Source organism: Grampus griseus (assembly GCF_964374135.1).
Source record: "Grampus griseus genome assembly, chromosome: 19".
Lineage (NCBI taxonomy): Eukaryota > Metazoa > Chordata > Mammalia > Artiodactyla > Delphinidae > Grampus > Grampus griseus.
The window spans coordinates 158138-281764 of record NC_139013.1 but is presented as its reverse complement, the minus strand read 5'-3'; the positions used below and the strand labels follow the sequence as shown (position 1 = coordinate 281764).

General features: G+C 48.9%; 7 protein-coding genes and 1 pseudogene across 11 annotated transcripts; 5 read left to right on the top strand and 3 right to left on the bottom strand.

Moving 5' to 3' along the window:
- Nucleotides 1-9288: 9288 nt before the first annotated feature.
- TRIM28 (tripartite motif containing 28) lies at nt 9289-15678 on the top strand. The gene is made up of 17 exons (XM_082677081.1): nt 9289-9908; nt 10243-10355; nt 10582-10714; nt 12389-12524; nt 12602-12718; nt 12817-12931; nt 13094-13240; nt 13344-13458; nt 13544-13650; nt 13741-13777; nt 13862-13907; nt 13988-14240; nt 14328-14647; nt 14726-14849; nt 14932-15018; nt 15097-15234; nt 15329-15678. The coding sequence occupies exons 1-17, from the start codon at nt 9560-9562 to the stop codon at nt 15503-15505; spliced, it is 2514 nt and encodes an 837-aa protein (XP_082533207.1). The 5' UTR covers nt 9289-9559; the 3' UTR covers nt 15506-15678.
- Nucleotides 15679-16346: 668 nt separating this feature from the next.
- On the bottom strand, nt 16347-19218 carry CHMP2A (charged multivesicular body protein 2A). 2 transcript variants are annotated; one of them, XM_082677089.1, is made up of 6 exons: nt 19082-19218; nt 18130-18343; nt 17044-17223; nt 16840-16970; nt 16688-16749; nt 16347-16569 (listed from the first exon to the last, which is right to left on the bottom strand). In XM_082677089.1, exons 2-6 carry the CDS (start codon nt 18295-18297, stop codon nt 16442-16444), a joined length of 669 nt encoding a protein of 222 aa, XP_082533215.1. In that variant the 5' UTR covers nt 18298-18343; nt 19082-19218; the 3' UTR covers nt 16347-16441. The 2 variants fall into 2 exon arrangements, with proteins under 2 accessions (XP_082533215.1, XP_082533216.1); XM_082677090.1 differs by having other exon boundaries at nt 18130-18321; nt 19082-19206.
- Nucleotides 19219-19860: 642 nt separating this feature from the next.
- UBE2M (ubiquitin conjugating enzyme E2 M) lies at nt 19861-23169 on the bottom strand. The gene is made up of 6 exons (XM_082677091.1): nt 22511-23169; nt 21229-21323; nt 21068-21106; nt 20852-20955; nt 20479-20542; nt 19861-20393 (listed from the first exon to the last, which is right to left on the bottom strand). The coding sequence occupies exons 1-6, from the start codon at nt 22617-22619 to the stop codon at nt 20253-20255; spliced, it is 552 nt and encodes a 183-aa protein (XP_082533217.1). The 5' UTR covers nt 22620-23169; the 3' UTR covers nt 19861-20252.
- A 196-nt stretch (nt 23170-23365) lies between these two features.
- Nucleotides 23366-37077, bottom strand: LOC309836616 (myeloid zinc finger 1-like; the record flags this gene model as incomplete). Its single annotated transcript, XM_082676726.1, has 8 exons — nt 36961-37077; nt 35272-35801; nt 34695-34878; nt 34124-34194; nt 33905-34025; nt 27615-29039; nt 26847-26987; nt 23366-23502 (listed from the first exon to the last, which is right to left on the bottom strand). Exons 2-8 carry the CDS (start codon nt 35665-35667, stop codon nt 23366-23368), a joined length of 2475 nt encoding a protein of 824 aa, XP_082532852.1. The 5' UTR covers nt 35668-35801; nt 36961-37077.
- Nucleotides 37078-38786: 1709 nt separating this feature from the next.
- On the top strand, nt 38787-41694 carry LOC309836615 (WW domain-binding protein 4-like; annotated as a pseudogene). Its single transcript has 3 exons — nt 38787-39513; nt 39862-40034; nt 41620-41694. The product of its transcript is annotated as a WW domain-binding protein 4-like (transcript).
- Nucleotides 41695-44515: 2821 nt separating this feature from the next.
- LOC309836614 (tigger transposable element-derived protein 1-like) lies at nt 44516-46258 on the top strand (the record flags this gene model as incomplete). The annotated part of the gene is made up of 1 exon (XM_082676725.1): nt 44516-46258. The coding sequence occupies one exon, from the start codon at nt 44516-44518 to the stop codon at nt 46256-46258; it is 1743 nt and encodes a 580-aa protein (XP_082532851.1).
- Nucleotides 46259-48498: 2240 nt separating this feature from the next.
- Nucleotides 48499-56193, top strand: LOC309836791 (tigger transposable element-derived protein 1-like). 3 transcript variants are annotated; one of them, XM_082676965.1, is made up of 4 exons: nt 48499-48601; nt 50425-50882; nt 53829-53908; nt 54338-56193. In XM_082676965.1, exons 2-4 carry the CDS (start codon nt 50483-50485, stop codon nt 56153-56155), a joined length of 2298 nt encoding a protein of 765 aa, XP_082533091.1. In that variant the 5' UTR covers nt 48499-48601; nt 50425-50482; the 3' UTR covers nt 56156-56193. The 3 variants fall into 3 exon arrangements, with proteins under 3 accessions (XP_082533091.1, XP_082533093.1, XP_082533092.1); XM_082676967.1 differs by having other exon boundaries at nt 48580-48601; nt 50429-50882; XM_082676966.1 differs by lacking the exon at nt 48499-48601 and adding an exon at nt 48877-49003.
- A 907-nt stretch (nt 56194-57100) lies between these two features.
- LOC309836613 (tigger transposable element-derived protein 1-like) lies at nt 57101-59957 on the top strand (the record flags this gene model as incomplete). The annotated part of the gene is made up of 2 exons (XM_082676724.1): nt 57101-57121; nt 58221-59957. The coding sequence occupies 2 exons, from the start codon at nt 57101-57103 to the stop codon at nt 59955-59957; spliced, it is 1758 nt and encodes a 585-aa protein (XP_082532850.1).
- Between the last annotated feature and the right edge of the window lie 63670 nt (nt 59958-123627).

Below are 123627 nucleotides of genomic sequence, written 5' to 3'. Positions count from 1 at the left end.
CTTTTTTTTTCTTTTTTTGGCCGTGCTGTGAGGCATGTGGGATCTTAGTTCCCCGACTAGGGATTGAACCTGTGTCCCCTGCATTGGAAAGCGGAGTCTTAACCACTGGACTGCCAGGGAAGTCCCTGCGTGTATCTTTTTGAATTATAGGGTTTTTTTGGTTTTTTTTTTTGGCTGCGTTGGGTCTTTGTTGCTGTGGACGGGCTTTCTCTAGTTGTGGCTGGGGCTACTCTTCGTTACAGTGCGCAGGCTTCTCATTGCAGCGGCTTCTCTTGTTGCGGAGCATGGGCTCTAGGCACATGGGCTCAGTAGTTGTGACGCATGGGCTTAGTTGCTCCGTGGCATGTGGGATCTTTGCGGACCAGGGATCGAACCTGTGTCCCCGGCATTGGCAGGCGGATTCTTATCCACTGTGCCACCAGGGAAGCCCTGAATTATAGTTTTATCCAGATATATGCCCAGGAGTGAGATTGCTGGATCATATGGCAACTCTATTTTTAGTTGTTTAAGGAACCCCCATACTGTTTTCCATAGTGACTGTATCAATTTACATTCTCACCAACAGTGTAGGAGCATTCACTTTTCTCCACACCCTCACCAGCATTTATTATTTGTAGCCTTTTTAATGATGGCCACTCTGACGAGTGTGAGGTGGTACCTCACTGTAGTTTTCATTTGCAGTTCTCTAATCATTAGCGATGTTGAGCATCTTTTCATGTGGCTGTTGGCCATCCTTATGTCTTCTTTGGTTAATTCTTTTAACCTCCGGATTCATCTTTTAAAAACAAGGAGGTTGCCTAGTTGCCTGTCTTTGGAAGCTTCCTTGACTCCTTAGCATGTCTAATCCACATCCCCACGTCACCAACTGTCCACAAACAGGCCCTGATGGCTGGTTTGTCCCTGCCCAGGACCCATTCAGGATGGCTCAAGTCCTTTGCTCCCTATTGATCTGGAAGCCTCACCTCTGCTTTTAAAATTAAGGTGATTCACATAACACAAAAATTAACCATTTTAAAGTGAACAATTCAATGGATTTTATTTTTTGTTTGTTTGTGGTTTTTTTTTTTTTTTGGCTGTGCCACGTGGCCTGCAAACTTCCCCAACCAGGGATCAATCCGGTGCCCCCTGCATTGGAAGCATGGAGTCCTAACCGCTGGACCGCCAGGGAAGTCCTCTGTGGATTTTAGTATAGTTGCAAGTGGTGTAACTACCACCTCCATTTAGTTCCAAAACATTTTCCTCTCTCCAGTAGCTCCTCATTTTCCCCTCCCTCCAGCCCCTGGCAATGAATAATCTCTATGTCTCTATGAATTTGCATATTCTGGATATTTCATAAAAATAGAATCATACAATATGTGGTCCTTTGTGTCTGAGTTTTTCACTTGGCATAGCGTTTTCAAGGTTCATGTATGTTGTAGCACATACCAGTACTTTGTTCTTTTTTATGGCCAAGAGTCCATTGTATGGAAATACCACATTTATTTTTGCATTCATCAATTGGTGGACATTTGGGTTGTTTCCACCTTTGGCTATTGTGAATAGTGCTGCTGTGAACAGTCCTGTACCAGGATTTGTTTGAACACCTTTTTCAATTCCTTTGGATACATACCTAGGAATTCATTGCTAGATCAAAAAGTTAACTCTATGTTTAGCCATTTGAGGAACTGCCAAACTTTTTTCCAGGATGGCTGCACTATTTTACGTTCCCACCAGCAATGTAGGAGGGTTCCAATTTCGCCACATCCCTGCCGACACTTGTTTTTTTCATTTTTTTTTGAAGCCATCCTACGTGGGTGTGAATCAGTACTTCACTGTGGTTTGGTTTGCATTTCCCTAATGACTAATGATGCGGAATGTCTTTTCATGTGCTTATTGTCCGGGCCATTTGTATATCTTCTTTGGACCTGCCCTCCTTTTTCAACAGTTGTATTGAAGTGGAATTTATATGCCATAACGTACACCCACAGCAGGTACCCTTCAAAGGCTTGTAGTAGATTAGTATTCATATCGTGCAGCCATCGCCACTATTCAGTTTTAGAGCGTTTCCCTCTACCTTAACACTTCCTTTGTGTGGTCTGTGTCCATTTCTGCTCCAGCCCCAGCAGCAACTGCTCCAACGTCTGGCTAGAGACACAGCCCCTCAGTGAGGACTGGGCGGGCACAGTGGACCCTGGCTTCTAGCAGGACACGCCCCATCCAGATGGCCTCTCTCCCTCCCCCCAACATCCCCTTTAGCGCCCACGGATGGAAAATTAGATCTAAAGACTCGCTGGGCTTTGGGCCAAATATTGTTGGCTAGAACCCCTCACAGGGGGTGTTAGATGGGCACCATTGCATCCCATGCAGGACCTCGGTGCTGCTGACCCTAACAAGAGGGCAGTAACAGCCTGACTCTGCTCACTCGTGTGTCCCCACCCCCAGATGTCCACATTGACACCTCACCCTCCATTCACCTCATAGCATGTACACCAGATAATCCTAGCTTGCTCAGGAATCTCATTACCGCTTGGGAAGTGATGTTTTCCAAACTCTAGCATTTAATTATCTCATCAAGGACTGGGGCCATGTGTTCCCTGAAATACAGGTTCCTTTGGGGAGGCAGAATCGGTGCTGAATTCTCAGAGTGAGGAGCTGCCTTAAAAGCAGCACCATGGGGACTTCCCTGGTGGTACAGTGGTTAAGAATCTGCCTGCTAAGGCAGGGGACATGGGTTCAAGCCCTGGTCCGGGAGGATCCCACATGCTGCGGAGCAACTAAGCCCGTGCGCCACAACTGCTAGGCCCGCGTGCCACCACTACTGAAGTCCGCACGCCTAGAGCCCGCGCTCTGCAACAAGAGAAGCCACCGCAATGAGAAGCCTGCACACCGCAACAAAGAGCAGACCCCGCCCGCGGCAACTAGAGAAAGCCCGTGTGCAGCAGCAAAGACCCAACACAGCCAAAAATAAATAAATATACTAAAAAAGAGAAAAAAAAAGCAGTACCATTTGGTGACAGATGGGCTTATTTTTCGACTCTTCCTTTTGAGAACCCTTAACTCATGGATAGGGTGGATTCATTGTGTGTCAGTCAATGACAGTCATTGTTTTTCTGATGCTTGAGTCGTATCATCATGTATGGCTTCTGTGTCCTTTTAACAGGTTTCTTTCGTGCTCCTGGGGCTCACCTGGGGCTTTCCCTGGAATGCTTTCTCCCAGGAGCCCTGGTTCCTAACTGCAGGGAAAGGGCTGAAACTCTGGGCTCTGGTTGTGTCCTGTCCTTTCCCTCCCTGCCCTCCCTGGGGGCCAGAGATTCCCCAGAACTGGGTTGAACTCATGCAGGCTGTGCGGCCCTGGATGACACCTTCTACTCTCTGGGGACCAGTTTTCCCATCCGTGAAATGTGGGCTGCAATAGGCAGAAAGGTGGCTCCAAAGATATACACATCCTAATCCTCAGAACCCGGAAGTGTTACCTTATCAGGAAAGAGAATCTTGGCGATTGTGATTAAGGATCTGGAAACGGGGAAATCATGCTGTGTTATTTGGGTGGGCTCTAAACGTAAATTCACATGCATCCTTGCAAGAGCGGCAGAGGGAAATTTGTCAACTGTCTTAGTTGGGCTTGGCTGCCATAACAAAATACTATAGACTAGGTGACTCAAAGGACAGAAATTTACTTCTCACAATTCTGGAGGCTGGGAAGTCCAAGATCAAAGTGCCGGCAAGGTATGTTTCATTCTGAAGCCCCTTCTCTTGGCTTGGAGAAGCCTGCTGTATTGCTGTACGCTCACGTGACCTCTTCTTTGTGACCACAGCAAACTCTCTGGCGTCTCCCCCTCTTTTTAAAAAAATTTATTTATTTTTGGCTGCACCATGCGGCTTGCAGGATCTCAGTCCCTCCGACCAGGAGTTGAACCCTGGCCACGGCAGTGGAAGCCTGGAATCCTAACCACTAGGACACCAGGGAACTCCCTGGTGCCTCTTCTTAATAGGACACTAATCCCATTATCAGAGCTCCTCTCTCATGACATCATCTAACCCTAATTACTTCCCAAAGGCCCCATGACCAAATACTATCACATTATATTTTGGGGTGGACACACTTCTGTCCATAGAAGGACAAACAGAGGAAAAGTCAGTATGAAGTTGGAACAGAGAGTGATTTGAAGATGTGGACCTTGAAGACTGATGTGATGCAGCCACAAGCCTAGGTACCCCTGGAGCCACCAGAAACTGGAAGAGGTGAGGAAGGATTCACCCCAGAGGCTTCAGAGGAAGTGTGGCCCTAACATTTAGATTTCATAATTTTGGCCTCCAGAACTGTGAATTAAATTTTTTAAAATATAAATTTATTTATTTATTTATTTTTGGCTACATTGGGTCTTTGTTGCTGCGCACGGGCTTTCTCTAGTTGCAGCAAGCAGGGGCTACTCTTTGTCGTGGCGTGAGGGCATCTCATTGTGGTGGCTTCTCTTTGTTGAGGAGCACAGGCTCTAGGTGCGCGGGCTTTAGTAGTTGCGACCCGCGGGCTCAGTAGTTGTGGCTCACGCACTTAGTTGCTCCATGGCATGTGGGATCTTCCCGGACCTGGGTTCGAACCCATGTCCCCTGTGTTGGCACACGGATTCTCAATCACTGCGCCACCAGCAAAGTCCCTAAAGTTTTGTTTTAAGGTACCAAGTTTGTGGTAATGTGTTACAGTGACCACAGGAAACTAATGGAGGAACCATAGTTGTTTAATTTAATTAATTAATTTTATTTATTTATTTTTGACCACGCCAGGCGTCTTGCGGGATCAACCAGGGATCAAACCCGTGCCCCCTGCAGTGGAAGTGCAGAGTCCTAACCACTGGACCACCAGGGAACTCCTGAACCATAGTTACGTTAAAGCGTGATTTTAGGGGATCTAGTGCCTTCTCTGCCTGGCCGGCATGGACGCTTATCTTCTGCTTTCCAGCTCCTACCATCCATTCCCTACCTAGAACACTTAAAATGGGCGTCCGATCCTGCCATATTCTAAACCCTTCTGTTAGCTCCTTACAGTGAAATAAAAGCCCAGCCAAAAGCCATGAACTGGGAGTTCCCTGGTGGTCCAGTGGTTAGGACTCGGCACTTTCACTGCTGTGGCCCAGGTTCAGTCTCTGGTTGACCCTGCAAGCCGCCTGGCGACGAAAAAAAAAAAAAGCCACTTATGGTGCTGCCGCAGCCCTACTGTGCTTGCAGCACAAGCAGGACAGAGACCCAAGTGCCGCCAAGAGGAGAACATGTAAACAAACTGTAGGATATTTGTGGGCACAGAGGGAATCAAGGCCACACACAGCCACGTGAATGTGAAGTGAATGTGAACGCGGGGAAGAAGGCCTGTGAACACATGGTGTGGACATGCAAACTGTGTGTGGTTCCGTATGTATACCAGGAAAGCCTGTCCGGGGTGGGAGAAGTCAGGATGGTGGCAACTGCCAGGGGCGTGGAAGGCTTCTGAGAGCCAGAGACATTCTGTGTTTTGCTATCAGAGCTGGTTACCAAGGGTGCTCACTGTACGTACACTGTGTAGGCTTTTCTCTATATATCATAAGCCGCCATCAAAAGGTTTAAAAGTCCATAGAGACAGAAAGCAGAGTAGTCACTGCTGGGGGCCGGTGGAAGCGGGAATGGGGGGTAAGTGCTGATGGATACTGGGTTTCCTTTTGGGGTGATGAAAACGTTCTGGAATTAGATGAACTGGTGGTTGCACAACATTGTGAATGTATGAAATAACACTGAACTTACACTTCAAAACAGCTAAATTGATGGATTTGATATTATGTGAGTTTTAACACAATTTAAAAAGAAAGCTTAAAAAGTAATAGAACTCAAACCTTATCTTGTAGCCTACAAAACTGGCCGGGTAGAGACAGTCATTATCTTCATGCATTTGTTTGTCCTTTTACTCACTGACTGAGTGCCCACTGTGGAGCAGGCCCCAAGCAAGACATGGCAGACGCAGCAGTGACGTAAACGGTTTGGAGCTCACTTCCTTGTGATTCTCACTAGTTGAAATGTGAAGGAAGAGAAGGAGCCAGCCAGAAGGGGAGGTGGGAAGAACATTCTGGCTAGAAGGAACAGCAAGTGCAAAGGCTGTGAGGTGGGAACAACAGGTCAGCCTGTATGGCTGGAGCCAAGCGGTGAGGTCAGAGGTCAGAAGGGACAGACTCACCAAAATCTGATTTTTATGTGTGTGCTAAAATACACATAAAATTGCCACTTCAGGGACTTCCCTGGTGGCGCAGTGGTTAAGAATCCTCCTGCCAATGCAGGGGACACGGGTTCGAGCCCTGGCCCAGGAAGATCCCACATGCCTCGGAGCAACTAAGCCCGTGCACCACAACTCCTGACCCTGCGCTCTAGAACCAGCGAGCCACAACTACTGAGCCTGAGAGCCACAACTACTGAAGCCCGCGTGCCACAACTACTGAAGCCCACGCGCCTAGAGCTCGTGCTCCGCAATAAGAGAAGCCACCGCAATGAGAAACCCGCTCGCCGCAACTAGAGAAAGTCCGCGCGCAGCAACAAAGAGCCAACGCAGCCAAAAAAGAAATCTAAAAAAATTGCCATTTCAACGCTTTGTAAGCATACAATTCAGTGGCATTAAGTACATTCATGATGTTGTGCAACTACCACAATCGCCCAGTTCCCAAATGAAACCTGTGAAGGTGGAGAAAGAGATCAGAGTGATGCAGCTACAAGGCTTCCCCAGGAAGTGGCTTTGCGGGTGACACCTGAAGGTCAGAGGGAGAATCGGGAGCAAGCGCAGAGTTTGGGAAGTGAAGGGGCAGTAAGGATGGCTGTCTGCAGGCAGGTGCCTGCAAGGGGTGGTGGTCTGGCTGGCACCTCCTACACGTTGCTTCACCCCTTGAGCACCCCTTTGCACCCCTATCCTCTGCAAAGCCAGGATACAGGCAGTTTCCAGTGGTCCAGGATTGGAAAGGGCGAGATGCCTGTGAAGGGTGGACAAGGCACACAGGGGAGGAGAGTATACGATGACACTGGCCCACTGGGAGGCAGAGTCAAGATGTGCCCATGTTCTGCCGCTCAGCTCTGGACAGGCTGGCTCCTCGGAGGGGGCCTCTGAGGAAGGCTTCTGGCCTGGCCTTGCCCTCCTCTATGCCCACTCTGTCTCGGCCAGTCCCAGGATGCTCCCGTGTGCTTCCCTGAGTTTGCCCGAGCCTGATTTCCAGGTGAACCTGCCCGCACGGATGCTGTTCTGAAACAGTTGCCAAGGTCTAGTGAAGGGACCATACCAGGGGCAACCGGAGGGCTCAACCCATCCCCAGCAAGCTGTCCAGCAACCTCTAGGCATCTCCCACCACTCTTCCTGTCACTCCTCCGGGTGTGCCTGTCTGCCTCCGGGCCTTTGCACTTGTTTCTCCCCTGAACGATTCTTCCCCCAGGTGTTTGGGGGCAGCCCCGAGGCAAGTCCACTCCTACACTCTTTACCATCACCTACTTATTGTGACTGTCTGGCCCTCGACAGCCCCGCATCTGCCCGGGCGGGGGTGGGCGGCCAGGGTAGGTATGGATCATCTCTACCCGACACAACCCAGTGATTTTGGGGCCCAGCGCAGAGAGCGGGAGGGGGCATGGAAAGTACTCAACAAATATCACTAAAGGATTCCGCACCTCAACTTGGGCGCTGCCAGCCACCAACTTTCCTTCCCAATTGTCGGAGGAAGGAGGCGAGGGTCTGCAGCCCAGGCCTCGGGGGGAGGGGCTGAGCCGGGGCGGGCTAGTCAGTGGGGGGGAGGGGCCTCGCGCGGACCGGGCGGTGGGCGCTCCGGCGGCTGAAGGGGCGGGGCGGGGCGGGGCCCGGATTTTGGGGCCGCACTCGAGCTGGAACAAAGGCAGGCGCGGAGACAATAGGCCCGAGTTCCCCCCAGGCCCTGCGGCAACAAGAGCAGCGCCGGACGCACTTCCACCACCGCCACCTACACCGCGTGTGGGCGCCTAGGGGAGCTGGGGTGGGGGAGGCTGCGCCCCGCTCCCCTGAAGCTTTTGCGTGGTCAAGCCCGCGGGAGGCGGAGTAGGGCCTGGGGGCTGGACGTGCCGGCCCTCCAGATTCTCTGCATCGTCTCAGAGCTGCCGCCCAAGCCTCCCCCTGGACTGGCAACCGCAGGACTGAGGAGCCCTGCACAGGGACGAAGGCCCACCCCAGGCAGAGGCTCCAAGGCACCCTTGCCTCAAGCATTCTCCGTGCCTAGTGACTTCAGAGAGGATCCCTTCCCACAGGCCCCACTCCCACCTCCGACGGGATCCCCTCCCACTGATCTTGCTTTCCTCTCCGTCAGGACCCCTCCTCCGCCAGCTCCAGCCTTAGGCCCTGCTTCCCTCCTTCTCAGCTCAGACAGGACTCCTTTCTCCCCACGGACCCTGCCCCACCCCCGTTTCTCTCGAATAGGATTCCCTCCAGGCCTAGCTTCCCCCATCTGACAGAATTCTCACCAGACACTCTACGTCCTTCCTCAGACGGGAACACCCTCCCCGCACGCAGATCCTGCTCCCCACTGAGGCAGGCTTCCCCTCTCTACAGATCCTGCCTCTGCCCACAGATGGATCGCCCCACGCAGACCCTGCTTCCCTCTCAGAATTTCCCCACTGTTGCGGTTCAGTCCGCCCGCTTGAAGAGCATCAAGGCCAGCGCAGTGGCGGGCTAAAATATGGCAAGGGGCGCTTGCAGGGCCAGGCGGGATTTCAGTCTCGGTGTTCTGAGCCCCGTGGGATCTATTTGATTTAGTCAGGTTTCAGTGTTGCTCATGTTAAACAATAAAAAGGTTAAAACCCCAAAGTCTAAGTCCCGGTTTAGAACAGTACTTCCTCCACGGGATGGGGACCCTTCGCCCCTCTCCCTGGGCCCAGCATCTTCCCTAGCTCTCGGCCCCGCCCCCTCTAGGGAACGCTAGTCGACGCAGCAACTGGAGACCTCCCCAGGCGGGCAAAGGGGCGGGGATCGAGGTGGAAGAACGGACTGCCGGCGCGCGTGCGGAGCAAACGGCCTGGAGCAGGGACTACAATAACGGACGCGAGCCCGGCCGGTGGACCAGGCTGCGGCGGCGACGACGCAGGTGCCCCGCCCCTGCCGCACGAGCGGCGCTGCGGGTGGTGGAGGCGGGGGTGGGAGGAGCCCGCTCAGGCGCGTGCGTACTCATGGCCTCCCCGCCCCGGCCCGCCCCGGCCCCGCCCCCGGGCGAGAGGCGCCCAGTGCGCGTGCGCGACGGCGTCGGCGCCAGTTATTTCTGTCCCGCCCCCCAGCCGCGGCTCTTTCTGCGAGCGGGCGCGCGGTCGAGCGGTTGTGCGCGTGCCGCGTGGCGCTGGTTTCGGTCGCCGCTGAGACGGAAGCGCGGGCGGCGGCGGAGACAGGAGAGCGGGCAGCGGCCGGCCGGGCCTCGGCAGCGCCCCGCGCGCAGCGGGCGGCGACCTAGGCGGCGCGTGGCGGCGCTAGGCCTCGCGGCGGCAGCGGCCCAGCCGTTGGCGGCGAGCGCGTCTGCGCCTGCGCGGCGGGCCCCGCGCCCCTCCTCCCCCCCTGGGCGCCCCCGGCGGCGTGTGAATGGCGGCCTCGGCGGCGGCGGCCTCGGCGGCGGCAGCGGCTGCCTCAGGCAGCCCGGGCCCGGGAGAGGGCTCGGCGGGCGCCGAGAAGCGCGTCGCCGCCTCCTCGGCCACGGCCTCGGCTTCTGCCTCGGCGGCGGCGTCCGCATCGGCATCGTCGCCCGCGGGGGGCGGCGGCGAGGCGCTGGAACTGCTGGAGCACTGCGGCGTGTGCCGGGAGCGCCTGCGGCCCGAGAGGGAACCGCGCCTGTTACCCTGCCTGCACTCGGCCTGCAGCGCCTGCCTCGGGCCCGCGGCGCCTGCCGCCGCCAACAGCTCAGGGGACGGAGGTGCGGCGGGCGACGGCGCTGGTGAGTGCGGTGGGGCCGGGGGCGGCCCCTCCCCCACCCCGCAGCCTTTGATCCCTTTGAGGCTCGGGGACTGGGGGTCGGTTCCCAGCGTGACGATGGCGGGAGTCGCTTGGGCGAGAGGATGGGGACCCGAAGAGTGGCCGGAACGTGTGTGGGCAGTGGGCTGTGTCCCGGGCACTGAGATGGGGCGACTGTTTAAAGTTCGGTAAAAGAAGGGTTTGGTTCTTCCTCCGGGAGGGGAGGGTCGTCTCGGCTCGGCAGGGGATGGAGTTTGGGGCCCAGTGGGGGGATGCGCTCACCATGCGATGGTTTTGTTTCTTCGTGTTTTTCGTAGTGGTGGACTGTCCAGTATGTAAGCAGCAGTGTTTCTCCAAAGATATTGTGGAGAATTACTTCATGCGCGACAGTGGCAGCAAGGCTGCCACCGATTCCCAGGATGCGAATCAGGTATGTCTCGCCCAAGCAACCCCCAGGAGGTCTCTGGCCATGAGTAGGGGTCACTAGACCAGAGCGTGGTACCAGCTCCAGGCTTTACTGTCCCCGTAGTAGAAAGCTTAGGGCAGGTTGTCTAGGCTAAGTAAGGCCCCCACCTTTCTTCATGTCGTATTTCTTGGTTCTAAATGCAGATTTCTTTGGTGGTTCTGTCTCTTCTGACTCTGCCTTTGCTCAGCAGTGCTGCACTAGCTGTGAGGATAATGCCCCGGCCACCAGTTACTGTGTGGAGTGCTCTGAGCCGCTGTGTGAGACGTGTGTGGAGGCACACCAGCGGGTGAAGTACACCAAGGACCACACTGTGCGTTCCACTGGTACGCAACGTGCAGGGGGCTGCCCTTGCTGTTCTCCTCTCTATGCCTTCAGTTGCTTATGATGGTAGTTGTAGATGGTGGAAGGATCTCAGGGAGTTTCTCTACAGGGTACCAACTGAAGGGCCTGAGGGCAGAACTCAAAAAGGGGGAGGCTGGGGCTCTGGTGGGCAGTCTCTGCAGGTCCAGTGGCAGGGGAAAAGCCACAGGCAGGGAGTGGGGGGAGTTCACAGGGGATCTCATGGTGCCGCAGGGGGTGTATAGAGGGCTTGAGGAAGCTCATCAGGGAACCCCCCTAGGCAGGGGATAGGCCTCCAATGGTAGAGAGATCCGCATGTATGGATAGGGAAATGCAGGGTGTTGGGGGAATGATGTGAGGGACCTCCTGGACCAGAGGTTCCCTGGCACCTGTTTTAAGCCTCTGTAGGGGAAAGTGAGATCTTTGGGCCTTGTGTCTTAACAAGTTGGTAGAGTCATCAGACTATCACTGACCAGTGAGTGCTGGAAGTGTTCTTATCATTGGGTCACAGGTATTTCACAGCCTAGCTTATTTCCAGATTTTTCTGTGAGTGTGTTGGAAGTGCTATGGAGAGGGGCTTGCGCTTGGTGTTTGGCCCAGGACTCCCCATGAGTGGCGTTTTGGTAGTCACTGTGGCTGCACCAGCCCAGAGGACAGTTTTGATGGGAAAACTTGGGTAGAGATGGTTCCTGTGGGGCATGAGGAGCCAGGAGAGAAGGGCAGGGGTCTCCAGGGGGTCCTGGGTTCCAGGCAAGAGTCAGGGTGCAAGAGCGGGCAATATTTAGAGGAGCTGAGGCTCGGTTTATTTGTATCGAAATGTTTCTATGTCTCACGCTGGGTTGGTGTGGTAACGAGACATGATAGGGATTGGGGAGGAAAGAAGGATGGATGTTCTCCGTTTTCTAGTGGCAACAGCCTCTGGGGAGGGCTGGGGGGTCAACGTGGTGTATTAGTCTTTGGGGAGTGTTGCTCTGAGCCGTAGGACCTTTGTCCCAGCACAGGGGCCTGACGCCTCTCTGAGGGTCCTGGTCTGATATCGTATCTCTCCAGCCGGAGAAGGCTTTGCAGGTTCCCCCGTGGGTCGTTAAGATGGTGTGGTCTCCTTTTAGCAGAGAAGAGAGGGGAGGTCACCAGGCATGGCTTATGAGGAAAATGTATCTGACGGTCTCTTTAAGCCCTGATTTGCTTTTTGTCTGAGCCAGAAAGCAAATGTTGTGTGTGCTGGGATGCCACAGTAGCCAGAATCCCCTCCCCTGCTGGACAGAATCTTCTGTGAGCGGAGGAGAAAGGGAGCCCAGTGGCGGATGGGGGCAGGGCTTCAGAGGTGGAGGAGCTTTCTTGAGTGTCCACCTGGAGGAGGTTTCAGCAGAGGGAACAGCGGGGAGGTCTCTCCTGGCAGAGGCCGTCAGTCTACGTCAAGCTGTCACCTCCAGAAGCTGAAAGGAGAGGGGTGTGACCCTCTCGGTCAGGCTGAGGGCAGAGGGTTTTGAGAGCAAGGATCTCTGCTCCTCCCTGTCCACTGCTGTAGGCCCTCTGGGTCCTTCCGGCAGATAGCCCAGGGTTGCAGGACAGGCAGGAAGTGAGGCCCTGATCTCTGTCCGCTCCTCGAGCCGGAGGTGGTGAGGATGAGCTCCCGCTTCATAGATCCCATTCCCCAGGACCAGCCAAGTCGAGGGACGGTGAGCGCACGGTGTACTGCAACGTGCACAAGCACGAGCCCCTTGTGCTGTTTTGCGAGAGTTGCGACACCCTCACCTGCCGGGACTGCCAGCTCAACGCCCACAAGGACCACCAGTGAGTCCTGAGGCTTGGTGGGTGGGCGCTGCCTGTTCCTGTGCTGGGCGCCCGGGCCCACCTCTGTCTGCCCTCAGGTACCAGTTCCTGGAGGATGCCGTGAGGAACCAGCGCAAGCTCCTGGCCTCACTGGTGAAGCGCCTCGGGGACAAGCATGCGACATTGCAGAAGAACACCAAGGAGGTTCGCAGCTCGTAAGTGTGGGTGCCTGTGCTGTGCTGGGGCGGGGGTGGGGTGGCTCTGGGTGAGCACCTGCCTGGGTGGCCCTGACCTCACCCACTCTGCTACCCAGGATCCGCCAAGTGTCTGACGTACAGAAGCGCGTGCAGGTGGACGTTAAGATGGCCATCCTGCAGATCATGAAGGAACTGAACAAGCGGGGCCGTGTGCTGGTTAACGACGCCCAGGTAGGTACCCGCTGCGTGGTCCTTCTCTGTTGGCAGCTCACTCTACCTCAGGTGGACTCGTCCTGGGGTTTGGCGCCCTCTGCTGGCTGCTGATGCCCTCCTTGGGTGGGGAGAGGTTCTGGTGCTTTGTCCTCCCTGACGCCATCTGCTCTCCACCTGCAGAAGGTGACTGAGGGGCAGCAGGAGCGCCTGGAGCGCCAGCACTGGACCATGACCAAGATCCAGAAGCACCAGGAACACATCCTGCGCTTTGCCTCATGGGCTCTGGAAAGTGACAACAACACTGCTCTGCTACTCTCCAAGAAGCTGGTGTGTGCTGGTGGGCACCCAGGTGGTGGGTTCCAGGTAGGCACCTCCCAAGACCCTGGAGCCCTGTTCACTGCCCGTGTGCTCATGTACTGCCCACCCCCAGATCTACTTCCAGCTGCACCGGGCCCTCAAGATGATCGTGGACCCTGTGGAGCCACACGGTGAGATGAAGTTCCAGTGGGACCTCAATGCCTGGACCAAGAGTGCAGAGGCCTTTGGTGGGTTTTTGTCTTTCTCTTGCTGCACCCTGCCATCCCAGGCACTGCACTCACTTTCTTACACTGTTTTACTTCTTTACTGCAGGCAAGATCGTGGCAGAACGTCCTGGCACCAACTCCACAGGCCCTGTACCCATGGCCCCTCCTCGGGCTCCAGGGCCTTTGAGCAAGCAGGGCTCTGGCAGCAGCCAGGTGAGCCAGGGAGGGGACCATAGTGGGAGGAAAGAGGCACGGGGTCCTGTGGGATACCTGTCCACTGAGGTCCACTTGCTCTGCCCACAGCCTATGGAGGTGCAGGAAGGCTATGGCTTCGGGTCAGGTGAGTGATTCTGCCCCCCCCCAGTAGGTGGGAGAGCTGCAGTGCCCTATGTCCACCCCAACCTGTTTTCTGTGTTCTGAGCAGATGACCCTTACTCGAGTGCAGAGCCCCACGTGTCAGGGGTGAAGCGGTGAGTGTGGCTGCCCTTTGGTGGTTATAGGGACAGGGTGGCCATAGGGGTGGGGCGCTCACACCAAGCCGCGCCCACAGGTCCCGCTCAAGTGATGGTGAGGTGAGTGGCCTCATGCGTAAGGTGCCACGGGTGAGCCTCGAACGCCTGGACTTGGATCTCACGGCTGACAGCCAGCCACCAGTCTTCAAGGTCTTCCCAGGCAGCACCACTGAGGATTACAACCTCATCGTCATTGAGCGAGGTGCTGCAGCTGTTGCAGCTGGACAGCCTGGGACTGCGCCCCCAGGGGCCCCTGGCGCTCCGCCCCTGCCTGGCATGGCCATCGTCAAGGTGAGCCTGCCCAAGTGACTGTGGCTGGGAGATGAGGATCTACTGCCCAGGCCGGCACCCCACTGAACACCCCTCACCTCCTCACAGGAGGAAGAAACAGAGGCTGCCATTGGGGCCCCGTCTGCCGCCACTGAGGGCCCCGAGACCAAACCTGTGTTGATGGCCCTGGCCGAGGGCCCCGGCGCCGAGGGCCCCCGCCTGGCTTCACCCAGTGGCAGCACCAGCTCAGGCCTGGAGGTGGTGGCCCCTGAGGGCACCTCAGCCCCAGCTGGTGGCCCAGGTGCCCTGGATGACAGTGCCACCATCTGCCGTGTCTGCCAGAAGCCAGGCGACCTGGTCATGTGCAACCAGTGCGAGTTCTGCTTCCACCTGGACTGCCACCTGCCTGCCCTGCAGGATGTGCCAGGGTGCGAGGCTGTGCGGGGTCTGTAGGGCGGAGGGCTGGGCCAGGTCCCGTGCAGCCCCTCACGGTCTGTTCCCTCTAGGGAGGAGTGGAGCTGCTCTCTCTGCCACGTGCTACCCGACCTGAAGGAGGAGGATGGCAGCCTAAACCTGGATGGGGGTGACAGCACTGGTGTGGTGGCCAAGCTCTCGCCAGCCAACCAGCAGGTGAGGGTGGGGCCCACTCCCTTGGTTTGGCCAGCAGCACCCCAAGTCCCCTATGACTCTGATGTTCATTTAACGCCTGCAGAAGTGTGAGCGCGTCCTGCTGGCCCTCTTCTGCCATGAGCCCTGCCGGCCCCTGCACCAGCTGGCTACTGACTCCACCTTCTCCCTGGTGAGTTCTGGGACTTGGGAGGGTGGGAGGTGCAGGGGCTGTTTGGCCTCACCTTCAGCCTGTGGCCTCTGCTCGAAGGATCAGCCCGGCGGCACCCTGGACTTGACGCTGATTCGAGCCCGTCTCCAGGAGAAGTTGTCACCCCCCTACAGCTCCCCCCAGGAGTTTGCCCAGGATGTGGGCCGCATGTTCAAGCAGTTCAACAAGCTGACAGAGGTGAGCCTGTTGGGGTGGGGATGGGTTGGGGAGGGGAGGCTGGGGGCAGAGAGGTGGGCGACCTAGGACCCATCCACTGTAATTTGCCCGGCAGGACAAGGCCGATGTGCAGTCCATCATTGGCCTGCAGCGCTTCTTTGAGACTCGCATGAACGAAGCCTTTGGTGACACCAAGTTCTCCGCTGTTCTGGTGGAGCCCCCGCCGCTGAGCCTGCCTGGTGCTGGCCTGAGCGCCCAGGACCTGTCCAGTGGCCCTGGTGATGGCCCCTGAGGCTGGGCAGCCCCCGAGCCGCTCCAACCTGGCTCTGTTCTCTGTTCTGTCCTGTCACCCCCTCTTCTCTCTCCTCTCCTCCTTCCTCCGGTGGCCTGGTTCCCACTCCTTGGTGGCCCATACCCCAGCCCCTCACAATATGGTTTTTACTTCTGTGGATTTAATAAAAACTTCACCCGTTACTCAGGCCTTGGTTGGTGGGGGCAGTGGTCCTGGGGGCCTGGTCTCTGGCTGTTACCGATCCCTCACCAAACCCTGTTGGGCCAGATGGGGGTGGGGCACTTGTCTCCGGCCACCTGGGTGTCCAGGGAGCGGGGAGCAGCATCCCTCCTGGGCCCTTTGCGATCTGGGGAGTGTCTGGTGGGTAGGAGGGTCACCCGGTAGGTAGGCAGACCCAGGCTAACCTGTGGGCAGGCAGGGTGAATCCCCAGGTAGGTGCTGCACGGCAGCTCATTCTCCCCGAGAGCTTCCTGGACTGGCTTGGAACTGTTTCTCGCAACCAGTTCATCAAAGTGAGCTGGGTGGGCTGGGCTAAGCGGAGTTGGGCAGTGTATCCCTGGGGGACAGGCCTGCACTCCTGGGATGCTACCAGGATGTCTGGGGAGCCTGCCTTCTTGGGGGTGCTGGGCCAGTGTCTGCTGCTCATTTTCACATCCCAAGCCCTGAAGACGGGTGGGCTTGGTCTGTCCACTCCCGCCAAAACGAGAAAACCTCCAGCCCTCTGTCTTATACCCCAGCTAATGTGGCACACATGACCAAGCCCTGCCTGAGCAACTCCTGTCAGCCCTGTCACCAGACTCCCAGCCTGGCTCACATCAGGCCACTCACACAGGCCCAAGACTAGTGGCCAACTTCTTTTATTGCAGAAGGTACAATGAAAATGCTGGGCCCTCTGCTGGCTCCCTAGGGTGGCACGGGGGTGTGTTGTGTGTGCAGTCAGTCCCTTCGAAGGTTCTTGAGCCGCTCCTCCAGGTCTGCGTCTGCATCGACTAGGGCGGAGGCTGCAGCCTCTGCTTTCTTCCCACTGGCAGCCACACTGAGGGAGCCTCCAGTGGAGGGGAGGTCTGCAGAGAAGGGGGGTTAGGAAGAGAGCCCCTGCTGGAAGGAGTAATGCTGGGAGAGGGAGGGTCTGCGCGATGGCTGAGCTGCGCGCAGGACAGGGCCCAGGGTCTGGACACTCACTTGACAGCTCATCGGTCAGGCTCAACCCCAGCTCGTCCAGGACCTGGGCTACAACAGCGTCACTAGATAAAAAAAAAAGAACTATGAGGGCCAGGCACCCGGAGGGCCAGGCATCCCCTCTGTCCCCATCTTCCTGCCTCCTGTCTCCAAACCTCTCCTCTTCATCGTCCTCGTCACCCATGGCATCGTCAATGGCATCGTTCATCATCTCCTCCTTCATGTCCATAATCTCCGCCTGCCGCTCGAACTCCATCATGATCTTCTGGATCTGGGGCAACTTCAGCTGGAAGTGGGAGGAGGGTGAGTCTGGCCCCTGAGGTTACCAGGGGTAGGGAGGGGGATCGGGAGAGGCGCACCTGTCTGTTCATGGTGCCCATGGCCTTGGTGACGCCCTTCATGGCTTGTGCCATTGAGTTGTTAGACTTGAGTGTCTGGATCTTGAGGGACACAGCTTGGATGTTGGCCCGCATCAACACAAACTTGCGCACGTACCGCCTTGTGCGCACCAGGTCTCTTGCCATGATACGCACAGCGTCCTGCGAGGGGACAGAGGTGGCAGGGAGCCAGCCTTGGGAGTGTGCTCACTGCCACTCCACCATGCCCACTGAGGCTTTCAGGGGCTCCTATGTGCCTGCTCCCACTGGCCACTGTTCCCTCTCGCCCTCATGCCTCTTGGGTCACCACTGCACAGACTCCTCCGCGGCCTTCTCATCTCTGCTCCAGAAATGAGAGGAAGAAAGGTGGGGCCACCCTTGAGGGGTCCTTTTCTCTCCATGTCTATAGAGTCAACACCCATTCCTGAATTTCTCTCCTGGCCAAAGAATGTGTGTCTCCCTCCACCTCACACAGGCCCTCACCTCAAGTACAGGATCCTGATTCACACACGAACACTTCCAAACCTCACCTTTTCACTTCCTCCCCAGAGCTCTTCCTTGCTTTGCCCATCCCAGGAAATGGCGCCTCAACCCAGCTGCTCAGGCCAAAACTCTGTCGCCCATCAAAGGTGCTGCTCCCCAGCGGTTCAGGCTGTGCCCATCTCTCTGCTCACTGGCCCCCAGGGCCAGTGCATCCCATGCCACGTGGGCTCCCACTGTGGCCCACGATTCCAAGTGGTCTGGCCCACATCCACTCCTCTGAGCTCACCCATCACTCTCTCATGGAGCATCTGCTGTTCCATCTGACACACTTGCTGTTCTATCTGACACACTTGCCACTTGGATTTTCACGGGCTCACTCTCTTCCTTACTCAACGTTTGGCTCTGTTTCCACCTCCACAGAGGCAGCCTTTTGGACCCTGAAACTAGGGAAAGCCCCACTCAACCCTTCATTTCCCTAGAAGCACCTCCCTGTTGGTGCTCAGCATGTCCAGTTTGCTGCAGCCCCAGTGTGTGAACAAGCAACAGCACTGGCCTGTGTCCCAGGCTGTGCCCAATCGAGCTTACCATCTGGCCCTGCTTGGCCATTTTCTTGATGTCTGCAATGATTTTCTTCTCCTGGGTCTCTAGCTTCTGTCGCTCACGGTCCAGCTCTCGCATGGCGCGGTTCAGGGCGCGCTGGTTCTGCCGCAGCAGCTCCTCCGGCGTCTTCCGGCGCCCAAATAGCAGGTCCATGGCCGCAGGAGCCCACCGGTAGGACTGGGGCAAGTGTGAAGCCTTACTGCAGAGTGGTGTGAGGCCCAAAACGAGGGCATGAGGCAGAGCTGGGGTCACACTGTGTATGGGCAGGGACAGATGGGGGCTCCCAAAATGGAAAGGGCCGAGCAGGGAGAAAAGGCGTGAATGGAAGGCCAAAAGAGTGGAGTCTGGAACTTGGGTAGCCCCAGGGACATGAGTGGGGACAACGTGCCCACCCCAACCCCTCCTCCATCACAGTGCCCCCACAGAGGTTCAAGGCTTCCACCTCGTCCTGCAGACCCTGCGATGAGGCCCTAGCGTGTTCGGTGGACTGAGACTGGAGATGGCCGTGTTTGGGCTGACGGGGGTAGGGGGCACTTGGAACCCTGAGCGCCAAGGACAGGGCACTTGAGAGGGTCCCTGACAGGAGGAGGTGGAGGCTGCGAGTGACAAAAACAGGGTGGATGGGGGCGGCCCTGAAGCTGACAGCGTATGCATGGAATTCGGTTTGGGGCGGGGGTCCTAAATGCTGAGGGAATCTGGGCGCGGAGAATAAGGTTGGGGGGCGTTGCGGACTCCTGTACAGAGGGAGGGATGCTAAGTGTTGGGGTGCCTTGTTCACGCAGGAAAGCCTGGGGGGCCATTCGGGGTGTTGACCACTGAAGGCAAGACAGCATGGGGTCCTCTGATGATAAGGCCGGGTCCCAGAGAGGGGCGAGGCCCTCGTACGCCGCCACCCACGCGTCCACCCAGGGCCCGCACCCCAGTAGGGGCCACTCACCGGAGTTGCGACAGGGACTCGCTTCCGTTTCCGGGTCACGCTCTTCTCGCTGGGAGCCCCGGAGCGCCCACCAACAGACCCTCGGTTCTGTCGCGTCGGCGGTCGCCGCCGTTTCCGGATTAAACCACCTGACGTCACACGCCCCGCCGGCGCCCGGAATGCTGGGCGGGGACAACAGCGCGCGTGCGCACGCGCCGGGGACCAGACCGGCCCCAGGCGCATGCGCACCAGCTTCCGTGTCCCTGCCGCAGACTCGGTGTTCCACAGGTTCAAGTCCAGCCTGAGGGAGCCGAGCCACGGCCGGAGTCCTGGTCCTTGTGGGGTTGGCGCCCTTCCGGGCAGCCACCCGGAGGCCCTGCACCCCACCACGTTACCCACTGTAGGGCCCAGCTCATCTCAGGGACCCAGAACTCTCGCTGATGTTTCTGGACCTCAGGCACCCGGTGGCACCAGACAGCGTTCTCCTCGTCAGGCCCTCCCATGGCAGAAGGGGGCAGAACAGGAGATGGTGCGGACTTTCTTGTATGTTGGCTTACTGGCCAGGAAGCCTGTGGTTACTGGATCCTGCCCCTCCTTTGTTCCGGAGTGGGATTCATCCCACCCTGCCCGAGGCCTGGGGCTTGGTCCCCTCACGACTCCCAGGGCTGCCCCAGGCACTGGGCAGCCTGCTGATGCGGGGGCGGGGGGGGGCCCCCTAACGCCACCTGTGATCACACAACTCCCACCGCGCTTGCTGCAGGAGCCCTGGTGGACATCACCTGCCCCTCCCACCCCACAAAAGGAAGAGGCAGAGGCCATGCAGTAACATTCCCCTTTAATAGCCTGGCGGGACCTCCAGTGGTGCAGGGGTGGGGTGCCGGGTGCCCAGCCACCCTTGGCCTCCCACCCCAGAGCCCAGATTAGGGGGGCTGGACAGCACCCAGCGTGGGGCTAGACAAGCCAATTCATTTCCCATCGCTGAGCGGGTCGGGGGAGGCAGCGCCGACCTCAATCACATGGTGGTTTAAAAAAAAAAAAAAAACTAGGAGCGGGTGGCAGGGAGGGGTGGCAGGTCAGGGCATGGGATTCCCCCACCGGCTGCCCCATGCCCCCCCCCACCTGTGGCCCCCAATAAATATTTGCAGGGGACGCCGGGGCTGGTGGCCCTGGCAGGGGTGTGTATGCGCCAACCCTATTTCAGGCAGCGCTCGAAGTAGGTGGAGCCAATATAGCCACCCCGCATGGAGCGCTGCACGTTCTGCTCAAACAGCCTCCGGTTGTTCTGCAGGACCTCGGCGGCTTCCTTGTTCAGTGGGTCTTCAGGGTTGGGCTCCTGTGGCCGGTATGGGTGGGGGTCAACAAGCCCAAGGGGCAGAAGTCCAACCTCCCCCAGCCCCAGCGCCCCCGCCCCTACTCACCAAGAAGAGATACTGCAGGCCATAAATTATGGAGTTTATCGTAAGGACTGGCTTCCAGTCCTCTCTGTGGGCAGAGAACATCATGATCAGGGGCTGGTGAGTGGGAAGCCGCCAGAGGCCCTGCTGGGACCGGACAGATCAGGCCCAGGGCACGGGACAGTGCGGATGGGAGAAGCTAGCAGGAGGGTGCAGAGAAGGACAGACCATGAAGAAAGCCAAGGTCAAGCCACGAGGAAGAAAATGTGGAGATGAAGAGACAGAGGAACACGCACCACAAGGGGTAAGGAATGGACAGAGACTGGTGTAGTGCAAGGCCATGAAGGGTGCCTGGCAGGCAGGGCTGGGGGGAGCTGTGGAGGGCTAGTGCCCTCACCTGAGAATGTTGAGGCAGACGTTGCCCTCGAGGTCAATGTTGGGGTGATAAACCATCGTCTCACACTTCACCTTGGGGGGGTCATGCGGGTAACCCTGGCCCACCTGGCTCCAGGAAAAGAGAGGGGAGGTGGATAGGTGCCCCAGCAGTGCCTGGCCGGGGCCTCAGCTGTTGCTTCCTCAGCCCAGGGAGCCACCCCGGCCCACCGAGACTCACCTTAAAACTGAACACAAACTTCCCGCTCTTGTAGAAGCCCTGTGAAGGAAGAAAAGAGGAGCTGGGATCCCATCCAGCAAGGCCTGGCAGGTGAACCAGGTATCCCTACTTGAGGTGGGGCCACCCGCCGTGCCTGGGAGTCCAGCTGAGTGTGCCCTCACCTCATCAGGACAGATAACCAGCTTGAAGTTGAGGAGGTCGTCTGGATCTGAGAAGCTGATGTCGCACGTCTTGGGCAGATTCAGCTCGTTTATGTCTAGGTTTTCACAGCAGAAAAGGGAAACAGAGAGAAAGAAAGAGGGAGAGAGAGGAGGGTGTTCAGAGCAGGTGCAGGTGCCAGCAGAGCCTCCACAGCCTCCTCCAGGACCCCAGCTTTGTCCTGGGCAGTGGGACACATCCCCAACCCTCTCCCTGCTCTTTCTGCTCCCCAGTCTCCAGGCAGGCTCTTCTGGATCTACAGAACACCACAAACACACATGTTCAATTGTGACTGTGCTTGAGCTCCTGGCCCAGGGTAAGTTCCAACTCTTCTGAATCCACAGCCCTAAGTCCCAGCACCCAACAGCTGGGTCCCCCCGCAACCCAGCTCCTAAATGCCCCCACTCCCATGTGCCCTCCAAGAGCCTCTGACTACCCCACACCCAGGATCCCTGGCCATAACCCCCACCTTCTAGAGGAGTCCCCAATTATCTGCCCAAACTCAAAGACCTTTTTCCCCCTCCACACCCTAAATCATCCCCCCACCAATCCCTGGTCCCCAAGATCCATATACTCCTCTTTCTGCCTATCATCCCAAACCCAGGTTCCCATCTGACCCCCAGATCTGTTAGTTCCCAGCCCTCCTACCTTACACTGTTCTGACTATAAGATTTCCAGCATCTCCAGCACCATGGTCTAAACCCAACTCTACTCCTATCTCTAATCTCTGGCACCCACTGTCCCTCCCTCCTCCTCCTGTCACCCTAAACCCCAAATTGCCATGTGACGCCCCCCCCAGACCCACGAAACCCAGGCCCCAGAACGTACTTCACCACGCCTGACTCTGATTCCCACTGACCCCAGCATAAAACACTAAATCTCCCACTCGGATCCTCAATCCTCGGCCCCCACTATCTATACCTCCTCTGCCTTTCACCCAGGTTCCCGTCTGACCCCGCAGACTCTCGAGTTCCCGGTCCCCCCACTACACTGCCACCCTCAGATTCTCAGTCCCTAATATCAGACATCTGGCTTTCCAAATACCTTCAGTGCCCCATCCTCGGCCCCGCATCTCTGACCACTTCAGTGACTATTACTCCACCCCTGATCCCTCAATCCCCAGGCCCTGATCTCCGATCCCCACATCCGCGGCCCCCCCATTTCTGACACCTCTGACCCCTGGCGACCGCATTACCCCAAGCCAGGCCCTGACCTCCGACCTCCACCCCCATCCCGACTCCTTACCCTTCTGGATCCGCAGCTGCGCCGCCGACGCCTTCTTGCTGCTGCCCTTGGTGCCGCCCGCCGACTCCTCCTCCTTCTTCTGCTGCTTCAGCGAGAACAGCTTGATCATCCTGCCGCCGCCGCCGCTGCCGCCCCTGCGGGGCCCGGGACCCCGGCCACCCGGCCCCCCGCCGCCGCCGCCCTTGCCGCCTCCGCCACTCGGACCCGCCGCCGCGGCCTCTTCGGCTGCTGCCGCCGCCCGCCCGGCCTGCCGCGCCGCTCCGCGCCCACCGCGCGGCCCGCGTCGGCTCCCGTAGTCGGCTCCGGCCTGGCCCGGCGCCTCGGGCTCGCTCGGCAGCACTCGGGCCCACTCGGCTGTTCTCGTGTCCGCTCGGCCCCGCCCCCACCCGCCGCTCCCTCCTCCCCCTCGCCCGCCCCGGTGTCCTCAGGCCCAGCGGCGGCTGCGGACGCGGGGTCCTCAGGCCGCGCCACTGGCCCGTTCACTCGCTCCCTTCCCGAGGGGGTTGCGGCTCGGGTCGGAAGAGGGAGGCGGGGGCTGCGGTGGCGACGGCCGTGTACTGGAGGAGGGTCGGCTTCCGCGGCAGCAACGGCTTCGGCGCGGAGGTCCGCAACGGCCTCGGGCGCCCCACCGCTTCGGATATTTCCGCCGCCTGCCCGCTTCGGCTCTTTCCGCCCGGCCTGCGCTGTGCGCCTGCGCAGCCGCCGACGCCACCGCCCCGCGTTGCTCCGCGATGGGACTTGGGGATCGGGCTCCTTCGGCTAGGCTCGAGTATTTCCGTTCGCGCAGGCCGGGCCGGCCGGTCACTTCCGGGGACGCCCGCGGGTCCAGGGAGTGGGGCGGTGTTGCCGCCATCTTTAAGTGGGGCAGATGCGGGCAGCTTCGCTTGCGGTCCAACCATTCCCACTTGCACTTGTGTAGACGGCGGCGTAGGCGGGCCAAACGAAGTACTTGGCCCCGGGGTTCACAGACTGAGGCTGGGTCAGGTCAGAGCCTGAGCAAGGCAGGGGCGTTGCCTAGAGGATGCGTGGTCCAGCACTTTCGGTGTCCCATCGCAAACCCAAAGAACCCTCTCGCAGAGAGTCTGGTTGAGGTAAACTAACAAATAAAACGTGTATTGTGTCAGAGAGTAGGAAGCACTGTGGAGGTTTACACAGGCTGACACACTTCGGAAGCGGAAAGTGGGGAGGGCCACGCTCTGCGCGGGTCTACAGTTCCAGCGGAGGTGCCCTACGACCTTCCGCCGGCTGCGCGTGAGATGTGGGCGGGGCCAATCTCCCCTCCAATCACGGCCCAGCGTGCCTCGGCGGGGCGGGAGGAAGCGGCGCGGAGCGGTTCTGCGATTTCAGGCTGTCTCCAAGGGAACCGTCAGGCGGTGAGCGGTGCCGCGAGGGCTGGTTGGGGCGGGGGGCCGGGCCCATGGGGGCGGCGGGGGCTCTGTCTCTCAGCCTGCCCGCGTCCGAATGAGGCTCCTGCCGCACGTCACATCCAGTCGCTGAGGCCACGTGCCGCCATCATACGGACCACCAAGGGAGAAGTAGTCGCGGCGGCCCAGTTGGGCCCGCGCTGGGGGTGGGCAGGCTCAGTCCATGGCCTCCTCTTGGCGAACGACCCCGGCCCCATCCTCACCCCAGGGAGTCGGCTCTACGCCTTCGGGTCTTGATTTGGCGTCCATCCCGGCCCCAGCCTCCTCAGAGGCCCTGCCCAGGTATCCTCGGCGTCTTTGGGCTCCGTGGACTGATCCCAGTGGTGTCTGTGCAGCCGCTCCCCCTTTTGCCCCTTTCCATTCTCTTTCCACCATCCCACACGCCCCTCTTCAGCCCTGTAGTTGTCCTAGCTTCACACTCCCAGCTTCGTTGACTCCCCTGAGAGCTGAGTGCTGGAGAGGCGCCGGAGTGAGGATGGGAGATCAGAAGCTGCAAACGGCTCAGGTTTGGGGCTGACAAGATTGCAACCATCCCAGGGTTCTCAGGCTTCAGACATGGCTGGTCCTGGGACCCAGAGGGCTCTTCCAGACTCAATTTCCCTCTCCCTCTCCGTTCTTCTCATCCGCTCTGCTCTTGCTAATTATTTATTTTTGTACAGGACGTGAGGGTTGATGACCGTACTGTGGTTTCCAGCCAAAGTCTCAGGGGTGGTTTCTATTGGCCAGCCTGGTTCATGTGCCCATCCCCAGGCCAGTTGCTGAGGCCCTTCCGCTAAGGTCCCATCTGGGGATGGGGAATTAGTTCCCTGGAGAGGACTAGCCAAAGCTTGACTCACATGATCTCTGATCTTGTGGCTTCCCCACCGTCCAGTGGGGGAAGACTTGACCATGCAACAGAATGCTAGGCAAAGGGGGCCATGGTTTCTGGACCAGGGAGGAGGGGATGGCCTCATCCCCCTCATCCCCTCAACCCAGGGGGCTGGGTTGGAAGTGGTGCAGCTAAGCTGTATATTCCTTGTCACCTTCGTGGCCCCCACTCAAGTGGCAGAGAGGCACAGGTGGTTTTGGTGGCAAAGGTGCCTGTGGCCCTTGGGCCTGCAGCCTCTTAGGATGCAACCTAGGGCTTAGCGCATGCAGAGGTCCTGAGGGAAGCTGGGGCCAGTGCCTTGGAGGGACTGGGCAGAGCGTGGCGGGTGAGTTGTGAGGGTGGAAGTGCACGTAGGGTTGTTAGCGTAGCCTCTGGGAGCTGACACTGGGAAGAAAGTGTCTGTTTGGGGAACGAGGGAGCAGGAGTAAGCAGGGAAGAGAGGCTGGGTGCCATGGGCCTCCAGGCTGGAGATGGACGGCTGGGATCAGAACAGTGCTGGGGGGTGGAGAGAAGTGGATAGATTCGGGAGGCTGGGCTTCTGGTGAGAATAATTGGATGGACGTGGCATGGGGAGGCTGGGCTTGAGAGTGAACAATATGGGCTCAGGTACAGACAGCCCAGGGACAGGCTGGCTGGGCACTGTTGTAGCTTTCTTAGATGACCAGTACTTAGGTATTCGTCTCCTGGGTTCCTCATATGGCTCTGGCCAAGTGGGGCGAAGTGGTCATTCTGTCCAAGCCCTCAGCCCTTGATGATAGTATGGTAACACTTGGGTTCTCGACCTGCAGCCACATGACTGGATTGCAAAGGTGTGCCTGACCAGCTGCAGAAATGACCTTTCATGGGTGGCCCTCACATAGCTGTTCATGTTGACTTCTTCTCAGAGGGTTGTTTTGGCAGGTGGGTCCATGGACTTCTCAAGGCTTCGGGTGTGGGGCCCTGGCCGGATGTCTCCATGCTTTTCATGTTTGCTGTAATTTTTCCTGTGTGGAATTTCATGTTTTTATGTAGTTGTGTCTGCATAGATTTCCCTTCATGATTAACACGAAGATGATCAAAGATGAGAGCTTTCTTGTTTTCTTTGTTTCAGATTATAAAAGTCATACAAATTGTAAAAAAAAATATATATATATATATAAGCCATGTTACAGGATTTATAAAGTTCCGGCAACATTCCTCCAACCTGAGACCACTGGCTGCCTCAGTGTTCATTCATGTGCCTTCCCTGATCTGATTCTCCCAGCCCCTCCCTGCCTTCCTCTCCCCTCTGATTCTACAGATTCTAGACCAGGTTTCCTAGAATCCCCTTTGTGATCAGAGAGAACCGTGAGTGCTGTCAGAGGGTCCGGGGACGCCCCACCCCTGACTGTGCCACACAGGAGTGCCCCTGCATGGGGGGGGCTGCTGACTTTGCCAGACGCAGTAGATGCCAGAGTGGCTCTGGTCTTGGCTAGGGCTAGACTAGCGGGGAGGTGGGGAAAAGAGAGGAATGGGGGAGGGGAGGAAGGGGGGCTGAGGCAGGGAGCATGCCTTCTCTAGCATGTCTGTAGGAAGCCTCTGGCCCGGGCTGGCTTGTCTTTCCCTGATACCAGGGCCCAAGTCTTGAGGGGATCAGGGTCACTCAAAGTGGCAGGGGCGAGTCCAGCTGCACTTCTGGAAGAAGCTTGGACATACAGGCCTAGAAGGGCTGTTCTGGAACCTCTAGGCCAAGGGCAGGCTGACACCCTCCTAGAGTGGGGTTTAAGTCCCAAGCCAGACCCTGCTGCATGAAGATGCCCTCTTTGGAACTGCCTTTCTCCATTGTCTCTGGCACTTACAGCACCCATGGGTGGAATGGGGGACTGTGTCAAGGCCTGAACAATAGGATGGAAGGGGAAGATAGGGCAAAAGAAGCAGTGGCACAGGAAGAGGTTGGAGGGTTCCAGAGACACCGGCCCTCAAGTCTGCAGGACACTGAACTGGAACTGGCAGTATCTGTCCATCTTCATGAAAGCCGCTGCCAGCTGTGCTTCCTGTGACTAGTTACTGAACACACGATAGATACCTCCCACTGTGCGGGAGCCCTTAGGGGCTGTGCGTGGGGCCAGGGAGGGAGGAGAATGGCGCATGATGGCAACGATCACCAGAGGGCTGGGGAACTGGCCTGGGGCTTGCAGCCACCTGCGGGTCTCGGACTGGCTGGAGTCTGCGGGGAACAGAGGAAAGCCTTGAAAGAATATGGATTCCCAGGTAAAGCCTTGTAGCTTTTACACCTAAGAAATGGCTCCCTAGGTTTAAAGTTTCATAAATACATATCCTCAGGCCGGCTCTGGCATGCTGGACACCAGTTTGATACTTCAGCACCTGATGATACTGGCTGCCAGTCCACGTCCTCATCTGGCAGTTGGCTTGGCCGGCAGACGTGTGGGTCGAAGGGAACATGGGCAAATAGTACAGGAGCCGTGGTGCAAGGAGGGCACCCCACAGATGTGGCCAGGCTCTGCTAGGGGCCACATCTGCAGGGGGCTCTGGCTCTTACAGGAATCATGTGGTTGCAAAGAAAGTGGTGGACCTGTGGGGTGGGCAGAGAGGGACCCAGGCAAGTGGGGAGGAACTGAATTGGTGCAGACCCAGACGCAGGTTCCGTGTACTGTTTATTGAGCACCTACTGGGCACCGGGCCCTAAGAGGGCTGGCTTGTACCCACGTGATCACAGGCCTCACAGCATCCCCGCGAGGTAGGTGTTCTGCACCCCCCTCCTGCCCCCCCCCCCCGCACGAAGGAACGAGGTGAGGGCGGAGAGGGGGTGCAGCGCGCACTGGCTACTCTGCACTGTGGACGCGCTGATGTTGGATGAGCTTGGTGCTCTGGTGGAAGCAGCGGCCACAGTCCTGGCAGGCAAAGGGCTTCTCGCGCCGGTGGGTGCGCAGATGCTGCGTGAGCGTGGGCCGCTGGCGGAAGGCTTTGCCGCACTCGGGGCATGCGTACGGCCGCTCGCCCGTGTGGATGCGCCGGTGCTGCGTGAGGTTGGCGTGCTGCCGGAAGCTCTGGCCGCACTCCGGGCAGGCGAAGGGCCGCTCGCCTGTGTGGATGCGCTGGTGCTCGGTGAGCCGCGAGACTTGCGTGAAGCCCAGACCACACTCGCTGCAGTGGTAGGGCTTCTCGCCGGTGTGCGTCCGCTGATGGCGAGTGAGCTTCAGACGCTGGCTGAAGCGCTGGCCGCACTCAGGGCAGGCGAAGGGCTTTTCCCCCGTGTGCACGCGCAGGTGCTGCGTGAGCGTCGGCCGCTGGCGGAAGGCCTTGCCGCACTCCGCGCAGGCGAAGGGCCGCTCGCCCGTGTGGATGCGCCGGTGCTGCGTGAGGTTGGAGCGCTGCCGGAAGCTCTGGCCGCACTCAGCGCAGGCGAAGGGCCGCTCGCCGCTGTGCACGCGCCGGTGCTGCAGCAACACCGAACGGCGGCCGAAGCGCTCGCCGCACTCCACGCAGCCGAAAGACTTGTCGCCTGTGTGCACCGCCTGGTGCTCCAGCAGCACGGCGCGCCGTGCGAAGCTCTCGCGGCACTCGCTGCACGGGAAGGGGCCTGGGGGCTCCGGCGCGCCAGGAGGCGCCGGGGGTGCCGCGCCGGGGCCCGGGGGGTCGCCGTGGATACGCTGGTGCTGCAGCAGGTTGGAGCGCTGCCGGAAGCTCTGGCCGCACTCGGCGCAGCGGAAGGGCTGCTCGCCCGTGTGCACGCGCCGGTGCTCCTCCAGGCGCGCGCTGCGTACGAAGCCTTGGCCGCAGTCGCCGCACACGAACGGCCGCTCCTCGGTGTGCGTGAGCTGATGGCGCAGCAGGTGCGAGCTGCGGCTGAAGCTGCGGCCGCATTCGCCGCACACGAACGGCCGCTCTCCCGTGTGTATCTTCTGGTGCCTCAGCAGGTTGCTGCGTTGGCTGAACACCTTCCCGCACACGTCGCAGCGGCCACCTCGCACGGCTCCGGCGCCTGTGCTGGGGCGACCTCGACCCCGGCTCCGGCCCCTGGCGGCACGCCAGCGAGCGGCGGCCAGCCCGGGGCCCACGCCCTGGCGGGGATCGTACGTGGGGTCCTGCTCATCTCCCGGGTCGCTGGAGAGCACCAGCGCGTGTGAGAAGCCACCTTCGAGGGAGGGTGACTCGAGTCGGCCCGTGAGGCTGGCCACGCCGAGGTCCCAGGGGAGGTGGATGTGGGGGCTCACAGTGTCTGGGCCAGCAGAGATGCTGTCCATCTGGAGTGTAAACCCTGCATTGCAGAAGGGGATCCACTCATTCATGACAGAGAACCCACTTGTGCCCAGAGCCACTCCAGCCCTGCAGAAACGGTGCGAACTAGAGCGACCTGAAACTGACCAAGGAGGCAGACAGAAGTGACGTGGGCAGGGGCAGGGGTTGTATCTGTGCAGGCTTCCCTAAGGAGGTGACAATAGGACAGACCCTTGCAGGAGGTGGAAGACTGAAAAGCTGGGGACAGGCTTTCCAGGTCTGACTTAAGTTTGTAAAAACCGCCTTTCTGGAAGGGCTGTAGGGCAAAGGTGGGGCAGGTGGCCCTTGCACTGTCCGGGTGGGTGATGATGGTTTCCACAAATGCAGAGCTGTGGGTGGGTCTGAGGGAGGCTGGAAGTGGAGCCAACAGGAAGGGAATAGGGCAGGGGACAGAGGCAGGGAATGCAGGCAACCAGGACTTTTGTCTGCCGTGCCTTCCTTGAGATGCCACGGGACTCCCGAGGGACAGAGGGCACGCACAGGCTGTGGGGCACAGGAGTCGGGCCCAGTCTGCCGGGAAAGGTGAACACGGGTGCCGTGGTGTGTACATGGCCTATGGATTCCTGGGCCTGCATGTGATCAGACAGTGGTGGGTGTCTGCGGATAAAAGGAGCAGGTTCCAGCCACGCTGTGAGCACTCCATCATTAGATGTTGGGGAAGGGAGGCGATGTGAGCACAGGCAACGGAGAAGAAGGAAGTTAAAGCAAGGAGACTGGGAGACTAGCAAGGGCTTCAGTAGGTGACAGAAGACCTATCAGATGCCAAAGAAAACTCAGAAAAATTATACTGTGTCAAAGGAAATCATCTGTGCACAGCAAAAACCCTCCGAGTCAAAAGACGAATGACAAACTGCGAACTCTCCAGAGGCAAGGGACTAAGTAACCAGAGTAAGGTGCGCTGGTCAATCAACAAGAAAGACGGACAGCCTGACAAACGTGGGGAAAGGGCAGGAAAGGAAAGGAAATGTCACGGATGCTTGAATTCCGTAAAATATGCTCAGGCCCCTCCTAGGAAGCAAAGTGCGTATTAGGGCCGTGCTCGTTACCGTTTCCACAGCCTAACTCCAGGAACCCGAGCATTCGTGTGCACCGCTCGCCAGCATAAACAGAAGCTAGTGTGGCAAAGGGCATCAGAATGTCCAATTTCCCACCCTCTGATCCAACAGTTCCACGTCTAGGTACTTCTCCACCAGTTGTGTTCCCCCTGTGTGAAATGGTCGGTGTAGGAGGTTTCTCAGTTCTCACTGAAAAGTAACCCAAAGGAATGTCAGTAGGGGCCTGGATGGATAAACAAGTGTGTCCACGGTGAGCCCCAGTGGGCTCTATGCAGCTGTCCAAAGAGGAGGGCGCTCGCTGCTGTGTGTTCAAGTGGGAAGATGCACGAAAAATGTCAGGCGTGGAACAGTGTGAAGATTAAGCATCCACGTGTGTTTTAAAAACGGGAAATGAGTATGCACCTGAATTTGTGTTTGTTCTTCTATGCAGAGAATCTTTCTGGAAGTACGCACAAAAAACCGGTGATGTTGGCTGTTGGGGTGCAGGACCATGTGATACAGGCAGGAGAGGGGCATTCCACTGTATACTCCCTTGTGCTTTCTGAATTTTCTAACACGTGAATGTCCTAGCAATTCAAACTGTTCTCCTGATAAAAGCACTGGCTGCACAGAAGATGTTCGGTTGAGGGCAAGGGGAGCAGCCAGGAGACCTTATGGGGAGGCCAAGGTGGCTGAGGTGAGCTGTGGTTGTCTGGGGAAGAGTGCAGCCTGAGGAAAGAATGGGGCCGCAGAGAAAGAACCCGCCGAGGAGCCTGGGGTGGAACTGCCGGTGTGGCTGGAGAGAGCAGAGAGACTGTGGGGCTGTGGGCTGAGAGAAGCAGGTCCAGGCTGGAGTGTCAGCTACACAGCATGAGGCAAGCCTGGCCAGCCAGCTGAAGACTGAAACAGCAGAAGGGGCATGTATCACATGCTACTCTCTCAGCTTCAACATGCGCAACTGACAGACAGAACATAAGAAAAGAGCTTTCAAAATACGTGGGGCAGCTCCAAAGCAAGAAAGGTGAGATTCAGGAATCCAGAGCCTGGTGCATGGTGCTCTACAGTGCCAAGGCTGTGGAGACTGAGGATGAGAGCCAGGCTCTGTCATGAAGTTGGGGGTTGAGGACATAGCCTGGGTGAGCCCAGTCCATCCATGGACCTTTTGCTTTCATTGAGGCTGCAGAGGTATCTCCACGGAATGGCTAGGGGCCCAGATGAGCCTTCCAGTTGAGTTATGATGGACCCTGTGGCAGTCCCTCACCCAGGATGATGCTTAGGGCAGGGACAAACAAGAAGCCCCCAGAGCTGAGCAGGGCAGGCTGTCCACGTGCACCCAGTGGGAGCATTCACACCCAAGGAAACCAAGCTAACTAACAAGGCCGGAAATAACATAAGGTACTTGGAAATTCTCAAAGGATGGATCAGTATCCACAAAACAAGGACGCTATGAAAAAAGAATGAGTTTGGATCCTTGTTGATAAAAAACAGCAAATGGGGACTTCTGGGGAATAATGGTATCTATTTAAATTTGTTTCATTGTGCAACAACATTAAAAACCACCATAAAGGTTTTGTTTTATTCTTTCAAGGCATAAAATCTACAGGGATGAAGAGAAGAAGAGAGGAAACAAACAAATCCCTGATATTTTCTACTCTGGAAAGCAAAATGGGCAAATGGTAAGTGTACAGCAGACTGGAGAAGGCGAATAGTAAGTCAGCAGTGGGGAAGACTGAAAGAAATCAACCCGTTTTACCGCAGACGTTGAAAAGTTCAGGAGCTGGAGGTACCAGGTACCTCTGGCCACGCAGGTGAAGGGGCAGGGGCACTGGGCGGGCTGGGGAAGCTGTTTCAGAAGCTGAAGCTGAAGCTGGGCAGGGCTACTGCAGGGAACAGCCCTGGGTCTGTCTGCACAGAATTCTGAGGAAGCGGTGGGCAGTGCTGTAGCTGTGACTTTTGGACCTCCTCTCGCTTCCTGGCAAAGGGCTGGGTTGAGGGCGGGAGAGGACCCTGAGGGAGTCAAGGGAGTTAAGGGAAGTCACACTGGGCGCCGCGACGCTAGCCTCTCTCCCGGGATGCTGGCAAGAGGCTAGGAGTGCCTTCTTAGAACACTCAGAGGAGAGAACTGAAGATCCTCACAGCAGGGAGGAGATCCTCACAGATCCTTCAAGCAGCCCAGCCAGACTGCCCTACGACTGCTTCAGTGGCATCCACTCATGCTCCACCCACCCACTCACGTTTCCCAAGAAGTGAGTCTCCTTGGGGAGTGAACCCCTCACCCTCCCCTTCCAGCCCTGATTTGTTGTCCTGGCCGATAAGACCCTCACCCATCTGCTCAGAGCTGCCAGAGGGACCAGAGACCACACTGGGAGAAGAAAGCTTAAAAAACAAGTTATCGTTATCCTCAGAGAAATAAGGAAAGATGTTACAACTGTAAGAATAACAGAAAGTGGTTAAAAAAAATGAACGATCAGGGAAAGAAGACACTCCTGGAAATTAAAACTCTGCTAGCAGATATGCAAATCTCAAAGGAGGGTCTGGAGGCTATAACTGAAGACATTTTCTGGAAAATAGAGCAGAAAGAAAGGGATGGGGAAATCGCAGTGAAGAGAACATTGGAGGATCTGTCCTAGAGTCCAATAACCAAGTAACAGGCATTCCAGAAACAAGAGAACAGAACAATGGAGGGGAAGGAAATCAAAGAAACAATGCAAGCCAGTTTCCCACAACTGAGAAATGTGAATTTCAAATTTTAAGGGCTCACCAACAGTGGTGCTAAAAAATGTTTTGACCCGGTTTCACAGCAATTAAAAAAAAAATGTTTTGAGAGAGAGTTAATAAAAAGAATTCTTCAGCCAAAATTCAGTGTAATACAAATGTGTTTCAGATATGGACCATAGCTCAGAACTTTACTTCCCACACCAGAGTTCACAGGAAGGTTCACCAGAACAAGGGGGTGGGACTTCCCGGGTGCCACAGTGGTTAAGAATCCGCTTGCCAATGCAGGGGACACGGGTTTGATCCCTGGTCCGGGAAGATGCACATGCTACGGAGCAACGATGCCCGTGTGCCACAACTACTCAGCCTGCGCTCTAGAGCCCGCGAACCACAACTACTGAGCCCGCGTGCTACAACTACTGAAGCCCATGTGCCTAGAGCCCATGCTCCGCAACAAGAGAAGCCTCTGCAATGAGAAGCCCGCCCACAGCAACAAAGAGCAGCCCCCGCTTGCCGCAACTAGAGAAAGCCCGCACGCAGGAACGAAGACCCAACGCAGCCAAAAAAATAAAATAAATAACGAGGGAGTAAACCAACGTAGAGAAGGGGTCCAGGGAACAGGGAGCCTGGCCGACGGCAGACCATTGTAGGCTGCGTGGCTGAGGTGGACAGCACAGGGCATCTGGCCTGAGAGCAGGGAACCGCTCTGTCTTGCCCAGTCCCCACCCTGTGTCAAGGTCCCCCCTGTCTGCCTACCCTGTGTACTGACTGCTGTCCCTCTCTGCCCCGCCCCCCAATCAGTGGGATGCAAGCCCAGAACCCGGGGGCCATCCAGGGTGCCGGGGCTGGGAGCGGACATGGGGAGCACAAGTCCTGCTCTCAGGAGGTTTTACTGGGGGCGGGGAGCAGCAGCTGGAGGGGCCATGAGGTTAGTGGGGGGCTTGGCTCTCGCGGGCAGGAGATGCTAAAGCAGGTTGAACGCTGCAGGCGATGGAGGAGCTCGGGGAATGCCGGAGTAAGGGGCCCATCTGAGCAGGGCCAGGAGTGGGATGGTCCGGGGTGGTGCTGCCCGTGTGGAGGGCCCCATATAACTCACCCGGGGAGAAGATGCTCCCAGCTTCCTCCTGCCACAGGGCCTCAGGGTGCTCCGTCCATGAGGACCCCTCAGGCCCAGTCTCACTATGGGGAGAGGCCTGGTCCAGCGCCACGCCACAGCCCTGAAACCACAGTGGTCACTGCTCGCCTGTGTCTGGCTAGGCCCAGGGAGGGACCTACCCAACCCCCACCCACTGAGGCTCCCAGAGCAGGGGCTCACCTGGGCCTCCTCAGGTAGGACAGTGGAAGTGGCCTCCTGGGGGTTGGTTAGAGGCCCAGAGTCCAGAAGCTCTGGAGAGGAAGGGTGGGGTCAGGCAGCTCCAGGGGCTCCCCACCCTGCTGCCCTCTTCAGTGGTGTGCCAGGTGCTGGGGTCCAGATGGGGCAAGAGCCGGGTGTAGCCTTGGGGCTGGGCATGTCAAGGGGGCTCTAAGTGTCCACACAGGAATGGCAGAGAGTGTGGGTGGGCATGTCTGACACTTGTCTGGGAGGCGGATGAGAGAAGGGAATGCTCCCCAGCACTTTGGTGTCCTCCCTCCGCTGTGCCCACCCATACTCCAGCCTTCTGTCTGCTCTCGAGCAATCGGCTAATGTCCCCCAATGGATCTCCTCAGGGAGTGAACCCCACATGCCTCCCACACCAGGAAACCCCAATAGTCAGCTCCATGCCAGCTGAGAACATGGAAGGAACCACAGTGGTGACAGTTGGGCTTGGCACGCGAGGGATAATGACGGCCACTGGCTGGGCGGGATGTGGGGACCGCCAATGCATGGGCACGTTACCTACCCTCACCTGGATCCTCTGTAACCCCAGGCTCCTCTTTCACCCATAGGCCCAGTGACGACTCCTGTGTGGCCCCACGGGGCATCTCAAGTCCAGGTTCTGGAGTCCGAGGTGTGATTTGAGGGAGGGGCTGGAAGTCGGAGGGCTCCATCTTCTCTGATAGCACCTCCTGGCCTTGCACCTGGACTGTGACCTGGGGAGGTGCCCCCCACCATCAGGAGCTCAGGTAGGGAGTTCATGGGCATCCACCCTATCTTGGGACCCCAGGGGTCCTGACTGACTAGGTCCTCTAAGGACCCATGTCCACCAGGGACAGAGCAAGGAGCAAAGGGACCACCTGCAGTTGCTCTCCTGCTGCTGACACCCACCCTCTCTCCCCACCCTGCATCCCTTGTCCATGCCTCTAGGTGATGGAGGGATGGGCCAGTGATGCTGGCCCTGGAACCCCGTCTGCCCTCACACAGGGTCTGCTGCAGGTGACCACTTCCAAACCACAAGGGGCCAGTGTCTGGCTGAGCGTAGCACCTCCCAGGAAGAGGCGGACATGCATACTGTTCCAGCCCCGACCCCAGGGCCACTGACTCACCCATCTCCGGGGCCCTCCTGGCTCCCGGCGCAGGCCCTCGACCAGGGCAGCGGCCTCCTCAGGGCTGCCTGGCTGCTGTCCCCGCACGCGGGCCTGGATCTCGGGGGGCAGCGCGCCCAGGAACTGCTCCAGCACCAGCAGCTCCAGCATCTGCTCCTTGGAGTGCACCTCGGGCCGCAGCCACTGGCGGCAGAGTTCACGGAGCCGGGCCAGCGCCTCGCGGGGACCCACTGCCTCCTCATAGTGGAAGTGCCGGAAACGCTGTCGTGCAGCCTCTGGGCCGGGATCCCATGGGGCGGCTTCACCCTCCTCCTCAGACTCCTCCAGCTTCACCGTGATGGGCCCCTCATCTTCTGGGGGTGCGTGGCCCGGGGAGCCCAGAGCTGTGGGCCTCATTGGAAAGACCAGGCTGGAGCTCTGAGGCCAGTCTCTCCCTGGGGGAGGAATGGGATGAGGCTGCTGCGATGAGGACAGGGGTGACAAATGCTTATTGAGAGCCTACTGGATGCTGTGCTGTTGAATCCCGAGACCTGCCAAGTGGAAGGAGGATGAGGAAACTGAGGCACAGAGGCAGTCCCGTACCAAGGAGCCGTGGGGCTGGTGAGCCCTCGGTGAGCCTCTCTAGCTGGGCCTGTGCAGAGTCTCTGGTAGCCCCCTGTTCCTGGGCTGCTTCTTAGGCCCAGAAGGCACCTCGTCTCTCCCCCAAAGCCCATGCTTCTTCTACATGCACCACCTAACCCCTGCTCTGCATCCCTCTCTCTACCAGGTGAATGCCACCTACAACATCCACTGCCTAGGCATCTACACCACTGCCACCCCTCCCCCACCAACGCCAGTCTACCACTGCAGCGTCCAGTCTCCCGCCTTGTCTCTCAGACCACTCCCCTCCCAGCGCGGTTTCACAGCGCAGCCTGACTGCACCTGCCCCACCCCACACCTGTGCAAGGTCACCTGTATGGCCCAGCACCCAGACACCATTCTCCCCCCATTCAGCCCCGTTCTCTGAGCCCGACTTGTCACAACACGCAATGCCCCACTATCTCCTCCGTTTCCTGATTTAGGTGGGACTAGGAGGTAACAGGGCAGTTTTCAGAGGGGAGCTACAAAGGAGCCAAGACCACTGGACTCGGAGCCTGCAAGGAAAGTCGGAGATTCTGCCCAGCCTATTTGCCACGTAACCTCGGCTTGTCGCTGTGCCACTGTGAACCTCCGTTTCCCCCACGCCCACCACACTCGCGCTGCTCCTTATGCAACTGGAGGTACAGTGCAACCTTTGTAGAGAGATCTGAGTTTATTAAGGAAGTGGATTCGATTTCGAGGGCCGCCTGATCCCGTGGGTCTAACCTTCGCTCCTCAAGGTTCCAAGTCAACCTGAAACCCCAGGAGACGGCTGGGCCTCCGTAATCTGGCCGGCCCTGCGGAGCTCCCTGAACTACATTTACCAGAAGCCTGGGCGGGCACCTTCTGCTTTAGGGAGCCGGGACAGGTCCGGGTGCCGCCATGGCAACTGGGGGCGGGGACTCCAGATTCTGTCGCCGTGGCAACGCGCAGTGATTGACGAGCCGCGCGCGACAGCGCTGGGCCCGGCCACGGGGGACACCCAGGCCCCTGTCCTACGCTCCCGATCCCGCTGGGCCGCCGCCCCCGTCCCCGCCCGAACCTTCCCGGTTGAGGGGCCCCCGCCCTCACCTCCGCGCTCAGCGGGCCGCTCCGCGCTCCTGAGCATGCGCACTCGCCGACCTTCCCTCCCCGGCCGGACTATGTCTCCCAGAACGCTCCACGCACCAGCCGGAAGCGCCGCCTTGCCCGTCCCCCACCCTCGCCTCAGTTTCCACCCTCCTCCCGCTGTGCCCCGGGGCAGCGTTGTTCGCAACGATCGGGTCACACTCCGGGCCGCGTCTTCCCGCGCTCCCAGCCTCAAATCCAGGCGTCCAGGCGCCCGTCGACGCGAGCAAGCTTCTCAGGGGGTAACGGGCGGCCGCACCGCCTTCCCAACCGCGCATGCCGCCACCAAGTCTCCCTGAATTCTCTACGGGGCTTCCGGGGATTAGCAGGGCTCTGCACCAATCACGGCCCTCGCTAGGACGCCGTCAGCCCCTGTCTCCATGGCAACCCCCTGTGGAGACCCGGCCACCCCTTCCACCGCCCTCAGGACCGCAAGCGAGCCTCTCCCACTTTCGCCTTGGAGAGAGGCTCGGCCGGCTCCTGTCCGGGAGGAGGTCAGCCAGTCCTCCGCGCGCGTGCGCGGCGCGATGACAGTTTTTTTTTTTTTTTTTGCGCTCGTGGGCGGTAGGCGGGCCCGGGCGTCTTCATGGTAACCAGTGGGCCGTGCGGGCGGTTTCCAGGGCAACCCTGGGTACCGGCCGGCGTCTGAAAGAGGATGGGAGAGGTAGGCTGAGGGTAGAGATGCGGAGCGAGAGAGACAGGACAGACAGACACAGACTCGGGGGCGCGGAGAGTTGTGAGGAGAGACAGTGAAAGTAAGTGAACAGACACAGGGACAGAGACACGGGCAGGACAGAAAGAGACCTAGGTCAGAGAGTCAGGGCTGGGCAGACATGTGTGTCAGAACAGTTAACAAGAGGGAGAGCGATCAGGGCGGGATGGAGAGGAAAGGAGAGACAAAGATTTACAGCGACAAGACGTGCAGCTCGAGATTCAAGGGACAGACAAGGATCAGGAGTACAGAAGCAAGAGGGGAGAAAGGGACAGACATTAGAGATACAGTAAAGTGGATCGAGAGTTTTTAAAGACTCAGAGAAGGGTGACAGCAAGAAGAGAGAAAGACGGAGCGGGAGGGACACATGTTAAGAAAACTTATCCAAAACTTGCCATTAAGAGAAAAAAAGATGACTGGAAGAACTAGCACCGTCTCTACCAAGCCTGCTTCAGGTCATCTGATTCCCTAAGTGAAGCAACTTTTTTTTAAGTTAACTGCTTTTGATCAGAGTCCAGATACTGTGAAGTTAGATGCTAACGAGTAAAAGGTTGATAGGTTGTAAATGCTTTCTGTCCAGTAGAGAAGAGTACCCCAAGTTTTTTGTCACCCAGTAGGACACTAAGCAGGACACTAAGATGCCTGCCCACTGCCCCATGGTGCACTACCGATCCGACTTGGAGCTTTTATTTCACTGTTCGTTCTTTCACCCTTTCTGTTTTCCTTCTCTCTCATCTTCCCGGAACCACCTATGTCATCCTGCTAGTTGCCACCGGAGGTAAATAGATATTTGACGTGTGCTCACGGAGTTTGTTTTTATCTGTTTCGAAAATTATATCTTGACAGTCTAAAGGGAACCATTTCTCCGGAATGGGGGACAGACAGGGAGAAAGAGAAAACAGTGAGACAGACCCAGGAAAGGAAAGGAGGTAGCGAGGATGGTGGGAAAGAAAGAGACCAGGTCTAGGCGCGGAGGCTCCGGTGGGCCTCGCAGTGAGCTGGGCCCTGACTCATCCCGCGTGGGGAACGCGAGCCTCAGCCGGGCATGAGGGTGACCCTCGGGGCGGCTGGTCCAGTCATGGCAGACTACTGGAGGTCACAACCAAAGAAATTCTCTGATTACTGCAGGTGCTGGATTGCGGACAATAGGTCTAGTGTTGAAGTTCATGAAAGAGGAAAGAATCATAAGGAAAATGTGGCAAAGAGGATCAGTGAGATTAAACCGAAAAGGCTGGATAGGGCAAAGGAAGAAGAGAAGGCATCAAAGGAGTTTGCTGCAATGGAGGCAGCTGCCCTGAAAGAATACCAAGGGGATTTGAAAAGCCTTGGCTTAGAGTCAGAAACTTCAGAGCCAAGCATATCACCAGTAACCAGCACTATCCCATCCGCCTCTGCATCAAATCAGCAAAAGAAAAAAAGAAAAAAAAAAGACCCTTCAAAGGGCAGATTGGTAGAAGGCATAACCTCTGAGGGTTACCATTACCACTATGATCTTATCACAGGAGAATCTCAGTGGGAGAAACCTGAAGGATTTCAAGGAAATTAAAAAAAGACGGCAGTGAAGACTGTTTGGGTAGAAGGTTTAAGTGAAGATGGTTATACCTATTATTATAATTCAGAAACAGGGGAATCCGGATGGGGAAAACCTGATGATTTCATTCCACACTCTGGCGATCTGCTTTCTAGTAAAGTCAATGAAAAGTCACTTGGTACCCAAGAAGAGTCCAAATCATCAGATTCACGTTGTGATTCTGATGTGGAACACCAAGCAGAAAAAGGGGGGGGGGGACAGGGGGACTTCCCTGGTGGCGCGGTGGTTAAGAGTCCGCCTGCCGATGCAGGGGACACGGGTTCGAGTCCTGGTCCAGGAAGATCCCACATGCTGCGTAGCAACCAAGCCCATGCGCCACAACTACTGAGCCTGCACTCTAGAGCCCGCGAACCACAACTACTGAGCCCGCGTGCCACAACTACTGAAGCCCGCGCGCCTAGAGCCCGTACTCCGCAACAAGAGAAGCCACCGCAATGAGAAGCCCGCGCACAGCAATGAAGAGCAGACCCCGCTCGCCGCAACTAGAGAAAGCGCGCGCAGCAACGAAGACCCAACGCAGCCAAAAATAAATAAATCGAAGAAAAAGGGGGGGGGGGAGGAGAAGTCTCTACAGAAATGCAAAAGCTAGAAGTAAAGTTTAAAGAAAAAAAATAGTGATAAAGGAACTGAATCGGAAACACAGAAAGAAAAAATGCCCACGGTTATTCATCAGGTCCAAATGAAGAAAAATCCAAAGCTCATAAAAAATCAGACCCATATGGAAGGACTTCCCTGGTAGTACAGTGGTTAAGACTCCGTGCTCCCAATGCAGGGAGTCCAGGTTCTATGCCAGGGAACTAGATCCCCTATGCCAAAACTAAGACCTGCCATAGCCAAAATAAAAGTAATAATAATAAAGAAAGCTCCTCTGTGTTTGTTTTACATTACTTAATGCTAACATTTTAGACTTATTCTGAATGTATTTTATGTGAATTTAAAATAACTCTTTTTTCGTGTGAAATTGATTTTTGTTCCTAAAATGGAAGCCTACTACATTGCATTGTAATACAGTGTATTATGTTCAGTGTCTAAAAATTGCTAATTACCTCATAATATAAGATGCTATGTATCTGTTATTTAAAACATGGAAAAGTAAGGCCGTTATTCAATTCTTACTCGTATGAATATACTTGTACTGCACTGAAAATGCATTACTTTTTTAAAAAAATATTTATTTATTTGGTCTCACCAGGTCTTAGTTGCGGCAGGCAGGCTCCTTAGTTGTGGCATGCGAGCTCTTAGTTGCAGCATGCATGTGGGATCTAGTTCCCTGACCAGGAATCGAACACAGGCCCCCTGCATTGGGAGCATGGAGTCTTATCCACTGCGCTACCAGGGAAGTCCCGAAAATGCATTACTTTTGCACACTGATATTATTCAAGAAATAAGAATTAGACCACGTAAGAGAAGATTCACAACCTGTGATAATTCAGTTCTGAGGATCCTGTCAGAAGGCTGATGTAGAAAGTGTATGTATATTGGCTTACCTTACTCAATTTAAGGTCAAGGGCCAAGAACTGGGACTGCAGCTCAGGTCATGCTTAATATGGAATGAAAACTGGACCAAAGATGTATCTGCCTGGTTCAATGTAAAGCGGCAACCATTGCTTAAGCATTTTCACCTTGAGCCAGGCACTATGGTAGGAACTGGAGATGTAAAGGTGAGCAAGACATATCTCTGTTCTTCATGGCTTCTCATTCTGACGGAGTACTTTTTTCCCTAGTCGTGCGCTCTGTGTAGAGGCCTTACATATACTGGAAAATATTATTTAGGGTTTATTTAAAACTATGGAGATGAAGTCTTGAACAAAAATAGTAAGTTCTCTGACTTCAGTAAAATGTTTTGGTGTTCCTTTAGAGAAATTGGAAAGTTCCCATTTCCTGGTTAAATTTCTTAAAAAGTGGAATTTTCTTATTTAATCCATTTGAAGTAGGTACCTTCCCTTTATTATTCCAAATTCTTAAAATTATATGTTTTTGTAAACTGTACAGTAGTTAACATTTGATAGTAAATATTTGTCTTTTTAAGGTTACTAGTGTACATGTAAGAAAATTACAGGTTATTAAAAACTTTATGAAAGAAGAAAAAAAAAAGAAAGAAAAGAAAGAGACCGAAAGTAGATGGCAGGAAAGACAGGAGAGAGAAATTAATAGGCGAGAAATCCGGCCTTGGGCAGAGGCGGCCTTGGGCGACCCCGCCTGGACTCTGTGCTCGGCGGCCTCGTCGCTGAACTACGTTTCCCGGTAGGCCCTGGGTGACTGGACGCAGCACCTAGAGCGCCGTCGGGGGCGGGGCCCACGCTGCCTCCTCCAATCCCAGCCGTCGCCCGGCAACCTCCGCCTCCGCCGACAAGATGGAGGCTGGATTCGGCCGCCGCCGGGAAGCGGCGCCTGAAGCCGGAGGTGGGGAGGGGCCGCAGCTCAGTCGGCCCACTTGAGGAAGCCGGCCTACGTCGCGGTCCGGAGGTGAGAGCGGTCGGGCGCGCGGGAGCCCGGGCTCCGGGGGGAAGGGGCCGAGGCGCCTATACCCTTGGTTCCCGTGGGGGGAAGGGAACGGACGCGCGCGAGGGGGCCAATCGGGGGCCTCCGGCGGCCCCGCGGCCTTCTGGGAAATGTAGTCTCGAGCCTTCCCCGTGGGCGGGCTTGGGGACTTTCTAGAGCGGGAGGGTGAAAATGAATGAATTTAATTTAAAATTGTGGGTGAGGGACTTACCTGGTGGTGCAGTGGTTGGGAATCGAACCCTGGTCGGGGAAGATCCCACATGCCGCGGAGCAGCTAAGCCCGTGTGCCACAACTACTGAGCCCACGTGCCACAACTACTGAAGCCCGCGCGCCTAGAGCCCATGCTCGTCAACAAAGAGAAGCCACCGCAGTGAGAAGCCCGCGCACCTCAACGAAGAGTAGACCCCACTGGCTGCAACTAGAGAAAGCCCGTGCCGTGCACAGTTACGAAGACCCAACGCTGCCAAAAATATATAAATAAATAAATTTATTAAAAAAAAAATTGTGGGTGAGCAGGCGAAGGCAGGCATGTGGAGAGGGAGGGATGGGCGCGTGAGTGGTTCGGAATTTGGGGCCTCCTTCCAGGCAGGAAGCCTTCCCCATGCCCACCTCCCCTTTAAGCCAGGTGCAGCCCATGGGTCCCTGAAGGTACTCTTCCTCGGTGCCATAGACACTCCCAAAATACAAAGACCTGTCAGGTACTGTCCTTGTTTTTCACACGCATTCCTTCAAAAAAAAACTTTTACTGTTTTGATCAGGTGCTACTTTCACATGGTTTGAAATGCAAAAGGGACAAAGCGAGAAGCCTGCCTCCGTCACTATACTTCATTAAATAATTCAGTCAGCAAGTGACTGTTGGATGCCTCCAAAGTGCCAGGCTCTCTTCCTGGGCCTGGAGACCCAACAGAGTGCTCAGTAGGTACAGTTCCTGCCCTCAGGCAACGTGTGATGGATGCATAATAAAATATAGGTGGGGAGGGCCTCTCTGATTAGGTTACATTTGAGCAGAGACCTGCAGAAGAGGGAATAAGCCATGCAGATTACAGGGAAGGGCCCCCAGTGGGCCAAAGAGCCACAGTAGCTAAGGCCCCTGGGTCGGGAGTGCCCTTAGTGTGCCCTGAGGATGTGGTCAGGAGTACGCAAAGGACAAAGGAGGCCCTTGACAAAGCTGGTGATGATTGTGGCTTTGACTCAGAGGTGGGAGGCCTGGGAGGGCTCTGAGCAGAGGAGCCACTGTTTTGTTTGTTTGCTTTTTTTTCTTTGCCGCGCCGTGCGGCTTGCTGGGATCTTAGTTCCCTGACCAGGGATTGAACCTGTGCCCCCTACAGTGGAAGCCCGGAGTCCTAACCGCTGGACCGCCAGGGAATTCCCCCCGACTTGGTTCTTAGAGAATCATTCCGACTGCTGTGTGGAGAACCACCTTCCTCCTCTATCCCCAGGTACTCCACGGTGGTGGCAAGAATTAAGGAGGTTACCTTCTGTGTTAGTTTCCTGTGATTGCTTTACCATATTACTACAAGCTTTAGTGGTTTATTTATTTTTAAATTAATTAATTAATTAGTTTATTTTTGGCTGCATTGGGTCTTCGTTGCTGCATGCGGGCTTTCTCTTGTGGCAAGCGGGGGCTACCCTTCATTTCGGTGTGCGGACTTCTCATTGCGGTGACTTCTCTTGTTGCGTAGCACGGGCTCTAGGCGCGCGGGCTCAGTAGTTGTGGCTCGCGGGCTCTAGAGCTCAGGCTCAGTAGTTGTGGCGCATGGGCTTAGCTGCTCCACGGCATGTGGGATCTTCCCGGAACAGGGCTCGAACCAGTGTCCCCTGCGTTGGCAGGCGGATTCTCAACCACTGCGCCACCAGGGAAGTCCCGACTTAGTGGTTTAAAACAACACAAATTTATTATCTTAGAGTCTTGGAGGTCTGAAACCTGAAATGGGGCTCCTGGGCTAAAATCAAGGTATTGGCAGGGCTGGTTCCTTCTGGAAGCTCTAGGCTTCAGTGGTCACATTGCCTTCTGACTGAGTGAAATCTTCTGTGTCCTCTTACAAGTATCCCTCTGATTACGTTTAGGGCCCACTGGGATAATCCAGGATAATCTCCGCCTCTCAAGATTATTAACTTAATCACACCTGCAGTGTCCCTTTTGCCCTGAAAGGTAAACTTACTCATAGGTTCCTGGGATTGGGATGTGGATGTGGGTGTGGTTAGGAGCCATTATTCAGTCTCCCACACTGATGTTCCATGTCTCTGAATAGCATGGAGATGCTTCTGCTCATCAGTGTCTGAGAGATGGGTCAGGATTTCTAGACTCTCTTTGCATCTCCTTGTGGTCGCAAGAGGTTTTCTGGGGGAAGAACAAAGTCTCCCCACAGCGCTTTTTTTGGTCTCATAAGCTAAAACTAAATGAAATGCTCATCTACACGCAAAGTATGCTTGGAAGTGTGTATGCAGTGTCTTTAGCGTTAGGGAGAGAAGGGACTGGGCCTGCCTCTGAGGCAGTGCTCAGCAGGGCTGGGGGCCTTAGGTCAGAGCATGGGAAGGCCAGGCAGTGGTCCAGACTCTCATGTACTCACACATTAATGCCCATGTGTTCTCCTCTTCAGGCAGAGGTGGGCGTGGCAGGAGAGGCCCAGAGGCCATTGTGGGCACGGCAGTAGCTACCGTGGATGGGCAGTGGGGAGAGAGCTTGTTGAGGTGCATGGCTCGGGGAAGCGGCATGAAGACAACTCCCCACCCGCAGGTGCTGGGGAAGGCGCCCCTTGGGATTGGCCTCCGCCACAGTGCCAAGCGGGACCGGAAGTCCATCACCCTGCATGTGAAGTTGGAGGTGCTTCGGAGGTTTGAGGAGGGTGAGAAGCTGACGCAGATCGCCCGGGCCCTGGGACTGGCCACCTCCACGGTTGCCTCAATCCGCGTGAACAAGGATAAGATCCGGGCCAATTCCCAGGCAGCCACGCCCGTCAGCACCACCCAGCTGACCCGCTGCCGGGGTGTGCTGATGGGCCGCATGGAACGCCTCCTGAGCCTGTGGATTGAGGAGCAGAAGCGGCAGAACCTGCCTGTCAGCACGCTGCTTATCCAGGACAAGGCGCGCCGGCTCTTTGCCCAGCTGCAGCACGAGCAGGGCAGCGGCGCCCAGGCCGAGACGTTCGGGGCCAGCAATGGCTGGTTTGCCCGTTTCAAGGTTCGCCACAACGTGCTGTTGACGGATGAGCCGGCTGTGGCCGACGCCCAGGCTGCCGCACGCTACTCCGTGGTGCTGCGCGCCATTCTGGAGGAGGGCTGCTACTCACCACGGCAGGTCTTCAACGTGGACGAGACGGGCCTGTTCTGGAAGCGGCTGCCTGAGCGCATGCTTCTGGCACTGGAGGGGACAGCTGGGCCTGGGCCCAAGGCCTCTAAGGACCACCTGACCCTGCTGCTTGGTGGCAATGCGGCTGGTGACTTCAAGCTGAAGCCCCTGCTGGTGTACCCCTCGGAGAACCCGCGTGCCCTCAGGGGCTGCTCCAAGGCCAGCCTGCCTGTGGTCTGGCGCTCCAACCGCAATGATTGGTTGACACCTAGCATCTTCCAGGAGTGGTTTACTGGCTGCTTCTGCCCAGCTGTGGAAAGCTACTGTGCCAGCCATGGCCTCCCACACCGCGCTCTGCTGCTGCTGGACAGCGCACCCTGCCACCCTGTCCACTTGGGTGGCCTCTCAGCCCATGTGCGTGTTGAGTTCCTGCCCAAGAACACGTCAGCCCTGATCCAGCCCATGAACCAGGGTGTCATTGCCGCCTTCAAGGCCCATTATCTGCGCCGCACGCTCAGCCAGCTGGTCCAGGAGACGGCGGGTACAGACCGGCCCTCCGTGCGGGAGTTCTGGCGCAGCTATACTGTCATGACTGCTGTAGACAACATTGCTAAGGCCTGGGCAGAGCTGCAGCCTGCCACCATGAACAGTGCCTGGAGGAAGCTGTGGCCCGAGTGCGTGCCTGCTGGTGCCCCCGAGCCCAACGCCCTCCCCCAGCTCCGTCACAGCATTGTGACACTAGCCAGCCACGCAGGCCTCGGGGATGTGGCTGAGGCCGATGTTGCCCACCTGCTGCAGGCCCATGGGGAGCCCTCGCCCCGCAGCATCCCCCAGGAGGTGGAGGTTGGGGGTGTCAGTGACTCTGGGCTGCCCTGTGAGGCGGGGAAAGGCTTGGCCTCCAGAAGACCAGAGTCAGATCTCATGGAGGCCATGGTGGGTGTGGAGACTGAGGAAGTAAGTGTGGGTGCACTGCGCCCTGAGCACCTGGCCCAGGCACTGTCCCACTTTGCTGCCGGCCTGCGAGTCCTCATAGAGAACGATCCCAACCGGGAACGCAGCCTGCGGGTGTCCCGGGGTGTCCACTGTGCCCTCGCCCACCTCCGAGAGCTGCAGCGGGAAAGGAGGCGACAGGCTCGGGCAGTTGCGGGGCCTCAAGGGGCCCCATGATGGTGGCAACAAAGGAGTTGGCAGAAAGCCTGCACTCACCCCAGGTGGGGCCCACAGAGGGTGGGCAAGTGGCCAAGGGCACAAACCCTGAAGGACAGACCTCTTTGGCTGTCCTGTGTGATTTAGGGCTTGGGCCTGACCTCAGATGAGCTTTGTCTGATGATGCTTTTTTTCTGGAGGGTAGACACTGCCACTTCTCACCCATGGTTCTCATACCTCATGCACTGCCATCTTTGTACAGTGGCACCCAGAGTGTCAGGCTTGGGGAACAAGAGGGTGGTGTTCTCTGATTGGCAGATGAGCTGTGGGACCCAGGAGTGCCCATCCGTGTCAGAGACACACCCTGTAGGACAGCGGTTGCCAAGCACAGCCCACCAGGGTAGCCTTCCTTGTGGTGAGGGGCCAGGGTTGAGACAAACCTCTCCTATTTGCCAGCCCTGACCTGTCCGTGCACCGTTGTTACTCTTCGTAGCCAACTCTAGGTGGGGGTTTCCTGCTCTCCTTGCTCACCTTCCGTGCCATCCTCACTCTTTCTGGCTTCCACGGTTTGTGTTGTCTGAGGTTTCTGGTACCTTCCCTGTGCCCGAGCCTATGGGCGTGTGTGGCTTTCCTTGGTTTGGAGATGTTTTCTTCCCTGGGTTTCTGTGCCGTGGTTGTCTTGGCTTCCCTCCAGCCTCTGAGGCTGAGCCTTCTGACACTTCGATGGTCTCCCAGATCTAGAGCTCTTTGGAAAATCTCAGCCATTTTTGAGGGCTCAGTGTCTACCTCAGGGTCAGCTCCCAGCACATTGGCTGCAGCCCAGCCTCTCCCCAAGGTTAGAAACATGGCTCCAATTCCAATGGATTGGCTCCTTGGACGGTCTTGTTATCTCCGTCATTCCAGCTTGTTCTCCTGTCCCCCTAGATTGTAACAGCAAGCACACTGGGGTATCCACTTGACTCTGTAGACATACCATATGGGCCACCAAAACCCAGAGAGTCATCAAGGGAAGGAGTTCTTGTACTCCAGCTAGGTGAGCCACAGGCGGTGAGACAGGGCTGCCTGGCCTCCTGGACTCCTTTCGACACAGGTACCTGCATGCGTCCGTGAACGTGTGCGCGCGACACACACACGCATGCCAAGAGTAAAGTTGGGAGAAAGGATTCCTTCTACCTCTGTCCCAGCTAACACTTGAAGTGCTGGGCCTGCTGTCAATACGTAAAAGGGGCCGGAGGCCAGGGAGGGGTTCCAGGGTCCAGCCTTCCTGGGAGAAAGGTCAGATGAGGCCCCTTGTTTGCTTTCTTGGGGAGAGTGGCAAAAGGGATGTCAAGGAGAAGTAGAAGAGCTTTTCTTAGGAGCCTGGTGACTGACTGGATTAATAAACTGCACAAATTATAAGCACTTGTAATGTGCTAGGTGTTGGGGAGACCAGGGTGGGAGAGACTGGCTTCAGGAGCTGCCGGTCCAAAGGCTGTTACATTCTGTGTGACGACGGCTATGACGGGCGACTTGTGAGGGACCTAAACCTAGCTGGGGTCAGAGGAGAGGACATGATAGGGAAGGCTTTTTGGGGAGGTGCTGCCCCAGCTTTTGGAAACCGGTCATTTCAAAATGCCAGGCATCACAGAGGGGCCTGTTTTAGACGGCCCAGCACGGTTTGGCTGGTGAAGCCCTGAGGACGGGGAAGCAGGAGCAGCCTCGATGGAGGCGGAGTGCGGCACAGCAGCTGAAAGAGGCAGGTGACCAGGTAGGAGGAAATGCCACATCCGCTGGGCGGGAGTAGAGAGGCAGCTGAGGGGCAACCTGGCACAGTCGAGCGGACGGATAGCGAGGGGATCTGAGGTCGCGCGGGCAGGGCGTGGTGGAGACAACGCGCGGACCGGCCCATCTGGCTCCATAACTCTTTACTTCGGAACCCGGGACACCGCCAGTCGCACCACTGGCGCCCCCTTGCAGGCCCCTGAAGAACTCCATTTCCCGGCGGCGCCGAGCGCTGGTGCTCGCTGCCTTCTGGGAAATGTAGTGTCTATAGGTCACCCGGGCTGTTACTGTGGCGGGCCAAGGACTACATTTCCCAGAGGGCTTCGCGGACAGGGCCGGGCTTGCGCACGTTCCACTTCCGGGCGCCGGACGTCGCCAAAGAGTTGCAGAAGTATACTGTTACCTCCCCTTCACCTCCGTGCGCTGGCCTGTCGTGGGGAGGTGGGTGGTTGCTAGGGAAGGGAGGGAAGGGGCGGGGTGGGCACAAGGCACCGGAAGTAGTCCTTGGGACGGACGGAAGCTCGTGGTCCTGGGCCCCCAGGGTGGTTGGTCTTTGTTCCAGCACGGTGTCGTTTGACGCCGTCCGCCTGGCTTCCTGGGGCGGTGAGTCTGGGCGCGACGCGGTGGAGGCTTCGGAAAAGCCCGGGGTAGGGTGTGCAGCTGGCCAGAGGGCGGCAGGAGAAGGGGGGCGGGGGAACACCAGCTGCTTTCCGAGGACTCCGGCGAGTCCACGGGGAAGAGCGGCGCGTGGGCTGCTGGGACATGGAGTCCGGCGGGGCTGGGCCTGCACCGGAAGTGATTCTGGGCCGAGCTGGGCTCTCGCCACGCCTCGGGGGTCGTGCACGTGCACCCGCGCTAGTCCCTTTCTCGGCGGAATTCCTGGGCTTCTGTCCACCATTCCACCCAGCTCCCCCTAAACTCACCTCCCCTGGAAAGTCTTCCTGGATTTCTGCAGCTCAGACCACCTCTTTGCTCCTGCTGCACCTGCGTGCGTCCCTCTATAAAGTGAGAGTGCGGACGGGGTGGGGGGACGCTCCCCGCACAGGGGGATTAAATCCAGATCCTTCCCTGGCCGAAGGCTGTGCAAGTTCGCCCAGGCCACACAGCCTTCGCATTTGCTGATTCCGCTACGTAGACCGTCCTCCACTTTAGCTGTCATCTCAGGGTACTTGGGGGTGAGAGCCGGGGGTTGGGGGCTGTTGGATGGGGCGGCCTGGTTCAGGGGAGCCCTGACCAATGCTTTAAAGACGTGCATTGGCATTGAAAATGATCTGTGTTCTTTTTTCTTAAATACTTATTTATTTATTTTTTTTGGCTGTGTCGGGTCTCAGTTGCGGCACGCGGGATCTTCATTGCGGCGCGTGGGCTTCTCGTTGCGCGCGGGCTTCTCTCTAGTTGCGGCTCGCATGCTCAGTAGTTGTGGCGCGCAGGCTTAATTGTCCCGCGGCATGTGGGTTCTTAGTTCCCGGACGGGGCATTGAACCCACACCCCTTGCATTGGAAGGCAGATTCTTAACCACTGGACCATCAGGGAAGAAGTCCCAATCTGTGTTCTTTTCTGAAGTTACAGTGGTAGCAAATGGCCGTTGGCAGAAAAATTCAGGTGCTCTGCAGACATTACAAAAGAAAAAGCAGATGTCCTCCCCCAGTTCCTTTCTCCAGAATTGCCAGCTGAGGCGTTGCTGGTTTTCAGGATCCTTTTCTGAACACTTGTAGCAGTAGCTCCTGTTTTTTGTTTTGAAATTTTAACATTAGTGGGATCATGTCAGTTGAGGAGGACCACAGCTTACTTTCTTGTTTAGCACTGTAGCGTGGACGTCTCTCTCGCTGTCCATTGTTGACCTTGCCTAGTTGAGTTGGGCCGAGCCTCTCAGGCCCCATAGGATTGTGCCATGAGGGAAGGAAGTCCTTCCAGTGTAGGAACCAGCTCTTGCTCTCCCTGTGCGGCTGCACTGCAGCCGTCCCCACTACCATCTTGGCCTTCCAGCCTGTCCCACACATCACTCTTTCTAGTGCCCCACAGACTGCATCCTTCACTTGCACGGACCCTCCCTGGGCACTGAGTCTCTGCTAGTTCCCGCCAACACCTCTGCTTGGCTGCTGATGGGGTTCTCTCCACCCCTGAGACACTGGACACGTCCACGCCCCATCCCCAGGAGCAGCCCTCCTACTGGCCCAGTCTGGCCTGAACTCCTGAAGGCTTCTCTGCAGGAAGCGCTCCCTCACTGTCCTAACCAGATTCCCAGTGTGAGGCATCCTCTTGAGGGCACAGATAGGGAGGTCGAGGCTGGAGGTGTCCCCTTGCCAGGTTGTCAGCTGGCCAGGTGTGGGGACAGTTTCCACCACAGCAAGTGACCTTGCAGGCTATGAGTCGGTGGAGGGGTGTGGGTGGCCCATGGCCCTGATTGGTTGGGTGTGTGTCCCAGGAAGACGGTGTGTGTGGCCTGAGTGAAGGCAGAGAGGCCAGCTTCCCCAGGTTTCGCCATGGCAGCCGACCCAGCACCCATCGGTCAGGAAGAGCTCGTGATCATCAAGATGGAGGAGGATGAGGCCGCCCTGTGGGATCCTGAACCGTTCTTCAAGCCTCAGCCCCAAACCCTGTTGCCTGGGCTTGGTAGGGACCCCCGGCAGTGCTTCCGGAGCTTCCGCTATGAGGAGGCAGCAGGGCCCCGCGAGGCGCTGGCCCGGCTCCGGGAGCTGTGCCGCCAGTGGCTGCGGCCCGAGGTGCACTCCAAGGAGCAGATGCTGGAGCTGCTGGTGCTGGAGCAGTTCCTGGGCGTGCTGCCACCTGACACCCGGGTCTGGGTGGAGTCCCAGTGCCCCGAGAGTGGCGAGGAGGCTGTGGCACTCGTGGAGGACCTCGCTCAGATGTTGCAGGAGACTGGTGAGCCACGGGGGACTGGGCTTGGGGGCAGGGAAAGTGCAGGGGGACACAACTCATGACGCCGGGTCCTGAGTGCCTGCCCGCTCTGCCCAGGCCCTGTGTCCTCATCTCTGGGAAGAAGACTCAGAAGCTGTGACATGTTTGGAGACTTTTCTAGACTCTTAGCCTCCCAGAGGTGTGAGCCTGGGGTTGGTGTAGCATTTCCCCTGCTCAGGTGCACTGGCCTTCTTTCTCTTCCTTTTCTCCTTCCTGACAAAGTCACGGAGTGCGTGCCATGTGGCAGGCCCTGTGGGTCCAGCAGGGAAGGGAGAGAGGCAAGGTCCTTGGCCTGTTGGAGCCCAGTCTGGTTTGAGAGTTGGGACAGTGAGACCTCCAATCACAAGTAGGGTGTGTTTCTTTCTCTAGAGGGGGTGGAGGCAAGAGGAGGTGGGCACAGAGGTCGGCCCGGCCAGGGGTGGCTTTGCAGTTCGTGCTGTGTGATGTCTTCGCCTTGGACGTGTGCTTCCGCACCTGTGAGGAGGTGACAGCCGTGCAGCAGGGAGGAGAGATGGTTGGTTACCACCTCGGTCCACCCTGGCGTGTGTTTACTTATTTACTCGTGTATTTGTGCAGTTCCTTTTGCCTGCTTGGCCCCTTGTATCGAGGGGTGGAAACCATAGCACTTAAACAAGCAAACAAAAACCCAGCTTTATTAGACTCTAACCCACATAATCAAAAGATTTTACACTTAGTGGGTTTTAGTATAGTCACAGGTTTGTACAACCATCACCCATGTCTAATGTCATCACCTTCAAATAAACTCCGTACCCGCCAGCAGCTACTCCCCATTCTTCCCTTTCCTAGTGCCTTGGCAGCCAGCAACCTGCTTTGTGTCTCTGTACACTTTCTTATTCTGGACGTTTTATTAAATGGTATCATACATTTCCTGGAGTCATACATGGCTTTTTATGATGGGCTGCTTTCATCGAGTGTCATGTTTCCAGCGTTCATCCACAGTGTAGTACGTCACTCATCTTTATGCCTAGTCATATTTCGTTGTGTGGTTATGCCGCATTCTGTTTATTCATTTATCTGTTATGGTTGTTTGGGTTGTTTGTACCTTTTGGCTGTTACGATTAATGCTGACGTGAACTTACGTATACTTTATTCTCTTGGTTATATACCTAGGAGTGGAATTGCTGGATCACACGGTAACTCTGGCCTTTTGAGGAACTGCTAACACACCACTTGTTTTAAGAGAGGGGATTTAATGTAGAGAGTGTAACCTAGGCATTGAAGGAGTGAAAAAGTACAGAAAGAACTCTAAGGTGTCATGGCGGTAGGAACTGCAGGGAACTGTGTCCGCTCCGGGAAGAGGTCGGAATTATGACAGTTAGAGACTCAAAGGAGGGGCTGGGAGGTGGGGCTGCTGCTGGATGGTGCTGGGGTCTCCCAGGGGGACAGCATGCAGCTGGTTCTGCACATGTTGGAAAAACTGCAAACTGGATCTAGCTGCTGCTAAAGAAACCCTTGATAATGCACGACTGGTTTTCACCCAGGCATGAACGTGAGGTGCAGGTGAGACACCTTGTACGCATGGGTCCACAGTCCTCCCAGGGTGTCTGGCTGTCGTGCTGGGCTGTTCTCTGAGCCATGGGCAGCGTTTGTCGTCTTAGGGGACTGTTCTTAGGGAACTGTACCAGTTCCCAGCTTCCCACGGAACGGATGCTTAGGTGATGCACACTGTTAAAAGAGATTTTGCATCGTAAGAGTGTGGACGTTGGCAAAGCAGCCTGCTGGCACTGAACGGACTTAGGCCTGGTGCTCTCGAGGATCCTCTGGGGCATGCATGGTTATGTCCACTCAGTCCTGAAGCCGCATGGTCTCACGTTTACACGAAAACTCCTGCCTTTGCTCCGTACCCTTACCTGCTCTCAGCCTGTTGCTGGCCCCTTCGATGTCCCCACATGGGAGAGGGTAGGGCCCGGCCCTGGCTTTCTCTGGGTGGTTTTGGAGATGACTGCTCTGATGCTATCAGGGAGACCAGAATGATGTCCCAAGCTCTTCCTTGGCTGTCACTGTTGCTGTGTGTTCGGGGGTCCCAAAGACCCCCCTTAGCCTCAAGTGATTTGCTAGGAGTCACAGAATTCAACAAGGCTATTATATTCGTGGTTGTAGTTTATTACAGTGAAGGATACAGATTAAAGTCAGCGGTGGAAAAAGGTGCCTAGTCTGGGAGATACCAGGCACGAGATTCCGGGTGTCCTTTCCTGTGGGAGTCGTGTGGGTCGTGCTTAATTCCCACAGCAGTGATGTGCGACGACACGCACAGGATGCTGCCACTGGGGGGCTCGCCTGCAGTGACGTCCAGGATTTTTACTGGGGGTCAGTCACCGAGTTACGGAACATGACTGACCTTAGTTACTCAGCCTGAACTCCCGCCAGAGGTCAGACCTGTACAGTGTGGCCCAGGGTTACTACCATGTCACATTGTTAGCATGAACTATCTGTGTGACCCAAGAACTTAGGTAAACAAAGATGTTCTTATCAGGCAGAATCTTCCAAGGGCTTAGAGGTCTCCTCCCAGGAGCAGGTCAAGGGCCAGACTTTCGTTTGGAGTGTGGAGGGTTTGGACAACTCAGGCCTGCTGAGTCAGCCCTTTACTGACCACCCAGCTGCAGCTGAAGGAAGCTTCTAATGACTATCTCCTTGGTGTTTCAGTGACTTGGGTTTCAGGGGCCTTGGGTGTGTTCTTGAGGTACGTATGTGTGTGTGCATCGGAAGGGGCTGCCTGTCAGCCAGGGTACGGTGTTCTCTGTGAATCAGAGGGCAAGCGGTGTGTCATCTGGCTCAGAGTGTCTGGCCACTAGGACATGTTGACCTCCGGATTGATTAATGGGCTTGGGTGCCTCACCCCTTTGTCCCCAGGGTGGGCCTGCAGACACTAACACTGCTCTTTCCCCTCAGCCCTGGCCCAGGCCCCTCCCGAGGACCAACGGTTTGGAGACCTGGCAGAGCCGGCCAAGCCCTTCACGGATGGAGCTCAGGTGAGCTGTGAGTCCTCCAAAGTCAGAGATGCCACATCCTGCGGGACCCAGCCCGCCTCCCACCCCCCCTTCACCCCAGGCCGTGGAGGGTCACATTCAGCAACTGTGCCCAGCCCCCACCCCCACCACCCCTCGCCCTCAGGCTGGGCTCAGGACCTGCCCATCACCCTCTCCCAGCTCCTGGGTCTGAGGATGGGGCCTCCCCAGGCTCACACCATTTGAATACAGAGTACAGTAAGTCCCCTACACTCAAACCTCCAAGTTACGAACTTTCAAAGATGCGAACATGCGTTCGCATGTCCAATCACGTAAGTTAGTTCACGTGTCTGGCGTACATTGTCATGTGCGTGCATCCTCTACAAGTGGTTGTGCTTTTGTGTGCTTTACAGTACTGTATAGAGTACAGTAGTACAGTATCTTTATTTCAAGCCCAGGATGTCCGGAAGCAAGCGTAAAAGCAGCGGTGATGTAGCGGGTACTGCTAAGAAGCGCCACGCGATAACGATGGAAACAAAAGTGAAAATAATTGAGAGAGTGGAGCGAGGCGAAAAGATGGTAGACGTCGCTCATTCTTATAACCTGAATCGTTCAACCATCGGCTCAATCGTAAAGAACAAGGACAAGATCATGGAACATGTGAAGTCTGCTATGCCGATGACGTCCACAATAATAACAAAGAAGCGTGGAAAAGTGATGGAGGAGATGGAGAAACTTCTCAGTGTGTGGATGCAGGATCAGCGTCAGCGTCGAGTCCCACTCAGCTTAATGCTGATTCAAGAGAAAGCCAAGAGCCTTTATGAAGACTTGAAGAAGAAACACGGCGAAGAATCAGAGGGCAAATCTTTTAATGCCAGCCGTAGCTGGGTTCACCGGTTCAAGGCTAGAGCCAAACTTCACAATGTAAAAGTGAGTGACAAGGCAGCGAGTACAGATACAATAGCTGCCCGGGAATTTCCTGAAACGCTTCGAGAAATTATCGATGAAGGCGCGTATTTACCCGAGCAGGTGTTTAATGTGGACGAGACAGGACTGTACTGGAAGAGGATGCCGGACCGAAGTTACATCAGTAAGGAGGAAAAGTTGATGCCGGGCTATAAAGCATCAAAGGACAGGCTCACGCTGTTGTTTGGTGGCAATGCTTCCGGCGATATGAAGCTGAAGCCTCTGTTAGTTTATCACTCAGAGAACCCAAGAGCCCTTAAAAACATAGCCAAGGGCTCTCTTCCTGTTGTGTGGAAGAGTAACCCCAAAGCCTGGGTTACACAGGCCATTTTCCAGGACTGGTTTTTCCACCACTTTATCCCGGAGGTAGAGAAATATTGCTTGGAGAAGGACGTCCCATTCAACATTCTTTTGCTGCTCGACAATGCTCCGGGCCACCCCCCATTCATGGACGACTTTCATCCCAACGTCAAAGTAGTGCATCTGCCACTGAATACTACGGCGCTCATCCAACCTATGGACCAGGGAGTTATAGCGACTTTCAAGAAATATTACTTACGTCACACTTTTCGTCAGGCAGTAAAGGCGAGTGACGAATCAGGAACAACCTTGCGACAATTTTGGAAGGACTATAACATCTACAAGGCCATAAAAAACATTGACTTTGCCTGGAGTGAGGTTACGGCCGTCACCATGAATGGGGTTTGGAAGAACCTTTGCCCGAAGTTTGTTCACGATTTTCGTGGATTTGAGAAGGTGGATGAGGAGTCCAAAGAGGTCTTCAGCAACTTAGTGACCCTCAGCGAGAAGCTGGAGCTAGATCTGCAAGAGGACGACTTCATTGAACTCCTTGCTGTGCAACATGAGGAGCTCACTAATGAAGACCTGATGGAATTGGAGGCCCAGAGAAAGGATGAAGAGGGACAGGAGGAAGAAGAAGTAACTGAAGAACCGAAGAGATTCACGACGCAGGAAATGGCAAGGGGGTTTTCTTTATTTGAGGAGGCGCTGTTGGTGTTTGAGGCACAGGACCCGAATGTAGAACGGTACACGAAGGTTGCAGCAGCCGTTCAGAATGCAATCCAGTGCTACCGTGTCATCTATGACGAGAAAAAAAGAGCTACTACGCAGACATCACTGGATCGTTTTTACAAGAGGGTGGATAGAATTAAATCCAGCAAGGAACCAGAGCCTGTGCCATCCACGTCAGGCGTGAGTGAAATTGCAGCTTGCCCTCCGTCTCCTACTGCTGACGATCCTTCAGCCCTACCATCTCCCACCTCCTCTTCCTCCTCCAGTCAGTAACTCTTCCTGCCTGTTCCCTTGATGCCAGCCCCTGGATGCCAGCTGTTGTACTGTACTACGGTACTTTTCAAGGTACTGTACTGTAAGATTAAAAATGTTTTCTTTATTTTTTGTGTTTGTTTGTTATTTATGTATTATTCGTGTGAAAAGTATTATAAACCTATTCCAGTACAGTACTGTATAGCCGATTGTGTAAGTTGGGTACCTAGGCTAACGTCGTTGGACTTACGAACACATTGGACTTACAAACGTGCTCTTAGAACGGAACTCGTTCATACGTAGGGGACTTACTGTAGTTGTAGTCTCTCTTGCACAGAGATAGAAATACAGCAGTCATTATTTATCCTCCCATTTTAAAGAAAAATTTTAAATGTATATAAAACATGTATATGCATTATAAAGTAATTCAAACCTTAAGAGAAGCACATAACGTTGAAACCCCACAGCCAGTCTTCCTCTCTGGAAATGGCCACTGCCACCCATCGTACACCCTTCCTCTTTCCTGTACACACGTGCAGTTCACACACATGGGCGTGTGTATGAACGGGGCACACAGACATTTCCAAAGGAAGCCCATTAACGCTCTGCACCTCACTGATTTCACTTCGTCTTGTGGTGAGGTCCCTTCCAGTGGCACAGGCAGCTCCAGCCTTTCTTTTTAGTGGCTATCTTGGAGTCATGTGCCCAGCCCCGCTAGGGAATGTGGGCCGCTGTTGGTTTCTCATCCCAGAACACACACCCTCATCTTGGCTGCTGCCCCTCTGGCTCTTCTGCCCCTGGGCCTGCCTGTCCTCTGGGTGGCCTCAAGACACAGGGACCAAAGCTTATCTCTGTGTCACGGGGTGCCTGCATGTCTTTGATCCTGGTGGGTAACCCAGGGGGCTTCCCCAGGAGGACAGAGGGACTTGCTCACACGTGGGAAGGAGGGCAGACCAGCCAAGGAGCATGGCTGGGGTCTCCTGCCAGGTGAGGGGGGAGAGTGGACCACACCCTGGCCTTTCCCACCCTTGACTGCCATTCCTGGTCTTCCTGAGACACTGCGAGGCCTGGGAACGCCTGCGGTGGCCCTGCCTAGATCTGCCCAAGTCCGGCTCAGCCGGTGTCCTGCCGGCAACTCTCAGAGAACACCCAGGGCTGCTTTACTGTCAAACTCCCATCACCAGTCGGGAGTGTAGAGCTGGGCTCTGAGAGATGCTGCTCCTGGAAGAAACAAGGTGCTTGGCCCACCCCCCTGTGGAAGGACACTGGGAAGTGGGTCTCCTTGGCCACCTCGGGGCCCCAGGGCTGGAGACAGGCCTGCCCCTCGCCGGGTTCTCCAGGAGCCCGTCTGGGTAATTGAACCCTGCACAAGTATTTCCTTCATTAAAAACACCAAAAACAGGGACTCCCCTGGTGGTCCAGTGGTTAGGACTCCGCTCTTCCACGGCAGGGGGCACGGGTCCGATCCCTGGCTGGAGAACTAAGATCCCCCATGCCGCGCGACTTGGCCAGACCAACCAAAAAATCAAAACAACACACAAACAAAACAAAAACCTTGAGTCCTGACACCCTTAATTAATGACATTGCTCAAGGTCTTGCGAGCTCGGGGCCATGAAGCGTGTTGGCTCCATGGACAGCTCGTTCCTCTGCTTTCCCGGGTTGCCACCAAGCTCTGAGCTGAGGTTTATACACTGTGGCTGCCCGTCCCTGGGCCCGGCTATGACGTGCTGGTAATTTCTGGGTTCTGTATTTGGTCTGACATCAGTTTGTGGTGTATTACGCCACCCTGGATGCTTCAGGAGGCCGGCGAGTAGGTGACCGGGGATGGTGGTGTCAGCGGGGAAAAGTGGTAGAGGGTTTTCAGAAAAAAGTGGAAGAGTGGAAGGAAAGTGGCAGAGGGTTTTCAGAGGCTTGCTGCAATCCTGGGGGTGGAGTTTATTTAGTCCACGGGGCCAGACTCATCGAGTGGCCGGATGTGGCCCCGAATCTCCCACCTAAAGAGAGAGACTAGTCAGGGACCTCTAAGGGTTTTACCCAGGCCCGTCAGCACTTCCCACCGGTAAACGTTGTCTCCCCATTTTACAGCGGGTCAGGGCTGGGGCGGCAGCGGCCCTGAAATCAGCGGGCTCAGGGCGGGAACATAAATATTCTGTTGTGGTGTCCGGAGAGAGTGATGCGGGCCCGAAGCCCCCCCTGAAGAGGCCGCCGAGGGCGGGCCAGCGCCCAAGTGCCAAGCGGGACCGAAAGGCCATCAACCTGCAGGTGAAGCTGGAGGTACTGCGGCGCTTCGAAGCCGGAGAGAAGCTCAGCCGAATCGGGAGGGCACTGGGTCTCTCCACCTCCACTGTGGCCACCATTCGTGACAACAAGGACAAGATCCGAGCGAGTTCCCAGGCGGCCACCCCGCACGCGGCCTGTAAGCTGACGCGCAGCCGCAGCCTGGTGATGGAGAACATGGAGCGGCTGCTGAGCGTGTGGATCGAGGACCAGAACCGGCGTGACGTGCCGGTCAGCGTGGTGCTCGTCCAGGAGAAGGCCCGCAGCCTGTTTGAGGAGCTCAAGCGGGCGCAGGGTGAGGGCTCCGAGGCGGAGACTTTCGGCGCCAGCCGCGGCTGGTTCGCGCGCTTCAAGGCGCGGCACGGGCTGCGCAGCCTCGGGGCTGGAGGCGAGGCGGCGCGCGCAGACGCAGAGGCTGCGCGCAGGTATCCGGCGCTGCTGCGGAGGGTGATCCAGGAGGGCGGCTACACGGCCCGGCAGGTGTTCAACGTGGACGAGACCCGGCTCTTCTGGAGGCGGCTGCCGGGCAGGACGGGCCCTTCCATGGCGGAGAAGCCAGGCCCCGGGTTCACAGCCGCCCAAGATCTCCTGACCCTGCTGCTCGGCAGCAACGCCGCCGGCGACTTCAAGCTGAAGCCGCTGCTGGTGTACCCCTCAGAGAACCCGCCCGCCCTCCGGGGCTTCTCCAAGCCCAACCTGCCCGTGCTGTGGCGCTCGCACAGGAAGGCCTGGGTCACTGTGAGCCTCTTCCAGGAGTGGTTCGTGCACTTCTTCTGCCCCGCTGTGGAGAGGTACTGCGCCCGGCACGGGCTCCCGTATAAAGCTCTGCTCGTCCTGGACAGCACTCCCGGCCGCCCAGGGAACCTGGACGACCTCTCCGACCACGTGCGCGTGGAGTACCTGCCCAAGGACACCACGGCCCTCATCCAGCCCATGACCCAGGACGTGGTCGCCACGTTCAAGGCCTGCTACCTGCGGAGGGTCTTCCGCCTCTTGGCGGCGAGGGCGGGAGGCGCTGGCGAGCGGTCAGCGGCCTCGGACTTCTGGCGGGACTATAGCATCCTGGACGCTGTGCACAACATCTTCGAGTCCTGGGAGGAGGTTCCGCCCGCGACGTTGAACCAGGGTTGGAGGAAGCTGTGGCCCGAGTGCCTCCAGCACGACGCCAGCCCCCGACCCGGGGAGGCCCTCCCGCAGATCAGGCGGGACGTCGTGGCGCTGGCGCACGGCTTGGGTTTCGGGGAGGTGGCAGAGGCGGATGTGGCTGAGCTGCTGCAGAGCCAGGGCGCAGACCTGTCCAACGAGGAGCTGGTGGGGCTGGAGCAGGAGCTGGCAGCCGGGGACGAGGGTGAGGACAGCTCGACGGCTTCCCGCCAGCTCACGGCCAGGTACCTGGCCAAGGCCCTAGCACATTTCGATGCTGGCCTGCAGATCGTCAGGGACAACGATCCCAACCTGGAGCGCAGCCTCCGCGTCTGCCGGGGCGTGAACAACGTGATCAGCTGCTATCGGGAGCTCTTCAAGGAGAAGAGAGGCCCCAAATAGTGTGTGTTGAGGGGGAGGGGGTGTTGGGAGTTCTGAGGCCTCCGGACTTTGTTGGGGAGAGGGGGTCCTCCCTCCCCATCTTTCACATGGAAGTGACACTGGTCTGCATGTTTCCATTTCATTAATCCCTCAAATGTTTTTCTGTCAGCAAATAATTTAGTGTCTCAAGTGAACTTCTCAAATATATGGTTTTAGAAGCCTTGGTGAATTCTCAAGTGACTTTATTGCATCCTGGGCCCTTTCGGAGCAGTGCATCCTCGGTTTCCTAGTGGAAGCCCATGAGGAAGCCGGAATCACCGGGTAGCACCCCTGGCACGGTATTCCTGCCACCTTGCTCACTGCGCTGAGCTCTTCCTGTATTCAGAGCTGGGGCTCACGGAGCTGAGTGGGCTTCAGAGAGGGGTTCTGCTTGTTTTATGGCCCGCTCACCCTTCAGCTGAGCTTCAGGACCTGCAGGCGGCAAAGGCTGACCCCGGATGAGCACCCAAAGAGACTCAGGAATCCAGAGAGTGGGCCTGGGTGGGAGGAGTGTCCGGCCACACACCTCCCATCTCTGTTCTCCCGGGACACTGGATGCGTCTTGTCATCTTGTTCTGTCCTCTGAAATGATGCTGTGCCCCTGCTGACTGGCCGGGGGGGAGGGGGGCCGGGAGGAGAGACTACAGCCCGTTGTGGGTGAGCTGGTGAGGCAGCACATTCGCCAGGCTCCCCGGCCCCGGCGCGGGCGTCCTCACGGCTGCAGGCCCGGCTGCAGGCCTGCTGCTAACTCTCCCTCTCTTCTTGTCTCTCTCCTCTGCTGCTCCCTCTCTCCACCAGTTTCCGTTTGACTCCTGCCATGCCCCTTTGACTCTTCTTCCCGTGGACACGGGCTCATTCCAGGCAGTGGTGGCATTTGGAGACAAGGCCCCGGATGCCATGTGGGAAGACTGGGAGGCACACGATGCCCCACAGAAGGAGGGGTAAGGATGTGGGGTTTGGGGTAGGGTTGGCCTTACTTCAGGACGCACGGGTCCTCAGGTGAGTGGTCCCTGTCTCCAGCCAAGGGGCCCTGTTAGAGGAAGCCTTCCCTGAGCCTGCCTTCCTTCTGCAGGAGGTGGGGGGCAGGGGGTGGGCGGGCTAGCCCGGGAGATTGGTTGGGGGCTAAATTTGGCCTGAAGGTTTTGCTGGGGAGCCCAGGTGCCCTCACATCTCCCATCTGCTGTCCATACACCCCGGTGTACACCTGACTGAGGTATGCCCAGAGCCGACCTCTGATCCCATGCACAAAGCAAGCACTCCCTGCTGGCTGGACCTCTTGCATCCGCCCCAACTCTTGGGCCATCGTGGGTACCCGTAGCTCTAGGCTGTCCTGGGGGTGGCCACTGTGGGTGTACCTGACCAGGGATGCTGGTCTGCTCCTGCTTGGCTATCTGCACCGTTCAGTGTAGAATTAGAGCCAGAGGAGAGACTGACTTTAAAGGACACTTCTGGGCATATTAATCACGTTAAGGCTGTACACGGGTCTTTTCTTCCTGGCTGGGGTCTGGCTGGACACGGGGTGTTTTCCAGGGGTGCTGGGCGCGGAACCGGGCCCCGGGCGCTGGGGCCGGAGCGGGACCCAGTCCCCGGGCGCTGGGGGCGGAGCCGGGCCCCGGGCGCTGGGGGCGGAGCCGGGCTCCGGGCGCGGAGCCGGGCCCCGGGCGCTGGGGGCGGAGCCGGGCTCCGGGCCGCTTGGGGCCCTTCGGGTTCGGGCCAACAAAGAGCAGCCCGGATACCCACGCCCACGGCTGGGCCTGCTGGTCTCTCCGTCCTTCTGTCGGGCACAGTGTTCACCTCCCCCTGCTGCCCCGGCTGGCCTATCTCCTGTCGGGTGGTAAGCTCTTCGTCCCAGCCGCCATCTCCCGCAGCAACCACCCCTTCTCCAGCCTCGGGGATGACCCAGGACCCTCCCTGGGCTCCCCGCCTGCCCCCCTTGGTCGGTGTCCTCAGTCCCCCTGTGCTGACAGGTGAGTGTTCCCTCCAGACGCTCCCAAACGCTTCACCCCAACATCCTCCCCGGGGTCGGCCCCATGTCCTGTCGGGATGTCCCCTGTCACCAAGCCCCAACTACATGGCGAGGGCAGGCATCGGGCTTGCAGCAGGTACCGCTGTGTATCCTGCTGTATACACAGGCATGACCCTGCCCCAGGGTGCAGGAAAGGCAGCCCTATCTCAGGATATGGGGAGACGACTGACTGACTACAGGGCGGACGTCAGCTCTCGGCGCACTAGGCAAGAGCAGCCGGGTTCTCGCTCCCTGGACCCTTTCTCACCTGACTGTGACCCGGCTTTGTTCCCACCCCCGTTGTCCCTCCATTGGCCTCGCTGTTGTGAGCAGAGCAGGACAGTGTGGTCAGCGGTCACAGGCTGAGGCACAGGGACACTGGCTGACCCGCGTGCACCCATGCTGACCCCACGGAACGGGCATTGCACCAGGGCCTGTGTGGTGCGGGTTCACCTGCCCACAGAGAGGCCGGGCCTCTGTCCTGGCTCCAGAGGTCACCTTGAGTCTGACGGGAGTGTCCGTGCTCCATGGGCCTCGCTCCAGGCTGGTCTGTGCTGACGGCATGATACACAGTGGGGCTTCCTTCCCCGGGGGCTGGAGGCCGAGGTCGGGCACATGGTGGTCCTCATGTCGACATGACCGACCCCAAAAAACCCTGCACCTCAGGATTCAGGAGGGCTTCCCTGGGTGGCCACACCCAAGGGACCCCGATGCTGCTCCTGACCTCTGCCCTCGGCTGATTTTAATCTACACCCTAAGCAACTCTGTGCCAGCTGCAGAGAGAGGGGGCTTGTTCATACCCCCCTCCCTGTGCACGGGGCTCTCGTGGACAGGCCCCTCCCAGGATATGGAGCTCACCTGAGCAGGTACCCAGCAGCCCATGGGGCTCTCATGGTCAGGCCCCTCCCAGGATACAGAGCTCGCCTGGGCAGGCACCTGGCAGGGCTGGGCACACAGGAACCGTGCACATAGCCCTCATTGCAGAGCACCCCCAACTCACCTGTTGGTCAGAGCTGACCCTGAGCACCTCAGAGCAGGACCTGAACTAACAAACAGCAGCTCCTGGACAGGTCTGTGACCCTGGGCTTCACTCTGTGTGGCCTCCCTCCACCGCGTCTTCCAGAGGCTTCCAGTGCCGCCGGGGCACCAGGCCTCTGTCTCCACCCACCACCCCTCCTCTCCCTGACTCCTGGGTTCCTCTCATTACGAGAGGGTCTTCTTAAAGTTGTCTCCCACTCATGGACCAGATAAAATGATTAGAAAACAGGACTTCCCTGGTGGCGCAGTGGTTGAGAATCCGCCTGCCGATGCAGGGTACATGGGTTCGTGCCCCGGTCCGGGAGGATCCCACATGCCGCGGAGCGGCTGGGCCCGTGAGCCATGGCCGCTGAGCATGCACGTCCGGAGCCTGTGCTCCGCAATGGGAGAGGCCACAGCAGTGAGAGGCCCACGTACCACAAAAAAAAAAAAAAAAAAAAAAAAAAAAGATTAGAAAACAAGCCAGAGCTGCAGCCCCCTGTCTATCCTGACTCAGGAGCCCACACCTGTTCCTTGGACCTGGCCGGTGCAGCAAGGCCCATTTTCTGCAGCTATGAGCCCGTGATGGGTGAGGATTGGCTGACCTGGGCAGCATGACCCGGCCGGCCAGCCCTCCCCAGGTGTGCCTGGTTTGAGTTCAATATAAACCGCTCCAGGCAGCAAGAGCCCCTGCAGCTGTGCCTGACGCCATATTCTCTGCCCCGTCAGCAGTCTCGGGTCTGGGCTGCTGGGAGGGAGTGAGGGGCCACGGCTTTGTGGGTGGCCCGGTGTGAGTGGGGCTCTGCTGGACTTTCTGCAGGAGTTGCCGGGCTGCCACCTGCTAAAGAAGAGGATGTGTCACCCATACCTGCCGCTGGAATTCCTCCCCGGGCAGAGGTGAGGAAAGAAAAAAGCAGTGGGGGCCGGTACAGGAGGGTTACCTCAGGCAGGGAAATGGAAAGCTTCCAGAAGAGCGCCCGCGGCCAGGACCATCCCGGCTGGCTTGGAGGCACCAACTCGGCCTGTGTGCTGTGGCTGGTGTGACTCCAAGCCCTTTCCTCTAGGCTTTCAAGTCCTTGCACACATTCAGGTGTTTTACCTGGGAAGGGTGGGAATAGTTCAGCAGCAGCTGGCCTGGGGCTCAGCTCACGTTTACTCACAGACGCCTCGGCACGGTCCCCCAGCTTTGCAAAGAGGATGCTCCTTGCGGGGTGGGGGGCTGCTGGCTGCATGCGAGACGATTCCCCACCTCTGACCAACTTCAGAATTGTCTACCACTGGAGCAAGTGCCCTGATAGGGTTTTCATCTGTATAACTGGTGGGTTCTGTTTTTTTTTTCTTTTTTGGTTCAAGGTAGGTTTTATTGCTCTTTTTTGTATTTATAGATATAAGCATGGAAATAATTCATTCATATAAATACATCTATGGGAAGGGAAGAAATTTATTTTCTGTTTTATTTTTAAAATTTTATATATTTTTAAATTTTATTTTTTTTATACAGCAGGTTCTTATTTGTTATCTATTTTATACATATAAGTGTATACATGTCAATCCCAGTCTCCCAATTTATCCCCCCCACCCCCCGCCACGGCGTTACCCCCTTGGTGTCCATACGTTTGTTCTCTACATCTGTGTCTCTATTTCTGCTCTGCAAACCGGTTCATCTGTACCATTTTTCTAGGTTCCACATATATGCATTAATATACAATATTTGTTTTCCTCTTTCTGACTTACTTCACTGTGTATGACAGTCTCTAGATCCATCGATGTCTCTACAAATGACCCAATTTCATTCCTTCTTATGGCTAATAGTCCGTTGTATATATGTACCACATCTTTATCCATTCGTCTGTCTGTGGGCATTTAGGTTGCTTCCATGACCTGGCTATTGTAAATAGTGCTGCAATGAACATTGTGGTGAATGTGTCTTTTTGATTTATGGTTTTCTCTGGGTATCTGCCCAGTAGTGAGATTGCTGGATCATATGGTAATTCTATTTTTAGTTCTTTAAGGAACCTCCATACTGTTCTCCATAGTGACTGTATCAATTTACATTCCCACCAATAGTGGAAGAGGGTTCCTTTTCTCCACACCCTCTCCAGCATTTGTTGTTTGTAGATTTTCTGATGATGCCAATTCTAACAGGTGTGAGGTGATACCTCATTGTAGTTTTGATTTGCATTTCTCTAATAATTAGTGATATAGAGCAGCTTTTCATGTGCTTTTTGGCCATCTCTATGTCTTCTTGGAAGAAATGTCTATTTAGATCTGCCCATTTTTGTATTGGGTTGTTTGTTTTTTTAATATTGAGCTGCATGAGCTGTTTATATATATTGGAGAGTAATCCTTTGTCCATTGATTCGTTTGCAAATATTTTCTCCCATTATGAGCGTTGTCTTTTCGTCTTGTTTGTAGTTTGCTTTGCAAAAGCTTTTATGTTTCATTAGGTCCCATTTGTTTAGTTTTCTTTTTTATTGCCTTACTCTAAGAGGTGGATCAAAAATGATCTTGCTGTGATTTATGTCAGAGTATTCTTCCTATGTTTTCCTCTAAGAGTTTTATACTGTCCGGTCTTACATTAAGGTCCCTAATCCATTTTGAATTTATTTTTCTGTATGGTGTTAGGGGGTGTTCTAATTTCATTCTTTTACATGTAAGTGTCCATTTTTCCCAACACCACTGATTGAAGAGACTGTCTTTTCTCCATTGTATAGTCTTGCCTCCTTTGTCATAGATTAGTTGACCATAGGTGTGTAGGTTTATCTCTGGGCTTTCTTTTTCTTTTTTTTTCCTTTTACACCTTCATTGGAGTATAATTGCTTTACAATGGTGTGTTAGTTTCTGCTGTATAACAAAATGAATCAGCTATACCTATACATATATCACCATATCCCCTCTCTCTTGCATCTCCCTCCCACCCTCCGTATCCCACCCCTTTAGGTGGTCACAAAGCACCAAGCTGATCTCCCTGTGCTATGTGGCTGTTCCCAGTAGCTATCGATGTTACATTAGGTAATGTATATATGTCCATGCCATTCTTTCACTTTGTCCCAGCTTACCCTTCCTCCTCCCTGTGTCCTCAAGTCCTTTCTCTACGTCTGTGTCCTTAATCCTGTCTTGCCCCTAGGTTCTTCATAAACTTTTTTTTCTTTAGATTCCATATATCTCTGTTAGCATACGGTATTTATTTTTCTCTTTCTGACTTACTTCACTGTGTAGGACAGACTCTAAGTCCATCCCCCTCACTACAAATAACTCAGTTTCATTTCTTTTTCTGGCTGAGTAATATTCCATTGTATATATGTGCCAGATATTCTTTATCCATTCATCTGTCGATGGACACTTAGGTTGCTTCCATGTCCTGGCTATTGTAAGTAGAACTGCAATGAACATTGTTGTATATAACTCTTTTTGAATTATGGTTTTCTCAGGGTAAATGCCCAGTAGTTGGATTGCTTGGTCGTATGGTACTTCTATTTTTAGTTTTTTAAGGAACCTCTATACTGTTATCCCTAGTGGCTATAGCAATTTACATTCCCAGCAACAGTGCAAGAGCGTTCCCTTTTCTCCAGTAAATGCCTCTCCAGCATTTATTGTTTGTAGATTTTTTGATGATTGCCATTCTGACTGCTGGGAGGTGATACCTCACTGTAGTTTTGATTTGCATTTCTCTAATGATTAGTGATGTTGAGCATCCTTTCATGTGTTTGTTGGCAATCTGTATATCTTCTCTGGAGAAATGTCTATTTAGGTCTTCTGCCCATTTTTGGATCGGGTTGTTTGTTTTTGTGATATTGAGCTACATGAGCTGCTTGTAAATTTTGGAGATTAATCCTTTGTCAGCTCCTTCATTTGCAAATATTTTCTCCCATTCTGAGGGTTGTCTTTTCGTCTTGTTTATGTTTTCCTTTGCTGTGCAAAAGCTTTGAAGTTTCATTAGGTCCCATTTGTTTATTTTTGGTTTTATTTCCATTTCTCTAGGAGGTGGGTCAAAAAGGATCTTGCTGTGATTGATGTCATAGAGTGTTCTGTCTATGTTTTCCTCTAAGAGTTTTATAGTGTCCGGTCTTACATTTAGGTCTCGAATCCATTTTGAGTTTATTTTTGTGTATCGTATTATGGAGTGTTCTAATTTCATTCTTTTATGTGTAGCTGTCCAGTTTTCCCAGCACCACTTACTGAAGAGACTGTCTTTTCTCCACTGTATATCCTTGCCTCCTTTGTCATAGATGAGTTAGCCATAGATACGTAGGTTTATCTCTGGGCCTTCTATCCTGTTCCATTGATCTATATTTCTGTTTTTGTGCCAGTACCATATAGTCTTGATTACTGTAGCTTTATAGTATAGTCTGAAGTCAGGAAGTCTGATTCCTCCAGCTCTTTTAATCTCCCTCAAGACTGCTTTGGCTATCTGGGGTCTTTTGTGTCTCCATACAAGTTTTAAGATTTTTTTTGTTCTAGTTCTGTAGAAAATGCCACTGGTAATTTGATAGGGATTGCATTGAATCTGTAGATTGCTTTGGGTAGTATAGTCATTTTCACAATATTGATTGTTCTAATCCAAGAACATGGTTTATACCTCCATCTGTTTATATCATCTTTGATTTCTTTCAGCAGTGTCTTATAGTCTTCTGAGTACAGGTCTTTTACCTCCTTAGGTAGGTTAATTCCTATGTATTTTATTCTTTTTGTTGCAATGGTGAATGGGATTGTTTCCTTAATTTCTCTTTCTGATCTTTCATTGAATGCAAGAGATTTCTGTGCATTAATTTTGTATCCTGCAACTTTACCAAATTCATTGATGAGCTCTAGTAGTTTTCTGGTGGCATCTTTAGGATTCACTATGTAGAGTACCGTGTCGTTTGCAAACAGTGACAATTTTACTTCTTTTTTTACAATTTGTATTCCTTTTATCTCTTTTTCTTCTCTGATTGCCATGGCTAGGACTTCCAAAACTATGTTGAGTAATAGTGGTGAGAGTGGACATCCTTGTCTTGTTCCTGATCTTAGAGGAAATGCTTTTAGTTTTTCACCATTGAGAATGATGTTTGCTGTGGGTTTGTCATATATGACCTTTATTACGTTGAGGTAGGTTCTCTCTGTGCCCACTTTCTGGAGAGCTTTTTTTATATCATAAATGGGTGTTGAATTTTGTCAAAAGCTTTTCCTGCATCTATTGAGATGATCATATTTTTATTCTACAACTTGTTAATATGGTGTATCACATTGATTGATTTGTGTATATTGAAGAATTCTTGCATCCCTGGGATAAACCCCACCTGATCATGGTGCATGATCCTTTTAAGGTGTTGTTCAATTCTGTTTGCTAGTATTCTGTTGAGGATTTTTACATCTATATTAATCAGTGATATTGGTCTCTAATTTTCTTTTTCTGTAGTATCTTTGTCTGGTTTTGGTATCAGGGTGATGGTGGCCTCATATAATGAGTTTGGGAGTGTTCCTTCCCCTGCAAATTTCTGAAGAGTTTGAGAAGGTTGGGTGTTAGCTCTTGTCTAAATGTTTGATAGAATTCACCTCTGATGCCATCTGGTTCTGGATTTTTGTTTGTTGGAAGACTTTTTTTTTTTAGATGTTGGGAATAGGAGTTTATTAACTTATTTATTTATTTTTGCTGTGTTGGGTCTTCATTTCTGTGCGAGGGTTTTCTCTAATTGTGGCAAGCAGGGGCCACTCTTCATCGCATGGGCCTCTCACTATTGCGGCCTCTCTTGTTGTGGAGCACAGGCTCCAGACACGCAGGCCCAGTAGTTGGGGCTCACGGGCCTAGTTGCTCCACGGCATGTGGGATCCTCCCATACCAGGGCTCGAACCCGTGTCCCCTGCATTAGCAGGCAGATTCTCAACCACTGCACCACCAGGGAAGCCCTGTTGAAAGATTTTGAATCACAGTTTCAATTTCATTACTTGTGATTGGTCTGTTCATATTCTCTATTTCTTCCTGGTTCAGTCTTGGAAGGTTATACCTTTCTAAGAATTTGTCCATTTCTTCCAGGTTGTCCATTTTATTGGCATAGAGTTGGTTGTAGTAGTCTCTTAGGATGCTTTGTATTTCTGTGGTGTCTGTTGCAACTTCTCCTTTTTCATTTCTAATCTTATTGATTTGAGTCCTCTCCCTCTTTTTCTTGAGTCTGGCTAAAGGTTTATCATTTTTGTTTATCTTCTCAAAGTACCAGCTTTTAGTTTTATTGATCTTTGCTATTGTTTTCTTTGTTTCTATTTCATTTATTTCTGCTCTGATCTTTATGATTTCTTTCCTTCTACTAACTTTGGGTTTTGTTCTTCTTTCTCTAGTTCCTTTAGGTGTAAGTTTAGATTGTTTATTTGAGATTTTTCTTGTTTCTTGAGGTAGGCTTGTATTGCTATAAACTTCCCTCTTAGAACTGCTTTTGCTGCATCCCATAGGTTTTGGATCATCGTGTTTTTGTTGTCATTTGTCTCTAGGTAGTTTTTGATTTCCTCTTTGATTTCTTCAGTGATCTCTTGGTTATTTATTAACGTATTGTTTAGCCTCCATGTGTGTGTTTTTTACGTTTTTTCCCCCTGTAATTGATTTCTAATCTCATAGCCTTGTGGTCGGAACAGATGCTTGATATGATTTCAGTTTTCTTAAACTTACTGAGGCTTTATTTGTGATCCAAAATGTGATCTATCTTGGAGAATGGTCTGTGTGCAGTTGAGAAGAATGTGTAATCTGCTGTTTTTGGATGGAATGTCCTATAAATATCAAATCTATTTGGTCTATTTTGTTATTTAAAGCTTGTGTTTCCTTATTAATTTTCTGTCTGGATGATCTCCATTGGTGTAAGTGAGGTGTTAAAGTTCCCTGCTATAATTGTGTTACTGTCGATTTCCTCTTTTACAGCTGTTAGCTGTTGCCTTATGTATTGAGGTGCTCCTATGTTGGGTACATATATATTTATAATTGTTATATCTTCTTCTTGGATTGGTCCCTTGATCATTATGTAGTGTCCTTCCTTGTCTCTTGTAACATTCTTTATTTTAAAGTCTATTTTATCTGATATGTGTATTGCTACTCCAGCTTTCTTTTGATTTTCATTTTCATGTAATATCCTTTTTCATCCCCTCACTTTCAGTCTGTATGTGTCCCTAGGCCTGAAATGGGTCTCTTGTAGACAGCATATATATGGATCTTGTTTTTGTATCCATTCAGCAAGCCTGTGTCTTTTGGTTGGAGCATTTAATCCATTCACATTTAAGGTAAATATCGATATGTATGTTCCTATTACTGTTTTCTTAATTGTTATGGGTTTGTTTTTGTAGGTCCTTTTCTTCTCATGTGTTTCCCACTTAGAGAAGTTCCTTTAGCATGTTTTGTAGAGCTGGTTTGGTGGTGCTGAATTCTCTTAGCTTTTGCTTGTCTGTAAAGCTTTTGATTTCCCCATCGAATCTGAATGAGATCTTTGCTGAGTAGAGTTCTCTTGGTTGTAGGTTCTTCCCTTTCATCACTTTAAATATATCATGCCACTCCCTTCTGGTTTGTAGAGTTTCTGCTGAGAAATCAGCTGTTAACCTTATGGGAGTTCCCTTGTATGTTATTTGTCATTTTTCCCTTGTTGCTTTCAATGATTTTGCTTTGTCTTTAATTTTTGTCAATTTGCTTACTATGTGTCTCAGCATTTTTCTCCTTGGGTTTATCTTGCCTGGGACTCTCTGTGCTTCCTGGACTTGGGTGACTACTTCCTTTTCCATGCTAGGGAAGTTTTCAACTATAATCTCTTCAGATATTTTCTCGGGTCCTTTCTCTCTCTCTCTTCTCCTTCTGGGACCCCTATAATGCGAATGTTGTTGTGTTTAATGTTATCCCAGAGGTCTCTTAGGCTGTCTTCATTTCTTTTCATTCTTTTTTCTTTATTCTGTTCCACAGCAGTGAATTCCACCTTTCTGTCTTCCAGGCCACTTATCCGTTCTTCTGCCTCAGTTATTCTGCTATTGATTCCTTCTAGTGTATTTTTCATTTCAGTTATTGTATTGTTCATCTCTGTTTGTTTGTTCTTTAATTCTTCTAGGTCTTTGTTAAGCATTTCTTGCATCTTCTCGATCTTTGCCTCTGTTCTTTTTCCAAGGTCCTGGATCATCTTCACTGTCATTATTCTGAATTCTTTTTCTGGAAGGTTGCCTATCTCCACCTCATTTAGTTGTTTTTCTGGGGTTTTATCTTGTTCCTTCATCTGGTACAAAGTCCTCTGCCTTTTCATTTTGTCTATCTTTCTGTGAACATGGTTTTCCTTCCACAGGCTGCAGAATTGTAGTACTTCTTGCTTCTGCTGTCTGCCCTCTGGTGGATGAGTCCATCTTAGAGGCTTGTGCAAAATTCCTGATGTGACAGACTGGTGGTGGGTAGAGCTGGGTGTTGCTCTGGTGCGCAGAGCTCAGTAAAACTTTAATCCGCTTGTCTGCTGATGCATGGGGCTGAGTTCCCTCTCTCTTGGTTGTTTGGCCTGAGGCGACCCAGCACTGGAGCCTACCTGGCTCTTTTGTGGGGCTAATGGCAGACTCTGGGAGGGCTCATGCCAAGGAGGACTTCCCAGAACTTCTGCTGCCAGTGTCCTTGTCCCCACGGTGAACCACAGCCACCCCCTGCCTCTGCAGGAGACCCTCTAAAACTAGCAGGTAGGTCTGCTCAGTCTTCTATGGGGTCACTGCTCCTTCCCTTGGGTCCTGATGTGCACACTACTGTTGTGTGCCCTCCAAGAGTAGAGTCTCTGTTGTGACTTTATGTCTCTGAGTGGAGTTGAGACTCTGGGTCCTGTGAAGCTTCACTGCTTTGTGGTTGTGGAAATCTTATAGGAGACGGTCCACAGCAGGTGAAGCTAATGCTGTCAGTGGAGGTGGTGAAGCCAAAGATCTGCAGTTCAGACTAAAGGTGCCAATGTACATACAGAACAAAACCATCTCATGTGAATGTAGTTCAGGCACGTTTAACGTAAATACAGTCATGTTAATGCCTAACATCTTCTATCTTGTGCCTCCCCTCAGGGACCCCCTCCTCAGTTCCTGAGGCTCCTGTAACTCATGTACAGAGGAATGGAGAGTGGGCTCTGTCCAGTCTGAGCCCTGAGTTACCTTGTGTGTATCTTAGGATACTTTGTATTTCTGTGGTGTCTGTTGTAACATCACCGCTTTCATTTCTGATTTATTTGGGCCCTCTCTTTTTAAAGAAACATACTACTATTTTATTCTTTACAGAAGCTTAATAAATGTTTGATCTACTACCCTTACTCTATTTATACTTTTTGCAGTGAGACTTTTACTTTTGTTTGTTTTCTTGTTACTATCAATAATTAGTGAGACTTCTTTTAAGCTTAAGTAAATTCCTTCAACATTGCATATAAGGCTGGTTTAGTAGTGATGAACTGTTTTAGCTTTTGCTAGTCTGGGAAACTCTTGATCTCTCCTTCAATTCTTTTTTCCCCCATAAATTTATTTATTTATTTACTTTTGGCTGCGTTAGGTCTTCATTGCAGTGTGTGGACTTTTCTCTAGTTGTGGCAAGTGGAGGCTACTCTTCGTTGTGGTGCACGGGCTTCTCATTGCAGTGGCTCCTCTGGTTGCAGAACATGGGCTCTAGGTGCTCAGGCTTCAGTAGTTGTGGCTTGCGGGCTCAGTAGTTGTGGCTCATGGGCTCTAGAGCACAGGCTCAGTAGTTGTGGCACACAGGTCTTAGTTGCTCTGTGGCCTGTGGGATCTTCCTGGATCAGGGCTCGAACCCTTGTCCCCTGCATTGGCAGGCAGATTCTCAACCACTGTGCCACCAGGAACACCCTCTCCTTCAATTCTGAATCATAATCTTGCTGGTAGGGTATTCCTGTTGTAGACTTTTTCTTTTTAGCCCATTGAATATATCCTATCATTCCTTCCTAGTCTGCAAATTCTGCTGAGAAGTCATCTGACAGTCTTATGGGAATACCTTGAACATAACTAGACCCTTTTATTTCACTGCTTCTGTGATCCCTCTTTACATTTTTAAATTTTTGGTGCTTTATAATATGTCTTCGTGTGGACCTGTTTGTCTTCATCTTGTTTGGGTCTCTGTGTTTCCTGGACCTGGATGTGTGTTTCCTTCCCCAGGTTAGGAAAGTTATCAGTTACTATATCCTCTAATAAGTTCTCTGCCCGTTTCTCTCTTCTCCTCGTTCTGGGACCCCTGTAATGCTCATGTTAATATTCTTGATGTTGTCTCAGAGGTCCCTGTACCTATAGTCTTAATTGTTTTTTCTTCATGCTATTCAGTTTGGGTGATTTTCACTACTCTGTTTTCCATTTCACTGATCTGTTCTTCCGTATCATATAATGTGGCTTCTCTTGTGTGTGTGTGTGTGTTTTAAGCTCTTTTATTGTATTGTTCACTGTTTGGTTCTTTTTGACATGTTATTACTCTTTGTTGAAATTCTCACTACGTCCATGTATTCTTCTCCTGACTTGGGTGAGCATCTTTATAATCATTACTGTGAACACTTTTTTTTATTGGGTAGAATGCTTATCCCTGTTTTATTCAGCTTTTTTTCTGATGTCGTGTCTTGTTACTTCATTTGTAACATATTCCTCTATTTCGTTATGTTTCCTAATTCTCTGTGCATTTCTATTCATTAGGTTCAGGTTGTTACATTCCCGGGTGTCAGAGAAGTGGCCTTATATAGGAGATGACTGATAGGGCCCAGCAGCTCATTGTCCTCTGACCAGCAGAGTCACATGCTCCAGGGATGTCCCCTGTGTGGGCTGCACAAACCTTTCTCTTACAGCAGGGCCAACTGCTGTAGACAAGCTGGTAGGCGGTGTTGGACCCTGGCCTAAATGACTGTGAACTCCTGTATGTGATTGCTGTGGGTGTGCTGATAACCAAGGCAGCCCTCCATTATGGGTGGCTGTGTGGTGCTCCAGGTGCACAGGCGGACAAGGTAGGCCCCCACTGTGTCTGGTTGTGAGGCCTTCTGGTGCAGGAGTGCTATGGACATGGTGGTAAATGGGGCAGGACCCTGATTCTAATCAGTTCCAGGGAAGACTCTAAAATGTTGCTTGCCAATGTCTCAGTTCCTAGCGGGAGTCCCAGCTGCCTCTTGCCTTTCCAAGAAGCTCTCCGAGAATAGCAAGTGGGTCTGACCCAGGTGTCTTTCACACTACTGGCCCTGCACAGGGACTGAGAACGTGTGAGATTTGTGTGTGTGTCCTATGAGAGCAAAGTCTCAGTTTTCTTTAGCCTCCAGCTTTCCTGAAAGTAAGCCCTGCAGGTTTTCAAATCCAGACCTGCTGTGTTCTTTTCTTCCAGTGCAGGAACCCTGGGCTGAGCAGCCTGTTGCAGGGCTCAGACCCTTCCCTCCATGTGGAAGACCCATGCAATTGTGATATCTTCCAGCTGTGGGTCACTGTGCTCTAGGTGTGGGTTCCAAGTAGACTGTGTTTCCAGTCCTCCTACCTGCCTTGTGGTTTCTCCTTCCTTATATCTTTAGTTGTGGAAAAACTTCCCTGCTAGTCTCCAGGTCATTCTCAGAGATAATTTCCGTGGAAGTTGTTGTAATTTGGGTGTGTCCATGGCAGGAGGGGAGCTCAGTATCTTCCTACTCTATCATCTTGATCCCCTCAAGAATGTTTTTTAAATATATGCATTTATTACTGTAAACATAACTCTTTGAATTACATTGTTTTTCCTGTATTCCATAAATTTAGGTACTTTGTGTTTCCAATTTTGTTTACTTTAAGACTTTTTAAAAAATTTCTCTTTTGATTTATTCCTGTATGCATTGGCTATTCAGGAGCTTATTGTGCAATTTCTAAGTGTTCTTGAATTTTCAATTCTTTTTAATATTGAACATCAATTTCATACCATTGTGGTTGGAAATGATCCTTGATATGACTTCAATATTCTTGGATTTTTGAAGACTCGTTTTGTGGCTTAGCATAGGATCTACCCTAGGCAATATTCTACGTGTACTTAAGAAGAATAGAAAGTTTGCTACTGTTGAGTGGAATATACTGTATATGTCTGTTAGGTTCATTTGATATCAAGTGTGTGTTCAAGTTCAGTGTTTCCTGATTGATATTCTGTCCGGATGATCTATACAGTGTTGAAAGTTGGGTATCGACCTTTCTTACCTTTATTTTATTTCTGCACATTTTCCCCTTCTCGTGGTTAATATATTCTTTATATGTTGAGAGGCTCCAAAACTGGATACATACATATTTATAATTGTCATGATTTCTTGATGAATTAATCCATTTATCATTATATGATAACCTTATTTCCTTTGAAGGTTTGACTTCAAGTCTTTTTTGCCTGATAATAGACTAGTTATGCAAGTATCATTTTCATGGAGTATTTTTTCCCACTCATTAATTTTATGCTATATATGGATTAGAAGTTAACATGAATCTCTTGCACACAGTATAATTGAACTTTCTTTAATCCATTCAGCCACCCTATGGATTATTTAAATTGAAGTATCATTGATTTACAATATTACATTAGTCTCAGTGGTACAACATATGGATTGAATATTTTTATAGATCATGCTCCACTAAAGTGATTACAAAATAATGGCTATATTTCCCTGTGTTGTACTATATATCCTTGTTTGTTTATTTCATACATAGGGGTATTGGATTTAGAGAAACAAACTACTGTCTTTCCCTCCCCCCTTCACTCGCCCCACCAGTAACCACTAATTTGTTTTCTGTGAGTCTATTTCTGTTTCGTTATATACACTCCTTTCTTTCATTTTTAGATTCTACAGAGAAGTGAGAACATAGAGTATTTGTCTTTCTCTAACATTTTTAAGGAGGTGTAAATATTCTAGGCTTATCCACGTTGTTGCAAGTGGCAGAATTTGATCCTTTTTAATGGCTGAGTAATAGTCTATTGTGTATAGATACCACATCTTCTTTTTTTTTTTTTGATACCACATCTTCTTTATCCACTCATCTGTTGATAGACATTTAGTTTGCTTCCATATGTTGGCAATTGTAAATAATGCAGCTATGAACATCGGGATGCATGTATCTTCTCAAATTGGTGCTTTCATTTTCTTTCGACGTATACCAAGCAGTGGAATTGTTGGCTAATATGATAGTTCTACTTTTAGCTTTCTTCATGACCTCAATATTCTTTTCATAGTGGGTGTACCAATTTATAATCCCACCAACAGTGTACTAGGATTCCCTTCTCCATGTCACGAACAACATTTCGTATTTGTAGACTTTGGAATAATAGCCACGTTGAGAGGTGTGACGTGACATCTCATTATGGGTTTTCTTGTGGGTCATTCGTTAATTTAATTTACAAAAGAAGGTGATAGGCTGGATGTGATCTCCAGGTTGAGTTTGCTAGTGCCTGGTATAGGTTAATTTGGGGAGAATTAATATCTTTACAATGTTATTTATTGCTTAATTTTTTCAGGTTGACATTTAATGATTGGTAACAGATTTAAAAATTTTTCTCCCTGAAGGATATCTGAAGTCTGTTGGTTTGTTTCTGTTTTATAAAGTTGTTCATTTCTATCATTTTTTAGACTCCACTATAAGTGATATCATATGATATTTGTCTTTTTCTATCTGACTTACTTCACTTAGAATGAAATAACGCCATTTGCAGCAACAGGAATGGACCTAGAGATGGTCATGCTTTTTCATTTCTGAGTAATATTTGATTGTGTACATGGACCCCTTATTCATCATCCATTCATCTGTTGATGGACATTTTGGTTGCCTCCATGTCTTGGCTACTGTAAATAGTGCTGCAGTGCATGTTGGGGTTTGGGTGCATTTGTCTTTTTGAATTCTGGCTTTCTGCAGATGTACGCCCAGAAGTAGGATTGCTGGATGATATGGTAGCTCTCTTTTTACTTTTTAAAGGCATCTCCATACTGTGCTTTTTAGTGGCTGTTACCAGCTTACATCTCGCCAACAGCATAGGAGGGTTCCCTTTTCTCCATGTCCTCTCCAGCATTTATGGTTTGTAAACTTTTTGATGATGGACATTTTGACTGTGCAAGGTGATACCTTGTTGTAGTTGTGATTTGCATGTGTCTAATAATTCGAGATGTTGAGCATCTTTGCATGTGTTTTTTTTAAACACTGTGAGAAAAAGTTACAGTTAACATTGGGTTTTTGAAAGTCTAACTATTTTGAATTTTTGTTCAATAACTACCACAGGACGTTTGTTAAGAGCAGGTGTCATTTACACCCTGGCAGTCCTTGTGAATATTAAGTGCCCATAAGCACATGTTTTAAAGTTGCTGTTGTGGAAATGGGCACAGGTGGTAGGATTTCCTTCATGCCCCTCTCTGGTTACTTGGGTAACCAGAGCCACTGTGGAAGATGGGCTCCTGAATTGTAAATTAGTGTGGGCTGTGGCATAACAAACACCGAAAATCTTCTGTTTTGTTACTTCTTGTTTTTGTCTTAATTTAATTTTTCTTTTTTATTGGAGTAAAGTTGATTTAAAATATTCTGTTTGTGGTAGGCGTACAGAACCTTGTTCAGTTACGTATATTCATATGTCTACTGATCTTCAGATTCTTTTCCCATATAGGTTATTAGAGAGTGTTGAGTAGACTTCCCTTTGTTATACAGTAGGTCCCTGTTGATAATCTATTTTACATGTATTAGTGTGTAAGTATTTTTCCCAGCCTCCTGATTTATTCCTTTCACTCACCTTTCTCATTGGGTAACCATAAGTTTGTTTTCTAAGTCTGTGAGTCTGTCTATCTCTCTTTTATTTCATTTTTTTTGCTCTACTGCAAGACATGCGTGATATTAGTTCTCCCAACACCAGGGATCGAACCCATGCCCCCTGAAGTGGAAGCTCGGATTCTTAACCATGGGACCGCCTGGGAAGTCCCTGTTTGTCTCTTGTAGAGTAGTTCATTGGTATCAATTTTTAAATTTCAGGTATAAGTAGTATCATATGATATTTGACTTTCTTTTTCTGACTTACTTCACTTAGTATGATTATCTCTAATTCTATCCATGATGCTGCAAATGGCATTCCTTCATTCTTTTTCATTTCTGAGTAATATTTCACTGGGAACATGTACCACATCTTCATCCATCTGCTGATGCGTATTTTGGTTGCTTCCATGACTTAGACATTGTAAATTGTGCTGCGGTACACATATGGGTGCAAGTGTGTTTTCCAATTCTGTTTTCCTTTTGTTATACACCTGGGAGTGGGACTCCTGGATCATATGGTAGCTCTAATTTTACCTTGTAAAGGCACCTCCATACTGTTATTCATAGTGGCTGTTACCACCTTAGATCCCAACAGCAGCATAGGAGGGTTCCCTTTTTTCTACAACCTCTCAAGCATTTATTGTTTGTAGACATTTCAATGATGGCTATTCTGACTCACGTGGAGTGATCCTTCATTGGAGTTTTGATTTCCATGACGCTAATAATACAGGAATTAGAGCATCTTTTCAAGTGCTTTTCTTTTAAACAGTGTAAAATTTACCTATGGAAATAGGATCTTGAAAGTCTGTTCCTTTAGAATTTATTTTGCTTACCTACCCCTGGACATTTCCTGATTGTGGGTGTCAGTTACAGCCCAACAGTCCTTGTGAATATTATCTACCCATAAGCATTGTTTTTAAAGTTGCAGTTTCAGGAAAGGGCAACAAGGCAGCGGAATTTATTCATATTCAACTTGATTGCTAGGGAAAACAGAGGCTTACTGGAACTCCTCTTGCTAGGTTGTAAATTAGAGTGTAAAGTGCCAGGACAAATACCCAAAATCTTGTGTCACATAACTTCTTGTTTAATTGAATTTTTATTTCTTATCAGAGTAAATTTGATTACAATGTTGTGTTTGTTCTAGGTGTACAGAATCGGGTTCATTCATACGTATACATATATCTAATCAGGTTTAGATTCTTTCCCATGTTGGTCATTAGAGAGAGTTGTGTAAACCTCCCTTGGCATCCAGTAGGTCCTTCTTGATTATACATTTTATATGAATTATTAAATGCATGTTAACCCCAACATCCAAATTTTTCCATTCCTTTCACCTTTTTCAAAGTCTGTATGGGTCTTTCTCAGTGGAAATATGTTCATGGGTATCAATTTTTAGATAACACTAGTAACTGATATCATCGGATACTTGTCTTTCTTTTTGTGACTTACTTTACATAGTATGATTACCCCTAGGTTCATCAGTGGTGCTGCAAATGGCTCATCTTTTCTATGGCTAATATTCGATTGTGTACATGTACCACTTCTTCTTAGCCCTTTCACCTGTACATGGACATTTTGCTTGCATCCATGTCTGCCTATTGTAAGTATCGTTGAAGAGCACTTTTGGGTACCTGTGTCTTTCTGAATTCTGGTGTTCTCGGGATACAGGCCCATTAGTGGTTTGGCAGGATCACATAGTAGCTCAACTGTTACCTTTTAAAGGCATCTTCATTCTGTTCTGATTAGTGGCTGTTACCAGTTTACATCCCAGCTACAGCATAGGAGGGTATCCATTCTCGGAAACCCATTCAGCATTTATTGTTTGCAGACACTTTTTTCTGATGGCCATTCAGACTATTGTGAGGTGATACCTTTCTGTAGTTTAAATTTGCATGTCCCTAATAGTTCTTGATGTTGAACCTTTTTTCATGTTCTTTAAAAAAAAAAAAAAAAACTGTGGAAACACCTCTTTAAATTGTCTTCTCCAGATTTTCTACTGTTTTGCATATTAATGTCCATTCCTGACCACAGGATATTTTTTGAGGGCAGGTGTCATTTAAAGCCCTGCAGTCCTTGTGAATATTAAGTGACCAATAGCACTGGGATTAAAGCTGCTGTTGCGGGAATTGGCCGCAAGGCAGCAGATTTCTACATTCCCAGCTTCGGTTAGAAGGGCAGGAGAGCCTTCCTGGAAGTTGTGTTCCTAGGTTGCAAATTGTAGTGGAGTGTTCCAGGACAAACTCCCAAAAGCTTATGTCTCCTACTTATGTTTGTTTTTAAAATTTATTTTATGATTTTTATCGGATAAAATTTTATTAGAGTGTTGTGATTCTCTGGGTGTACCGATTCTGAGCAATTTTTCATACATATATCTGTTCATCTTTGGATCCTGTTACCATGTAGGTTATTACAGAGTGTTGAGTAGACCTCCCTTGGTATTTGGTAGGTGTTTGGTGATTATATAATTTATATGTATTAGTGATTATATAATTTATATATTTTATATGTTATATGTTTATATATATATAACATACATTAGTGTATGTATGTTAACCTCATAATCCTAATTTATCCATCCTCCCACCTTTCATTTTGGTTAACCATTAGGTTGTTTTATATGTCTCTGATTCTCTTTTCTTTTGGAAATATGTTCATTGGTAAGAATCTTAAGATAACATCTATATCTTATATCATAGGATACATATCATACACTTTTGACTGACTTAACGTAATATGATTATTTCTAGACTCACCTGTAGTCATGAAAACAGCATTGTTCATTTGTTTCGAAAGCTAATCTTCCATTAGGTACATGGACCACTTCTTCTTTGTCCATTCATCTGTTGATTTACATTTTGGCTGCTTCCATATCTTGGCTATCTTGAATATTGCTGCAGTACAGATTTGTCAGCCTGTGTCTCCTCGATTCGGCTCTTGGCCCAGCGGTGGGCCTGCTGGATCGAATGGCATCTCAATTTTTACTTTTAAATGCAGCTCCTTTCTGTTCTCATTACTGGCTCTTACCACTTTACATCTCACCAGCATCTAGAGGGTACACAGTTCTCTAAAACCCCTTCAGCATTTATTGTTTGTAGACACTTTGCTGATGGCCATTCGACTGATGTGAGTTGAAACCTTTTCGTAGATTAGATTTGCATGAGTCTAATAATTCCTGGTGTTGAGCTTTTATCCATTTCCCTTTTTGAAAAGAGTGTGTAACACTCACCTCTTCATATTATCTCCTTGAAAAATTTGCCAGTTGTGAATTTTTTTGGCCATTCCCTACCTCAGGACATTTTTTTTACATCTTTATTGGAGTATAATTGCTTTACAATGGTGTGTTAGTTTTTGCTTTATAACAATGTGAATCAGCTATACATATACATATGTTCCCATATCTCTTCTCTCTTGCATCTCCCTCCCTCCCACCCTCCCTATACCACCCCTCTAAGTGGTCACAAAGCACCGAGCTGATCTCCCTGTGCTATGCGGCTGCTTCCCACTAGCTCTTTTTTTTTTTTTTTCTTCAGTATGCAGGCCTCTCACTGTTGTGGCCTCTCCCGTTGCGGAGCACAGGCTCCGGACATGCAGCCTCAGCGGCCATGGCTCACGGGCCTAGCCGCTCCGCGGCATGTGGTGTCCTTCCGGACCAGGGCACAAACCCATGTCCCCTCCACCGGCAGGCGGACTCTCAACCACTGCGCCACTAGGGAAGCCCTAGCTATCCATTTTACGTTTGGTAGTGTATATATGTCCATGCCACTGTCTCACTTTGTCACAGCTTACCCTTCCCCCTCCTCATATCCTCAAGTCCATTCTCTAGTAGGTCTGTGTTTTTATTCCCGTCTTACCCCTAGGTTCTTCATGACATTTTTCTTTCTTAGATTCCATATATATGTGTTAGCATATGGTATTTTTCTCTCTCTTTCTGACTTACTTCACTCTCTATGACAGACTCTAGGTCCATCCACCTCACTACAAATAACTCAATTTCGTTTCCTTTTATGGCTGAGTAATATTCCATTGTATATATGTGCCACATCTTCTTTATCCATTCATCTGTTGATGGACACTTAGGTTGCTTCCATGTCCTGGCTATTGCAAATAGAGCTCAATGAACATTTTGGTACATGACTCTTTTTGAATTATGGTTTTCTCAGGGTATATGCCCAGTAGTGGGATTGCTGGGTCATATGGTAGTTTTATTTGTAGTTTTTTAAGGAACCTCCATACTGTTCTCCATAGTGGCTGTACCAATTCAAATTCCCACCAGCAGTGCAAGAGTGTTCCCTTTTCTCCACACCCTCTCCAGCACTTATTGTTTCTAGATTTTTTGATGATGGCCATTCTGACTGGTGTGAGATGATACCTCACTGTAGTTTTGATTTGCATTTCTCTAATGATTAGTGATGTTCAGCATCCTTTCATGTGTTTGTTGGCAATCTGTATATCTCCTTTGGAGAAATGTCTATTTAGTTCTTCTGCCCATTTCTGCTTTGGGTTGTTTGGTTTTTTGTTATTGAGCTGCATCAGCTGCTTATAAATTTTGGAGATTAATCCTTTGTCAGCTCCTTCATTTGCAAATATTTTCTCCCATTCTGAGGGTTGTCTTTTCGTCTTGTTTATGTTTTCCTATGCTGTGCAAAAGCTTTGAAGTTTCATTAGGTCCCATTTGTTTATTTTTGGTTTTATTTCCATTTCTCTAGGAGGTGGGTCAAAAAGCATCTTGGTGTGATTTATGTCATAGAGTGTTCTGCCTATATTTTCCTCTAAGAGTTTGATAGTTTCTGGCCTTACATTTAGGTCTTTAATCCATTTTGAACTTATTTTTGTGTATGGTGTTAGGGAGTGTTCTAATCTCATACTTTTACATGTACCTGTCCAGTCTTCCCAGCACCACTTATTGAAGAGGCTGTCCTTTCTCCACTGTACATTCCTGCCTCCTTTATCAAAGATAAGGTGTCCATATGTGCATGGGCTTATATCTGGGCTTTCTATCCTGTTCCATTGATCTATATATCTGTTTTTGTGCCAGTACCATACTGTCTTGATTACTGTAGCTTTGTAGTATAGTCTGAAGTCAGGGAGCCTGATTCCTCCAGCTCCATTTTTCGTTCTCAAGATTGCTTTGGCTATTCGGGGTCTTTTGTGTTTCCATACAAATTGTGAACTTTTTTGTTCTAGTTCTGTGAAAAATGCCAGTGGTAGTTTGATAGGGATTGCATTGAATCTGTAGATTGCTTTGGGTAGTAGAGTCACTTTCACAATGTTGATTCTTCCAATCCAAGAACATGGTATATCTCTCCATCTATTTGTATCATCTTTAATTTTTTTCATCAGTGTCTTATAATTTTCTGCATACAGGTCTTTTTTCTCCTTAGGTAGGTTTATTCCTAGATATTTTATTCTTTTTGTTGCAATGGTAAATGGGAGTGTTTTCTTAATTTTACTTTCAGTTTTTTCATCATTAGTGTATAGGAATGCCAGAGATTTCTGTGCATTAATTTTGTATCCTGCTACTTTACCAAATTCATTGATCAGCTCTAGTAGTTTTCTGGTGGCATCTTTACGATTCTCTATGTATAGTATCATGTCATCTGCAAACAGTGACAGCTTTACTTCTTCTTTCCTGATTTGGATTCCTTTTATTTCATTTTCTTCTCTGATTGCTGTGGCTAAAACTCCAAAACTATGTTGAATAAGAGTGGTGAGAGTGGGCAACCTTGTCTTGTTCCTGATCTTAGTGGAAATGCTTTCAGTTTTTCACCATTGAGGACGATGTTGGCTGTGGATTTGTCATTTATGGCCTTTATTATGTTGAGGAAAGTTCCCTCTATGCCTACTTTCTGGAGGGTTTTTATCATAAATAGGTGTTGAATTTTGTCGAAAGCTTTCTCTACATCTATTGAGATGACCATATGGTTTTTCTCCTTCAATTTGTTAATATGGTGTATCACATTGATTGATTTGTGTATATGGAAGAATCCTTGCATTCCTGGAATAAACCCCACTTGATTATGGTGTATGACCTTTTTAATGTGCTGTTGGATTCTGTTTGCTAGTATTTTGTTGAAGATTTTTGCATCTATGTTCATTAGTGATATTGGCCTGTAGTTTTCTTTGTGACATCCTTGTCTGGTTTTGGTGTCAGTGTGATGGTGGCCTCGTAGAATGATTTTGGGAGTGTTCCTCCCTCTGCTATACTTTGGAAGAGTTTGAGAAGGATAGATGTTAGCTCTTCTCTAAATGTTTGATAGAATTCTCCTGTGAAGCCATCTGGTCCTGGGCTTTTGTTTGTTGGAAGATTTTTAATCACAGTTTCAATTTCAGTGCTTGTGATTGGTCTGTTCATATTTTCTATTTCTTCCTGATTCAGTCTTGGCAGGTTGTGCACTTCTACAAATTTGTCCATTTCTTCCAGGTTGTCCATTTTATTGGCATAGAGTTGCTTGTAGTAATCTCTCATGATCTTTTGTATTTCTGCAGTGTCAGTTGTTACTTCCCCTTTTTCATTTCTAATTCTGTTGATTTGAGTCTTCTCCCTTTTTTTCTTGATGAGTCTGGCTAATGGTTTATCAATTTTGTTTATCTTCTCAAAGAACCAGCTTTTAGTTTTATTGATCTTTGCTAACGTTTCCTTCATTTCTTTTTCATTTATTTCTGATCTGATCTTTATGATTTCTTCTGCTAACTTTGGGGTTTTTTTCTTCTTTCTCTAATTGCTTTAGGTGCAAGTTTAGGTTGTTTATTCGAGATGTTTCCTGTTTCTTAAGGTAGGATTGTATTGCTATAAACTTCCCTCTTAGAACTGCTTTTGCTGCATCCCATAGATTTTGGGTCGTCGTGTCTCCATTGTCATTTGTTTCTATGTATTTTTTGATTTCCTCTTTGATTTCTTCAGTGATCACTTCGTTATTGTAGTGTATTGTTTAGCCTCCAGGTGTTTGTATTTTTTACAGATCTTTTCCTGTAATTGATATCTAGTCTCATAGCTTTGTGGTCGGAAAAGATACTTGATACAATTTCAGTTTTCTTAAATTTACCAAGGCTTGATTTGTGACCCAAGATGTGATCTATCCTGGAGAATGTTCCATGAGCACTTGAGAAAAGTGTGTATTCTGTTGTTTTTGGATGGAATGTCCTATAAATATCAATTAAGTCCATCTTGTTTAATGTATCATTTAAAGCTTGTGTTTCCTTATTTATTTTCATTTTGGATGATCTGTCCATTGGTGAAAGTGGGGGATTAAAGTCCCCTACTATGAATGTGTTACTGTCGATTTCCCCTTTTATGGCTGTTAGTATTTGCCTTATGTATTGAGGTGCTCCTATGTTGGGTGCATAAATATTTAAAATTGTTATATCTTCTTCTTGGATCGATCCCTTGATCATTATGTAGTGTCCTTCCTTGTTTCTTGTAATAGTCTTTATTTTAAAGTCTATTTTGTATGATATGAGAATTGCTACTCCAGCTTTCTTTTGGTTTCCATTTGCATGGAATATCATTTTCCATCCCCTTACTTTCAGTCTGTATGTGTCCCTAGGTCTGAAGTGGGTCTCTCGTAGACAGCATATATATGGGTCTTGTTTTTGTATCCATTCAGCCAGTCTGTGTCTTTTGGTGGGATCATTTAATCCATTTACATTTAAGGTAATTATCGATACGTATGTTCCTATTCCCAGTTTCTTAATTGTTTTGGGTTTGTTATTGTAGGTCTTTTCCTTCTCTTGTGTTTCTCGCCTAGAGAAGTTCCTTTAGCATTTGTTGTAAAGCTGATTTTGTGGTTCTGAACTCTCTCAGCTTTTGCTTGTCTGTAAAGGTTTTAATTTCTCCATCAAATCTGAATGAGATCCTTGCAGGGTAGAGTAATCTTGCTTGTAGGTTTTTCTCCTTCATCACTTTAAATATGTCCTGCCACTCCCTTCTGGCTTGCAGAGTTTCTGCTGAAAGATCAGCTGTTAACCTTATGGGGATCCCCTTGTGTGTTATTTGTTGTTTTTCCCTTGCTGCTTTTAATATGTTTTCTTTGTATTTAATTTTTAACAGTTTGATTAATATGTGTCTTGGTGTGCTTCTCCTTGGTTTTATCCTGTATGGGACTCTCTGTGCTTCCTGGACTTGATTAAGTATTACCTTTCCCATAGTAGAGAAATTTTCAACTATAATCTCTTCAAATATTTTCTCAGTCCTTTTCTTTTTCTCTTCTTCTTCTGGGACCCCTATAATTTGAATGTTGGTGCGTTTAATATTGTCCCAGAGATCTCTGAGACTGTCCTCAGTTCTTTTCATTCTTTTTTTCTTTATTCTGCTCTGCAGTAGTTATTTCCACTGTTTTATCTTCCAGGTCACTTATTCGTTCTCCTGCCTCTATCCGTTATTCTGCTATTGATTCCTTCTAGAGTATTTTTAATTTCATTTATTGTGTTGCTCATTGTTGCTTGTTTCCTCTTTAGGTCTTCTAGGTCCTTGTTAAATGTTTCTTGCATTTTCTCTATTCTGTTTCCAAGATTTTGGATCATCCTTACTATCATTATTCTGAATTATTTTTCAGGTAGACTGCCTATTTCCTCTTCATTTGTTAAGTCTGATGGGTTTTTATCTTGCTCCTTCATCTGCTGTGTGTTTTTCTGTCTTCTCATTTTGCGTATCTTACTGTGTTTTGGGGTCTCCTTTTCGCAGGCTGCAGGTTAGTTGTTCCCATTGTTTCTGGTGTCTGTCCCCAGTGGCTAAAGTTAGTTCAGTGGATTGTGTAGGCTTCCTGGTGGAGGGGACTAGTGCCTATGTTCTGGTGGATGAGGCTGGATCTTGTCTTTCTGGTGGGCAGGCCCACGTCTGGTGGTGAGTTTTGGGGTGTCTGTGACCTTATTATGATTTTAGGCAGCCTCTCTGCTAATGGGTGGGGTTGTGTTCCTGTGTTGCTAGTTGTTTGGTATAGGGTGTCCAGCACTGTAGCTTGCTGGTCGTTGAGTGAAGCCGGGTGTTGGTGTTGAGATGGAGATCTCTGGGAGATTTTCACCATTTGATATTACATGGAGCTGGGAGGTCTCTTGTGGACCAATGTCCTGAAGTTGGCTCTCCCACCTCAGAGGTACAGCACTGACTCCTGTCTGCAGCACCAAGAGCCTTTCATCCACATGGCTCAGAATAAAAGGGAGAAAAAGTAGAAAGAAAGAAAGAGGATAAAATAAAATAAAGTAAGATAAAATAAAGTTATTAAAATAAAAAATACAGAATAATTATGAAGAAAAAATTATTTTTTAAAGTAACAAAAAAACGGACGGACAGAACCCTAGGACAAATGGTGAAAGCAAAGCTATACAGACAAAATCGCACACAGAAGCATACACGTACACACTCACAAAAAGAGGAAAAGGGGAAAAAATAATAAATCGTGCTCTCAAGTCCACCTCCTTAATTTGGGAATGATTCGTTGTCTATTCAGGTATTCCACAGATGCAGGTACATCAAGTTGATTGTGGAGTTTTAATCCCCTGCTTCTGAGGCTGCTGGGAGAGATTTCCCTTTCTGTTCTTTGTTCGCACATCCCCCGGGGCTCAGCTTTGGATCTGGCCCCGCCTCTGCGTGTAGGTCGCCTGAGGCCATATGTTCTTCGCTCGGACAGGACGGGGTTAAAGGAGCCGCTGCTTCGGGGGCTCTGGCTCACTCAGGCCGGGGGGGGGGGGGGGCGGGAGGGAGGGGCACAGAGTGCGGGGCGGGCCTGCGGCGGCAGAGGCCGGTGTGACGTTGCTAACCTGAGGCCCGCCGTGCGTTCTCCCGCGGGAGTTGTCCCTGGATCCCGGGACCCTGGCAGTGGCGGGCTGCACAGGCTCCCCGGAAGAGGGCTGTGGATAGTGACCTGTGCTCGCACACAGGCTTCTTGGTGGCGCAGCAGCAGCCTTAGCATCTCATGCTCGTCTCTGGGGTCCGCGCTTTTAGCCGCGGCTCGCGCCCGTCTCTGGAGCTCCTTTAAGCGGCGCTCTTAATCCTCTCTCCTCGCGCACCAGGAAACAAAGAAGAAAAAGTCTCTTGTGTCTTCGGCAGCTCCAGACTTTTCCCCGGACTCCCTCCCGGCTAGCCGTGGCGCACTAGCCCCCTGCAGGCTGTGTTCACGCCGCCAACCCCAGTCCTCTCCCTGCCCTCCGACCGAAGTCCGACCCTCAGCTCCCAGCCCCGCCCGCCCCGGCGGGCGAGCAGACAAGCCTCTCGGGTTGGTGAGTGCCGGTCGGCCCTGATCCTCTGTGCGGGAATCTCGCCGCTTTGCCCTCCGCACCCCTGTGGCTGTGCTCTCTTCCGCGGCTCCGAAGCTCCCCCATTCCGCCACCCGCAGTCTCCGCCCGCGAAGGGGCTTCCTAGTGTGTGGACACTTTTCCTCCTTCACAGCTCCCTCCCACTGGTGCAGGTCCCGTCCCTATTCTTTTGTCTCTGTTTATTCTTTTTTCTTTTGCCCTACCCAGGTACGTGGGGGGTTTCTTGCCGTTTGGGAGTTCTGAGGTCTTCTGCCAGCGTTCAGTGGGTGTTCTGTAGGAGTTGTTCCACGTGTAGATGTATTTCTGATGTATCTGTGGGGAGGAAGGTGATCTCTGCGTCTTACTCTTTCGCCATCTTTCCCCCCTCTCTCTCTCAGGACATTTTTTTGAGGGCAGAGGTGCTTTACAGCCCTGAGTCCTTGTGAATGTTAAGTGACTGTTCGCTGCGGGTTTAAAGCCGCCACAAGGCGGCCACAAGGCGGCAGCATTTCTACATTTCCAACTCTGGGTTTTTGGGCAACAGAGCCTTCCTGGAAATCGTGTTAGTAGGCTGCTAGTTAGAGTGGAACGTGCCAGGGCAAACCCCCAAGAGCTTATATCTCCTTACTATTGTTTGTTTTTTAAATTTATTATCAGAGCAAATTTGATTATAATGTGTGTTCTAGGTGTACAGAATCTGGTTCGTTATATCTATGTATCGATCTATCCATCTTTGGATCCTTTCCCGTGTAGGTTATTACAGTGTTGAGTAGACCTCTATCGGTATTCCACAGGTATTTTGTGATTATATATTTCATTTGTATTAGTACATGTCTGTTAGCCCCCATATCCTAATTCACCCATACCTTACACTTTTCCATTTAGTTAAACATAATTTAGTTTTCTGAATCCATGCGTGCCCTTCTCTTGGAAATAATTTCATGGGTATCAACTTTTAGGTAACACCTATAAGTGATATCATAGGATATCTGTTTTTCGGTTTCTTCCTTACTTCAAATTTGGTGTTTATCTGTAGGTCCTTCTATGATGGTGCAAACGGCACTGTTTCATTCTTTTCCATAGCTAATATTCCATGTGTACATGGACAACTTATTCGTTGTGCATTTTTCTGCTGATGGACATTTTGGTTTCTTCCAAGTCTTAGCTATGTTAAATGTTGCTGCAGTGCAGGATTGCCAGCCTGTGTCTTTTTGATTCTGGTCTGCTCAGGTGATAGGCACATCAAAGGGCCTACCAGATCACATGGTAGCTCAATTTTTTACCATTAAACCCACCTCCATTATGTTCTCACTACTGGCTGTTACCAGTTTATACCCCTCCAGAAGCTAGAGGGTACACAGTTCTCTAAAACCCCTTCAGCATTTATTCTTTGTAGACTTTTTTTTTTTTTGCGCGATACGCGGGCCTCTCACTGTTGTGGCCTCTCCCGTTGCGGAGCACAGGCTCCGGACGTGCAGGCTCAGCGGCCATGGCTCACAGGCCCAGCCGCTCCACGGCATGTGGGATCTTCCCAGACAGGGGCATGAACCCGTGTCCCCTGCATCGGCAGGCAGACTCTCAGCCACTGCGCCACCAGGGAAGCCCTGTCCTTTGTAAACTTTTTGCTGATGATCATTCTGATGGCTGTGAGGTGAACGTTTCTGTAGATTGGATTTGCATGGCTTTATTAATTCCTGATGTTCAGCATTTCTTCATACCCTCTTTTTAAAAAAAAAATGAAGAAGGAAAAGACAAACTGTGCTTAAAGTATGCCTCTTGATATTGTATTCTTGAAATGTGGACGTCTTTTGAATTTCTTGGTCGATTTACAACCTCAGGATTTGTTTTGAGGGCAGGTGTCATTTACAGGCCTGCAATTATTTTGAATATTAAGTGACTATTAGCGCTGGGATTAAAGCTGCTGTTGTGTGAAACGGCCACAAGGCGGCAGCATTTCTCCTTACCAAATCTGGTTACTAGGGCAACAAAGCCTTAGTGGAAGTCGTGTTCTAGGTTGTAAATTAGAATGGAATGTGCCAGGAAAAAGCCCCTTAAGTTTATGTCTCACTGATTCTTGTTCGTTTTTAATTTAATTTTTATTTTTTATCACAGGAAGTTTGATTACAATGGTTTCTTTGTTCCTTGTGTGTAAGATGTGGTTCTTTTACACATATACATGTCTATTCTTCCTGGGATCCTTTTCCCATGTAGGTTATGACAGGATGTTGAGTAGTCTTCTCTTGGTATTCCGTACGTGTTTGGTGATTATATATTTCACATGTGTTTGTATATCTCTGTTAACCCCAATATCCTAATGTATCCAATCCTCACACCTTTCCATTGGTGAACCATAACTTTGTTTAATGAATCTGTGATTGCCTTTCTCTGTGGAAATATCTTCACTGGTATCAATTTTTAGGTAACACCTATAAGTGAGATCATAGGATACGTGTCTTTCACTCTCTGACTTACTACCAGTTGCGTGATTACCTCTAGACTCATCTACGGTGCTGCAAATGACATTGTGTCATTTTTCTCCTTGGCTAATATTCCATCTCTACATGTACCAGTTCTTCTTTGTCCACTCATGTGTTGATGGACTTTTTGGTTGCTTCCATGCCTTGGCTATTGTAATACTGCTGCCATGCAGATTTGCCTGCCTGTGTCTTTCCAACTCTGTCTTCTTAGGTTATAGGCCATGGAGTGGGCCTGCTGGATCATATGGTAGCTCAATGTTTACCTGGTAAAGGCACCTCCATTCTGTTCTCATTAGTGGCTCTTAGCAGGTTGCGTCCCACTTAAAGTTGACAGTATGCACTTCTCCCCAACCCCTCAGCATTTTTTGTTTGTAATTTTTTGCTGACGGTTATTCTGACTGGTGTGAGCTGATACCTCTTTGTGGTTGGATTTGCATGCGTCTCATAATCCCTTCAAATTGAGCTTTCAGGCATGTCCTTTTCTTCTTCAAACTGTGAGTACAGCTTACCTCTCCAAATTGTTTTCTTGAAGTCTGTGCCACATTTTGAAGTATTTTGGCCATTATCTCCTTCAGGACATTTTGAGGGCAGGTTTCATTTACAGTCCTCCAGTAGTTGTGCATATGAAGTGATCATTAGCACAGGTTTTAAAGTTGCTGTTGCAGGTAACGGCCAGAGGGCGGCAGCATTTCTGCGTTCCCCACTCTGGTAACTAGGGAAACAGACCTTCCTGCCAGTGGTGTTCCTCGGTTCTAAATTAGAGTGGAATGTGTCCGGATAACCCCCCAAAAGCTGATGTCTCCTTACTTATGTTTGTTTTTTAAATTGAATTTATATTTTTTATTGGAGTAATATTCCATTGTGTACATGGACCACTTCTTCTTTGTGCATTCCCCTGTTGATGGACATTTTCATGGCTTCCAAGTGTTGGCTATGGTAAATATTGCTGGAGTGCAGGATTGCCAGCCTGTGTCTTTTTGATTCTCATCCTTTCCGGCGATAGGCCCAGCAGTGGGTATGCTTGAATGAATGGTAGTTCAATGTTTACCTTTTCAAGACACTTCCATTCTGTTTTCATTAGTGGCTCTTACCACGTCCCAAGGTATGCATTTCTCCACAACCCCTTCAGCATTTATTGTTTGCAGAATTTTTGCTGATGGCCATTCTGATTGGTGTGAGCTGATAGGTTTTTGTAATTTGCATGTCTTTAATAATTCTTAATGTTCAGTATTTTTCCATGCTTTCTAAAATTTCTGTTAAATAAAGAAAAAAAAACTGTGAGTACAATAAACCTCTTGAAATTGTCCTCTTGGAAGGGTGCCCTCTTTTGAATTTTTTGGTCGATTTTGGACCCCAGGATTTTTTTTGAGGGCAGGTGTCATTTACAGGCCTGCAATGAGTGTGAATATTTAGTGACCATTAGCACTGGGTTTAAAGCTGCTGTTGTGGGAAACGGCCACAAGGTGGCAGCATTTCTCCATTCCCAAATTTGGTTACTAGGGCAGCATAGCCTTTCTGGAAGTCCTGTTCCCAGATTGTAAATTAGAATGGAATGTGCCAGGAAAACCCCCCATAAGTTTATATCACATTACGTCTTGTTCGTTGTTTTAATTTTTTTAATCGGGGTAATGATTAGAATATTGTTTGCCTTAGGTGTACACAATCTGGTTGATTTGTACATTGTATATATATATTCATGTACATATCTTCTTCCCATGTACATTATTACAGAGTGTTCCGTAGACCTCCCTTGCTATATGGTTGGTCTTTTTGATATATGTATTTAATATGTATTTGTATACGTATGGTAACACTAATCTTAATTTATCCATTGCCCCCACCTTTACCTTTAGATAAGCAGTTTGTTTTCTAAGTCTGTGAGTGTCTTTCTCTGTGGAAATACGTTCATTTGTGTCAGTTGGTAGATAACGCCTATAAGTGATATTATAGTATATGTGTTTTGCTTTCCGACTTACCTCATGTTCTGTGATTATCTCTAGGCTCATCTATGGTGCCTCAAAGAGCAGTGTTTCATTGTTTTCCATGGCTAATATTCCATTGTGTACATGGACCACTTCTTTATCCATTCATCTGTTATGGAGATTTTGGTTGCTTCCGTGTCTTGGCTATTGTGAAAATGGCTGCAGTGCAGCTGTGTCTTCTCGACTCTGGTCTTCTCAGGTGAGAGGCTCAGCGGTGGGCCTGCTGAATGGAATGGTGTGAGTTTTTACTTTTCAATGCAGCTCCTTTCTGTTCTCACTATTGGCTGTTACCACTTTACATCTCACCAGCAGCTAGAGGGTACACAGTTCTCTAAAACCCCTTCGGCATTTATCGTTTGTTCACTTTTTGCTGATGGTAGTTGACTTGCGTGAGTTGTAACCTTTTTGTAGCTAGATTTGCATGAGTCTAATAATTCCTGATATTGAGCTTTTATCCATTTTCCATCTTTTTGAAAAAGAGTAAAACTTACCTCTTCATACTATCTCCTTGAAACATTTGCCTGTTTTGAATTTTTTTGGCCATTCACCAGCTCACGATATTTTTTGAGGGCAGGTGTCCTTTATAGCCCTGAGTCCTTGTGAATGTTAAGTGACCGTCAGCTGTGGGTTTAAAGCCGCTCTTGCGGGAAATGGCCACAAGGCGGCAGCATTTCTACATTTCCAACTCTGGGTTTTTGGCCAACAGAGTTTTCCTGGAAATCGTGTTAGTAGGCTGCAAATTAGCGTGGAATGTGCCAGGGCAAACCCCCAAGAGCTTATATCTCCTTACTTCTTGTTTGTTTTTTAAATTTAATTTTTATTTATTATCAGCAAATTTGATAAAAATGTGTGTGTTCTAGGTGTACAGAATCTGGTTCATTATATCTATGTATCGATCTATTCTGTGTAGGTTATTACAGAGTGTTGAGTAGACCTCTATCGGTATCTCATAGGTATTTTGTAATTATATATTTCATATGTATTAGTACATGTCTGTTAACCCCCATATCCGAATTCATACATTCCTTACACCTTTCCATTTTGTTAAACATAATTTGGTTTTCTGAATCCACGCATGTCCTTCTCTTGGAAATAATTTCATGGGTATCAATATTTAGGTAACACCTATAAGTGATGTCATAAGATATCTGTCTTTCGGTTTCTTTCTTGCTTCAAGTTGGGTGATTATCTCTAGATCCTTCTATGGTGTTGCCAACAGCATGGTTTCATTCTTTTCCATGGCTAATATTCCATTGTGTACATGGACCACTTCTTGGTGCATTTTTCTGTTGATGGACATTTTGGTTTCTTCCAATTCTTGGCTATGGTACATGTGGCTGCAGTGCAGGATTGCCAGCCTGTGTCTTTTTGATTCTGGTCTACTCAGGTGATAGGCCCATCAGTGGGCCTACCAGATCACGTGGTAGCTCAATTTTTAACCTTTAAACGCACCTCCATTCTGTTCTCACTACTGGCTCTTACCAGGTTACATCCCACCAGCAGCTAGAGGGTATGCAGTTCTCTAAAACCCCTTCAGCACTTATTTTTTGTAGACATTTTTGCTGATGATCATTCTGACGGCTGTGAGGTGAACGTTTTTGTAGATTGGATTTGCATGACTTTATTAATTCCTGATGTTGACCATTTTTCCATGCCCTTTTTTTTAACAAAAAAGGGAAGACAAAATATGTGCAAAATATGCCTCTTGAAATTGTCGTTTTGAAATGTGGACGTCTTTTGAATTTTTTGGTCGATTTACGACACCAGGATTTGTTTCCAGGACAGGTGTCATTTACAGGCCAATAATTGTTTTGAATATCAACTGACCACTAGTGCTGGGTTTAAAGCTGCTGTTGTGTGAGACGGCCACAAGGCGGCAGCAGTTCTCCTTCACCAAATCTGGTTACTAGGGCAACAGAGCCTCAAAGGAAGTCGTGTTCTAGGTTGTAAATTAGAATGGAATGTGCCAGGTAAAAGCCCCTTAAGTTTATGTCTCACTACTTCTTGTTCTTTTTTTAATTCAATTTTTATTTTTTATCACAGCAAGTTTGATTACAGTGTGTTGTTTGTTCTACGTGTGCAAGATGTGGTTCTTTTACACATATACATATATCAATTCTTCTTCGGATCCTTTTCCCATGTAGGTTATGACAGGATGTTGAGTAGTCTTCTCTTGGTATTCCGTACGTGTTTGGTGATTATATATTTCACATGTGTTTGTATATCTCTGTTAACCCCAATATCCTAATGTATCCAATCCTCACACCTTTCCATTGGTGTACCATTAGTTTGTTTATTGAATCTTGTGATTGCCTTTCTCTGTGGAAATATCTTCACTGGTATCAATTTTTAGGTAACACCTATAAGTGAGATCATAGGATACGTGTCTTTCGCTTTCTGACTTACTACCAGTTGCGTGATTACCTCTAGACTCATCTACGGTGCTGCAAGTGGCATTGTGTCATTTTTTTCCTTGGCTAATATTCCATCTCTACATGTACTAGTTCTTCTTTGTCCACTCATGTGTTGATGGACTTTTGGTTGCTTCCATGCCTTGGCTATTGTAATACTGCTGCCATGCAGATTTGCCTGCCTGTGTCTTTCCAACTCTGTCTTCTTAGGTTATAGGCCCAGGAGTGGGCCTGCTGGATCATATGGTAGCTCAATGTTTACCTTGTAAAGGCACCTCCATTCTCTTCTCATTAGTGGCTCTTAGCAGGTTGCGTCCCACTTAAAGTTGACGGTATGCACTTCTCCACAAACGCTTCAGCAGTTATTGTTTGTAGTTTTGTGGCTGACGGTTATTCTGAGTGGTGTGAGCTGATACCTCTTTTTGGTTGGATTTGCATGCGTCTCATAATCCCTTGAAATTGAGGTTTCAGGCATGTCCTTTTCTTCTTCAAACTGTGAGCACAGCTTACCTCTTCATTGTTTTCTTGAAGTCTGTGGCACATTTTGAAATATTTGGCCATTACCTCCCTCAAGACATTTTGAGGGCAGGTTTCATTTGCAGCCCTCCAGTAGCTGTGCATATGAAGTGACCATTGGCAGAGGATTTAAAGCTGCTGTTGCAGGTAACGGCCAGACGACAGCAGCATTTCTGTGTTCCCCACTGTGGTAACTAGGGAAACAGACCTTCCTGCCAGTGGTGTTCCTCGGGTCTAAATTAGAGTGGAATGTGCCCGGATAAACCCCCAAAAGCTGATGTCTCCTTACTTATGTTTGTTTTTTAAACTGAATTTATATTTTTTATTGGAGTAATATTCCATTCTGTACATGAACCACATCTTCTTTGTGCATTCCCCTGTTGATGGACATTTTCATTGTTTGCAAGTGTTGGCTATGGAAAATATTGCTGGAGTGCAGGATTGCCAGCCTGTGTTTTTTTGATTCTCATCCTCTCAGGTGATAGGCCCAGCAGTGGGTGTGCTTGATTGAATGGTAGCTCAATGTTTACCTTTTCAAGGCATCTCTGTTGTGTTTTCATTAGTGGCTCTTGCCACGTCCCACTTAGAACCGAGGGTACTCATTTCTCCACAACCCCTTCAGCATTTATTGTTTGCAGAAGTTTTGCTGATGGCCATTCTGACTGTTGTGAGCTGATAGGTTTTTGTAATTTGGATTTGCATGGCTTTAATAATTCCTAATGTTCAGCATTTTTCCATGCCTTTTTTAATTTCTGTTAAGCAAAAACAGAAAGAAACTGTGAGTACAATAAACCTCTTGAAATTGTCTTCTTGGAAGGGTGCCTCTATTGAATTTTTTGGTCGATTTTCGACGCCAGGATTTTTTTTGAGGGCAGGTGTCATTTACAGGCCTGCAATGAGTGTGAATATTTAGTGACCATTAGCACTGGGTTTAAAGCTGCTGTTGTGGGAAACGGCCACAAGGCGGCAGCATTTCTCCATTCCCAAATCTGGTTACTAGGGCAGCACAGCCTTTCTGGAAGTCCTGTTCCCAGGTTGTAAATTAGAATGGAAAAAGCCCCTGAAGTTTATGTCTCATTACCTCTTGTGCGTTGTTTTAATTTTATTAATCAGGGTAATGATTAGAATATTGTTTGTCCTAGGTGTACACAGTCTGGTTCATTATATATTCATGTACATATCCTCTTCCCATGTAAATTATTGCAGAGTGTTCTATAGACCTCCCTTGTTATATGGTTGGTGTGTTTGATATATGTATTTGTACACGTATGGTAACCCTAATCTTAATTTATCCATTCCCCCCAACTTTCCTTTTAGATAAGCATAGTTTGTTTTCTAAGTCTGTGAGTGTCTTTCTCTGTGGAAATATGTTCACTTGTGTCAGCTGTTAGATAACACCTATAAGTGATATCATAGGATATGTCTTTTGCTTTCCGACTTACCTCATGTTCTGTGATTATCTCTAGGCTCATCTATGGTTCCTCAAAGAGCAGCGTTTCATTGTTTTCCATGGCTAATATTCTATTGTGTACATGGACCACTTCTTTTTTATCCATTCATCTGTTGATGGACATTTTGGTTGCTTCCATGTCTTAGCTAGTGTAATACGGCTGCAGTGAACATATTTCCAAAGAGAAAGATACTCATAGACTTAGAAAACATACTGTGGTTATCTAAAAGGAAAGGTGGAAGGAATGGTTAAATTAAGATTACGTTTACCAGGCTTCCCTGTTGGCGCAGTGGTTGGTGGTCGGCCTGCCGATGCGGGGGACAAGAGTTCGTGCCCCGGTCCGGGAGGGTGCCGCGTGCCGTGGAGCGTTTGGGCCCGTGGGCCATGGCCGCTGGGTCTGCGTCTCCAGAGCCTGTGCTCCGTAGCGAGGGAGGCCACAGCAGTGAGAGGCCCACGTACTGCAAAAAAAAAAAAAAAAAAAAAAAAAAAAAGATTACGTTTACCATACGTATACAAATACATATATCAAAAAGATCGACCATTTAGCAAGTGTGGTCTACTAAACACTCTAATAATTTAAATGGGAAGAGGATCTGTACATGAATATATAATGTACAAAACAGATTGTGTACACCTAGAACAAACAATACTGTAATCATTACCCCATTTAAAAAAACTACAACAACGCACAAGAACTCACGAGACATAAACTTATGGGGGTTTTTCCTGACACATTCCTTTCTAATATACAACCTACGAACACAACTTCCAGAAAGGCTCTGCTGCCCTAGTAATCGGATTTGGGAATGGATAAATGCTGCCGCCTTGTGGCCGTTTCCCACAACAGCAGCTTTAAAACCCAGTGGCAATGGTCACTAAATATTCACACTCATTGCAGGCCTGTAAGAGACACCTGCCGTCTAAAAAAAATCCTGGGGTCGAAAATTGACCAAAAAATTAAGAGGGCAACCTCTCAAGAAGACAATTTCAAGAGGTATATTTTACTCACAGTTTTTTTAACAAAAAAGAAAAAGGCGTGGGAAAAGGCTGAACATTAGGAATTATTAAAGACATGCAAATCTAAATTACAAAAACCTATCGGCTCACACCAGTCAGAATGGCCATCAGCAAAACTTCTGCAAACAATAAATGCTGAAGGGGTTGTGGAGAAATGCGTACCCTCGGTTCAAAGTGGGACGTGGTAAGAGCCACTAATGAAAACACAATGGAGGTGCCTTGAAAAGATAAACATTGAGCTGTCATTCAATCAAGCACACCCACTGCTGGGCCCATCGCCTTAGGAGATGAGAATAAAAAAGACACAGGCTGGCAGTCCTGCACTCCAGCAGTATTTACCATAGCAACACTTAGAAGCAACGAAAACATCGATAAACAGATGAATTCACAAAGAAGAAGTGGTCCATGTACTCTGGAATATTACTTCAATAAAAATATAAATTCAATTTAAAAAACAAACATAAGTAAGGAGACATCAGCTTTTGGGGGTTTATCCGGACACATTCCACTCTAAGTTATAACCAAGGAACACCACTGGCAGGAAGGTCTGTTTCCCTAGTTACCAGAGTGGGGAATGTAAAAATGCTGCCGCCCTCTGGCCGTTACCTGCAACAGCAGCTTTAAAACCTGTGCTAATGGTCACTTCATATGCACAGCTACTGGAGGGCTGTAAATGAAACCTGACCCCAAAATGTCTTGAGGGAGGTAATGGCCAAAATATTTCAAAATGTGGCACATACTTCAAGAAAACAATTTGAAGAGGTAAGATGTACTCACAGTTTAAAAAAAAAAGGACATGCCTTAAAGCTCAATTTCAAAGACTTATTAGACGCATACAAATCCAACCACAAAAAGGTATCAGCTCAAACCAGTCAGAATAAACATCAGCAAAAAGCCAGAAACAATAAATGCTGAAGCGCTTGTGGAGAAGTGCATACCCTCAATTTTAAGTGAGACGTAATCTGGTAAGATACACTAATGAGAACAGAATGGATGTGCCTTTACAAGGTAAACATTGAGCTACGATGTGATCCAGCATGCCCACTCCTGGGCCTATAACCTAAGACGACAGAGTTGGAAAGACACAGGCAGGCAAATCTGCATGGCAGCAGTATTACAATAGCCAAGGCATGGAAGCAACCAAAAAGTCCATCAACACGAGTGGACAAAGAAGAACTGGTACATGTAGAGATGGAATATTAGCCAAGGAGAAAAATGACACAATGCCACTTGCAGCACCATAGATGAGTCTAGAGGTAATCACACAACTGGTAGTAAGTCAGAGAGTGAAAGACACGTATCCTATGATCTCACTTATAGGTGTTACCTAAAAATTGATACCAGTGAAGATATTTCCACAGAGAAAGGCAATCACAAGATTCATTAAACAAAGTTATGGTTCACCAATGGAAAGGTGTGAGGATTGGATACATTAGGATATTGGGGTTAACAGAGATATACAAACACATGTGAAATATATAATCACCAAAGACCTACAGAATACCAAGAGAAGACTACTCAACATCCTGTCATAACCTACATGGGAAAAGGATCCGAAGAAGAATTGATATATGTATATGTGTAAAAGAACCACATCTTGCACACCTAGAACAAACAAAACACTGTAATCAAATTTGCTGTCATAAAAAATAAAATTAGGCTTCCCTGGTGGTGCAGTGGTTGAGAGTTCGCCTGCTGATGCAGGGGACACGGGTTCGTGCCCTGGTACGGGAGGATCCCACATGCTGCGGAGCCGCTGAGCCTGCGCGTCCGGCGCCTGTGCTCTGCAACGGGAGAGGCCACAACAGTGAGAGGCCCACGTACTGCAAAAAAAATAATAAAAAAAAAATAAAAATTAAGAGTCTTTTTCCTGGCACATTCCATTCTAATTTACAACCTAGAACACGAGTTCCACTAAGGCTCTGTTGCCCTAGTAACCAGTTTTGGTAAAGAACTGCTGCCGCCTTGTGGCCGTTTCACACAACAGCAGCTTTAAACCCAGCGCTAATGGTCACTTAATATTCAAAATAATCGCCAGCCTGTAAATGACACCTGCCCTGAAAAACCTTCTGGGGTCGTAAATCGACCAGAAAATTCAAAAGACGTCACATTTCAAGAAGACATTTTCACGAGGCATAGTTTAAGCACATTTCATCTACTTTTTCTTGTTGTTTAAAAAAAAGGGCGTGGAAAAATGCTCAGCATCAGGAATTAATAAAGTCATGCAAATCCAATCTACAAAAACGTTCACCTCACAGCCGTCAGAATGATCATCAGCAAATAGTCTACAAAGTGTAAATGCTGAAGGGATTTTAGAGAACTGCGTACCTCTAGCTGCTGGTGGGATGTAACCTGGTAAGAGCCAGTAGTGAGAACAGAATGGAGGTGCGTTTAAAGGTAAAAATTGAGCTACCATGTGATCTGGTAGGCCCACTGATGGGCCTATCACCTGAGTAGACCAGAATCAAAAACACACAGGCTGGCAATCCTGCACTTCAGCCACATGTACCATAGCTAAGACTTGGAAAAAACCTAGATATCCATCAACAGAAAAATGCACCAAGAAGCGGTCCATGTACACAATGGAATATTAGCCATGGAAAAGCATGAAACCATGCTGTTGGCAACACCATAGAAGGATCTAGAGATAATCACCCAACTTGAAGTAAGAAAGAAACCGAAAGACAGATATCCTGTGATATCACTTATAGGTGTTACCTAAAAATTGATGCCCATGAAATTATTTCCAAGAGAAGGACACGCATGGATTCAGAAAACCAAATTATGTTTAACCAAATGGAAAGGTGTAAGAAATGTATGAATTAGGATATGGGGGTTAACAGACATGTACTAATACATATGAAATATATAATCACAAAATACCTATGGAATACCGAGAGGTCTACTCAACACTCTGTAATAACCTACGCAGAATAGATCGATACATAGATATAATGAACCAGATTCTGTACACCTAGAACACACACAACATTTTTATCAAATTTGCCCTGATAATAAATAAAAATTAAATTTAAAAAACAAACAAGAAGTAAGGAGATATAAGCTCTTGGGGGTTTGCCCTGGCACATTCCACGCTAATTTGCAGCCTACTAACACGATTTCCAGGAAAGCTCTGTTGGCCAAAAACCCAGAGTTGGAAATGTAGAAATGCTGCCGCCTTGTGGCCGTTTCCCGTAAGAGCGGCTTTAAACCCACAGCTGACGGTCACTTAACATTCACAAGGACTCAGGGCTGTAAAGGACACCTGCCCTCAAAAAATGTCCTGAGGTAGGGAATAGCCAAAAATCTCAACACACAGCAAATTTTTCAAGAAGATCCTAAGAAGGGGTAAGTTTTACTCACTCTTAAAAAAAAAAAGAAAAGGAAAATGCATAAAAGCTCAACACCAGGAATTATTAAACTCATGCAAATCTAACCTACAAAAAGGTTTCAAATCACACAAGTCAACTACCATCAGCAAAAATTCTACAAACAATAAATGCTGAAGGGGTTTTAGAGAACTGTGTACCCTCTCGCTGCTGGTGAGATGTAAAGTGGTAAGAGCCAATAATGAGAACAGAAAGGAGCTGCGTTTAAAAGTAAAAATTGAGCTACCATTCGATCCAGCAGGCCCACCGCTGGGCCCCTCACCTGAGAAGACCAGAATCAAGAAGACACAGGCTGCAACAGCTGCACTGCAGCCATATTGTCAATAGCCAAGACATGGAAGCAACTAAAATGTCCATCAACAGATGAATGGATAAAGAAGTGGTTCATGTACACAATGGAATATTAGCCATGGAAAACAATGAAACACTGCTCTTTGAGGCACCATAGATGAGTCTAGAGATAATCACAGAACATGAGGTAAGCCAGAAAGGAAAAGACACATATCCTATGATATCACTTATAGGTGTTATCCAACAGCCGACACAAATGAAAATATTTCCACAGAGAAAGACACTCACAGACTTAGAAAACAAACTATGGTTATCTAAAAGTAAAGGTGGGAGGAATGGATAAATTAAGATTAGGTTTACCATATGTATACAAATACATATTAAATACATATATTAAAAAGACCGACCATATACAAGAGAGGTCTGTGGAACACTCTGTAATAATGTACATGGGAAGAGGATCTGTACATGAATAGATATATATAATGTACAAATGAACCAGACTGTGTACACCTAGAACAGACAATATTGTAATCATTACCGTGATTAAAAAAAATTAAATTAGGGCTTCCCTGGTGGCGCAGTGGTTGAGAGTCCGCCTGCCGATGCAGGGGACGCAGGTTCGTGCCCTGGTCCGGGAAGATCCCACATGCCGCGGAGCGGCTGGGCCCGTGAGCAATGGCCACTGAGCCTGCGCGTCCAGGGCCTGTGCTCCGCAACGGGAGAGGCCACAACAGTGAGAGGCCCGCGTACCGCAAAAAAAAAAAAAAAAAAAAAAAAAAAAAAAATAGAACAGACAACAAGTAATGAGACATAAACTTATGGAGGTTTTTCCTGGCACATTCATTTCTAATTTACCACCTAGGAACATGACTTCCAGAAAGGCTGTGCTGCCCTAGTAACCAGATTTGGGAATGGAAAAATGCTGCCGCCTTGTGGCCGTTTCCCACAACAGCAGCTTTAAACCCAGTGCTAATGGTCACTTAATATTCATAATTGTTGCATGGCTTGTAAATGACACCTACCCTCAAAAAATGTCCTGGCGTATGTAATGGACAGAAAAATTCAAAACAGCAAAAATTTTTCAAGAAAATAATTTGAAGACGTAAGTTTTACTCACTCTTTTTTTTTAAATAAAAGTACATGGATAAAAGCTCAATATCAGGAATTACTGGTCACATGCAAATCCAAACTACCGAAAGGCATCACCACCCAGCATTCAAAATGCCATCAGCAAATGTCTACAAGCAATAAATGCTGAAGGATTTGTGGAGAAATGCATACCCACTATATGCTGTTGGTTGGATATAAACTGGTGACAGCTAATAATGAGAACAGAATGAAGCTGCGTTTAAAAGGTAAAAATTGAGCCATCATGATCTGGCTGATCCACTAATGGGCCTATAACCTGAGAAGACCAGAATCGGAAAAACACAGTCAGGCAAACATGCACTGTAGCCGTATTTACAATAGCCAAGACATGGAAGGAAACAAAATGTCTGTCAACAGATAATGGGCAAAGAAGTGGTACATGTACCCACTGGAATATTAGCCTTGGAAGAAAATGAACAATGCTGTTTTCATGACTACAGGTGAGCCCAGAAATGATCATATTACGTTAAGTAAGTCAAAAGGGTATGACAAATATACTATGATACCATTTATCAATGTTATCCTAAGATTGCTACCAATGAACATATTTCCACAGAAAAAGACACTCACAGACTTATAAAACAAACTAATGGGTAACCAAAATGAAAGGTAGGAGGATGGATGAATTAGGATTATGGGGTTAGCATACTAATGTATCTTATTTGTATATAAACATATAAAATATATAAACTATATAATCACTAATACACATGAAATATATAATCACCAAACACCTACCAAATACCAGGGGAGGTGTACTCAACACTGTAATAACCTACATGGTAACAGGATCCGAAGATGAACAGATATATGTATGAATAATTGACCAGATTCTGTACACCCAATCACAACAGTCTAATCAAATTTACTCTGATAAAAAATATAAATTAAATTAAAAAAACAAACATAAGTAAGGAGACATAAGCTTTTGGGGATTTGTCCTGGAATATTCCACTCTAATTTGCAACCTATGAACACGACTTACAGGAAGGCTGTGCTGCCCTAGTAACAAGATTTGGGAATGGAGAAATGCTGCCACCTTGTGGCCAATTCCCGCAACGGTAGCTTTAATCTCAGTGCTAATAGTCACTTCATATTCACAAGGACTGCAGGGCTTTAAATGACACCTGCCCTCAAAAAATGTCCTGCGGTCAGGAATGGACATTAATATGCAAAACACGGCAAACTCTCGAGAAGACCATTTCAAGAGGTAAATTTGCTCACACTGGTTATTTTTTCAAAAGGACATGAAAAAATGTTCAACATCAAGAATTATTAGAGACATGCAAATTTAACCTACAAAAAGGTATCACCTCACACTAGTCTGAATGGCCATCAGAAAAAAATGTCTGCGGACAATAAATGCTGAATGCTCTTCCGAGAATGGGTACCCTCCTATGCTGCTGCTGGGATGTAAACTGGTAACAGTCACTAATCAGAACAGAATGAAGGTGCCTTTAAAAGTTAAAAATTGAGCTACCATATGATTCTGCCAAACCACTAATGGGCCTATAACCCGAGAACACCAGAATTCAGCAAGACACAGGCACTCAAATGTGCACTGCAGTGATATTTACTATAGCCAGACATGGATGCAACCAAAATGTCCACGTACAGATGAATGGACAAAGAAGTCGTACACATACACAATGGAATATTAGCCGTGGAAAAGAGGAAACAATGTCCTTTGCAGCACCACAGATGAGCCTAGAGATAATCATACTATGTAAAGTAAGTCAGAAAGAGAAAGACAAATATCCGATGGTACCATTTACCGGTGTTATCTAAAAACTGATACCCATGAACATATTTCCACAGAGAAAGACCCATACAGACTTAGAAAAAAGGTGAAAGTAATGGAAAAGTTAGGATGTTGGGGTTAATATACATTTAATAATACATATAAAATATATAATGAAGAAGGACCTACTGAATGCCAAGGGAGGTCTACTCAACACTCTGTAATGACCAACATGGGAAAGAATGTAAGCCTGATTAGATATATGTATATGTGTGAATGAACCAGATTCTGTACACATAGAACAAACACAACATTGTAATCAAATTTACTCTGATAAGAAATAAAAATTCAATTAAACAAGAAGGTATGTGACACAAGCTTTTGGGTATTTGTCCTGTCACTTTACACTCTAATTTACAACCTAGCAAGAGGAGTTCCACTAAGGCTCTCTCTGCCCTATCAATCAAGTTGAGTATGAAGAAATTCCACTGCCTTGTTGCCATTCCCTGCAACGGCAACTTCAAAACCAACGCTTATGGGTAGATAATATTCATATGGACTGTAGGGCTGTAAATGACACCCACAATCAGGAAATGTCCAGGGGTAGGTAAGCAAAAAAAAAAAATTCAAAATAAACAGACTTTTAAGATCCTATTTCCATAGGTAAATTTTACACTGCTTAAAAGAAAAGCACTTGAAAAGATGCTCTAATTCCTGTATTATTAGTGGCATGGAAATCAAAAGTACAAGGAGGGATCACTTCACGTGAGTCAGAATAGCCATCATCGAAAAAATGCTTGAGAGGTTGTAGAAAAAAGGGAACCCTCCTATGCTGCTGTTGGGATCTAAGGTGGTAACAGCCACTATAAATAACAGTATGGAGGTGGTTTTACAAGGTAAAATTAGAGCTACCATATGATCCAGCAGTCCCACTCCCAGGTGTATAACAAGAGGAAAACAGAATTGGAAAACACACATGCGCCCATATATGCACCACAGCACAATTTACAATGTCTAAGACATGGAAGCAACCAAAATATCCATTGGCAGATGGATGGATAAAGAAGTGGTACATGTTGACAGTGAAATATTACTCAGAAATGAAAAAGAATGAAAGAATGCCATTTGCAGCATCATAGATGGACCTAGAGATACATTCTAAGTGAAGTAAGTCAGAAAGGGAAAGTCAAATATTATATGATACCACTTATAGGTGAAAATAAAATTTGGTACCAATGAACTAATTTACAAGAGAGAAACAAGAACCTTCCTGGTTGTCCAATGGTTAAGAATCCGAGCTTCAACTGCAGGGGGCGTGGGTTCGATCCCTGGTGTTGGGAGAATTAATATCACGCATGCCTTTCAGTGCAGCCAAAAAAATAAAATAAAAGAGAGAGAAACAGACTCACAGACTTAGAAAACAAACTTATGATTACCCAATGAGAAAGGTGAGGGGAAGGATAAATCAAGAGGTTGGGAAAAACATTTACACACTAATACATGTAAAATAGATAATCAACAAGGACCTACTGTATAACAAAGGGACGTCTACTCAACACTCTCTAATAACCTATATGGGAAAAGAATCTGAAGATGAATAGACATATGAATATACGTAACTGAACAAGGTCTGTACGCCTACCACAAACACAAAATATTTTAAATCAACTTTACTCCAATAAAAAAGAAAAATTAAATTTTAAAAAAACAAGAAGTAACAAAACACAAGATTTTGGGTGTCTGTTCTGGCAAAGTCCACACTAACTTACAATCCAGGAGCCCATCTTCCACAGTGGCTCTGGTTACCCCAGTAACCAGAGAGGGGCATGAAGGAAACCCTGCCGCTTGTGCCCATTCCCACAACAGCAACTTTAAAACATATGCTTATGGGCACTTAATAGTCACAAGGTCTGCCAGGATGTAAATGACACCTGCCCTTTACAAATGTCCTGTGGTAGTTATCGAACAGAAACTCAAAAGAGTCAGACTTTCAAAAAGCCAATGTCAACTGTAACTTTTTCTCACAGTATTTAAGAAAAACACATGCAAAGATGCTCAACATCCCGAATTATGAGACATGTGCAAATCAAAACTACAACAAGGTATCACCTCGTACAGTTAGAATGGCCATCATCAAAAAGTCTACAAAACATAAATGCTGGAGAGGACATGGAGAAAAGGGAACCCTCCTATGCTGTTGGTGGGATGTAATCTGGTAACAGCCACTATAAAGCACAGTATGGAGATGCCTTTAAAATTAAAAATAGAGCTACCATATCATCCAGAAGTCCTGTTTCTGGGCGTACATCTGCAGAAAAGCAGAATTCGAAAAGACAAATGCACCCAAAGCCCAACATGCACTGCAGCACTATTTACAGTAGCCAAGACATGGAGGCAACCAAAATGTCCATCAACAGATGAATGGAATGTGAATAAGGGGCCCATGTACACAATCAAATATTACTCAGAAATGAAAAAGCATGACCATCTCTAAGTCCATTCCTGTTGCTGCAAATGGCGTTATTTCATTCTAAGTGAAGTAAGTCAGATAGACAAATATCATATGACATCACTTATAGTGGAGTCTGAAAAATGATAGAAATGAACAAATTTATAAAACAGAAACAAACCAACAGACTTCAGATATCTTTTAGGGAGAAAAAATTTAAAATCTGTTACCAATCATTAAATGTCAACCTGAAAAAATTAAGCAATAAATAACATTGTAAAGGTATTAATTCTCTTCAAATTAACCTATACCAGGCATTAGCAAACTCAACCTGGAGATCACATCCAGCTTATCACCTTCTTTTGTAAATTAAATTTAATGAATGACCCACAAAAAAACCTCACAATGAGACGTCACATCACATCTCTCAACGTGGCTATTATTCCAAAGTCTACAAATACGAAATGTTGTTCATGAAATGGAGAGAAGGGAATCCTAGTACACTGTTAGTGGGATTGTAAACTGGTAAACCCACTATGAAAACAATATGGAGGTCTTGAAAAAAGGTAAAAATAGAACTATCATATTAGCCAACAATTCCACTGCTTCGTATATGTCCAAAAAAAATGAAGACACCAATTTGACAAGATACATGCATCCCAATGTTCATAGCAGCATTATTTACAATTGCCAACATATGGAAGCCAACTAAGTGTCCATCAACAGATGAGTGGATAAAGAAGATGTGGTATCTATACACAATAGACTATTACTCAGCCATTAAAAAGGATCAAATTCTGCCACTTGCAACAACGTGGATAGGTCTAGAATATTTATACCTACTTAAATAAGTTAGAGAAAGACAAATAATCTATGTTCTCACTTCTCTGTGGAATCTAAATGCAAGAAAGGAATGTATATAACAAAATAGAAATAGACTCACAGAGAACAAATTAGTGGTTACTAGTGGGGCGAGTGAAGGGGGGAGGGAAAGACAGTAGTTTGTTTCTCTAAATCCAATACCCCTATGTATGAAATAAACAAACAAGGATATATAGTACAACACGGAAATATAGCCATTATTTTGTAATCACTTTAGTGGAGCATGATCTATAAAAATATTAAATCCATATGTTGTACCACTGAGACTAATGTAATACTGTAAATCAACGATGCTTCAATTTAATCCATAGCGTGGCTGAATGGATTAAAGAAAGTTCAATTATATACTGTGTACAAGAGATTCATGTTAACTTTAAATCCATATATAGCATAAAATTGAATGACTGGAAAAAAGATACTCCATGAAAATGATACTTGCCTGACTAGTCTATTATCAGGCAAAAAGACTTGAATCAAACCTCTCAAAGGAAAGAAGGTTATCATATAATGATAAAGGGATTAATTCATTAAGGAATTATGACAATTATAAATATGTATGTATCCAGCATTTGAGCCTCTCGATATATACATAAAATATTAACCCACATGAAGGGGAAAATGTGCAGAAATAAAATAATGGTAAGAAACATCAATACCCAACTTTCAACACTGTATAGATCATCCAGACAGAATATCAATCAGGAAACACTGAACTTGAACACACACTTGATATCAAATGAACCTAACAGACATATACAGTACATTCCACTCAACAGCAGCAAAATTTCCATTCTTCTTAAGTACACATAGAACATTTCCTAGGGTAGGTCCTATGTTAAGCCACAAAACAAGTCTTCAAAATTCCAATAATATTGAAATCATATCAAGGATCATTTCCAACAACAATGGTATGAAATTGAAATTCAATATTAAAAAGAATAACTGAAAATTCAAGAACACTTAGAAATTGCACAATAAGCTCCCGAATAGCCAATGCATACAGGAATAAATCAAGAGAAATTTTTTAAAAAGTCTTAAAGTAAACAAAATAGGGAACACAAAGTACCGAAATTTATGGAATATAGGAAAAACAATGTAATTCAAAGAGTTATGTTTACAGTAATAAATGCATATATTTAAAAAACATTCTTGAGGGGATCAAGATGATAGAGTAGGAAGATACTGAGCTCCCCTCCTGCCATGGACACATCCAAATTACAACAACTTCCACGGAAATTATCTCTGAGAATGACCTGGAGACTAGCAGGGAAGTTTTTCCACAACTAAAGATATAAGGAAGGAGAAACCACAAGGCAGGTAGGAGGACTGGAAACACAGTCTACTTGGAACCCACACCTAGAGCACAGTGACCCACAGCTGGAAGATATCACAATTGCATGGGTCTTCCACATGGAGGGAAGGGTCTGAGCCCTGCAACAGGCTGCTCAGCCCAGGGTTCCTGCACTGGGAAGAAAAAAACACAGCAGGTCTGGATTTGGAAATATGCAGGGCTTACTTTCAGGAAAGCTGGAGGCTAAAGAAAACTGAGACTTTGCTCTCATAGGACACACACAAATCTCACACGTTCTCAGTCCCTGTGCAGGGCCAGTAGTGTGAAAGACACCTGGGTCAGACCCACTTGCTATTCTCGGAGAGCTTCTTGGAAAGGCAAGAGGCAGCTGGGACTCCCGCTAGGAACTGAGACATTGGCAAGCAACATTTTAGAGTCTTCTCTGGAACTGATTAGAATCAGGGGCCTGCCCTATTTACCACCATGTCCATAGCACTCCTGCACCACAAGGCCTCACAACCAGACACACTGGGGACCTACCCTGTCCGCCTGTGCACCTGGAGCACCACACAGCCACCCATAATGGAGGGCTGCCTTGGTTATCAGCACACCCACGGCAATCACATACTGCAGGGCCTTACAGCCATTTAGGCCAGGGTTCAATACCGCCTACCACCTTGTCCACGGTAGTTGGCTCTGCCATAAGAGAAAGGTGTGTGCAGCCCACACAGGGGACATCCCTGGAGCATGTGGCTCTGCTGGCCAGAGGACAGCGTGCTGCTGGGACCTATCAGTCGTCTCCTATATAAGGCCACTTCTCTGAGACCCAGGAATGTAACAACATGAACCTAATGAATAGAAATGTGCAGAGAATTAGGAAACATAACGAAATAGAGGAATAAGTTACAAATGAAGTAACAAGACACGACATCAGAAAAAGAACTGAATAAAATAGGGTTAAGCATTCTACCCAATAAAAAAAGTGTTCACAGTAATGATTATAAAGATGCTCACCCAAGTCAGGAGAAGAATGCATGGACATAGTGAGAATTTCAACAAAGAGTAACAAAATGTCAAAAAGAACCAAACAGCTGAAAAATACAGTAAATGAGATTAAAACACACACACACACGAGGGAAGCAACATTATATTATATGATACAGAAGAACAGATCAGTGAAATGGAAAACAGAGTAGTGAAAATCACCCAAGCTGAATAGCATGAAGAAAAAACAATTAAGACTATAGGTACAGGGACCTCTGAGACAACATCAAGAATATTAACATGAGCATTACAGGGGTCCCAGAACGAGGAGAAGAGAGAAACGGGCAGAGAACTTATTAGACGATATAGTAACTGATATCTTTCATAATTTGGGGAAGGAAACACACGTCCAGGTCCAGGAAACACAGAGACCCAAACAAGATGAAGACAAACAGGTTCACATGAAGACATATTATAAAGCTCCAAAAATTTAAGGTAAAGAGGGATCATAGAGAGGGGGAAGATGGCGGAAGAGTTAGACGCGGAGATCACCTTCCTCCCCACAGATACATCAGAAATACATCTACATGTGGAACAACTCCTACACAACACCTACTGAACGCTGGCAGAAGACCTCAGACCTCCCAAAAGACAAGAAACTCCCCACGTACCTGGGTAGGGCAAAAGAAAAAAGAATAAACAGAGACAAAAGAATAGGGACGGGACCTGCACCAGTGGGAGGGAGCCGTGAAGGACGAAAGGTTTCCACACACTAGGAAACCCCTTCGCGGGCGGAGACTGCGGGTGGTGGAGGGGGAAGCTTCGGAGCTGTGGCGGAGAGTGCAGCCACAGGGGTGCAGAGGGCAAAGCGGGGAGATTCCCGCACAGAGGATTGGTGCCGACTGGCACTCACCAGCCCAAGAGGCTTGTATGCTCCCCCGCCGGGGCGGGCGGGGCTGCGAGCTGAGGCTCGGGCTTCGGTCGGAGCGCAGGGAGAGGACTGGGGTTGGCGGCGTGAACACAGCCTGCAGGGGGTTAGTGCGCCACGGCTGGCCGGGAGGGAGTCCGGGGAAAAGTCTGGAGCTGCCGAAGAGGCAAGAGACTTTTTCTTCCCTCTTTGTTTCCTGGTGCGCGAGGAGAGGGGATTAAGAGCACTGCTTAAAGGAGATCCAGAGACGGGCCCGAGCCGCGGCTATCAGCGCAGACCCCAGAGACGGGCATGAGACGCTAAGGCTGCTGCTGCTGCCACCAACAAGCCTGTGTGCGAGCACAGGTCACTATCCACACCCCCTTTCCGGGGAGCCTGTGTAGCCCACCACTGTCAGGGTCCTGGGATCCAGGGACAACTTCCCTGGAAGAATGCACGGCGTGCCTCACGCTGGTGCAATGTCACACCGGCCTCTGCCGCTGCAGGCCTGCCCCGTACGCACTCCGTACCCCTCCCTCCCCCCCACCTGAGTGAGCTGGAGCCCCCGAATCAGCGGCTCATTTAACCTCGTCCTGTCTGAGCGAAGAACAGACGCCCTCCGGTGACCTACATGCAGAGGTGGGGCCAAATCCAAAGCTGAACCCTGGGAGCTGTGCGAACAAAGAAGAGAAAGGGAAATCTCTCCCAGAAGCCTCAGGAGTAGTGGATTAAATCTCCACAATCAACTTGTACCCTGCATCTGTGGAATACCTGAATAGACAACGAATCATCCCAAATTGAGGAGGTGGACTTTGAGAGCAAGATTTATTATTTTTTCCCCTTTACCACTTTTTTGAGTCTGTATGTGTATGCTTCTGTGTGAGATTTTGTCTGTATAGCTTTCCTTTCACTATTTGTCCTAGGGTTCTATCTGTCCTATTTTTTTTTAACTTAAAAAATCTTTTTCTTAATAATTATGTTTTTATTTTAATAACTTTTAAAAATTTTACCTTACATTATTTTATTTTCTTTTATCCCTCTTCTTTCTCTCTCTCTCTCTCTCCCTTTTATTCTGAGCCGTGTGGATGAAAGGCTGTTGGTGCTGCAGACAGGAGTCAGTGCTGTGCCTCTGAGGTGGGAGAGCCAACTTCAGGACACTGGTCCACAAGAGACCTCCCAGCTCCATGTAATATAAAACGGCAAAAATCTCCCAGAGATCTCCATCTCAACACCAACACCCAGCTTCACTCAACGACCAGCAAGCTACAGTGCTGGACACCCTATACCAAACAACTAGCAACACAGGAACACAACCCCACCCATTAGCAGAGAGGCTGCCTAAAATCATAATAAGTCCACAGACACCACAAAACACACCACCAGACATGGACCTGCCCACCAGAAAGACAAGATCCAGCCTCATCCACCAGAACACAGGCACTAGTTCCCTCCACCAGAAAACCTACACAACCCACTGAACTAACTTTAGCCACTGGGGACAGACACCAAAAACAATGGGAAATACGAACCTGCAGCCTGCAAAAAGGAGACCCCAAACACAGTAAGATAAGCAAAATGAGAAGACAGAAAAACACACAGCAGATGAAGGAGCAAGAAAAAACCCCACCAGACCTAACAAATGAAGAGGAAATAGGCAGTCTACCTGAAAAAGAATTCAGAATAATGATAGTAAAGATGATCCAAAATCTTGGAAATAGAATAGAGAAAGTGCAAGAAACGTTTAACAAGGACCTAGAAGAACTAAAGAGGAAACAAGCAACGATAAACAACACAATAAATGAAATTAAAAATACTCTAGAAGGGATCAATAGCAGAATAACTGAGGCAGAAGAATGGATAAGTGACCTGGAAGATAAAGTAGTGGAAGTAACTACTGCAGAGCAGAATAAAGAGAAAAGAATGAAAAGAACTGAGGACAGTCTCAGAGACCTCTGGGACAACATTAAATGCACCAACATTTGAATTATAGGGGTTCCAGAAGAAGAAGAGAAAAAGAAGGGGACCAAGAAAATATTTGAAGAGATTATAGTTGAAAATTTCTCTACTATGGGAAAGGAAATAGTTAATCAAGTCCAGGAAGCACAGAGAGTCCCATACAGGATAAAACCAAGGAGAAGCACACCAAGACACATATTAATCAAACTGTTAAAAATTAAATACAAAGAAAACATATTAAAAACAGCAAGGGAAAGACAAATAACACACAAGGGAATCCCCATAAGGTTAACAGCTGATCTTTCAGCAGAAACTCTGCAAGCCAGAAGGGAGTGGCAGGACATATTTAAAGTGATGAAGGAGAAAAACCTACAAGCAAGATTACTCTACCCAGCAAGGATCTCATTCAGATTTGATGGAGAAAGTAAAACCTTTACAGACAAGCAAAAGCTGAGAGAGTTCAGCACAACAAAACCAGCTTTACAACAAATGCTAAAGGAACTTCTCTAGGCAAGAAACACAAGAGAAGGAAAAGACCTACAATAACAAACCCAAAACAATTAAGAAACTGGGAATAGGAACATACGTATCGATAATTACCTTAAATGTAAATGGATTAAATGATCCCACCAAAAGACACAGACTGGCTGAATGGATACAAAAACAAGACCCATATATATGCTGTCTACAAGAGACCCACTTCAGACCTAGGGACACATACAGACTGAAAGTAAGAGGATGGAAAATGATATTCCATGCAAATGGAAACCAAAAGAAAGCTGGAGTAGCAATTCTCATATCATACAAAATAGACTTTAAAATAAAGACTATTATAAGAAACAAGGACACTACATAATGATCAAGGGATCGATCCAAGAAGAAGATATAACAATTTTAAATATTTATGCACCCAACATAGGAGCACCTCAATACATAAGGCAAACACTAACAGCCATAAAAGGGGAAATCGACAGTAACACATTCATAGTAGGGGACTTTAACATCCCGCTTTCACCAATGGACAGATCATCCAAGATGAAAATAAATAAGGAAACACAAGCTTTAAATGATACATTAAACAAGATGGACTTAATTGATATTTATAGGACATTCCATCCAAAAACAATAGAATACACACTTTTCTCAAGTGCTCATGGAACATTCTCCAGGATAGATCACATCTTGGGTCACAAATCAAGCCTTGGTAAATTTAAGAAAACTGAAATTGTATCAAGTATCTTTTCCGACCACAAAGCTATGAGACTAGATATCAATTACAGGAAAAGATCTGTAAAAAATACAAACACCTGGAGGCTAAACAATACACTACAATAACGAAGTGATCACTGAAGAAATCAAAGAGGAAATCAAAAAATACATAGAAACAAATGACAATGGAGACACGATGACCCAAAACCTATGGGATGCAGAAAAAGCAATTCTAAGAGGGAAGTTTATAGCAATACAATCCTACCTTAAGAAACAGGAAACATCTCGAATAAACAACCTAAACTTGCACCTACAGCAATTAGAGAAAGAAGAACGAAAAAACCCCAAAGTTAGCAGAAGGAAAGAAATCATAAAGATCAGATCAGAAATAAATGAAAAAGTACTGAAGGAAACGATAGAAAAGATCAATAAAACTAAAAGCTGGTTCTTTGAGAAGATAAACAAAATTGATAAACCATTAGCCAGACTCATCAAGAAAAAAAGGGAGAAGACTCAAATCAATAGAATTAGAAATGAAAAAGGGGAAGTAACAACTGACACTGCAGAAATACAAAAGATCATGAGAGATTACTACAAGCAACTCTATGCCAATAAAATGGACAACCTGGAAGAAATGGACAAATTCGTAGAAGTGCACAACCTGCCAAGACTGAATCAGGAATAAATAGAAAATATGAACAGACCAATCACAAGCACTGAAATTGAAACTGTGATTAAAAATCTTCCAACAAACAAAAGCCCAGGACCAGATGGCTTCACAGGCGAATTCTATCGAACATTTAGAGAAGAGCTAACACCTATCCTTCTCAAACTCTTCAAAAATATAGCAGAGGGAGGAACACTCCCATAATCATTCTACGAGGCCACCACCACCCTGATACCAAAACCAGACAAGGATGTCACAAAGAAAACTACAGGCCAATATCACTGATGAACATAGATGCAAAAATCCTCAACAAAATACTAGCAAACAGAATGCAACAGCACATTAAAAGGATCATACACCATGATCAAGTGAGGTTTATTCCAGGAATGCAAGGATTCTTCAATATACACAAATCAATCAACGTGATACACCATATTAACAAATTGAAGGAGAAAAACCATATGGTCATCTCAATAGATGCAGAGAAAGCTTTTGGCAAAATTCAACACCCATTTATGATAAAAACCCTCCAGAAAGTAGGCATAGAGGGAACTTTCCTCAACATAATAAAGGCCATAAATGACAAACCCACAGCCAACATCATCCTCAATGGTGAAAAACTGAAAGCATTTCCACTAAGATCAGAAACAAGACAAGGTTGCCCACTCTCACCACTCTTATTCTACATAGTTTTGGAGTTTTAGCCACAGCAATCAGAGAAGAAAATGAAATAAAAGGAATTCAAATTGGAAAAGAAGAAGTAAAGCTGTAACTGTTTGCAGATGACATGATACTATACAGAGAATCCTAAAGATGCTACCAGAAAACTACTAGAGCTAATCAATGAATTTGGTAAAGTAGCAGGATACAAAATTAATGCACAGGAATCTCTGGCATTCCTATACACTAATGATGAAAAATCTGAAAGTAAAATTAAGAAAACACTCCCATTTACCATTGCAAAAAAAAGAATAAAATATCTAGGAATAAAACTAAGGGGACAAAAGACCTGTATGCAGAAAATTATAAGACACTGATGAAAGAAATTAAAGATGATACAAATAGATGGAGAGATATACCATGTTCTTGGATTGGAAGAATCAACATTGTGAAAGTGACTCTACTACCCAAAGCAATCTACACATTCAATGCAATCCCTATCAAGCTACCAGTGGAACTTTTCACAGAACTAGAACAAAAATTCTCACAATTTGTATGGAAACACAAAAGACCCTGAATAGCCAAAGCAATCTTGAGGAAAAAAAAAAAACAAAAAACAACAAAGCTGGAGGAATCAGGCTCCCTGACCTCAGATTATACTACAAAGCTACAGTAATCAAGACAGTATGGTACTGGCACAAAAACAGAAATATAGATCAATGGAACAGGATAGAAATCCCAGAGATAAGCCCACACACATATGGTCACCTTATCTTTGATGAACAAGGCAATAATATACAGTGCAGAAAAGAGAGCCTCTTCAATAAGTGGTGCTGGGAAAACTGGACAGCTACATGTAAAAGAATGAAATTAGAAGACTCTCTAACACCATACACAAAATAAACTCAAAATGGATTAAAGACCTAAATGTAAGGCCAGACACTATCAAACTCTTAGAGGAAAACATAGGCAGAACACTGTATGACATCAATCACAGCAAGATCCTTTTTGACCCACCTCTTAGAGAAATGGAAATAAAACCAAAAATAAACAAATGGGACCTAATGAAACTTAAAAGCTTTTGCACAACAAAGGAAACCATAAACAAGACGAAAAGACAACCCTCAGAATGGGAGGAAGTATTTGCAAATGAAGCAACTGACAAAGGATTAATCTCCAAAATTTACAAGCAGCTCATGTAGCTCAATATCAAAAAAACAAACAACCCGATCCAAAAATGGGCAGAAGACCTAAATAGACATTTCTCCAGAGAAGATATACAGATTGCCAATACATGAAAGAATGCTCAACATCATTAATCATTAGATAAATGCAAATCAAAGCTACAATGAAATATCATCTCACACTGGTCAGAATGGCCATTATCAAAAAATCTACAAACAATAAATGCTGGAGCGGGTGTGGAGAAAATGGAACCCTCTTGCACTGTTGGTGGGAATGTAAATTGATACAGCCACTATGGAGAACAGTATGGAGGTTCCTTAAAAAAACTAAAAATAGAACTACCATATGACCCAGCAATCCCACTACTGGGCATATACCCTGAGAAAACCATAATTCAAAAAGAGTCATGTACCAAAATATTCATTGGAGCTCTATTTACAATAGCCAGGACATGCAAGCAACCTATGTGTCCATCAACAGTTGAATGGGTAAAGAAGGTGTGGCACATATATACAATGGAATATTACTCAGCCATAAAACGAAACGAAATTGAGTTATTTGTAGTGAGGTGGATGGACCTAGAGTCTGTCATACAGAGTGAAGTAAGTCAAAAAGAGAAAAACAAATACCGTATGCTAACACATATATATGGAATCTAAAAAAATGGTCATGAAGAACCTAAGGGCAAGACGGGAATAAAGACACAGACCTACTAGAGAATGGACTTGAGGATATGGGGAGGGGGAAGGGTAAGCTGGGACAAAGTGAGAGAGTGGCATGGACATATATACACTACCAAACGTAAAATAGATAGCTAGTGGGAAGCAGCCGCATAGCACAGGGAGATCAGCTCAGTGCTTTGTGACCACCTAGAAGGGTGGGATAGGGAGGGTGGGAGGGAGGGAGACACAAGAGGGAAGAGACATGGGGATATATGTATATGTATAACTGATTCACTTTGTTATAAAGCAGAAACTAACACACCATTGTAAAGCAATTATACTCCAATAAAGACGTTAAGAAAAAAAAAAAAGATGTGTATGTACCTGTATAATGGAATATTACTCAGCTATAAAAAGAATAAAATAATGTTATTTAAAACAACATGGACGGACCTAGAGAACATTATGCTTAATGAAATAAGACAGAGGATTACAAATACTGTATGATCACTTATAGGTGGAATCTAAAAAAATAATACAGAAATTTTTATACAAAACAGAAAGACACTCACAAACAGAGAAAACAAACTTACTGTTACCAAAGGGGAAAGGGAGGGGAAAAGGAACAAATTAGCGTATGGAATTAACATATACAAACTATTATACATAACATAGATAAGCAACAAGGATTTACTGTATAGCACAGGGAATTTTATTCAATATCTTATAATAACCTATAATGGAATATAATCTGCAAAAAAAAATCAGCATGCTGTACAACAGAAACTAACATTATTTTAAACCATTTCTACTTCAAAAGAGAGAAAACGATTTCCCATATATTTTTATGGCTTGATAGCTTACTGCTTTAGTGCTGAATATTATTCCATTCCCAGAATATACTAGAATATATTTTTCCATTCATCTACTGAAGGACACCTTGGTTTCATTCACATTTTGGCAATATTGAATCAAGGTGCTAAAAATATCCATATGCAGATTCTTGTGGACAAATGTTTTCAACTGCTTTCAGTATACATCCACGAGAACACTTTCTGGATTGTACAGTAAGAGTATGTTCAATGTTGTAGAAAGTGTCAATCTGTCTTCCAAAGTAGCTCTATTATTTTTCATTTCCACCAGCAACGAACGAGAGTTCCTATTGCTCCACGTTCTCTACAGCATTTGTTGCTGTCATTGTTCCACATTTTGGCCTGTCTAAGGGTTACATAGTGGTGTATCATTGTATTTTTTATTTGCATTTTAATGACAGCATGTAATCTGGATTATTCTTCCATATACTTACATGCAAAGTGTCTGTATTCTCTGGTGAGGTGGCTGTAAATTGTGTTGGTCCACTTTTTTTTTTGGTCCACTTTTTAACTGAGCTGCTTTTCTTGTTTTTTCCTACCCAATCTGTATTTTATTTATTTTCTTGCCTTATTGCATGAGCAAGGGACATCCTTGATTTTTAACTGAATTTAGTGGGAAAGTTTCATATTTCTTACCACTAAGCACAATGTAAGGTGAAAATTTTTGTAGATTTTTGTTATCAACTTGAGAAAACTCCTATTTATTTCTATTTTACTGAGAGTTTTCATGAAGAATGAGTGTTGGATTTTTTAAAAAAGTCTTCTGCATCTATTGATATGATAATATAGTTTTCTTCTTTAGGTTGTTAATATGATGGCTGTAATTATTTGATTTTAGAATGTGGAACAGGCCTTGCATACCTGGGATAAATCCTTCTCATTCATGGTATACAATTCTGTCAAAACATTATTGGATTCAATTCGTTAATTTTTTTTGGGGAGTTTTGCATCTAAGTTCTGGAGAGATATTAGTCAGTAGTTTTCTTTACTATTCACATTTTTGTCTGAGTTCCCACATTGTGTTTTTGGTGTCAGACATTCATTTGAGGAAATTATCAGTCATTTAAAAAATATTTTCTGGGGCTTCCCTGGTGGCGCAGTGGTTGAGAGTGCGCTTGCCGATGCAGGGGACACGGGTTCGTGCCCCAGTCCGGGAAGATCCCACATGCCGTGGAGCGGCTGGGCCTGTGAGCCATGGCCGCTGAGCCTGCGCGTCCGGAGCCTGTGCTCTGCAACGGGAGAGGCCACAACAGTGAGAGGCCCGCGTACCGCAAAAAAAAAAAAAAAAAAAAAAAAAATATATATATATATATATATTTTTTTTTTGTTTTCTATTTTTCTCCTGCTATACCCATTATGTATATGTCATAGCATTTTTAGTTGTTCCACAATTATTATTTGGTTCTGTTGGTTTATTTCCAGCCCATTTTCTCTTTTGTTTTGAGATTTGAAGTTTTCTCTTGATAGGTACTCAAGCTCAGAGACATTTATCCTCAGCCAGCTCTTTGGCTGCTAAAATGAAATACAGAGACTTGGTAGTTTATAAGCATCAGAATATTTTATTCTCATAATGGTTGAGGCGCTGTCCCTAACTAAGGCCCTGACGCTGGTCCTAACTAGACGCTGATGCTGTCCCTAATGTAGGCCCTGATGCTGTTAATAACTAAGGTCCTGACACTATCCCTAGCTAATGTCCTGACACTGGTCCTAACTAAGGCCATGACACTGTCTCTAATTCCCTAAGTCTGTCTTTAACTAATGGCCTTTTCCCCTAATTACGCTATGACACTGTCCCTAAGGCCTTGACATTTCCCTAAATAGACACTGACACTGTCCCTAACGTAGGCCCCAATACTGTCAATAACTAAGGTGCTGATGCTATCCCTAAGTCCCTGACACTGTCCCTAACTAACACTTATACTGTCTCTTACTAGGGGTCTCAAGTTTTCTCTAACAGAGGCCCTGATGCTGTTCCTAACTAAGGCCCTGAAGCTGCCCCTAACTAATGTCCTGACAATGGCCCTACCTAACACTCTGAGTCTGGCCCTATTAATGTCTTGATAGTGTCCCTGAGGCCCTGACGCTCTTCCTAACTAAGGACTTGATGCTATGTCTCCCTAAGGCACTAACATTATCTGTAACTAACTACCTGACTCTTTCTGTAACTAACACCCTAACTTTGTCCCTAACGCCCTGACACTACTCTTAACTAAGGCCCTGACAGTTTTCCTAAGTAACAGCCTGAACTGTGTCTAATTAAAGCCCTCAAGTTATCTCTAACTGAAGCCTTGACATTCTCCCTAACCAAGGCCCTAATGCCATCCCAAGCTAATGGCCTGAGCTATAACTTATGAAGACCCAAACCCTGTCCCTAAGACCTTGACACTCTGCCTCATAGACTAGGCTGTCACTAAATAACACCCTGATCCTGTCCATTACTAAAGCCCTGAATATGTCCCTAAGAAAGTCTCTGAAGTGTCCTTAACTAACGGCCTGAACTGTCTCTAACTAAGGCCCTCAAGTTATTTCTGAGGTCCTGACAATACTGTCCGTAACTAAGGCTCTGTTGCTGGCCCTAACTAACGTCCTGATGCTAAACCTAATTGAGGCCCTGATGTTCTTCCAAACTAAGGCCTTGATGCTGATTCTATCTGAGGCCCTAAAACTGCCTGTAACTAATGACCTGACTCTTTGCCTAACTAACAACCTAATTTTGCCCCTCATTAATGCCCTGACACTGGTCGCCCTGATGCTGACCCAGTCTAAGGCCTTGATGATGTTCCTAATAGCCTTAGATACCCTCACCTAAGGCCTGACCCTCTCCCTAACCAAGGCCCTGACCCTCTTCCTAACTACGGTTGTGATGATGTCTCTACTTAAGGCACTAAACTGTCTATAATAAGAGCCCCAACTCTTTCCCTAACACCATGATGCTGTCCCTAATAGCCTCATATATCTCTCAATAATGCCCTGATCCTGTCTATAACTAAGGCCCTGAGTATGTCCCTAAGACCCTGATGCACTCTCTACCTGAGGCACTGACACTGTCTATAATAATGACCTGACTCCTTCCCTAACTAACACCCTGATGCTGTCGCTAACTGAGGCTCTGAAGATGTCCCTAAGTAACAACCTGAACTGTGTCTAATTAAGGCCTGCAAATTATCTCTAACTGAAGCCTTGACATTCTCCCTAACAAAGTCCCTGATGCTGTCCCAAGCTAATGAATGGCCTGAACTGTAACTTACAGATTCCCTAACCCTGTCCCTAAGACCCTGCCACTCTCCCTAACTTAGGCCCTGATGCTGTCCCTCAGAACTTAAGTGGTCACTAAATAATGTCCTGATCCTATCCATTACTAAGGTCCTAAATATGTCCCTAAAAAAGTCTGTGAGGTGTCCCTGACTAACAGCCTGAATTGTCTCTTACTAAGTCCCTCAAGTTTCCTCTGAAGTCCTGACACTGTCCCTAACTAAGGCCCTGATGCCCTTCCTAAGGCCTTGACGCTGTCTCTACCTGAGGCCCTGACACTGTCTACAATAATGGCCTGCCTCTTTCCCTAACTATTACCCTGACAATGTCCCTAATAGCTGCAGACAACTCAACAATAACACCCTGACACTGGTCATACCTACATCTCTGATTCTGGCGTTAAGTCCATGAGAATATACCTAAGGAACAGCCTGAACTATTTCTAAGTCCCTGACGGTGACCCTAATAGACTGAGATATCCGACACTATCACCCTGATCCTGTCCATAACTAAGGCCTTGAATATGTCCCTAAGAAAGTCTCTTACGATATCTCTAACGGCCTGAACTCTCTCTTACTAAGGCCCTAAGTTATCTCTAACTGAGGCCCTGACGCTGTCCCTCATAGCATATACTGTCACTAAATAACGTCCTGATCCTGTCCATTACTAAGGCCCTGAATATGTCCCTAAGAAAGTCTCTGATGTGTCCTTAACTAATGGCCTGAACTGTCTTATACTACGGCCCTCAAGTTTTCTCTGAGGTCCTGACACTATCCCTAAGGCCTGGTTGCTGGCCCTAACTAACATCCTGACACTGTCCCGAACTGAAGCCCCCATGTTCTTCTTAACTAAGGTCTCGATGAAGTCTCTACCTGTAACTAATGACCTGACTCCTTACCTAACACCCTAATTATATTCCTCACTAATGCCCTGACACTGGTGCTAACTCCAGCCCTGATATGCTGGCCCTAACTAATGACCTGACACTGACCCTTACTAAGGCCTCACCCCGGGGTTGTCCCAGGCTGCTGGGCAGTGTTCTCTTGTCCGCATCTCTAGCCAGCTGCCTGCCATTGGCCACTCTAAGATTCTGCAATGCAGTGGTCCCACGTGGGACGTGCCTGAGTAGGCTCACCTGCAGGAGGAGGGCCATGGCTACTCTGCCCTCCAGGAGACTGAGGCTCAGGGTAGGAATCGCTCAGCCAGTGTCTGGAAACAGGGTTCTATGTCCTTGTTTGTTGTAAAAACCCTTGGAGTTACCTCTAACATTTTTAAAATAGATCTCCCCCAGCATATTTATAACATAAATTATTTGCTGCATTAAAATTCAGGAATGACATTAGTAGAATGGGCAGAAAGACAGAGGATGCCCCCACAATGATCTATTACTTGGAGGATTTAAAATTCTAATGAAAACACTCATTCTCATCACCCTCTTGGGCGTCAGCACAAGGCGGGAATCAGCTGCATCCTTTATTTATCCCTCTGATTTTCCAGAACCTTTCCTTCCAGGAGAAATCTCTGGGCTCTGCGGGAGCTGTGAGTGGTGGCCGTCAGGTAAATCTGAGACTGAAAAGCAGGAGGAAGAGAGACAGAGGAGGAGATGACAATCGGTGACGGGGAGAAGCAGGGGCGTCCACGTTCAATCGCAGGCTGAGAGTCTGGGTTAGTCTCCAGCAAAGCTAAGGACCACCAGGGTCTGGCCCTACTGGCCTTGTCACCTGGTGTGGGGACGGGGGGCAGCCAAATCACCATGGCCACTCTCAGAGAAATCAGGGAGGTGGGAGGGCACCCCTGAGAGCCAGATGGAAAATGGTCACGCTGTGAAATAATAAGATGCCCTTTCAGAAAAGTGAAGAGTGTCCCCTTGGTCCTCAAAGACTTGCAAATACTCTGTGTCCTTCTGGAGGCATGCTGAAGCCTTCAGCCTTTGAGGGCACTAATGGGAGTATATCTGGGCTCAAAACCATCCAGCGCTCACTCCCTGAGGGTGCTGAGGATGACCCGTGTCCACCCCTCGGGTGCTGTGGGGCCTGAAATCCCCTGATCACCGAGGACGGGAGGGGCCGCACAGACACTCCCCTGGACCACCGGGGGCTTGGCTGGTGGGCTACAGTCCTTTATCAGATACATGGTTTGCAAACACCTTGGGCCATTTTGGATGGTGGATTATCTTATTCCTTGCTCCTTTTATACACAACTGTTTTTCATCTTGAGGAAGTCCAATGCATCTATTTTGTCTTTTGTTGCTTGTGCTTTTGGTAGATCTAAGAAATCATGACCAAATTCAAGGTCATG

Bases quoted from the DNA above. Each gene is read 5' to 3' on its own strand.
- TRIM28 (XM_082677081.1), top strand. From the start codon at position 9,560: ATGGCGGCCTCGGCGGCGGCGGCCTCGGCGGCGGCAGCGGCTGCCTCA. The intron at 9,909-10,242 runs GTGAGTGCGGTG...TGTTTTTCGTAG, and splicing joins TGCGGCGGGCGACGGCGCTG to TGGTGGACTGTCCAGTATGT. The intron at 12,932-13,093 runs GTAGGTACCCGC...CTCCACCTGCAG, and splicing joins TGCTGGTTAACGACGCCCAG to AAGGTGACTGAGGGGCAGCA.
- CHMP2A (XM_082677089.1), bottom strand. From the start codon at position 18,297: ATGGACCTGCTATTTGGGCGCCGGAAGACGCCGGAGGAGCTGCTGCGG. The intron at 17,224-18,129 runs GTAAGCTCGATT...GTCCCCTCGCAG, and splicing joins TGGCCAAGCAGGGCCAGATG to GACGCTGTGCGTATCATGGC. The intron at 16,750-16,839 runs GTTTGGAGACAG...TTTTTTATCTAG, and splicing joins GAGGACGATGAAGAGGAGAG to TGACGCTGTTGTAGCCCAGG.
- UBE2M (XM_082677091.1), bottom strand. From the start codon at position 22,619: ATGATCAAGCTGTTCTCGCTGAAGCAGCAGAAGAAGGAGGAGGAGTCG. The intron at 21,324-22,510 runs GTAAGGAGTCGG...GTGAAAACCTAG, and splicing joins GCAGCTGCGGATCCAGAAGG to ACATAAACGAGCTGAATCTG. The intron at 20,394-20,478 runs GTGAGTAGGGGC...TACCGGCCACAG, and splicing joins GCCTGCAGTATCTCTTCTTG to GAGCCCAACCCTGAAGACCC.
- LOC309836791 (XM_082676965.1), top strand. From the start codon at position 50,483: ATGGCAGCCGACCCAGCACCCATCGGTCAGGAAGAGCTCGTGATCATC. The intron at 50,883-53,828 runs GTGAGCCACGGG...CTTTCCCCTCAG, and splicing joins TCAGATGTTGCAGGAGACTG to CCCTGGCCCAGGCCCCTCCC. The intron at 53,909-54,337 runs GTGAGCTGTGAG...CTTTATTTCAAG, and splicing joins CCTTCACGGATGGAGCTCAG to CCCAGGATGTCCGGAAGCAA.